Genomic DNA, 113,497 nt, shown 5'->3' with positions numbered 1-113,497 from the left:
CAGTCAGGCTCTTTGTCTCTGCTCGATTTATAATAGTGACACGGTCTTTGTGCGGCATTCAGGCTGCATGCTTAAGAGAGCACTGAACAAATATTTTCTGGGCTTCTATAGTAACTAATAGTTGCTCCTGCCTTAAAAGGGTCATATATCCTCCCAAGACATATTTCATTGAAATTCTATTTAAGTAAAGCAAATACCTTTGTTAGTGGAATGTCCATAATGCATATTAAAACATGTAGTTTACAAAAGTGGGACAAACATAACCATGAGAGGGATTCAGTGCTTTGTAGAAAGCAGTGATTACACTTTCTGTTCCCAGTTAGCTTTCTCTCCCAGGTACAGTCAGGCACAAAGATGTCAGTTTTTAAGGCACAGCCCTGCAGTGGCAGGGAATTTGTTGTGCCAGTATTTTAAGATTGGCTGTTTCTCTGACCCATTCTCCATGCTTTTTCCTCAAACGCATAAAATTGGGTTCTCTGGCACTTATGGAGAGACCCTCACTCAAGCTGTTTTACTTGTGAGACGTTAAAAGTCCATGGTGACTCTTCCACCTGAGGCTTTAAGTTATAAGTTTTATTTTATAAAACATAAATCGAACTTAGAGTGCCATAAGCAATTCAAATCGTGCTCCATGTTTATGCACTCTGAAGCCATGATGACAAAGCCCTAGCCACTTTATCTTTTCTGAGTTTCATCACAAAGCTGCTGTTAAACTCTTTTGGCTACCCAGCTTTTTATATATCTGTTTGAAACTAACGGGAAGATCTGCCCTCTTTCCTGGAGTTTTCCCACTACTTTTGAAGTGAGTAAGCCTCCAGCAACAGCCACGGTCGATGGTGGAGAGACACTTACTCTGTCATCAGTCAGCGCTTGGATCTAACTTCATACCTTTTGTTCTGAGAGCTTCAGCAATAGCTTCCCTGTTGTTTTCTGTGTTGTAGGAGCTGTGAACCACCAGCCCAGTCACTCCCCGCTGGGCTCCCGAGGTCTACATAGCACAAAGATCCACATCCACATCATGTCAGGGATAGGAAGAAATGTCTCACAGATATATAACTAAAAGCTGATGCGACTTCTTGAGACTTATTGAATAACCCACATCAAGAAAACACTCTTCAGGAAAAATATACTGGTTTAGAGCTGATCCATAAGATTTGAAATATAGATAGATAATCTAAATGCTTAATTTAAATAAATGACTTATTCATGATCTTTAAACTATCCACTGCCATCATTTGGAAATGATTTAAAGTAGCTGCAGTCCCACACAGGAGAGATGGTAACATGCTGCTGGGAACCTTTGTTGATAAAATTTACAGTTTTATCTATTTTGAAGTTTAAAAAAAAAAAAATGTTGCACAGATAGGACACTCCATGTGGCAATAAATTAGAAGATTTGCAAACTAGCAGCAGGGGACAGTGTTTCCGAAGGAAAGTCCTTTACTAGAATCTGCAGGATACTTCAAAATTGCTGTTATTACTATCTATTAAAAATCACACTGTTAAAAATGCATGGAACGCTCTACAAAAAGATTAATGTTATGGTTTATTCCTTGCTCCAAAGAATTTAAAACACATCTCTGCCTCCAGAGACGTTGTTGCCATGCTCATGTAAGCCTGAAGGACCCAACAAAGTCAACAAAAGTTGCACAATATGATAAAGAGCACAGCTGGGCACTGATTAGGCAGAGCAAGCAAAGAAATGCAAGAAAAACAAGATATCCAGGTCTGAGAATTTTGACCCTGGTTCCTCTTACAGTTTGGTTTAATTGCACTGCATGAAACACTGTTTTCACTGGGAGTCAATGTAAGTTGTATCGTCTGTTTAAATGTAACTTCAATTGACTTCAAAGAAGTGTCTCTAGTTCAGTTGTAGATCAGACTGGAACATAGTTATGCCTCAAATCATCATAATTTGGGACTGTACTTGGGTAGTACTGCAAAATATATCTCAGCTGTTCTTCAGACTGTTTACCAAGGCAGTATAGCTCTAAATGCCACTTTCTTTACTTATGTGTGTTCATATGAGTGTGGATATGTACGTGTTTGTTTATACATTTATTTGAAAGAAAGTACATGGGTAAATTTTGGAGAATAAAGTTCTTTGTTTTTTTTAATTTTGGCAGAACACCTTTCTGGCACCAAATCATTATCCAAACTGGTATGAACAAAGAAATGAAATAAAAGTCCTTCTAACTCTTTGGTTTATATACCCAAGTAATGGGATAAAAGGAAGATTCCCAGATAATTAATTTTGATTACAGTTTTGTTCCAAGTTCTCATTCATACATATATACAAAATTCATAAAGATATGTGGTCTCCTCTATGGCAAGAGCTTATTTTATCTTAAAGAATAACTACCTTTACTTCAGACTGTTCAGTGTCTCTCTATGGCTTTTTCTGCACTAGTAATAATACACTGCCAGGACCATTCTTGGTCAATTGAGTCAGTTGTTTAAAAGCACTATGGAGAAGGAACATACCTGGTTAAATCATGTCGTTGGTGTTAAAAGCTGTAAAAGATGAAGTGGAACAAAATAATATTACTTGTAGATGGCACACATGGGAGTCCATATCTTATGCCATGAGATGGAAATCTGTCCAGTATGTGTCTGCATAATATATTTTTGAGTACCAAGGGACACACCAAACCAGGTTCCCACTGTGAGCTGCCCTTTCTGTAGTCATAGTGGACACACCATAGTTTGAAGGACCCTCTCAGGCAAGGAATGGAAGTGCCAGCAGCAGCTTTAGACCCAGGAACAGCATAAGTGGAAGGAAAACAAGGAGTGGAAGTGACTATGCCCCACAGCATCCTTTTGCCTTACCCCTCCAGCGTCTCCCGGTTTCACATATTTCTGCCTGCTGGAGAGGGAAAAGGGCAAAAAGTATCTGATAACTGACTTTGCTGCACTGTGATACTTCCCTCTGCAAGGAAAAGGTTCTCTCTCAGCACCCTGCCAGAGCCACAACTGGACCAGGGAACTGTTACACTCCTTATTTACAGTCGTGGGTATTATGTCACTTGTCATGTAGCTTGTTTTACTGTAGTATTATTTTGTACTATTAATTTATTATCACTATTTCAGAGCTGTACCAGCAGAGCACAAGTCTGTGCTGGTATGACTTGGTAAATATATCACAGCTTCAGTGCTCAGTCATGACATCTGCAGGGCCATCACAAACTGTTGCATCAACAGGTATGTATACATTTTAGTTATATTTTTAACTGCAAATAACCTTTCCAATCTCCAACATAAATGCATTGCATGCATAAATGACATAATTTATATACATGATACAGGTAGCAGAGTAATGTTGCTGCACAATGGCAACTTTCCACTGTTCAATAACTCAATTTTTATCTAATTATCACAAATTATAACATAATTTCTGAGCCAACAACATTGTTGTAACTGATTTTCTGCTTGAGCTGTACAAACACTAAAAACCACCTGAAACTGGCAAGCTTGTGTGTGTAATTGAAAAAAACAGTTTGTGGTAAACAAAATGTGCCAAGGTTCTTCACCTGGAGCAAATTATTACAGCTGTTAATAAACCCATTTAAGTGGATTTCATAACATGAGGAAATGCTCAAATAGCTCTGCATTTGGGTCTTTAGCTTTATCTCAAGGGAGTAATCTAGTGATTGCAGTAGAACTAAACTGATCCCATAATTAAGTATTTCAGGAATGGCTCCTGTAAGGGGATAAATATTTCTGTTTTTCACTGTTGCAGGCTTTGAAAGACACACAGGTACTTTGCATGTACGTCTCAAAAAAAAAAAAAAAAAGAGTCCACAACACTTCTTCAATTGATTTGCTCTTTGTCACTGTCACAGATATGTTTTCCCTATTTTGACAGGTAGTTGTAATTCTATTAGCAACCCATCGACTTCCCTGTGAAATCAATCTCTGTTGGGCTAGCCGGGTCTTCTTAAACTAGCTGATTTATTGCTTCTGCCTAGTTAAAAAAAAAAAAAAGAGAGAGAGAGAGAGAGAGAAAGAAGAAGAAAAAGAAGATCTTCTGCTTCCACAGTGAAAAAAAGTACCTAAACAATGTCTGAAAATGAATAATTTTTAGCCTCACTGCTGGTCGTCTCAATGGTAGATGAGCTGTGACCTCTCGCCAGCAGTTTTGCTGAGATGCCTGCTGATGCTGGCATGTATAAATGATTGTCAATTTCCTGTATTAATTTACCTGGCGGTCTCATGTATAAACTAGAAGATCTCATTCACCCTAAATGTCTTCAGCATCAATCTATCATGTTTACCTAATTTTGTGATTTCGCACTGGGCTGCACAACCACCTGAAACCGGAGAAATGCTTGAAGCACATTCAACACCTGTTCGCCCATGCAGACAGAAAATGGGGGCACACAGGTGAATTTGCAGTTTTTTGCATCCTAATTTAGGTCAGAGGAAAAGGTTATCACCATACTCTTCTTATTCAGTGGCATCCAAAGAAGTTTAATGGTTTGACAGGCTTTAAAATGATGTCCTGGAGTTTTAACTGGTATCTGCCTTGGTTGCATTAATTCTTTCTTCTTTACTTTGGGTCATGAAAATAAATTACTTTTCTACTGGCCAGAAAGCAAGTTTATGTTGTTGCAGGTGGTTATATGAAGCTTTCTTATTATCTTTAAATATGTATTTGTTTCTGTGGGTGCAAAGAGATAAGGAATATTTTTGTACGCTCAGTTATGTTGGTCAAAAGTCAGTTACCAACTACCTTTTCTAATAGGTTGTAGAGTCAAAGTAGACACTTAAAACTACTCTTTGCAAAATGTAGTATCTCTCCGCCTTTTTATATAAGGGTGGAGGTCTTTTTTTTTTTTTTTAAGTGTATGCAATTGGTTAGCCAATCTGGCTGTTCTAGAAAAGCTTATGAGAGTAAGGACAGAGAGGCTGTATTGTAGGTGGTCTTCATGAGGGAAACTCACCTACCCAAAATGTTGCAGTAGCAAGTATTTTCCTTTCAGTCTCCCTTCCTTCATACTTAATTCAAATATAGAACTTAAAGAGTACCTTAATGCTGATCAAAGGAGGAAAAGAAAAATAACCCAGCAATTATGTGACTTTCAAAATGGAATAAGATGCTTAGAAGAAAGAACATAAGTATGTACACAAGCGGAAAAGGAGGGGGGGGGGGGGGGGGGCAGGGCGGAAACTCAATAATATCCACTTAAAAATAGAATTAAATAGTACTACCGAAGGTAAATATTAAAGTTGATACATTCTCCTAGGTGAAGACATAATATCAAACCAAAGCGAGAGTGAGACTGCTGGGTAAAGAATATCTTGCAATAGCTCCAACAGAAAACGTATCCAGGAAATCAAAGCTCTACTTAGTCCTTTCAAATATGAAAGCATAAAGAAAAATACATCAGACCACAGCAAAAGTCAACACCTATTAGGAAGAGACAGGTAGCACGAGTCAGAATAAAACTGGAAGAAATTCCTCAGATTAGACACATCACATCAGACCACAGTGATAGAGGTACATGTAAATAAAAGAAAGCATGACCAATTGCCTACATTATCAGTGAAAATGTATAGCCTGAAAAAGTGTGTTAGGCAAAAAAGAAAGGGGGGTTACTTCAATGCAGCTTTTTGACAGGACCACACCACCAGCCACAGCTCCACAAACAGCCTGTCCTTTGTGTTACCCCAAAGACCTTGAACCAGCCAACAAAACAATACCCTACACAGTCACAAGACGATGTAGACCAGATCGTCTCCCTCTTTTCTATCTACTTCCACCACAAGTTTTTCCCTGTGGGGGTGAAACTGGCTAAAATTTTGTCAGAACACAGAAAGACATTTACAGATTAGAGGCAGCAGAAGTTCCTGCAAACAAGAAAACACTTCTCTTTCAGCATATGTAGTGAAGTAGTGTCTTTGGGCCCAATATGGAGAAATGGGGGAAGATCTTGGATCATTCAATGTCACAGCACATGAACAACTTCTAGCCCCACAATAATGATAATTGATGTCTACTAAATTGTAATCACAGATATCTCCAAACTGAGCCAGCATTTTAGAGCCTTTGTGTTAAGCAGCGAAAAAGATGAATGTTTTCCGGGACTCGGGGGGGGGGGGGGGGGGGGGGGGGGGGGGAAGAAAAAAAAAAAGTCTTCAAACCCCTGCTTATTTTAAAACTAACTGTTCATCTTCTCCCTTGATTTTGTGTTTGTTTGTTTTTGCTAGATGTAAGAGCAGTTACACAACATGATGGGTGTCAGAGAATAGCCAGTTAGATATTCTTGATAAAAAACAAATTGGGTTAATCATTACTATATGAGGAGCCATCATTTTGAGAAATCCAACGCTACTTGCAGAAGAAGCTCCTTGTCATTCTGATAAATGACAACCATACATGGGACTCTCCACAGAAAAGAAGGACTTGCCAACCCTGGCAGTTGCCCAGATACAGCATTTGACACCGACTTCAGCTGAGTATAAATATAGAATAGTGCCTAATGGACATTGGCTTCTAGCAGCATGGAGACCTTGAGTTGAATTCAATTATAGAAAAAACAGGTTCTAGGGGAGATTGTGTTACTGCTGGAAGGCCTCCACTAGGTACAGTAAAAGCTCTCTGCAAAAGGAAATGACTAAATATGGCAGAATCCTGTCTCTGAGGAAACACTATGAGCAGTGCTTCAGCAGCCTCACACCATAAGGGCTCTGGTTCTGTATGTTTAGGGCCAGGACAACAGCAGAGCAGAGAAAACAGAGTTAAACCCTGGGTCACAAAAATATTCTCCTTTACCTCTCTTTTCCCAAAGGCAGGGACCATAGAGCAAACCTTGGTATTTCTTGTCTTGGAGATGCATATCAGGATATGTGACTGGAGAAATATAGTGAAGAAAACATGAATGTCATGATAGCATCAGGGCTTGTCAGTCTTTGGGATGGAAAGAAACTATAATGCATCAGCTTTACAGAATTTTAAAAGGGTTCAAAATGAGTAGAAGGGCATGTGACAACACCAGCAAACTCCCCCAATACCTGAGATGCATCTCTGTCACATGAGGTATTCATGATATATTCCTGAACAACAGGCTACCTCTTATAATGCTGAAGTGAAAAGATCAAGTTTACCTAACTTGGGTATCTGACTTCCACCTACATTTAAGGCAACAGGAATGGCATTTATCTCATATTTAGCCTCTACAGCATAGATGTGCACATCTAAATTTATCAGTGGAGTCCTGAAAGCAACTTGTTTGATCATATAAATAAACTCCATTGACAGTAAGGGCTAGATCTGCAGTGGCCACAGCAGAAAGCTAGACATCTACCCAGTGGTGAACATCCCCATCTAAAGTCAGGCAAAATGGGTGAAACAGTTCTCTTGAAGAAAGTAGAAAGTGCCCTAGCTCGCTGTGTAGTGGAGACATGTCCTCTTGAGGGATTTTAGGTTTTATAAGTCCTAGAGAAAAAAAGCCCATTAAGACTGGTAAGGAAACAATGCGGAAAGTGATTAATGGGGAGCTATAATCACAACGTACTTGATTTGTTTTGCAACACAGAACAAATCCTTAAACTACGGCTGCAGTAAACCTCATCCAGCTTTTGAAGAGAATACAGTCTGTTTGTCTTCACTGAACTGAATCTTCAACATGCAATAGCTAATTAAAGACTCCAAAAGTCTGTAAATATTTTGATGAATATTGATATATCAGCCTGGGATCCTCACTTGGCTAGCTGGCTAAGTCTTGTTTCATTTATTTCACTGATGCTAAGAATGACTGGTGATTTCATCATCTTCAACTCCTAATAAAAGACCTAGTCCAAGAGAAGAGATGTATAAAGAAGATCTTTCCATTATATAAACCAAAGAAATTACTTCTGATAAATGCAGGAAAATGAAATCTCTTGTACATGTCTACAGTATTAAGATATCTGGGAAGAATATTTCCCAAAGTGCTTTTCATTAGAATGAACAATAAAACAAAGGATGAAATTCAGAGCTGACTTACTGCAGGGAAATAATATGAAGAATTTGACTCTGCTAGAGTCAAACCACTTACACTACTTCTGCACAGTTAAAAATAGACTAGTCTGGCAAAAAGCACTTAAACAATGGGCAGTTGGATACTAAGGGGCTGATTCCTCATACATCAGATTTACATGCTGAGGAATATTTTTTCTACCTGGTTTCCTAATTCACAGTGCCATGGGCAACAAATATATAGATATCAATCATTTTTGAAATTACAACTCAAGTCTGACAATGTTATCAGCTTTTATTATTTTCATATCTGCCTAATGCTAAATCAACTCAAAGGTTAAAAACATAAGGTAGCAAGCAAAGGTACATAATTAAGATGCATACAAAATACCCTGTGCAGCAAGTAAATATTTTCTTTTTAATTATATTATTACCTGGCTTTGTTACTAAATTGCTACTCAATTTCATATATAATTGATTTTCCAAGAAAAATATTACCAAAGTGATTCTGCAGTTCAAAACAGTGTGAACTTAATAACATACAAACAATTTTTATCTCACAACCTATAGTGCTGCATGGGATTTAGTATGCTGAAAAAAAGATTCCTTCATATTCACAGTAATTTTGAATATAACACAAAAACTCAATGACTTTTTTTCTCTATACTTGTTAAGAAGAATGCTAACAGTCCCTCCTGTGAGGATATATTTTGTAGGTGCTTTTGCAGATTATGAAAATAGTTGTGAGGAAATATTTGGATAAAGGAAGACAAAGCTCCAGGTAGCAATAGGTTTCATACTGAGTTGATAAATGCAATTAGGGATCAGAAGGATGAACAATTACTTCAGGGGAGTTTTGATACCAGAATGCAATATCAGATGATTAGAAAACTGGAAAAATATAATCTTTTTCCTTTTGCAGAAGCAGCCAGCAGCCTCAGCACAGGTGAGAAAACCATTGTGCTAGGGCAATGGATATTGCATGCCCCGAAGTGTTCACAGGCTCAGTAATCAAATTTGAGATATACCTTTGTGATCATGATAAACTACGAAGCTACATTACCGCAGCACAACGGAAGGAGGTACTGTGAAGAGTTAAAATGAAGGAGAACTCAGAGTGATCTTTCTTGGCCCAGAGGGCTTGAGACAGGTGGAAAACTTTCCCCCTCAGGAGAAGAGTGGACCAACACAGAGCCTACACTAGAGTTCTGATCAAGAGGTGGAAGCATTTCACAGCCACTCTTAACTAAGGGACTTCGAGTTTACCAATGGTAGTATCTCACCAAACCAATTATGACATTATCACAGGGTCTGTATTACTAACTGCCAGAATTTCTCGTGTAATTGATTCTGAAAGAACAATATTGCCAGGAGAGGTCCAGTGCTGTTAGATGCTGAGCACCTCGGTGAGCTGCTGACCGCATTGAGCTCCTATTGATTACAGGGAATGTGCAGCCCTGCCCAGACTGAAAGGCATAGAATGGTTCTCCGCAATCCTTCAGAGATGAAGCTTTTGTTGAGGAAAAATTAAACTGAACTTGGTAACTTAACCTCTGATTTGGTCTCTTTGAACTTGGAGGAAAAAGTAATGGGATAATAAAACGTGCTGATTAGCTGAGCAATTCTAACTCAGTTATTGTTTCCATTATGTGGCTAATAGCCTCTCCTGAACAGACTTGATTTTTTTATCTGTTTGCATTAGAGTCAATTTGTGGTATGAGATTGGTATTATTTATTGAATGCTACACCCAGCCGCAAAGTTAAAAGTATGACAAGCCTCTTTGAATTTAATCACAATACTGTGAGACACAGGCTTGTATAGATGCTATAAATTAAGTTTAGCAAATATCACTGGTGTGGTGAATGGTCAAATGGAGGTTACCAGCTCCATGAAGCTGCTTTAGTCATTTCAAAAGGTTTAGACTGCTGTTTTGACCTGAATTGACCAGGCATTTAGGACTTGCTTATTTTGTACAGATAAACATTCACAATAAAGGCAACTTTACCTAAATATGTAAGGCTAACCTGAGAATGAATATGTTCAAACTCAGAGACAAGCTAGAATTCAGCATCACTGAGCAATTTGACTGTGCACTGATGATTCTTTAGTACATTCAAAGCTGCAGATTTTTTTTAATTACTACAAATACTTAGTATTCTGACAGGCAGAATAAATTTGATACAAATAAACAATAGCTTTTTTTTTTCTATTTTGACTAAAACCTTCTGCTTTAAGCACTACAGACAGTTTCTCTCTTTTCTTGTTCCAATATACAATTGACCACTCTGCCCAATGTCCTTTTCTACCTTTTGATTTTTCCCCTAGCTGCTAATAGCATACACCATTTTATACAGCTTCAGTCTATTAACCAAGTGCCTGACCTTGTGGGATGCTGAACACCTGCTGGAATACATTCAGTGCCCATAATTCTCATTGATTTCATTACAGGAGAAAGAACTTGCTCTCTCCCAGGTCATTTGGGCTGATGAACAAAACCTCACTAGAAAAAACGCGGCCCCTGGTGGACCCGTGCGGTTCCAGAAAGTCAGACCAACACCAGAAACGGCTGCTTCCAGAGCACCTAGCCTTGAACTGATGCCAGACAATATTACCTGCATACAACAAATTAAATGAGGAGCACAGATACTCTTCATTTCTTACACAGCCAGCGGAGGGGTATGTTTGACATTCACCTCTGGGTCTCACCAGTGATCCATCTAGCCTTGTACTGTATTTCTGACTTGCACAATAAGAGAGACACTACTAAGGGAGAAAACACAAGCTAAGCTGCCTTCTACAGTTTCTTCTTTTCATACCATGCAGCACCCATAGCTGTTGCTCTAGGCATGTTAGAAGATGCATTCCTGCCTCTAACACTGTGCTCTAGTTCCAGCAGTGCAGGATTTGGTGAGCAGCAGTTCTGCCATTACCTTATCCAGCACTTTAGTGACTTTGGAAACCTCAGTCATATCCCGCCTCACCCTTCTCTTCTCCAGCTGAAGTCTCGCACATCTGTTAATGCTTCCTCATCAGGCTGCCCCATACTATTAGTTATATTACTGACCCTTCCCTGAGTCTCCTCTAGCTCCCCTATATCCTTCTTGAAACACAAGGCCAAAACTGCCTAGTAGTCAAAGATGAGGCACACCAAATTATAATGGTAAAGCAGTGCCTTCCTGCCTTGTTCTGGATGAGAGAGGATCCGAGCCACAGAGCTTTGTATTTATACACCAGCGACCCTGCGCATTGTCACTCCTACAGCAGCTGTGTGCATACAAGCTGGTCGCCTCAGCCACCCTTCAGGGAGCAACACCCTTCAGACATGAGCCATCTGGTTTCTTTTTTCATGTTTTAATATGAAATGAATATTAACTTCTATGTGCCTGCTTCTTCCCATTGACTAGAAAGCTAAACTACACAGCTAATGCAGACATAGACACCTGAGCTGCAGCTATGTAGAGCTGCCCAGAAGCACACCTACTGCATGTCTTCGACTTCCAGACTGGTCCCTGCCTCCTTTCAGTGGGATTTGGGGAGAAGTGACCTAAGGAAGGAAAGTTCTGATGCATCATCCTGTGAATCTAAACTTGCTTTGACCCAGGCAGTGGTTAGAGAAGAAAAGGAAGTGCTCTCAGCACAGGTTCACCTGGGCTGCACGTTTTCTGGGTAGGTGTGACCTGTGTTGGGCTTGGTCAAGATGGAGTTGTTTGGCAAAAAGGCATATTTGGAGCATTAGATTTGCACAGCGATGTGAACGAGAATATAATGATAAACTATAATGATAAGGGACTATCAGGATATGTTCTACTGATGACTGGAACTAAGAAAGAAAAATGAAAGGATGACAGGCAGATAAATACCACTTTCTTTTGCTTTGCCCTTTCCTGGAAAGTATGTTTTTCATTTCAGGAATATGACTTGTTTATAATGAAGTGTGAGAAGTGACAAATAGGGAAAATAAAAAATTGAGTGCTAACTGCTCTCCCACCAATTGTTTGTGGCCCAGTCACTACTGCAAGAGTGACTCATTCAGCTTCAGTTTACTGCACAAATTTAGCACTACTCAAGAAAAACATTTTAAGGGTTCAATTTAAAAAAAGAAAACTCGGTAAGTATACGAAGAGATGAAATACTACTGCTGGACTCCAGTTCAGCATTGTTTTGAGTATCCTCAAAGCTTTCCTAGTGAGTTGACCTCAAAGAAAACATTTCATGTCTGATTTACTAGGCGTCTTGCTTTGGCTTTAGTGAACTTTCCTGTGAGGGAGCACATTATAATCAACTTTGAAACACAGAGCTAGTCACAACCTCTAACTATGGAGAGACAAACATCTCTCCATAATATTTACTTACTGGTTTATTTATTTACAATTCTTAGGGTAGCAAACTAATAATAAGCCCCCCCTAATTCACTGAAAGTGATAATATACTTTCACTGACATCACTAAAACATATAATCATGAACTATAAAAGTTTAAAAACCTGGAAACTGCAAAGATCAAAGGTGAAAGCTAAGAAGTTTATATTAGAAATAACAACAGATGGCCCCAGAATGAAAACAAATGAACTCATTCCTAGAACTTTGCTGCCATTCGTAAACCACTTGCACTGGGAGTTTGGAGTTTATGACTTAAGTGGGCCTTTCCAGAGAAATAAAATTTCATTTTCACTACAGAGCCACCAATTGTCCTTTACACAGATTGTATTAAACTCTAAATGTAATAAATAATTGCAAATTTATTTACTGCAAATTTAAGATGTATTTACCAGCAACCATTTACTTTCATGGACTTTAAGTACAAATCTGCAGAACAGCATTCGCTTCATAATATGATAGCGCATATACTAACATCAAATCACAAATGCAGTGCTGAAAATTATCACAGGCTTCTTTGCTATGTAGTACTCCTGCTTATCAGAACCCATCAAGCCTGCTGCATCCTTCCCAGGAGATAGGAAATATGCAATGAAGAATGGAGAACAGTATGCTTTATGCCAACTGCTGTCCCTTATGTTCTTTTCTCTTTCTCTGTTTGTAACTAAATAAGTAAAACCAAAGGTCAACATAAGCAGTACAGCTGTCCACATGCACTGTTTACTTTTCTGTTCCTTTGTTTTTATATTTTCTTTTGCCTTAACTCTAGAGAGGGTTAATTTGGACCATTATAAGACCTGAGAGTTGAAATGTAAAGAATTGTATGAAAACATATGCTACTGTAAAAGCCTCTAGTATTCAAAATGGACATTTTCCATTTCTTTTCAATTCCTTATACTCTCTTTCAAACTGTTTAGCAAGAGCTGTGGTCCTTCCCATTTTGTCCACATCTTCACCAGAAGAACTCCAGTCTCCAAGTGAATGAGAACCAGCAGCAAAAATAATCCTCAATGCAAAACTCAGACGTGAAATATTTCAACTGCTGAAGCATATTAGCTTGGTGCTACCAGTCCTGAGCCATTGTTAGGTATGATGTTTCCTAATTTCCACTCCTATTATCAATGTACGCAAAGTGCCTTTAAAAAATAATAATAATACTTTGCAGGTGTATACAGTGTCTCACAGGATTGGTGTGACCGTAGCATTTATAAAACTTTCTAAAAAGTCATTCTAGCTGGAGCATCACTCCCTTTGTGGCTCCTTAGGTCAAGCCCCCAGTACACATGCCCTCTCCTTTTCCTACCTTCATCAGGAGGTCCTGTACTCTCACTTCCCAACCGTCTTTATTCAATGCCTTTCTGAAAACTCCTGGCATGCCACCATCAGTAGTTTTTCCTGTCTTTTTGACTGAAGAATAAATATTTCAGGGAGTCAGCTCTTCAAACTGTTTTGGGAAGGTAAGCAAAGCTGACATAGACAGTATAATTATTTTGGAAGCAGTAAGTGAATGCTATCAACATGTCCTTTGGTCTATAAAGAGAAAAGTGACTGAAGCTGCTGAATCTGCTAATCCTATACCAGGTATTCACATTTTCTCTTCTCTTTTTTTCTTTCATTTTTGTCCCCCTAATTTTTACCTAGAATCAATGGGGTTTTTCCACCGATAATCGAGAATATTCCCCGAAATGCTCTGAGCTGCTACGCAAAAGTTTCTTGTTACAGAGAAAGGAAAGAAATGTCAAGCTGAGTAAAGAAGCTTATTTTGTTCAGACAAGAAAAAAAAGTGTATTTTACCTCCCCTAACCAAAGCATTTTTAGGAGCAGGATAGAGGATGTTTAAATCAATAACCATTAAGAAGCACAAAGCTGCTAAAAGCATACGTCTTCGGAGAAAGAAATTACCAGGCTTGATGTAGAAATTACCGGGTGAAATTCTGTTTATGCAGAAGGGGTCCAGATTAGATGATCCTAACAGACCTTCTTGACATTGCAGTTTGAAACATGAGAACATAAAACAAATATTGCTCATCCTTGCAACAGCTTTTAAAGAATGCTTCCCCAGTGACATAAAATTTCACTTATTCATTTACTGCACTGAATTTATTTTTGTTCTACATACAGTTTATCAGATGAAGGTTTTCACATTGTCAAAACCACATTTTTGAGGACTTAAATTCCAAGCCCTTCCCTTCTTTCCAACAGGAGGTATAGAAGACAGTACACACAAAATCTGCACTAAGCAACAGCATTGTCAAGAGCTTGCGACAAGGGGAACATAAGGCAGGAAGGGTAAGCGGTGTTCCTGGGGTAGGGGAGGCTCAGTAGCCATTTGAGCAGCCATCAGAGCCTGGAAGCTGCCTTACAGGCAAATAAAAGCCATGTACAGCTCAGAAAACCTGAAGAATAGGAGGCAATAACCTGATCCTACAGACACCCATGAGAGTTAGGCCATTCACTGAGGTGAGCTTTATACACTCAAATACCAAATTACTACTTTAATTCCCGCAAGAGAAGTTACAAATATGAAACTGGGTCCTGCCTTAGGTTAAAACTAAAGGATATTTACATAGACCAGGAAATACATTGTCTCAAACAACTGGAAATCTCCATCCACTAATGACTGGATTCCCAAGATCTTTGGAAAAATCATATTTCCCCAAAAAAGATGGAGGAACTAATCACTGCTATCCCTTTGTGGTTAGGTAATGATCCCTTTCCTGCTTGGCTGACGTGCTCTAGAGCTGCTCCAAGAAAAACAGCTATGACATCCTACAGCTTGGCCTATAGGAGAAGGTAACACATAAATGGCCAGCATGATGGCTGTACCATTCCTTCCCTCTCGTTTCCGCCCTGAGAGCTTACTGTGCACCTGATCCCAGAGCTAGGCAAATACTTGCAATGTAGCACTAGAAAGGCCATTTTCCTTCCTGAAGACAATCCTCAGAGGGTTTACAAACACTCTGCTGCTACTGTAACATTTCAGTTGATTAATGTTTTCCAGGAAACTCACTCTGTGCTGTGCTTTTGCATAGCTGACCAAATATCAGAAGGCTTATATAAATGTACACAGCCATAGGTCTGGCTTTTCTAGGTGCCTCTACATCTTAGGGTTAAGATCAGTATGACATATGCCTTGCATTTCTTCTTAAATTCCATAAAGGATATCTAAATACATGTAATCCCTCTGTAACATGATGACACAGGAGATATCACTGTGCTCAGGGTGTAACACTATATTGCTTCTCTTCACTGGTAATATTACAAAGCCCTTAGAATTAGAAATACTCCCACTCTTTTCAGTTTTTCCTTTTTATTTTAAGCAACAGGTTACTTGCAAGTCAAAAATCATGTATCAGCTATTTGGAAAGGAGGGGTGCAAAGTTCTGCAATGTAACATTTTCATGCCATAAATTGCAGCCCACAGCAAAATGAAGCTAAGATTTCCTCACAAATAAAAGCATTCTGATGTGAATGTATTCATTGCAGATGGGGGCTGCTTCAAGATCTTACAGACATAATTTTTAGTGTAAAATTGACTATTGGAATTTCATTAAGCTTAAAATTAACACAACTTATTTCCAAACAGTATTAATCATAATTACTAGAGTTCAGCTTCTGATTACTCTGGGAGTATACATTCATCCCACATTTGCAGCCTAAATAGAAACTTATCATACCCATCACAGCTTGTTGTCAAATGACAAAGATATTACTGAAATAAAATAAAAATTAAGTTGCAGCCTGCTGTGATAAAAACAATATTATAGTCAATATTTCACCCATGGTTGAAAACCTGACTGATTATATAAGGGTATCTTATCAGAGTAGAAAGTAGAGGCATCAGAAGACAAACAGTATCTAATCCCTCTGTGGAGCAACTTCAATAAACTTCTCTAGAGTTATACCACTGCCAGGATTAGCCGACAAACTTTGAATTAAAGTATGAACCATGCTCTGACAACATGATTGTAATTTTTTCATTATTTTAATCCTTGATGAGAGAAAGAAATTGTTCAGACTCCAAGAGCAGAATAATAATTATTACATTTATGTTTCTCCAATTATGGCTTATGAGGACTGCTTCTCAGCCATCTCTTCACTCTCATGAAGGTTTTATAACAAGGCTTTTGAATGAAACAAGTGTTTTCAATAGTGTAAGCAATGTAATGACATACTTGTGCAAAGGACTTGTTTTGATTTTGCTTTTATTCATGTCTGAAGTTACAGAATATCAGCCTTCTGTTTGTTCAGACTCTTTTATCCTCCTCACTTACATTCTTGGTTTAAGTGGATCTGAAGAAAACACTTCTTAAGATTGGTCTTTTCTATCTCCACTTATAATATTGTTTGAAGGGGGACATACTTTAAAAAAAATGTAGTGTTAAATAGAGAAGAAAAGCAAATGCTCTTGTGTATTCTGCTCAGGCTCATAGGGATCAAGGTTGAGCTAAAATATCTTCTTTGCACTGCTACGTAGGTTGCGACAGTGGACCCTAATCCCAGATATCACATGCCAGCTGACCACTTGGTCAGGCCACTAGGAAGGGTTTCAAAGTATATTTGCTTTACAGTTGATGTTTTTTGATACGGAAATGCAGAAATATTAGCAGTTAAATTTTCTCAAAAAATGTTGCTGTTACTCCCCTGATTTTATAAACCATTGTACATGAAGCTTCTATACCCAACCATAGGTCAGCTAAAATTAGGAATCAAAACATACAGCTGGCCAAGGTGACATAACTGATTCAAAAACTACAAGGTATGATATGATATGATATGATGACATTATGTTATGATATGATCTTTTAGCCTGACCTTTACTTTCCCCACGGACCTTTAAGTGACTCCTGCATCAAGACTACAACATCTAAGTGAGCTTGAGCCCATCTCTGAAAAAAATATCCACTATTGATTTGAAGACATCAGGTAATTGAAAAGCCATCATATTGCAAGATAAATTGTTTTGTGGATTAATCACCCTCAATACTAAAAACATATCTTATTTGTCCAGCTTATTTTCTGACTGTTGGATCACATTATGGCTTTTCCACTACATTAAAGACCTGTCTCCACAAATATCTTCCTTATTTAATTCATAATCAGTTCACTTCTTAATCTCCGCTTGGAGAATCAAAAATGCATCAAGCTTCTTAGACCTCTAAATTTATGGTATATTTATAGACTTGAAACTAGCTCTGGTAAATCTTTGTGAAAGATTTGTGACATTGATAGTAACATTTCCCTGTTTTTCAGTGTCCTTGAAGGTATTCATGCTTGATATTATTCCAGTAAATATCTCCTCACCACTGAACAATGTGGAATACTGGTTTCCTGTTCATATTCGATATTCATTGCAAACACCTGAAAGTGGTGTTTGTCCTCTGTCCTTAGCATTTCCTAGTGAATTCCCCCTTTACTGGTTAGCATATCATGAACCCTAGCTTTTTTCAGTCACAGTGCATTTTAGGATTCAATACATGATTTTTCTTACCACAGTTGTCCCTGTTTTTCTAACTTTACTCCCAGAAAGCTGTGCAAAGCTACACAAGTTCCCCTGATTAAATCAATTAAAGTCTGTTACCTAAAGAGGCCCACCTCAAAAAGCCAGATCCTACCCGGCATCAGTGAACACAGTTTCCCTTGCCAACCTATGGCATTGCACCAGCTGACACCAGCTCACGATTTGGTCATAAGCACAGCAAGGTATTTTACAGCCATTCGTATAGCCATTCCTCGCTGAACCTACCATATCCTCTTCCACCAGATCGGGCAGAACATGAGCAAGGGTTCAAAAGTTTCCTCCAAATGCATCTAGAAAGTAGGCAGATGACCTGCTTGTCACCACCTACAGGACTTGACCTGCCAACTTGAAGGTTTAGCCAAGTAAGTATGATAATGGAGATGCCCTTTAGTGGAGTTAAATGAAAATGCTTCTGCCTAATGCTTCATCCCACCATAGCAGAAAAAAATACTAACAAAAAATCAGCTAACTTATGGCATACTTATCTTTGTTTTTATGCAGCCCAGTAAAATACAATAGGCTTTTCTTTCTTTATCCCAATGGTTACTTTAAGTTCTGACAAAACCCCATTTTTGTAACATGCACCTTTCTAACCTGATAAGCTTTTCAGCTCTAGAAATCCTTCTGGTTAATAAGGGTCATCAGCGGGGACTAAGGAGGGACAAAGAGGGATTTTAATGTGAAATCAGAAACACCAGTGAGAAGCAAGACACTTGAGAAGTCTGCCAATGTTCAGGCCATAGAAAATAATGGACCTACATTTAAAAATTATAGCCCTGTTAAAGCATGGAGATATTGCACTAAAGGTGTTAAAATAACCAATTAAACATGCAGTTTTACTCCTGCAAAAATACAGAGCATTTTTGTGGAAAAAAAAATACCACTGACAAGAACGCACCACAACTGCTGGAAATCAAAATAAATAAATAGCTTTAATTGGAAAAGGAATACTTCAGACCACAGTGCACAGTTTTGTGGGCAAAGTGAATCTGTTAGCCAGTCTTTTAATAAGCCCACATTGTTCTGGATTCAATTTAGCTTTCTGTGAACATGGACACAACCTGTTAATAATTTAACACACCTCTGGCAAAGTAGAAATGCTGTAAATAAAATGTAAACAAAATAAAAACAGTGCTTTGTATTTGCAACTAGACAGCGAACTAATGGGAAAGAGTGTCTGAAAATGCTAAACACACGAAAATCAAAAGACACAGAAAATTAAGATTCCAAGTGAGAAATTAACTTTACTATATTCCATGTTTCATAAAACATATATCATGTTTGGGTTTGGGTGAGGTTTGTTTGAGTGGGTGATTGTTTTTTTTGTTTTGGGGTGGGGTGGGGTTTGAATGTTTTTCATATTAAATATGTGTTTAAAGTCCTGCTCAGCAACACTGCTGTAGGAATTTCACTTTATGAAATTCTTCATTGCATTTCAGTACAGTTCTCTATCTACATTTCTTTTTTCTATAAACAGACAGAGGTGATGCATATGTGACACATGTTCTGAACACATCATCAAAGAACAAGAATGCATTTTCGAATTAGAGCATTTGTATATGTATTTGTACAGCATATTTATGGAAAAAAAATAATGAATTTATTTAAATGAAGTATTAGGAATGGCTCGTAATCACTATCTGAGGTGGAAAAGCACTTTGCATCAGTTAATCTACCGCAGGGTTTTACAAGTTTTACTTGCTTCAAGCTTTCAATAAGTGAAGATAAGGGAGGCCGCAGTACATCAGACCACACAAGCATGAGCAGCCAGCAGCCTCAGCCACTTGCTGTTCTCCTAAATTTCACCCTCTGAGTAGGTTTGTAAGGATATCCTGGACCACAACACAGGCAAACTCAATGTGGCTCAAAGCAGCTAAGAGGACTGAGCTTTGGAAATTAAGGGCCTGAGTAACTCCAGATAACTCAGCTAAGTTGAAGTTTCCTTGAAGTTTTCCCTTGAAGTTTCCACCCAGGCTGGCTGTAGGCAGGTCTGTTCACCTCCTTTATAGTGGCTGCTGGGGCTTCACCCGGACACTCTGAGCTGGTCTCTCCCAATAGCGAGAGGGGAGCCAGCCCTGGTGCAGGACCTGACCCAACCCACCGAGCCCGGCTGCAGGCTGAGGCCTAGCCTTGCACCTTGATGGCCTACCCAGGCTCTTCCTCAACACCGAGCCAGCAGTCAGCACACAGCCGGCTCAAACACCTTCACCTGGAGTTCCCCTAAAATTGCCCTTCCATCCCACTCAGCTGATAGACCCAGGGAGACCTCAGTTGCACATTTGGTGCCATTTGTCCCATTTCTGCAGCACTTTGTATTTGCAGGTCCCCTTTGCATGGCCTCAGCTGCAAGTGGTGCTCCAGACCTGAGGAAGGCCATTTGATGAACACAGAGATTCTCTGTGGGGCAATTCCCTTATTTGTCAAGATCTCATTACTTTCCTTCCATAAATCCTTTTGGTTTCCTTTCTACACAGATCTGGCAGATGCCTAATGCTAGATGTGAGGAGCGCTGCTCTCTGCCTTAGCCATTAAAACTCCAGGGAAGGCAAAACTTCAGGTTTACTTATATTCTTCCCTGTTACCTTTGGAGAGAAACAAAAGATTTGATTATGATATGGAGCCCCACAGTCTGTAACCATGTAATTGCATGTTATGCCAGTGACTTCTGTAAGAAGTGAACTCTTTGTGTCTGCTCGCACAGCAGATAAACCCTTAGCTGAGGAACCAGTGTTGATGCAGAAAGAAGCCAGAGAGATGCTGCATCCTCACCTGTCCAGTCCTGGAGCACCACACAGAGCTGTGAGTTCATTTATACCAGGACGGACGTGCGATGGATGGGACAGATCTGAAGACCATGCAGGAATGGCAGGATTTGCCCTCGGTGTTGTGAGCCTTGCCACAAATTTGGGCTGAGCTTTGTTAAGGGGTTGAAGATTTGGTGCTCCCTGCGTATTGATAAGCTCTCACAAGTTGCAGTGAAGGCACTGGAATATGTCTGTTCTTGTTATGTCCTTTACACTATACATCCCTTCCCATTAGACATGAGAGGATCCCATTTCCAGCTTAGGATGCATGAGTGAGAACAAGGACAAAAAGATAAGAGTTGTGCAAAACAACATCCCTCTGTTTTTTAATACCCTTGTCATCTATCAAGAGACTGACTGCTTCTCTTGCTTTTTTTTTTTTTCTTCCTCCAGCATATTTGTAAATGTTATTTACTTATTGTCACTAGTTCCTTTGGGCTGTCTACTTTAATTTTATATCACAAATTGTGACCGGCAGCATTTTGTTGCTGCTGCTTTCTTTATTAATTTGTATCTTACTGCTTCAGCAACAATAAACAGTCTTCAGCCCTCCCATAATTTGTGCTCCATTTTGGATCAAAATTTCATGGGAATATATACGGCATTCCAACTGCAGCAGAGGTGGGAAGGAACTGTGGACATTGCTAAGGCATGTCTGCACTTCTGATGGTCCCTTCTACACAGAGGGAAAAAAAAATATGCCTGAATATCATATCAGCACTTCCACATTCCTCTTGTATCACTAAGCATCACCACTAGCACGTTACTAAAAATACTTACATTTTACTAGTATTTAGAGTCTCCATAGTTCAGCATGTTATAAGCACCTAAAAATAATGCTTCACCCTTAGAGCACTTCAAGCCTATTTTTTTCTGAGTCTCGAGCAGTTCAGAAACACTTTCTTGAGCCAATTTTGCATACAGACTTTTTGCCATCAAAATTAATATTCTAGTCATGCAAACAGCCTCAACAAGTTCCTCTAGAGTCAACATGTCAGTGTTTTATGTGCCATTGAATTTGCTATTTTCTATCTGTGAATGTTGCAATGGCATTAGAGGCTTGACTCTCCCTATTTAACACTCCCTTTCTGACAGTCATCATTCTCAATTCTCTTAATTTGGACCATCACAGTACCTCCAAACAGACTGCAAACCTGAATTTGATTGTCTGATTATTTAAAACTATTGAAATCATCTTCTCTTTCCACTCTTCATCTTCTTTAAATACCCATGTCTCGCCATAAACAAAATTTATAAAAACAATTCTTACTGCAGTCCTCACACAATAATGCTAATAAAAGCAATAAAAAGTATTTTTCTTCCATGTCAAACATGCTTGTGTATGCAGAGTAGTTACTTAACTGCATTAAGGGACATTTAATCATGTCTCTTACTAGGGATGATGCAGAACCTACATCCTATGACAGGAAGTTCTCCAGACACATTTGGCTATGGGTATCCCCAGAAGGAACATGGCTTTGCAGCACTTTTTGGTTTCTATTCTTTTTCACTAGCATGAATTTAAACTACTGTCTCTACAGTACAATATATTACATTAAAATGTAAAACAGATATAACTGAGGGGAATAGGAGGAAGGAAGAAAGGCCAGAAATCTGTGATATTAACCAGGATGGATTAACTTGTTTTCAAGTGTGTTTAATTCCTGTAGGCCTAAGTTACTATGTTTTAAAGCACCACTCATTTTCTTAAAGGTATTAGTTCAGGTACAGGAGCTGAGAGATAGAAATAAGATTGGATAAATATGTTTGCGACTCAGATCAACATCCCTTAAGTAAGAGTCTGCCTGTCATTGTGTCTGCTTTGTATGCCATCACTGCTGATCCCTGAGTGCAAGGATTCATGGCATTATCACAGCTTCCTTCTCTAGACCTAAATGCTAGCTTCAACACCATTTGTTTTTTTATTATTATATAGTAGGAAAATTGAATGACTCACACTGCCCACACACACTGGCTTATGCATTTGCACACAGCGGTCAGAGCCAAGGGTTTTCTAAATGATACATATAGTGGTACTTTGAAAATCTATGTTCCAATGAAATCCCCCTCTCATTTCTAAATTACTGCTCTTGCTACTTACAAATGCATATGAGGCATCCACACTAGGAAATAAGCTTTCTTGTTATACCAGGGCTGATTGTTCAAGTGAGGATTTTTTTTCCCCATCACATCATCAATTTAAAGAGAAATATATCCCTCTCTGTACGATTTGTTGCTTCAGAAATATATAGTGAAAACATCATAAAAAGGCTATTAATGGCTATTGTTTAATTCTTAGGGGATTTAGAGTAATTTCTGTAAAATGCTATTACATTTTTATTGAACTTGTTCAGGTTTTTTAATAGATTTTGAGGCTAGAAGGGACTACTGAATCATCTGATCTGACCTCCTATATTGCTCATAAGAAAACATGCAGTTAGTTCTGTATTAAGTCCATTGTATTGTTTAAGTAACAATATCTCTCTGTTTCAGCTCATTCACTGTAATGGATCCCTGTGTAGAGTTGCCTTTTAAAAGATATGGATGGAAGACACACTTGAATTGGAAAGAAGGGAATCCTGTCTCTCCTCTCCCAAAAAGAAAAAAAGAAAAAAAGACAGATGATAACAAACAAAATTCTCATTAAGTACTTCAAAAAAAATGGAATGTTGATTACTGAGATTCCTCTTCATAATAAAAAAATAAATCTGTAAATAGTCATCTGTTGTCCCCTAAGCCTGAACAGCCTGTCCCCTGGCCTGAACAGATCACTACTTCTGAGACTCTCAGGTCTCAATACCTCTGGTATGTTTGAGGTATTAACTTTGGTATAAGACAAATTGCACTCAAAAAGTACTTAGTTTTCTTCCCTAATTTATCAGGGAAGGTGATTAGGTCAGCTACAGACAGAAGTGTTTGAGCAGATGGGTCTCATTCACATTGACTTGATATACTGCTGTCAAACTGCAAATGTAACCTGTGAATGGGTCTGACAGGTAATGCTGTCCCATTTGGATGAGAAAGTCATCATGAAGAACATGCTAAAATAGTTGTCTCTTTCATGGTTAGAAGCACCTAACAAGTAGTAATAAGAAAAACACTTGTCCATCAACAGACTCCTTGAAAACAGAGTCCTGCAAGGAACAGTCCTCTCCCACAGCCTTGTCAGCATCTACATGCAGCCATGAAATGGGGAGCTCAGATACAGACTCAGATGCCAACCATCCAGTGACAGCATGCAGCGCTGCACAGCCTTCATTATCACCCATCCTTGCTCAAGTAACAGCTGTGCATGAGCAACGACTGAGCACACTGCCCAAATCCCCAAACTGGTAGTGAGCCACACATTACTGTAAAGTATAAAAGATGCAGTCAGTGGCCACACCTTTACTACTGTTAAGGGAAAAGCTGGGGAGAGAGTGAGGGCAAATATACCGGCATCACCAAATGAGCCAAAAGTGGCTCATATTTGAAAAATCACTGGACAATCTAGAACTTGAGAAGCACAGAGGTTATGTTGGAGGCTGTGGAGCACACTTCAGAAAGTTTAGAGCCACTCTGTAATAACCTTTCTTTGACACTGCAAGCCCACAGTATTTAATTTAGGTTTGGATTTCTCATTCACACTGAGCTCCCAAGGAGCTGTAGCCATCAATAAATGCTTTCTTTTATCTTTGATTGGTTATAAGACACCATCCTAACCAAGTCCATCTTAGTTATATATGCTTTCATTAACTCCCATCTGGATTGTAACAGTGCATTTTATTTGAACGTGAAGCAATCAGACCTTCAGAGACACCTACTAGCTGATTACAGAGAACAAATCATATTACTTTCTCCACTGATTCTGTAAAGTATTGAATCAGCTCAAGATTGCAGTGTTTATATTCAAAATACTCCATGGACCCCAGAAAGCTCTGTCGCAATGAATCTCTACACGTAAGAAGAGAAGTTAGCTGCCTGAGGAGGAACTGCCTTGTGATCCAGTCTGTGGTGCCTGGATCCCACAGGTCATCCCACCTCCTCCTCCAAGGTGCATTTTACGCCTTTGTAAAATTAAAAGGATTCTACAAACACCAAAGCATGTGACCACTCAGTCCTCTTCCCCAGGGGTGAAATGGGAGAATAAACACCAAATGACAAATACCACTCATGGCAGTAGCCATTTGGGCACAGCACCCAAATAATCTGGTTTTGATGGCAGTATATGGAATAAAACCACTACCATAGTGGACACATTATAAATGTTGCCATCTCTGATAAAAATTGTTATGTTCAGATGGATGAATAATCATGTAAATTACAATAACACTTCTCATTTTGCTTCTTATTATTCAGCTCTTCTTTTGCTGACTTTTATTGCAGTTCCAGCTATTGGATGGACCAGAGAGAGTATATGTAGAGTAATCCCTTCCTCCCTTAATGAAATACAAAGGCAAACTACGCTGTGACTAACTTGCCTCTATCAGAAGTCATAATTCTTCAGGCAGACATATGAAGGACTGCTTTTGCACAGTTTACCTCTGCTCAGAAAGGACTCAGTTCTCCGTTTTCTAAGCAAGACCACTCCTGAGATTTTATTACTAACTGAAAGATTATATCTGTAATAATATTATTTTTCTACAAGGTAGTGCCCACCAGGAATAACAGATTAAATAGTGTTCTAGCTTAGACAATTGCTAACACACACTGCATGAATTCTTTCCTGCCAGCTTCAATGATTCTACCTGATTGTTTACATAGCCTGTTTCAAGAAAGCGCTTACTATCTTTGCAAGCCTTTTAAATACAGGGAACTGAAGCAAAAAGAGAAAATAAATAAATAATTTAAAAAATAGGTTGTCCCACATGACACAGAAGGATGTGATTGAATAAAGATGTAAAAATTTAATTGCCTATAAGGGACTAGTACTAGTTGTGAATAGTGATTTGGGGGAGATGCCAGAGATTTGCAGGATCCTGTCCCCCAAAACAGACCGTATGCCGTCCTCTTGTTTTTTGGCCACCTTGAAGAATGTGCTAGCTCAGATGGCTGGATTTCAAACTGTTCAGGGACAAGGGGCAAGGCAGAGGTGGTGGAACAGCCTTATGATGGGGAGGACTGCAAGAGGGGGCCTGACACTACTCAGAGTGCAGCAGCCATTAACTCAAGGAGCTGTGGCATGCAAACAGCAAATGCTGCTGCTGAAATGGAGTACATCAATGTCAGCGTTGTCCTTGCTAGCTCAGATGCATTGCTTTCAGCTGGAGTATTTATTATTAATTATTATTAAATTTATTTATTTAAGTGTGCTTTGCATAGATAGACACATTGTCAGTCACCAAGGACTTAATATCTAAATTAGCTAGGACAAACAAACACAAGATGAAACAACACTGTAGCAAAGACAGTGTGAGGGGATTATTAATGAAGACAGAAAGAGAGAAGTAATTGTTTGAAGTGTTGGGTTATTTAAGTGAGCCTCTAAAGATGAATCCAAGGATTTTAAAACTAGCCAATATGATCATTACAATAGTATAGACTACCAATTTTAGATGATGCAAAAAAAAAACAGGCTGTAACATCAAAAGGGACGTTCACTGGCATATCTCAGCCTAGGTCTTGAACCTTCTTGCAGTTGGGAGTCAGTTCTAAGTCTAACCTCCTATTTCCCTGATTTTTTGCAAAACATCCATAAAATGAGGACAGACATTTTTCTGATACAGGAAAAGTAGTGATAAAGACAGTGGAGCACAGTAAGGAGAAGGCAGAAGACAAGGGAACAAACAGAACAAGAAGATGGCCCAGATGGGCCATTCAGAGGGAATCAGAGTATGTGTACTCAGATAAGAAACATGTAGACTGTTCCTGGGGTGTACAGCCTTACAGGATTTTAGTGAGTTTACTACTAAAAGGGCTAGAGGTAGAAAGCCAGCTGCAGAATTAATAATATGTTTAGAGTAACTGAAAAGGATAATAACTGTACTAGCAAAGCACCAGTAGATAAGGAGAGGAGGAATGAGTAGGACATGAAGGCCAAATGAGATCTAAAATGTCTTTGGCTCTTTAATAAAGAAAGGCTTTTATCTGAGGTCTTTTTCATTTCTTTTGTCCAGATAGAACAGACCAGCAATTTATATCATTTATTAGATAAACCAGCATCCATTCTTCAGTTGGTGACTAGAATGTATGTTTGAATTCTTCCAAAAAAAAAATAATAAAGCAATAGAAGTTGAAAGTATATGGACTCCCAAGCTCTGAGGGTCAGCTATTTCACCCACAAGCATCTTGTAGACATACCTGGCAAAAACAGCTGACAAAGAAATTACAGAATAAGAGACTTTCAGAAGGTCATTTTCTCAGCTCTATTACCTCTTAAGCTCATTCCTAAAAGATTTCTTGTAATCTTGATCCTGCAGTCCCCTTTGGTGGCCATCTCAAATAGGCGACCTTTAATTTTCTTTCCATAATACTAAAGCTGTGCTTTAGCAAAGGTTCCCTAAAGCCCAAAATGGCTCATAAAACAACAGGGTTTCTGGTTGCTTTACGTCAGAGTCTGCAGATGTTTCAGAGTGCATGTGAGCTAAGTCTGGGCCATGAAGGGGTGAGTCCAGCTTAATACTTTTCTTAGGATTCAGAGAAGGAGCATTTAGGACCAGGAATCAAAGTCGGAAACCACAGAGAAAATATTTTCAGTGTCTGTTGCTCTTCTTTGTGTGATATTCCCCTGCTTTTGGAAGTAAGATCCTTAAAGTTGTCTTGCATGGCTTCAGTTCAATCTCTGAAGTGCATTCTTATAACAAAGCAATATTGTTACCAGGATCCAGTGTCATGGGAAACAAGATTCCCACTTTATAGGGCATACACACACCTCCTTTTCCTGCTTGTAGCTATATAGCTCATTTTTCCCCCTGCAAAGATAACTTGTGGCACCTACAGCAAATTCTGACATGGAAAAAAATGATGTTAGAGAAGCATTTAATCACTTTTCACCTTCTTTTTATGAGCTCTAAGTCCTGGAAACAAGAACCATACCCATGTTACTAAACATCCCTACGAGCAATGCTATCTATGTACCACTGGCAAACCACTTCAGTGTGATTCCTTCCAGCATACTTCTCATATCCAGTAGTCTCAAGAGCCTGCCTAAGACACATGCTTATTCTTTTTTTTCTTTTTTTTTTTTTTCTGTAGATAGACCTCATTCAAACACATTTGAGACATTGCTTCACGGTCCAGAACACCTTTCCAGGGCACTGCATATGCTTTTTTCCCCCACATAGAATTAATACTCTGAATTACTTCCATCAAGGAAAAAAAAAATCTAAAAGAAACCACAGAAAGTGTTATTTTAAGCATCTACATTTGCAGGAAAGCCCCAGGATTCAGAAGACTTCTTTGGAATGAAGAAAAGTAGTAGGAAGAAAGAAGAGTAATAGATGGAGATTCTCCAAAAGCTGAGCCAAAAGCTGAGGATGCATGGTTAGGTTGTTAGCCAGACAGGGTATATAGGCATCTAACAGACCTTAGCTTTATGCTTTGAGAAGGCATAACCATAGGGAAATCCTCTGCCTGGGATCTGATGTACAAAGAAAGCGACCCCTTTTGTAGAGCATGCAAATGTTTGAGCAGAAATACCTCATGTAGCCCTTCTTATCCCGCTCCCATGTTAGCATAATAATACAAGCACAATATTGACAAAAGACACCCCACTGATATCAGAGACTTGTATCCCACAGCTGTATATCTGCTTTGCAATCATGAACTTGCCAGGGGACTTTAGATCTTTAGCTCTTCCTTTAGCTCTTATTTTAGCATCCATCTGCTGTTCCCATGCCTCCCACTTACTCACCTCAGTTTTGCAGAGTCACATATTCTGAAAACAAGGAGTATCTTGTGTCCCATTTTCACCTCAGCAGGACCAGCTCTATCCTCTGACCTAAAGACCACAAAGGGGATGCTGTGGACCTTGGCAAACAATGCCTGTTAGATTGCTTGTGGACTTCAGATATTCTCTCTGCCTTGATAAAGGATTATGTAGTGTCACATGGATGCACCTTCTTAATTCACAACTTGCCTGGGGTCTCAACCACTTGCCTGAAGGATGTCATAGTTCCTGGCCTGCCACGAAGCACAAGAATCTGAAGTGGGACACTCCTTGCAAGAATGGTCTGAAAGATAATAGCCATATACAGCTCTCAACTGTGTTTCTTCAGTTCAGGAGGAATATACCAAAACTCTGTAGAAAAATAGGTAACTTTTTTTCTAAAAAGTGGTTAGATATCACTAAATAAGGCATAGATCACTGTTTACTAATATCATATTAAAAATAAAAATTAAATGTGAGCCTGAAAATGCACTTTAAAAAAAAAAAAAAAAAAACTTTATATAACTAGAGCTCATTTTGATGCTTTCCCCCACTCTTAACTATAGATTATGTATTATGTTTCATATCTGGTAAGGCCAGAACATGCACAGTATTTGCTTTTTCAGGCTATCTATAGCATATCCATGTACATGGGGTGAATATAAACAGACCACACAGAAAAATGATGGATGTAAAAGCTAAATCACTGAAAGTAAGTTTGCTTTTCAAAAACTGAGCAGTCCCAAACCTACCTAAGTGCATGCTTAGCTCAGAGCAAGAGCATTACTCAGGTGGTCCTCATGGCTGCATTGATCCTGGTTAATAAAAGGGACCAGGGCCTGTTCTCTGATCTCGGGACCAATAGGCACTGCATGGCCCATGTCAATATAAAGCTCATCTCTCCTCACAGTAAAGCACAAGCTACGGCCAAACCCAAGCAATTTCTGTCTGGGGGAGTATTTGGTGTCCTGGCCTTGGCCTTGACCAAGGGCTGTGGTGACCATTTAACAGCATGCACGCCTCCACACTAGTGCTCGGGCCTCTACCCTAGTCTTACAAGGTTTTCTAATATAAACTATGGTGGTGTATCTATATAGACACAACCACGGAAATTATGCAGCTTCTCAAATGTGATGGTGGGCATGCTAATGTTCATGACAGAAGCTACAGGCCTCCGCAAGCAGCTGGAAGAACCCCATACTGCCGCAGAGTTCAATTTAAGCAATTAATTATGTTTCGTTTCTCTGTTTGATAGTGGTTAGGTCTGTTTCCAGGGGGGAAAAAATGCATTCTCCTGAATATTTAATGTTTTTAATTTATTCTTTCGTTTCTGTAATTAATTGTAGGTGCCTGTTTTTACTTACATGTAACTGAAGAAGGAAAGAAAAAAAAAAAAAAAAGATGAATTTCTGAATAACCATACAGGAGCTGGTTTAGTTTGAAAAATAAGGGAGTCTGAAATGGCCTGATTAGATTTAAAAAATGTAATAAAAGGTGAAAAAGTCCAAACAGCAATAATGGAGTTTTTCTGGTAATCTTAACTTGCGAGAAAATCTATTTTTAATGAGACAAAAAAAAAAGAAAAAAAAAGTTAGGAAAAGAAAGCACACCAAAAAAGAGCCTTAAGACCATTCTGCTAATAAATTTGATTGTAACACCAGAACTGTCTCCTTCACAGACAAAAATCTGCCTTTAACACATTTGCAGAAGGGTTGCAGAAATAAATCAACTGTAGCCAGAACAAGACTTCTATAGTCAGTACCACAGTACCACCTTGTGGGGAAATAAAAACAGCCTCAGCATTGATTTCTTCCACTGAGCAGTTAGTTTCAGGAAATACCTATAATATAAATATAAAATTCTAAGATGAATGAAATAGATCCAGGCACCAGCAACATATGTGATGCATGATTTCTCCCAGTGTCAAATTACTTGGTTTGAAGAAGTCATGTTCCAGTCAAAATCTTTCATAAGTTAAATGTGAAAACTTCCTGGAACTAAAATGCCTCCTTTTACATTTGCTCAGATTCTTTTTTTGACTTCCATTTGCTGCAAATTTATTTCTCTGGTTACGCTGAATGAAGAGAACAATTGTCTCAGGTATGTCGAATTCTGCCCCCGCAAACACTTCATAAAATTAAAGGCTATGACATAAACAAACTCACGCCAGGATCTTTGAGATGACTTTTCTTATTGCTTTTCAGTAAATGATGCAGAGATTAGGGACAGTAAGATTCCTGAGTACATTTGAAGAAACAAGTTTATCAAATCCTTGGATGCCCAAAGGGAAGTATCACCTGCTTTTCTCCATTTCTTTTATACAGTGAAAGAAATTTGTATGATTAAGTAATTGCTGGCTGTCAGAAGAAACAGTCACCCAGTCGTCATATTTTAAGAGCTCTATTAAATGTAATTTTCACACTTTTAAATATAACTTCTTATAGGCATCTCTGAATTTAATGCCCCTAATAAAGAAGAGTAACTAGGTTTTTTTTCTTTCCTAAGTGGTTTGTGTCTTGGCCAAACCAAAAGGCAGGCTTCCTCCTGCATTTTACCAACAGGCAGCACTTTTTTACCATTAGCTCTTACTGACATTTAATTATGGGGTACTCTTTACTGGATTCTGCCAGTTGAGCCAGACTTAGATACAGTGCCAAAGCACGTAGAATAGTCTTTAATTTTATGCTGTCTTGGGGGTGGAGGAAATTTTTGTTTTCATTTTTTGCTGTATAAAAAGAAAGCTTAAACCTACTTGCATTCATGTTGTGGAATCACAGAATTGTAGGGGTTGGAAGGGACCTTAAGAGATCATCGGGTCCAACCACCCTGCCAAAGCAGGTTCCCTAGAGCATGTTGCCCAGGTAGGTGTCCAGACAGGCCTTGAATATCTCCAGAGAAGGAGACGCCACAACCTCCCTGGGCAGCCTGTTCCAGTGCTCTGTCACCCTCACCGTGAAGAAGTTCATTCACAGGTTGGTGTGGAACTTCCTGTGATCCATTTTGTGGCCATTGTCCCTTGTCCTGTCCCCACAAACCACTGAAAGGAGGTTGGCCAAATCCCTCTGTCTCCCACACTTAAGGTATTTATAAACATTGATAAGATCCCCTCTCAGTCTTCTCTTCTCAAGGCTGAACAGACCCAGGTCTCTCAGCCTTTCCTCACAGGGGAGATGCTCCAGGCCCTGTATCATCTTTGTGTCCCTCCTCTGGACTCTTTCCAGGAGATCCCTGTCTTTTTTGTACCAGGGAGCCCAGAACTGGACACAATACAGTACTGGATACAGGTCAAGAGACTTTCTCAGAGAAATATGTAAGTCTCATAGTCAACATTTCAAGTCATCTGTGAATTTAGATATCAGTTATATTTGGTGGTTTTGTCCACAGTCATGAGATACACATACTTAAATCCTCTTCACAAGTAGGGTCCAAGTGATACAGATTTAGATTCCCAAGAGAGTGTTGGCCTCTAGTTCTCATCAATGTAAATGAATAGATAATGAAATGGCTTTGAGAATTTGAACTACCCAACCCCAGAAGGAAGTGATTCAGGCAGTGGTATTTCTTTGCTTTTCAGTGCATCTACTTCCTAGATGCAAGAGGAGAAGAGCTGTAGCGTGCCATGTAGCCACCGTAGTGGTGAATCATAGAATCACAGAATGGCTTGGTTTGGAAGAGACCTTAAAGATCATAGATTTCCATGCTTCCACCATGGGCAGGGACACCTCCCACTAGATCAGGTTGCCCAAAGCCCCATCCAACCTGGCCTTGAATACTTCCAGGGATGGGGCATCCACAGCTTCTCTGGGCAACCTGTGCTAGTGCCTCACCACCCTCATAGGAAAGAATTTCTTCCTTTTATCTAACATAAATCTACCCTCTTTTAGTTTAAAGCCATTACCCTTTGTCCTATCACTACACTCCCTGACAAAGAGTCCTCCAGCTTTCCTGTAGGCCCCCTTTAGGCATTGGAAGACCCCTATGAGTTCTCCCTGGAGCCTTCTCTTCTCCAGGCTGAACAAACCCAACTACCTCAGCCTGTCTTTGTAGGAGAGGTGCTCCAGCCCTTTGATCATCCTTGTGGCCCTCCTCTGGGCTCATTCTAATAGGTCCATGTCCTTCTCGTGCTTGGGGCCCCAGAGCTGAACGCAGTGCTCTACGTGGGTTCCCATGAGAGCGGAGTAGAAGGGGAGAATCACCTCCCTTGACCTGCTGGCCACTTCACCTGCTGGTGCAGGTGCTTTGCAGCTGCAACTCCACTCCTCCATCACACAACATGAAATAGTTCAACTTTCTCAACTTAACAAATCAGACACTAAATGGAAACATCTGCATGCTGTGCTATTTTCAGCTTTTTCATTGCTCATCTTTAATGTTCTGGTTTAAGGCTTTTGCAAGAAAAAAATTCTGTGCTAGACTGGCCAACAGGAGATAAAAGAAAACCAAGTATCACTGTATGAGCCCTTCTTGTTGAATTTTTCAGTCTGTGCAACAGACCGCCGTCTAAAACCTCTTTGCCCAAGAGGATTCAAACACTCCTAAAACATTCATCTCCCAAAGATGTCATTAAATACCATTTTGGGGTAATTTGCACTGAGTGTTCTTCAGCCTCTTGTTCCACTTCATGTAAAATACTTAAAAATTAATTGAGCTAGGGAGTAACAACATAGTTTGGATTCCTTCCCTTGTGCCAATAAAGTGGATCACATGGTGTGAAAGAGCAATGACTAACAGCACCACCCATGTAAAACACTCAGTGTCTTCAGGGCTGGATTCTCCACTAGAATGTGACACCTATATTTCACAATTCTTTCAAATTTTAAAGAAACTAAACCTTGTTACAAGGAGCAAATTTATGACTAGTAAAACTAGTAGGTGTAGCAGCCTCTGAAGTGTCATTAACATCTAACCTACTGGTCTGATACGAAGAGAAAGATGGATTTGTGCTCACTGAAGATTTACATGCTTAGATACTAGAAAATGTTGAGGTGATGCCAAAAATTAGGCCTTCATAAGTTAATTGGCTCAGCACTTTATTCCATTGATCTGGCTGTTGAAGTAAAGGCTACAGTACCGCACACTGCACAAGAATCAGGCTGCCTTTCCCTAACCTTCTGTGGAGGTGTTTCTAACCTGCTGGCTTACTTGACCGAAGCACCTACAGCTCTCCATATTCTTGCTGCTGTCAGTTCTGGCTGTTATGAAAACAGAAACTAGGTACACAGAGCACCTATCCCTGTTTCTCATTTAAATAGCAGAATAGATCTTCTAGGAAAATGGAAACATTTTGAAGATGAGTTCTTGACTATAAAAAGCCTTTCTGAAAAAGTGCTCAGGTGACATTAGTCTTTATTCTTATTACAGGATTAAAACCATGAGCGGTTTCCCCTCTTACTTCCAGTCCATTATTCTCGCACTTTGTGGCATTCCACATTTGTGTGTCCTGCCTAAAACACAGAATGCTGTCATCTCCCTTTTCTAGTATCTCTTAAAAATCATACATGCAAGAATTCCCTCCTCTTCTTTTAATTCATAAGTCTGAAGTTTAAAGAGATGATAAAAAAAGAGATCAATAATTCTCTTCCAGGAATGAAAAAATATTAAAATTGTCCCTCCAAACTTCATCTTGTACTTCAAAACAAAGCCTTACTCACATAAATCTATCAAAAATATATTTTTTCAAGTAATGAACATACGAGTTCATTTCAATGTATACTCAGCCAAAAAAAAAGACCATGATTAGAATTCATTATATTATTTACACTTTTAATAGCACTCATTTGGCCAACATAAGATTGGAAAAGATCTCCCTAGGCAATGAATACAGTACTCTGCTCTCACAGGTAGTTATGTCAAATAAATGATTTCACTGATCAGGCACCACGCAGCTAAGCAACTTCGGCCCTGGTGGCTAGAAAGCTTTTTCAGGTTTCCAATTTGCATGTATTAACAGCATTGTTGTGCCAAAAGAAGTTTCTTTTTGCCTGAACATCACTTTTTCAACAGTGCTGCTTACCTTTCCAATATCTTTATCTTTCCCATCTCTGTAAAACGAGGCAACACATATCCTCTCTGTTTTGCAGGGTTAAGCATGCCAAGTTGTTTTATTTTCCCTTCTGTGGTAAGCCCTCTCTTATCTTGGCCATCTTAGTAGCTTTTCTCTGCAACTAGGTTGGCCTCAATTTATTTTTCTTGGAACACTGATAACCAGCACTGAAGAGGCTTTTAGATGAGGTCTCACATAACCCTGTATAGCTTTATCATGTATATCATACAGGATATATACAAGCTTGGACTTTTTTCTAGGCACGTTACCTACAAGACTCATAGTCCTCCTGAAACAAGTTAAAACATGCAAGCTGTATTCTTCTTCATCTGTTCCCAATAAGTCTCGTATAGGAAGATGCCATGAGTCCTGAAGTTAATTCACAAACTTGCACTCTAATATTTTAAATATTAGCCACTTCTATTTCTCTTGTCCTTAGAGTCATCTAATTTTTCCCATTTGATATTCTTATCCTACTCTCAATTAATGATACTGTTTAAACTTGTGTCACCAGAAAGTATCAGCCACTCTCCTGATTCTTTTGTCAACATCATTAATGGAATTATTAAGATTAACAAGGTTGATCTCAAAACTCAATCTCAAAAAAAAAATCTGTTAGTAACTTCTTTCCATTCCAGTACTTCCCTTTTGATGGTCCCCACTGTCTTCTGACTGCTCCCATACTCTCCCTACCCACTTTCAGTTCTTTTAATGATTCTTATCATATCCAGCTTAATTAATAATTTCCCACAAGGCAATAAATCAAATACAATCAAGATTGAATAGTTCTATTCCATTCCTTGTGCCTAAAAATATCACAAAATTTATCAAAAATGATCCTTTGTTAATCTGAGATAATCTACCCTTGATTAAAAGAGATGTGACATTTTATTCTACTTACCTCCATGCTCTTTATTATTCCCTCCTTCAAACTTTGCTTTAAAGCCTTGCTTTAAAGCTTTCTGAGAGCAGACAATGTGTTTAGATGCCTAGATCACTTTTGTTATTTCACAGTTACCTGAAAACACTTCTGCCTTTCCATAACATATCCCCTATTGGAAACTTCATGTACCATGTCTTTCAGACCCCTCAGCTAAAGATCAGCCGGTCTATTTCCATGGGTTTCTTCTCCGTGTGCTAATTCTTCAGTATCTTTTCCCATTAGCCACTTAGCCAGTCCCAGTTGCTGACAGCTGCAACAGGGGTAAACTGTTAATTTAGTTTTGGGACTGCAGCTAGATCATCTCTCACCTTTACTTTGCCCTTTGTGCACAGTGGCTGCATTACATCTATTTCCTTGCTCTCTGGGTGGCTTGGGCTGCTGGAAACCTTTGAGATCTCATATGCTGCAGATTAAGAGGCAGAGTACTCTTCAGAAACAATTGTGACCACCTGAGTTACTGCAAGATTCATATGAGAGAACTTCCTTTTTCTTTTACCAAAGTGAACACAGTTCCTTGCATATAGCTGTGTTTGGTATTTCACAAAGCAGCTCACGTACTTATTTTGCAAGGCTTTTTTTTTTTTTAAATGTATACTTTTCATTACAAGTAATAAGGCATACCTCAGCTGAAGGTATTTGAATGAATTCACAGCCCTTCAGAAGATTTTACATAGCATGGAGAAGTCTGTGCAGAAAGGAAAAGAAAAAAAAAAAAACATGAAGCACGTTGGGGCTGCTATCACAAAGTATTCTGCAGGAAAAAAAGAAAAAAAAAAAAAAGAAAAAAAAACACCTTTATGCTGTTTTGCCAGAGTTTTCAAAACAAAAAGAACTGTCTTTTTTTTCCAGTGGTGTCTAGTGACAGGACAAGAGGCAATGGGCACAAACTGAAACATGGGAGGAATCAGGTTCAGGTTCCATCTGAACGTCAAGAAACACTTTTTCACAGTGAGGGTGACCAAGCAATGTAACAGGTTGCCCAGAGAGGTTGTGGAGACTTCTTGGAGGAGCAAGAAGCAACAGGAATTCAGTGTATTCAGGACACAAGTCTACTCCCCAAGCACACAGAGAACACTTGCACAATGTAACCACACTGATCCAATACTCCTTGGAGATCTTCAAAAACCTCCTGGACACGGGCCTGGGTGGCCCTACTTGAGCAGAGAGTCGGACCAGATGGCCTCCAGATGGCCCTGCCAGCCTCAACCGTTCTGTGATTGCAACTGAGATTCACAGTCAAATTTGACATACCTAAATGCTGCAACCCATGCAGGAAATCTTATGACAAGAGCCTAAGCAGCTACACGAGAAGAGTGGATTAGGCAAGAACTGCACCATACTGAACAAGACACCATTCAACGCCTTCCACCACTGCTCTCTAGCATCATTCTTCCCTTGCTTAAACTTAGGTATTTTAACTAGCTGAAAAGAAAATGCATATACTGAAAGTATTACACGAGGTGAAGTCTTCTTAAAGAAATTACTTATTTTTTTTTTTTCTCATTTACATTAAAATAATGATGGTTTGCTCTTCTTAAAAAAAAAAAAAAAAAAAAAAAAAAAAAAAAAAAAAACTCCTACAGCTGTTACATGGGATAATTTTAAGGGAGCTGGAACCTGAAATTTGACATGTTATCTTGAGATTTCAAACAATCTTTAAGTGCTGACCTTCCCTAAAACGTAATTTCTTTCCAACGTGAGAGATAAACTATTGAGGGAAAGAACACTGGCTTCCCAAGTTCTAGGTTTTTCTTCTAAACAAAGCTTTTCTCCCAGATAAACAAAGCCCGTGACGGATGCAGCTGGAGTGCTTTTCTTTTCCTTCACCTTTCAAATGTGTTTGTTGAATAAATATTTAAAGTGTTCTATTTTGGGACCGTACAAGTTATCCTCAGTCCTCAAATCCAACACATAGCTAATTAAGACTGTCAGTCAGAAAACAAAAAGAAGTAACAGCAAAATTACCACTTCCTTAAAACCCTATCTGATCTTCACAACAGTGACATTTTGATAATGATGATGACTCCACTTTCACAAAAGAGAGAACTCATTATTTTTGAGATACATATTTCTACATCAATTTCAGAAAGGAAATGAACCTTACAAACAACTATAATTGGAATGCTGTCCTCTGTGCTCTTAATTCTCATCAACAAAAAAAAACAAAGGTAACGGAGGAATCACACTGCTAAAATATAAAAGACAGCAACTGTCACTTGCCTGATGTGTATCCTCAAGAGAGTTCTGTGAAACATAACAGAAAGCCAAACATTCAATTATAGTTACTAGAGATCACCAACTGCCATCTAAAGTACAACCACGCAACCAGCCATCTTTCCAAAACCCCAATTCCCTCAGCCTGTCTTCGCAGGAGAGGTGCTCCAGCCCTTTGATCATCCTTGTGGCCCTCCTCTGGACTCATTCTAATACTTCCATGTCTTTCTTGTGCTGGGGGACCCAGAGCTCAATGCAGTGCTCCAGGTGGGGTGTCACAAGAGCAGAGCAGAGGGAAAGAATCACCTCCCTCAACCTGCTGGTCACACTGCTTTTGATGCAGTCCAGAATACGGTTGGCTTTCTGGGTTGCAAGCACATATTGACGGCTCATGTTAATCTTCTCATCGACACCCCCAGGTCCTGCTCCTCAGGGTTGCTCTCAATCCATTCTCCACCCAGCTTGTATTTGTGCTTGGAATTGCCCCAACTCAGATGCAGGACCTTACACTTGGCCTCGTTGAACCTCATGAGGTTCGCACAGGCCCACCTCTCAAGCCTGTCCAGGTCCCTCTGGATGGCATCCCTTCCCTCCTGTGTGTCGACTGCACCACACAGCTTGGTGTCATCAACAAACTTGCTGGGGGTGCACTCAATTTCACCGTCCATGTCATTAACAAAGATGCTAAATAGTGCCAGTCCCAATACCAACCCTGAGGAACACCACTCTTTACTGATCTCCACCTGGACATCAAGCCATCAACCACAACTCTTTGAGTGTGACCATCCAGCCAATTCCTTACTCACCAAGTGGTGATCCATCGAACCCATGTCTCTCCAATTTAGAGACAAGGATATCATGGAGGACAGTGACAAATGCTTTGCACAAGTCCAGGCAGATGATGTCAGTTGTTCTTCCCCTACCCACCAATGCTGTCACCTCATCTAGAAGGCCAGCAGGCTTGTCAGGCATGATCCGCCCTTAGCGAAGCCATGTTGGCTGTCACCAATCACCTCCTTATTTTCCATGTGCAAGTATTTACAGGACTGAAGCAATCCATTCATCACTACAAATTTATCTGAGAAGTGTCTAAATGTTAGGAGTCTGTTTTTTATCTAACCTAATTTCTCAATACCTCAGAAATCTATATTCTTCATCTTCCAAGAGCCAACATATTGCACGCTCAGCACCTGACATAGTAGCAGCAGCTGCTTGTACACCAGTGATAAGTTTTTCCTTAAGTCATCAGGTCCAGGTACAAAAGTGCCTATTTTCTGACTCCATGTCACACTGTGATGTATGACACTCCGTGTCACACAAAGTGACACGCTTAGTGGATGAGGGAAGGGCTGTGGATGTGGTCTACCTTGACTTCAGTAAGGCTTTTGATACCGTTTCCCACAACATTCTCCTGAAGAAACTGGCTGCTTGTGGCTTGGACTGGCGTACGCTTTGTTGGGTTAAAAACTGGCTGGATAGCCGGGCCCAAAGAGTTGTGGTGAATGGAGTCAAATCCAGTTGGAGGCCGGTCACTAGTGGAGTCCCCCAGGGCTCAGTACTGGGGACAGTCCTCTTTAATATCTTTATCGATGATCTGGATGAGGGGATCGAGTGCACCCTCAGTAAGTTTGCAGATGACACCAAGTTAGGTGCGTGTGTTGATCTGCTTGAGGGTAAGAAGGCTCTGCAGGAGGATCTGGATAGGCTGGACCAATGGGCTGAGGTCAACTGTATGAAGTTCAACAAGGCCAAGTGCATGGTCCTGCACATGGGGCACAACAACCCCAAGCAGCGCTACAGGCTGGGAGATGAGTGGTTGGAAAGCTGCCTGGCAGAGAAGGACCTGGGAGGACTGGTTGATAGTCGGCTGAATATGAGCCAGCAGTGTGCTCAGGTGTCCAAGAAGGCCAACAGCATCCTGGCTTGTATAAGAAGCAGTGTGGCCAGCAGGTCTAGGGAAGCGATTGTCCCCCTGTACTCGGCTCTGGTGAGGCCGCACCTCAAGTACTGTGTTCAGTTTTGGGCCCCTCGCTACAAGAAGGACATGGAGGTGCTCGAGAGAGTCCAGAGAAGGGCGACGAAGCTGGTGAGGGGTCTGGAGAACAAGTCTTATGAGGAGCGGCTGAGGGAGCTGGGATTGTTCAGCCTGGAGAAGAGGAGGCTCAGGGCCGACCTTATCGCTCTCTATAGGTACCTTAAAGAGGCTGTAGCGAGGTGGGGGTTGGTCTATTCTCCCACGTGCCTGGTGACAGGACAAGGGGGAATGGGCTAAAGTTGCGCCAGGGGAGGTTTAGGTTGGATATTAGGAGGAACTTCTTTACTGAAAGGGTTGTTAGGCATTGGAATGGGCTGCCCAGGGAAGTGGTCGAGTCACCATCCCTGGAGGTCTTTAAGAGACGTTCAGATGTTGAGCTTAGTGATATGGTTTAGTGGAGGACTTGTTAGTGTTAGGTCAGAGGTTGGACTAGGTGATTTGGAGGTCTCTTCCAACCTAGATGATTCTGTGATTCTGTGATAAAGGTGTGCACTAATGGCAGCTTTCATCAAGGCAAAACTGAAACGCACCTGGGTATATCAGGTGCTAGATCTGCATCATCCGGAGACTATGCATCTGGAGAGCACCAGGGTCAGCATGAACATCTAAAGGTAAATACCTTTCAGAAACTAGGGGCTCCTAATTATTCCAATTCAGGATCAAGCAGATATTAACCAGATTTTGTGGTAAGGGAAACCTTCCCATTTCTAACACAAGCCTCTTTAGATCTTTCTAGACCGAAATGTATTGTAAAACCAGTAAGCAACAGGAATTCCATGTATTCGGGACATGAGCCTGCTCCCTGTGCACACAAAGGTCACTTGCACAATGTAACCACACTGATCCAACCTGTTCTGGAGACGAGTTTAATCTTGCATGCGACACAATCAATTGGTACATGCACTAGGACAGTTTGTCTGGAGGGTTCTGGACGTTTGGTATTCCTGACAGGACTGTCAGGAAAAGGCAAAAAGGGAGCAAACAACCCAAAATGACAATCTATTGCAAAAAGCCGTAGCTGTGACAGCTACATGTGTGTTTTTACTTCAGTTTTTTTTAAAAACATTTGGAGCCATGATGTTGGTAGGTTACTGCCCATATTCCTCCTTATCTTGATTTTCTCTTTCCCAGTTAATTGCTTAAGCAGCTTTTTCAGACTAGCTGTGTAAATCAGCTCTCTTTCCCATTTACTAGACTTCACTGTAAGGTACAAACATTTGCTAGCATTTTAGTGAGCAAGATCTACGAAAGCTCACTGGAGCTGCTGAAATTACATGCCATTAATAGTATTTTACAATAACATAACTTTTTATATATAGCACTGAGGCTAAACATATGGAAATGAAGCACAGCTGTTCCGGTGAGAGACAGCAACTACATCCACTCCACCTCAGCACTGATCTCACACCGTGGGAAGCCCTAGATGCTAAACCTAGGAGATCTAGCACCAAAGCAGGGATCACAGAATCACAGAATGGGTGGGGTTGGAAGGGACCTCTGAGGATCATCTAGTCCAACCCCTCTGCCAAGCAGGATCACCTAGAGCACGTTGCACAGGATGGCAGCCATGTGGGTTTTGAATATCTCCAGAGAAGGAGACTCCACAGCCTCTCTGGGCAACCTGTCCCAGTGCTCTGCCACCCTCACAGTACAGAAGCACCCCCTCATATTCAGCCAGAACCTCCTGTGCTTCAGTTTGTGCCCATTGCCTCTTGTCCTGTAGCTGGGCACAACTGGAAAGAGACCAGCTCCATCCTCTTGACACCCTCCCCTCAGATATTTATATATACATTAATGAGGTCTCCCCTCAGTCTTCTCTTCCCAGGCTAAACAGGCCCAGCTCTCTCAGCCACTCCTCGTACGACAGGTGCTCCAGTCCCCTAATCATCTTCGTAGCCTTCCTCTGAACTCACTCCAGTAGCTCCATGTCCCTCTTGTACTGGGGAGCCCAGACCTGGACACAATGCTCCAGGTGTGGCCTCACCAGGGCTGAGCAGAGGGGGAGGATCACCTCTTCCGAATGCAGCCCAGGATACCCTTGGCCTTCTTGGCCACAAGGGCACATTGCTGGCTCATGGTCAGCCTGTTGCCCACCAGGACTCCCAAGTCCCTTTCTGCAGAGCTGCTCTCCAGCAGGTCACTCCCAAAGGTGTTGCTCAAGCCAGAAGCACCAGCAGACACAACAGTTGTTAAGAAGAGCGGGCTGTTGCCATAACTTGTGGACAGGAAAGGGAGTGGTGATGTGCTTGCTCGTGAGTCCTACCCCTTGTACTACTATATGTGTGCATCATTCCCTTAATTACCCTCTGCTCAGCCACCCTCCTACACACACTTCCTCTTGACAAAGCGCTGCCGTGTGCTGCGCTTCTGCCTTCAGAGAAAACAAGCCCAGGGCGCATGTCCACCATGTATAAACTTGTGTACGTGTATATATGCTCTAAACACATACACATACGTATGTTAGGCACATTCAAAACTCAGCCCTCTGCCCCTCGCCTTACGGAGGCGAACCCCAAGGCTCAGCTCTGACCATGGGCCGTGCCCGCAGCGAGCACCGTGCGCCCGGGGGGGGGGGCGGTGAACGAGGCCGGGGCAGGTCCCGGCCCGCCGCGAGATGGCGGCGGCACCGCCACAGCCCCGGGGCCCCGAGCGGGCAGGAAGAGGAAGCGGGGCCGGGGCCGGGGCCGGGGCCGGGGCCGGGGCCGGTCGCTCCCCCTGCCGGCGGCGGGCGGCGGGGCGGGGGGCGGAGCGGCGCGGCGGGGGCGGGTGTGCCGCCGCCAGGCCGTGGCCCCGCCGCGGCCGGCCGAGGAGCTGCGGCCGCTGCCGGCGCCTTTCCCTTTCCCGCCCCCTTCCCCTGCGCTCCCTCCCCCGCGTCCCGGCCCGGGGCGGCAGGAAGCGGCTCCCATGTCCGCGGCGGCGGCGCGGCTCTGAGCGGGTCCGTCCCCCCCCCCCGCACCGCCGCCGCCGCCGCCACCGCCACCCCCGGGGCCGGCCTCGGCCCCAGGGGCGCCCCCTTCCCTCCGCTGCGGACGCGCGGCCGTAGGCGGCTGCCGGGCTCCGGGGAGGCCGCGGCCTAGGGGGGGTGCGGGAGGGCGCGGGATGCGCAGCGGCGCCGCCGCCGCCGGGGCCTCCGGGGCCTCCGCCCGCCGCCACTGAGGCCCGCGGCCGCCGCGGATGCGGCCTCGCCCCGGCCAGGCCCTCGGCGCCCGGCGCCCCCGCGGAGGGCAGGAGCCGCCGGCGCGGAGCCCCGCGTAGCCCCGGGCCCTGCGCCCCCCGGCCTGCCCTGGGCTCTCGTCCCCCAGGTGACAGAGGAGGGATGTCCGCTGCCGCCTCCGCTGACATGATTGAAACCCCCCCGGTGCTCAACTTCGAGGAGATCGACTACAAGGAGATCGAAGTGGAAGAGGTGAGTGGCAGGGAGCACGGCCTCGCCCCCGCCGCGGCCTCGGGGAGGGACCGGCCCCGAGCGGCGCCTGGCGTTCACGGCCGCCCTCCCGGCGCCCTCCTCTGCCCTCACGGAGCGGGGCTCCCCCCCTGAGTGCCGGGGGGCTCCCCGGGGCCCCGCAGCAGAGAACAAAGGGGTTTGGGTGCCAGGGAACCGGCTTGCGCCAGCCCCCACGCGTGAGCCGGCCGCTGGGACGCGAGCGTCTCCCGAAGCGTGGTGGGCTCCTTCTGCTCCCTAAAAGTTTCGCCACCCGTTTTGGGATGGGTGGTGAACGCAGTTGTCAAACGCTTGCGCAGGAGGGAACTGCGAGTTCTGGTGTGCCCTGGGAATCTTTATTTCTGTATGCCTCTGCTTTCTCCTCCTGCCCTGCCACCTAACTGAATCGTTGTATATTTAGTCATTGTACCAGTGTTAATTGCCCAAATTTACAGCTCTGATAGCAGTAAGGACACGCATCTATCCTTTTTATTTATTTATTTATTTTGACACAAGCTAGTGATGTTGCACTCATGGATCTGTAACACTTCATCTGTGACTCGTGCCTGTTACCCAGGAAGTGGCATTCAGTGTAACAGTTGGAAGCAAGCATTTCTTCCTCATGGGTAGAAAGTTTCATAGTAAAAATACTGCCTTAAATCCTCTGGGTAAAGTACTGAATTTCTTACGGTCTTTTTTGTCTTCCTGGATTTCCCATGAAGCTGGTAAAGTTTGCATACTTTACTGAAAAGCTTAGTATGCATATACCACAGCGGTGTTTGAATCGCAGACACACACACAAAATATTTCTGTTGGATTTTTCTCCTCTGGTGAGGTCTCTACTGGCACGAAGCTGCTTCATGCAGATCCATACTGAATTTGATCAGGCCAGTTCATAGAGTCTAGTCCAAACAGACATCGAAGACTGCTTTGTGTTTTTATTTGCTGATTAACGTCTATCTCTTTTAGTAGCAATTCCCCTTTTGTTCCTAAAGTACTTATGTGGGAGTAAATTTAGCTTCTTATAGTAGCTTTTATAGGTATAACAACCATTAAAGTGGTTTGGTCATAATTATCGGAGTGGGCTCACATAGCCTGGGAGAGTTCGCAGAACATAAAATCTGTGGTATTTTAGTAGAACATCAGAACGCTTTTTGCTGTATTCAGATAGTGTCATGGTGTCTTCAGCTTCCACCATAGCAGACACTGGAAGCTTTCAGAAGATACTATCTTCCAAAATGTTGCCTTTTCTTCTGTGTATGGATATGGCAATGGTGGTGATTTTTTGACTCTGTCTGATCTTTCCTCTTCCCTTTATGCATTTAACTGTTGTAAAATGAGAGAATTTTATGGTGTTTGGGAACCGGAAGTATTTTCGCGTTTGATAATGTACTGACATTTTTGCAACACTTACTAATGGACAGGGATCAAATCGCATTCTTCAGGAGAAGTGGCTTTCCTCACCCACAGAAGAAAATAAAGTTCATAGGAATTTAACCATCATAAAAAGGTGCCCAGTGATGGCTCATAAAAGTGAGTAGCACATACACTCCGCACACAGCACTTTGAACAAAAAAAACACTATACAAATTTTTTATCCTCACAGCACCCTTGGGAAGACTGTCAGCAAGGACTGTATTGCCTTTTTGCATGTAGGAAACGTGGACTTGCAAAGCAAGTAATTGGCGTACCTAGAATTTGTCATTCTAAAGCTTAGTGTCCAGAGCGTGGCTGTGTCGTACATACCTGCCTAGCACCTGCGGGGACCGGAATGTATGTACAAAAATGTATGTAGAGATAATGCGTAAGCACTAAGTTAGGCCTTATTTAATGAGATGGCTATGTTGTCCTCAAAGTAGTATCTGTGTTGGAGATGACAAATCTCATGTAATATGAGCAAGGAAGCTTTGATGAATTGTCCTCTTCACGAGGAAAGCTGATGACAGCTGTTGTAGCATTTTGAGTTATGCTTTATATACCTGTCCTACCCGATACTCTTATTAGGCAATGGGGCTACCATAGTGCTCAACAGTCTGAATGTCATTGTGCAGTAAAAGAATTAAGATCTACCTTACGATAAAACAGGTTTAAGCATGGTTCCCAATTCACCTAGCTTTCCTCAACTGTGGTTGTTAACCTCTTATTCATGGTACGGTTTCAGAGCAGATAGACAACTTCACAATCATAACAAAACATACACTGTTGCTAAAAGTTTTCTGTGCTCACTGCAGATTCAGAAGTTTTCAGGGATTTTTAACTGGCTGTAAGGATTCAAAATGGTCAAATTTTAATGGTAAACTTCAGACATTTCAAAATGGAGTGTCAACAGATCTGCAGTGGAAACTCAAATGAATGCTTGTATAATCATAGCTTTGCTGTTGTATTATCAAGGCTGTCTTGTCAGCAGATAGCAGTTCCACGCTGCCACTGGTTTATTAATAGATATTGAAGTTCTGGAATACTTGCAGGCAGTGAGTCCTTGCTAATAAATGTGAGATCTATAAGTGCACTTTGATTTAGGTTTAGCTGAACACTGCTGGATAATATCAAGAATATACCATGTTTTGTTTTAGCTACCATGTATATGGCTGTATAGTGCAGCTATCCTGCAATATTAGTTCCCATAAGTCAAGCATGTCTCCAACTTCAGGCTGCCTTTTCATTTTTTAAAGTGCTTAGACTGAAGTAAAATGCAGAGATAATTATGAATGAGTTGGAGTCGAGTCAAGATTGATGTGACACGGGGAGCGTGTTCAAAACTAGAAGGGGAAAAACAACTTAAAATTTGTGTTCAACAGAAACGTTCCCTACTTTACCATGCATAATTTTGACTGTGTGTCTGCCCTTTCAAGTTTTCGTGTACTGGATCAATAAATCACTAGAAACCAGATAACTAAAACTAAGAAACCAAATAAGTAAAACTTAAGAATTTATCTGAAAATTTAATGTAGTTAAAATCAAGTTAACAATGAAAAGCCAAATAGGTCTATTTAAAAATCTTTTACTGAAGTCTAGCTTAAGTATTGTTTGCTGTTCTTCTCAGAGGAGCTTTCACATCTAAGCAACAGACAGACTTTGGTTTGAGTTGTTCTAGCAACTTGCTCCCTGCCACTCTTTCCTGAAAATCCACAGCCCTTCTCCATCGTGTAACTTGAGAACAGTCCCATACATGACCAAAACGTAGACCTCTTCATCACGTGATTTGTGTGTGTGCCTTAGATTGCACAGCCAAAAGATGCACGTCTGGTCTTGTATGCTGCGGCCCTGCCCAGTCGCTGCATGATGTAGACAGGTTGAAAACCATTGCCTCATTTGCCGAGTTGCAAGTTCCAAGTTGCAAGTGTCAGAGTGTGTAAATTACTTGAAAACTGTCGTTTAATGCTTTCCTGGTGTACTGTGATATACATTGAAGTTTGTATTCAGCAATCTATTTGAACAGCAGTTAATTCTAAGGGGATTTAAGGGAATGTTTTCTTTAAGATGAATAAGTAAGCTTTCTAAATATTTATTTTAGAAAACCTACTTAAGGTGCCAGCAACTAAGGAGATGCAATTTTTAGTTTGTTCACCTACATTAGATGTTTTTGAAGCAGTTGAATAATTTCATCAACTGTGCAAGAAGTGTGCTCAAATTTATGTATGTGTTCATTGAAATTATGGAGCAGAGAAGTTCAGAGGCAAATATATGAGGAATTCAGTGAGACAAATGTTTTTTGCTCTTTGCTTTTCTTTAGAGTAGTTAGTTAACTTTAAATGAAATGCAGTGACCAGGTATGTCCCTTACACTACAAGGCAACACTGGATTGTGTAAACTACTGCTGAACATGGCATTGTTACTACCTCTGTGTAAGACTTCATTGTTCTTATAGAAACAATCCATGAAGGATTGCGTCTAGTTGTAGAATACCTGTTCTGAAAACCTGCGCGATTGGAAGGAGTGTTGACAAGAACTACAAGTGTGAGTTGAGATCTGAATAATACTCTTGGATATCTGACTTGGGTATAAAAGGCTTGATTCTAAGGAGATAGGGGTGCTAATTAGGAATCCATCTGAAGTTAGTCAGTCTGCAGCTTCTCATCTTTTTTCAGAAAGTAAGCCTCTAAGGTGAAAATGTGGACATCCAGAAGCAAAGACAAAAATTGAGTAGATAGTGAAAGCATAAGCCAGAATTTCTGTGATTTAGTCTAAGTACATTTATGATTTAATTCAAATCATCGTTTAAATTTTGTTTAGTTATACCAGTGGAAGGTTCTCTTAATTCGTCTACATGAAAAACTAGCTGAAGTGTAGTGTGAATTTATAGCAGAAGTTACACAACATCAATTTCATGTGGATGAAATTTAGCTTGCAGTAAAACGTTCACAAATCAGTAACAGTCTAGTTAAACCATTAATGTAAGACTTTACATCTATTTCAACATGTAGAAATATGTTCGATGAATCAATTTGCATCCCCTAAAATATACTGATATTTCCCTCTCATAAGAATGCTTGGGAAAGAAACCTCGCAGGCTCTTGTATGCCAGTGGTGAAAGCAAGACACGTATTTATGAGATAATAACCAAGTTCCATGTCTAATGTGGCAGCTAAGGCCCCAAGTGAACGACAGTGTAACTGCTACCAGAAATAGGGGAGGGGGAAGGCCTTTCCCCGCGGAATAAAAACTTAAACAATGAAACAAACTTTGTGTGACCTTTTTTTTTATCCCAGCCAGTGGATTCCAGTAGTGCTTTACCAACTGTAGGATGATTATTTGTTTTTCAAAGACCAGTAGTTTTAGACTGTGCCAGACCAGCAAGCCAAACTCATATTGGAGTCCCTCACCTTGAGTTCCTCATTATCCAGCAATTTGTGTCTAAACCTAGAATCTCCTGTCTGAGCCGCTGTAATGGAACAAACTGATTCATACTAGAACATCAGACAAATCTTTTGTTAATATGGTTAAATTATTGTTAATTAAAATGAGTTTAATTCTTGAGACAGCCTCGTAAAAGGCTATGAGTATGTAAAAAGTTGGAATGAAAATGTAACCTAAGTAACTGTTATCTTTGCTTGAGATGCACACATTTCCTAGAAGGAGTGAGCTATCTACATGCAGAGAGTTGCATGTTTGGAGAGGTGAAAAAAAAATTCTGGAAACACCCTGATCTAGTGGGTGGCATCCCTGCCTATGGCAGGATGGTTGGAGTTAGATGATCTTTAAGGTCGCTTCCGACCCAAGCCATTCTGTGATAACATTCAGAACAGGTATGACAGTACTTTAGTACTCTATAAGCATGTTCTGCGGAAGTTGAAAAGAAATTGAAAGATTTTAACACAGCTAAGTAATAGTACAGTGTTGTCGAACTCCAGAAGATGATGCCTTGAACAAGGACTGCCTGTATCGCTTTGTGGCAAAGAGAAGTTAGGTATGTTTATTAAGAATAAAGTTGTTTTTTAATCAATGATTTTTCATTAAGTTTTTTTTTTCTTACAACATTTTGTATAGATTAAAGTGAAATTAAAACTAGATATGAAAACTAGGTGCTAGTGGGATTGCTTATGGTGTTTTTAGGGTGTGTATGAAGTTTTTTTCATTGCTTTATAAATCTTGGAAAGGGCAAGCAACGTTTTGAGTTGGGTTGAGCACCAGTAAAATAAACTTAACCAAAGACCTCGGCTGTAAGAATTGGCAGATCTGAACTCCTTCCTAAAAGTTCTGCCAGGATATTGGCCACAGTCATTTATGGCACAGGGCCGATTTGCTTCAACCTAGTTAATAAAGCATAGCAAATGCAGGGAAACTAAAGCTGGAATTTGAGGCTGGAATGATAGAAAATTTAGGGATATATTTAAGGGGCTCTAAACTGTTGTTCATGGCTTCTTTCAGCACTTTTTTATGCATGTCCTTTCCATATGTTGTACAGGCAGATGTGTGAAAAACTGAAAATATTAGTGTGTTTTTAGTACTGCTGCAACTCTGGTAGATAAAGAGAAGTTAACACATTTAAAATGTTTGTTTTCACAAAACACGGTCAAACTTTTTTTTTGCCCTCCATCGTGCATTGTGTCTGAAGCTTGAAAGATCCATGAGTTTCATTGGACCTTTCATTTCCAGATACGCCAGCAACAAAAGGGACAGACGTACTAACGATAATTTTGAGACTGCTGCCTGTTTGGAAGCACAGGTTTGGTTTTGTTTTGTTAATTTTGAACTGCTTGTCTTTCTTCCTATAATCATAAACAAAAATGTCATGTAGATACTGCAAATTATGAAGACAATTCTCCAAAGAATACTACTACGTATGCTGTCCAGGGAGCTATTGTATTTTATTCCTGCCTTGCGTATCCAGCAAAGCCTTTTTAGAAAGAAAAGCACTAAGTATACAACATGCAGATCTAAATGATATGGATTCTTCATGGAGAGGGATAAAAACTATTTCTGTGTCTTCATATTTTTGAGTGAATAGAAGACCTCTGCAGCTAATACAAAATCGAAACTCTGGAAGGATTAATTTCAACATTTGATAGGGGAATAGTATGCCCCTATAGTATAAACTTAGATGCATTTTTCTTGTTTTACTGGGAAAGTGTAGGGGGACCACTGTTCATGTCCCTTAGGACAAAATACATCCTTAACAGCTTAACATATCTGCAGTCTCTTATTTCCTGCATGATTTCTAGTCTACATACTTACCAGTCAGTATAGTCTACATACTTACCAGTCAGTGTCATGTATCTTTGTTTATGTACAGCATTTGATACTATTTGTACACAGGGGCAGAGGTAATGTTTGTTCCACGGATCTTGTATGGTTCATGTTCTTTAAATAAGGTTCTAAATACATTATCTAAATACAAATGGTGCTCTCTTTCACAATGTTGTTTTATCACACATTAAAATGTAACTTTACTGGTATGGCTTTTGTAGGGAGAGGAATACATTCATACATAGTTTTTAATCTATAAAGCTCTTTGAGCATTTCTGCCAGTTTAAAATGTGTTAGTGTCACGTATTAACTCAGTGATTCTTGACAAGTTCTTTCTGTTACGTGGGGTAGCAGAAGCACCAGTGTTATCCATTTCTAAACCTGTCATCTGCCCTGTATTTCCCTTTTCTTCTTGTAAGATATTTAAAGGGCCAAGGCCTTTTACCAAAAGAATGTGTTTATTTTTAGATCATTTTCCAAACATACACAGTGCTACAGATCAACTGCTGTTTATTGATTTGTTGTGTCAATAATTCCATTAACTGTGCTTCATATAATTCAGAATATGCGCTACTGCCCAAACATATGGTGTGGCACCAATAGCAGGGGACAAGAAGGAATGAGCATGAAGAAACTAAAGTTCAGGCAGAGCTTCCCTTCTGTGCTATTAAGTTACTTAGTTCCAGTACATGGTGTTGAAGGAAACTTTACTTAGTGCATTTGTTAAACTGTTCTGACAAATTCCAAACTTGCTCCTTTAAAGAATAAGTTTGGCGAAAACTGAAAAGGAAGAAAATGAAATGGAAGTGGATTCCACCACTAGATCCATTGTGTTGATTATAAAGGATGTTTTTTGCAATGAATAGGATACTTTTTCCAGATTAAGTAGGAAATACATAGGGGAATACCATATGCACTTGGTATACAACTTTAAGGTTGTATCTAATCCATCATTCCTCCTGATGGTTGCTCCTTTGTATGTTGTGCTGGAGGCTGAGCTGCTTTAACGTAGAATTGAATCTTCTCTGTTTTTCCTGTCCCCCAGGTAAATATTTGTTTTGTTCATGGTCTCCCCTCAAGTTCAAGCCTCTGCACAGGCAGGCACAAAGCCACTGATAAATTGGTCTGGAATCTTGGCTGCACAGTCATTTATCAAACTCTTTTCACCAGCCCTAAAATTTATGTATCTGATGATTTCTCACAGCCTTCCATTATGTAATTAAGATTTAGATTGCTTGGTAAACTTTTTTGGTTTTTTAAACAGTCTTTGGCAGTACTTCCTGACGTGCATCTAATTCTTAGTATTTACTAATGGATTCTTGGTGTTAAACCAAAAAGTCATGAATTTATCTCTGGGGCACAGTATGCAGTTGTATTGGCTTATATGCTAAATTTGACTGTGTGAAATCAAATGCAAGAGACACTTGGGCTTTTTTTTTTCTTTGTTATATATATAATTTTATCTTTATATGCTTAATGGAAAAAAATGTGTTTAATACATGTATAGTTTGTATTACACAAAAGTAGTAGCAAAATTGAAACTGTAATATATACATATTTGTAGATATGTACACATACAAGTCTTTTCAGCAAGGAAAGACGCAACTAGTCCCCCCCAAAGTAAACCTGATTTATCATAAACTGTTGTTTGTTTGTTTTCTTTCACGTTACTGGATTAAATGGAACAGAGCCATAGTCAAAAGGCATGAAGGGTGTGAGTACATTTAGAAAAGGAGCCTCACTCAGCCTTCTACTATCAGGTCGATTGTCTCCTGCTAGGACAAATCATTCTATGCACAATCCCCTTCCCCTAGGTCAGGAGGAAAGTTCTTCCCAGTTACTTGATCAGTTTGGGTTTCTTTGTGTTGTAGAGGAGCAGCAGACCTGGAACTGAATCGCTGCTGCCAGTGCAGCTCATCCCACATGAGTTGCTCTGTGGCATCCTTCTCTATTTAATGGTATTTCCTTAGCGTTTCTGGGATGTAAGGAGGCTGCTAAGGTAAACGTGCTTGCACAGTAGGTTCTTTCTACGTGCATAGTAAATCAGCACTTCTGCAAGGTTCTGACTTAGAGTGCACCCACAGATTGAGATTTTCTGTAAACTGTAAGTCTGGTTGTGCATTGTGAGGGGTGGCTAGAGGCATGGTAATGGACAGCTCTCTTATGCTGGTAGAAGAAGATAGGGGCCTGCCAACATGGAGAATTTGGGCATTTTTATTCAAAATGTGGTCTAAGTGAGAAGAGGAGATATCAAGAGAGACTTTGGTACCTTTAGGTCTTCAGGTGGTTCACCGTTTCCCATTTGTACCTATGTAGGTCATTTATATGTAGTTATCATTCATATGGCTCTGAATTTCCGAACTTGCTTGTGGACTGCAAGGAAAGAGTTGGTGTCTGTTGCATCAAGAGAAGAGTCGTGGCCCTGCGCTAGCTGGAGAAAGTGGGTACAAGCAACAGGTCCCTTTTGTGTGGAGCAGAACTTGGCACGTTGTGGATCTGCTGTGGCCATCTTGTGGTAGGCTTGGTCTGTGAGCCACTGTTGTGGTGGGTAAGGGCGAGAAGCCAGGGCATCCTGGAAGGCAAAGTGTGTGCTGTAATATGGAACAGAAAATATTTCTTTGTGTTTATTAAGGAAACCAGAAAAGGGAAATGTCATTGATCACCGTTCCTGGGCAGCTGGCTCTTATATCTGTGCATGACCTTTCAAAAAGATCTTGGGTACTTCCCCTTTTCATCTTTCTTAATGCAAAAATCTTGCTTATCTTTTTTTCTTATTCACGTTGGGCCTTTGCTTGTAGACTTTATGATTTTAAGCATGAAATTGTAGCAGGTCCTGATCTATGTACCTGCAGCTTTAAGAATCCACCCCTGTTCTCAGGGGAACTCAGCCTCTGTTTATTTGGTATGAAAGCATGTAGCACACACCTCACCAGAGCATGGTTTATGTGCACAATAGTCAGGTCGCTGTGACGCAGAGCCTGGCAGGTACCATCTTTGCATTGTTTCAGCACTGGGAATGTGCAGTTACTTACTGAACTCCTCCAAACTCCATTTTTTTTTTTGTAAGAAACCATCCGGTTAAGGAGTGAATTCACTACCAAGCCTATAAGAATCGTTGTGATGTTTATAATGTGGATGCAATACCATGTTTGAACGTTTTGTGGGTCCTTTAATTATGTGGCATCTCTATATTTTAATTTTGAATATTCCTTTTGCTGTCGTTTCCAAAGGATCTCTTCCCTCTTTGGTTGGGTAATGTAATAAATAAAAAGAGACTCTAGTGAAGATAATATTGCGAAGTGTGTTTTTCTCGATCCAAAATAATAATTTTGTGTGCGCGTTACCCATTTCAGGAAGACAGTAAAATCAAACTGCAATAATAAACTGTTGTTATAATCTCATTTGTAAATGCTTCCACTCCACCCTCTGGTTTCTCTGCCCACTCCCTTTCACTTCTCTTCTCCTTCATCCTCCAAAAAAGCATTCATTGGATTAGAAGTGTCTGCCTTGTTTCTCTAGATGTGTGCAGATACTTGAAAATTAAGGGCTAGTAACATGAGCACAGAATGCTGTTAAAACCATCAGCAAAGGAAGGCTGCTACAGCCAAATACAGAATTAGAGACCGACATACCAAGCCCATTGTCCCTTTCTTCTTTCCTTAACCTTCCCATCTGCTCCACCTTGCATTCCTTTGGACTTGGAGGAGCTCCTGTCCCTTAGCTTCTTTTATGCCATTCTGTGCCTTACATGTTCTCCTCTTAGCCTCCCTTCCTTTCTCTTTCAGGCATATGTAACTACTAGCTTGTCTGTGCTTTCCTGTAGCAGCTAGAGTCACTGTTGGTGATGGTCTGGTTTCAACTTTAAATTTACATATGGATGTTTTGTTGTTTCTGTATGTTGCTGGTTTGCTGGAAAGTGAAATTTCAATTTACAGTACTTCATAATTTGCCCATAACTGAAAGTAACCTCACAGAGGACATTTCTCTGTATCCTGCTTTCATTCTCATGCTGAGTTTCAAAGAACTGGTAAATGATAACCTTCTTCACAACAGATGTTTTTGTTTTTAAAGGATTCTTGAATAATATAGTATATAGAAGCTGCTGCTACTGCTTCTGTGAAGTTACAGTGAAGACTTAAGGCTCCTGTCTTGCTTTGTATATCTTTAGGCAATGTGAACTCCAAACACAGTAGAAAGCAGGGATCAACAAAAATGGAGAAAGCATAGTTATGCAGATACTGTGCTTGCTTTCAGGACTCAGGAAAAATTTCCTGTTCTCACACTATTCAGGCACCTGTGCGAAAGTGGGAAGATAACTGTGAACACCTCACCCAGACTTTAGCATAGTTCCATACAGTTGTTTGGCAATGTACTTCCATTTTGGAAGTTTGATTTCCTATATTACTCACAAGCATAAAAATAATTGAGCAGGTAAAAATAAGATTTCACTGGTCAAATCTGTAAAAACAAATTTGCCATCATTCTGCTAATTTTCTTCTGAGCGGATCTTGTTTGAAATAATTATTAAGATCACATTTTTCTGGAATACTGTTATTGAATTTCTTCTGTAAAAGATCTCTGGAGGAAGCTTATGTATGCACGAGTTATGCTTTAACTGCATAATATTAAATTGCTGCTGTAAAACTCAATTTTGCATGTCTTCAGTTTTCCAAGTTAAATTTATTTTCTATGTGTGAAGTTCTGGTCAGAAAATTAAACCATACCGACTTTTAACGTAAGTATTTCGTGTTATGTTATTCTAGGTTGTTGGAAGAGGAGCCTTTGGTGTGGTCTGCAAGGCAAAATGGCGAGCTAAAGATGTAGCCATTAAACAAATAGAAAGTGAATCTGAAAGAAAGGCCTTCATTGTAGAGGTACAGTAAGTTTGGTAAACACAGGTTTTTGCAAAGCGTGTTTTCTTTTTGTGTCAAATTCATGGGGACATTTAGAATATTTAAAACTATGTCTGTATTGCAAAGTAAATGTGGTCAGTGGTACCCAGCACAGTCCTGGACTCCAGGTCATACAGAAAAGGACTCCTGTCAGAGCATGCTGCTGCTCTTTTAGTTCACTCCCATAAAACCTGGAAAGTAAGGGGGAAAAGGAGTGGGGAAAACACCAATTTCTGGTTTCTGTCCCAGTGTGGAGTTGGGACACAGACAAAATACCCAGCAGAGTCATGGAACCGATTAATGCTTCCAGGTGCTAGAGCTTCTGTGTTCAGGTCCATACTCAAAAAAATGTTTAAATATTCAGCGGTTTAAATAATTCTGTTATTTTAAGTGTAAGGTTATTAATGAGTGTCACTCATTTAAGGGCAAATCACTTTTCTATTCAATGTCTGCTTCTTTAGAAAGATCTTGAGCACTTCAGATACACCGATAAACTTCCATACATAGTATGTGTTAGAATTAAATGCTATCTAATTTAAATGAGGTGTATTGTGTTATGCTGCTTAGTAAGAATCTAGGATGTTCAAGATATACAAATGTATTAAAAATGTAACTTTTAAGGGGTAAAGGAAGCATATTTGTAATAGGCCTACCTACATAAAAATGCTCTTCATTACTATTGTACGTTTTTAATGTTACTAATCTGACTGCTTTAGTACCGAGTAGATCAGATCACTTTCTCAGCATTTTTGTGTTGGAAAGAGATCTGAGAATCACAGAAATATTTTAATAATTATTGGGTTTTAGGAAGCCCTACACAGTGCAAGATTAAGATGTAATGCTCCATTCAGTTTTATTAGAACTTCTGAAGTGCACAGAAAGAGTAACATTAGCTCCCTAGAGTGGACTACAAACAACATAAGCTGCCTCAGAAGTCTGTGTAAAGTGAAAAAAAATCCTTCTACTTTTTCTTCTGTCTAGGGCAAAGAAGAATTCAGTGCAAAATAGTCTTGTCTCTGTAGCAGGCATGCTTAAAACCATCAATGAGTACAAGCAGCAGTAAGCTCTTGGAAACTGTCACATTAATATTAAACCCAATGGCGTATTTTATAGGCTTGTGGCTTTTTTCATTTTTTTTTTTTTTTTTTTTTTTCCCCCCAGAACAGTAGCTTCCTTTATTATGAATAAAGCCATTATGGTTCAGATTGTTTATGAGGTCAGACAGTCTGGATTCCAACACTGGGGGCTCCAGGAAGAGCACAAAACCTTTAAAAAGCCAGAGTTAAGAGTGCTTATGATTTGAGTGATCTTACTACACCATGAAAAAAAATCATTAAATTTAATTTCTCTAACATTTCTTTTGAATTCAGTTCCAGTTAGACACAAATCTAATTATATAAATTAAAATGCAAACAGAGGCATTAGTCTTGTAATTTCTCAAAGTGCTATCAAGGGTTATGCAGACAAATAAAACTATAATTGCTGTTGTTGTGTATGAGTTATAGATGTGAATATAATGTTAGCATTTTTTTTCCCGTGGTTTGAAATGACGTGTGATTTGTATTGCAGCTTCGACAACTGTCACGAGTAAACCATCCGAATATTGTCAAGTTATATGGAGCCTGTCTAAACCCAGTAAGTTATAGCTTTGTCAGTAAGACAAAAGGTGACTAGCTTACCATATACAAGCAGCAATGCACAAAATGTGAAATTTATATACAAAGAGGGTGTTTTGTATATATTTGGTATGTTTAAGCCACGATAATGCTTATTGATACAGATATAGATACAGATCTGTAGGTTGGTTGATATTTTCAGGTTCGTGTCCCCTCCCGTCCTCTTACGAGAAATAAATTATTTCAAGAAAACCCCCAAAACTCTTTCTAAACAGTGGTTATATTTCAATTGGTAAAAATGGCGTCTGGTATCTTACATACATAGTGTCATTCAGAACTACAGTTCTATTAATTGCAAATCAGCAATGCAAAACTAAAATTTATTAGCAACACATGAATCATAGCATGTAAATCAGTTCCTGTTCTCATATATGCAGTTTTCAGGATTTGCTCTCTATATGCCACAGCTGCAAACAGTCCCTCAAATTATGAAAGCAGAAGAGCAAATACTGTGACAGGACAGATATATGCATAACTAATTCTAGTGTGGAATATATAATTGGTTAAAATAAGGATACATCTTTTTTTTCTTAGAACTAGCTAATTATTTTGACGTGATATTTAAAACTGTTGAAAGCCACTCTAAAAAAAATAGTAAAGGCAAATGAATTACACTTTGAAGACAGCATTTGATTTTCAGGATGGGAGCAGGAGGGAGAAAGTTCCCACTGTAAGTTAGGAAACAAGAGAATGCGCTAAGTATAAAGGTAATTTCTTTTTCTTATACGTAAATGTCTACCATTAACCCTGACTATGTCACAGATAAATTTTCCATTAGCTTAGGTGTGGACACATTGCTTTTTTAAAAAAAAAAAAAAAAAAAAAAAGCCTTACTTTAAGTTATAAAATCTGGTTTCTGCCCCTATATTTAAACATCCCTATTTTTTGTCCCCTCTTCACAAAGGTGTGTCTTGTTATGGAGTATGCTGAAGGAGGTTCTCTGTACAATGGTGAGTATCATTTCAATATGATGTCTTACTGGAGCTGAAGTACTGGTGTTAGTGAAAATATTACCTAGAATATAAAGTTGTTTCATACATATGTCTTAACTTTTAAAGGGAAAGCGTACTTCTAAAAACTACTTTTCAGTCTGTCAGTGTGTTTTTGATATCAGTTTGTTATTGTTTGTACGAGTCATTGAAGGTTTTCCAGTAGAAAACTTCATCTGAGAAGGATTCTCCCTTGTAAATTCCCTATGTAGTTGTTTAACATAGATTTTAGCAGGGATAGCCCAGAACAGGCAACATCTTTCATATTCGTAGAATCATTGAATGGCTTGGGTTGGAAGGGACCTTGAAGATACTAGTCAAGTTCCTACCCCCCTGCTGTGGGCAGGGACACCTTCCACCAGATCTGGTTGTCCAGGGCCCCATCCAGCCTGGCCTTGAACACCTGCAGAGCTGGGACATCCGCAGTTTCTCTGGGCAACCTGTTCCAGTGCCTTACCACCTTCTGAGTGAAGAATTTCCTCCCAACATCTAATCTAAATCTCCCCTCTCTTAGTTTAAAGACATTACCCTTGTGCTAGCATTAACTGCCCAAGTAAAAAGTAAAATATTGTTGCTGGGTGTTAGAATTCTAACATAAAATATTATGAAAGACATACTAAAACTTACACATTATTTTGACATTTCCATTAATTAAAATATCCTTTTGCAAGCTGTTAAAGCTTCAGTGATGAAATATTGTTAATTACTTAGATGCCGTACAGCTTTCTGATTGGTATGTTGTTAACCCTATTGTATCTGTTGTAATATGCAATAAAGTTCTTTTTAGTTTGTGCCTTTGTTTTGCAGTGCTACATGGTGCTGAACCTCTGCCTCATTATACTGCTGCACATGCAATGAGTTGGTGTTTACAGTGTTCCCAGGGAGTGGCGTATCTCCACAGTATGAAACCAAAGGCTCTAATTCACAGAGACCTGAAACCACCAAAGTAGGTTTATGGCTTATATTTCTTTTTTTTTTTTCTTAAAATTTGAGTAGAAAATCATTTCTGATAATCTCATTGTATATGACACAAATGCCTTTAATTGATACTAAATGTATTGGATGTACTGTATTCTAAATGAAAGCTGTGCCTTTGAAACTGCAGTTTCAGAGGGATGGTGCATGGTTCAGGAAACAAACTAATCACTTGTTTTCAGTTAAACTGAAACTGGAAAAACATCCTGCTCCTGCCTTTCCTCAAAGAAGAGGATTTTGATAGGGACAGGTCTCCTATTCAAAGTCATTTAAAATGTCACAGTTTTACAGTGGGTTGTGCTGTTCACTAAGAGAACATTAGGTGGGGGATTGCTTGATTGGTTGATTTTAATATTGTATTTAATCTGATATCATCATACATAATCTGTCGTGATCATCCTTCTCTATCCCCTTCCTTCAGCCCATTTCACTACCCCTAGCCAGAATCTCTCAACACTTTCCACCAAAACAAAAATGAATAGATTTCTATCCAGTCAGTCTTTTGATCTGATTCATCTGACAGCTTCAGATCTGGTTCTACAGGTTCAGTGGAAACAGAGATTTGCAGAATCACTTTTGGTAGTAGCCAGCAGTTTTACCAGATAAAACAGTAATATGAAGTCACACTTTGAATCTTGAATTCTGTCCTGTATACCCATTTTTGATTTAAAGAGCTGTTAAAATGTAGCTTCAAGTTCTTTCATTTAAATAACTACATTGACTGATATTAATGGGAGTCTTGGTCATCATTCTTATGCCAAAATTGTTAAAGTACTTGTTTTTTACTCTCTGGCATCTGAAAGATTAATTTTGTCAATATATGCTTAGTGGATTGCTATGCCTAAAGATATATATTTAAAATCTAGCATATAGAAATATGAATAAATTACAATGTGTATTTGATTATTTAAAAACTATTTTTTATGCTCAGATTAGGCACAAGTGACTTTACTTATTTCTCAAATTATAAAATGAGAGCATTGAGAAGCACAGCCTTAGATATTCAACTATATTAGAATGATAGCTGTTGGGATAAAAATTCAGTGTTTTATTACCAGACTATTTCATCCTACAATTACTTTTCTTTTTTTTTCCCTTAACAGTTTGCTCTTGGTAGCTGGGGGGACAGTTCTAAAAATCTGTGATTTTGGTACAGCCTGTGATATTCAAACACACATGACCAACAATAAGGGAAGTGCTGCATGGATGGCACCTGAAGTTTTTGAAGGTAACAATAATTATGGTGTCATTATTATGCATTCTTTCTAGGGATGCAACTTTTAATTTATTTGTGTAGGAAATAAGAACATCTTTTAATTTATACTTCTATATCAATCAGCGTATTAAAGTTTGAAACAGCTGAAAGACTGTTGGTAGAAGTCTAACTTTTATTTTAAAATCTTTATGATTGTATACTGCCAAATAATTATGCAGAGTTTCAAAGAGCATCAGCAAACAGACTATCATGTTACCATTAAATAGTTAATTACGTGAATATGTGGGGCCTTTATTTATGTCATTTCCAAGGCTTATATAAGGGATACCTCAGATAGCTGCTGTTTCTTATTTTATAACTACATAAAACATACCCAGAGGGTTGTTTCACCAGGATTGTGCTGTTTCTGAGATTCATAAGTAATTTCAAACTCTTCTGACATTTAAATGTGCTGTCATTACTTTCATTCCCTATTCTGATCAGCTTTTATCTTTAGAATTTGCCTGTTAGTGTCTCTAAATTGAACATAATTGCCTTCATTTTCAACCCTCCACTTTATTGTAACTACATCTTTGTCTGGTTTTCTTCATGTTTCTTTCCTAGTTTTGCTCGTCTCTAGAGGTTTGATGTACTTCCTCTTGCCTGCATGCTTGTTATTAACAGTTAATTTAGTTAAGTAAGAAAGTAAGCTATTTCTTAAGCTGGAGAAGACAGATGACAGTTGATAATTAGATAGGTATAATTGTTTTATGATAATTAGAGAAATAATACAGTCATCGTTAGATTGCAAATTAAACACATTTTACCCAGTCAATACCTTAAATTATTGTGATTAGCGCAGAGGGGTCTGGAGGTGTCATCTTCCTGTTTTAGGAAGCAGATGTCCTGTTTTGCTACGTTTTGCAAGTGCCTCTGGTGCAGTGGTTTCCCAATTTGTGGATCCAAATGGCCTCTTTACTGTCCTTATTCTAGAGAGAAGCAGCAAATTATACATGTCAACAGTTAGCAGTTTTCAAAGGTGCTCCCTTCTGAGCACCACCTTTGGAGCTTTTTGTTTTGAAGGTACCTTATTCTTCCTAATGTTACTCAGAGGACCTACCTAAAAGTGATTCTGTTTCACTTTGGTGCCTAAAAATTTTCCACTATATCACTTTATATCAGGGAACCTACAGTATTTCTTTAACTCTAGCTAGAAATGCTTCATTTCTTAACACTTGTTTATTATTAAATGAAATTATATACATTAGAGATGTTTTATTCTTTTATAAGTAATCAACTGCACTATCAGTATTAAAGCTAGATTTTTTTGAGTGGAAAAAAATAATCTAAAACAGATTTTGAAATAAATACATTGTAGTAGGGATTTACAGTGCTTATCCTAATTCCTGTTATATGAATGCAACAAGGCAGAACAAAGAAATTTTGTATTGCAGATTTATTGCTGGATGGCAGCAAAAGCCTTCAGTTTACATTTGGCTTTATGTACTTTTTTTTTTTCTGAAAGCTTTTACTGATAATGCCACAACCCTTCATACAAGTATATGTAAAAAGGAAAGACAAAGGAATCTAGTAACTTCTGTGTTGCAGCATATCAAATTACTCTTGAGGCAGCGATTAAGCAGTACTAAAATTATGTCAAAATCATTAAGCTTGTTTGCATATACTACTGCATCAGAAATCAACAAAATAAACACTGATATTATTTTAGGGTTGTTTTAGTACTGAGTTTTAGATGAGAAATATAAAGGCGCAAGAAGTATCTCTTGTAGATGTCAGTGGTCATTGAAGTAATGCTCTAATATTATGATTTTTCCCCCAGTTTTATGGATTAGGGCACCTGGACCCTTGTAACAGATCAAACAGTCTAAATGAAAATAATTTCATCTAGGTCAGGATAAAGTGAAACAGAGCAAGTACTCCATTCTCTGCACTCCCTTCACTCCCTTTACAAGAAACTGTTTTCAAAATGCTTTGGGATAATTGGATACATTGAGGAATGATGGTATGCATCTGTTATCCTACCTGGCTCTGTTACGTAATGAAACGCTATAGAATGTTCTCTCTCTATGATACTGGTTTTGGACTATCACTTCAGAATTAGTTCTCAGCCACAGAATAAAATTTCTGCGCTTAAACAGGAGAATAGCATTACTTCCCTGTCGTGGGCTGTCTGTCTCCCGCTGTGTACCACATGGGATCGTCACTCCTTCATTGGGACCAAGCAACTTTTTTCTGCTTTAGAAGGCTGTCTCCACTGAAAAGTGACTTCATCTGATCTTTGGATCTGTCCGACAAGGAGCTTGAAAGTTGTCCCTTTCTTCTTGCCATGCAGAGGTCTTGACTACAAAGGAGAGAGGGAGTGAGCTCCTTAGTGCTTTGCTCCACACAGCAGTATTAAAGCTCTTGCTGGGCTCCCGTCTTGCCATTGCTAGGGAGAATGACTAGCAAAAATAGAGTGCCTAAGACAGGGTTGAATGTGTAGATAGATGGAAGTGCTGTGGCTGCACAAGTACAAAGACTGCCCTTGTTAACAGCTGCCTTTTGGAAAAAAAAGCTGACTGATGAAGCTAATGTTGTTCCCCTTCAGTAACTTTTAAATTCATTTGCCACTTTCAGCTACTTTGATACAGGTATAAAGGCTTTCAGAGATACAAAGTTCTTGTGAGTCTTGTGAAATCAGTAGCTGTGAGAAGGTCAAATTAGTTGTGCGGCTTAGAGAGGACTTCTGGTTACATGGCTGCAGCCTGTTCTTTCTGTTTCATTCCCAGACTGGTCAGTGTGCAAGAACTGATCTGAGAGCATGCTGCTTTCTTTGCACAGTTTGTCAGAGGTCTGCAGACCAGAGGAGGATGGCTCATAGGTAGTGTAGAGCCTGTTGCAACTGGGTGTTACAAAATAGGTATCCACAGGACACTGGAATTCATTAATTCTGCTGCTTATGAAATGATTTGTTTCAATGATGCTTTCTGATTATTTAACAACAACAACAACAAAAATTCTTGGCCATTCAATGCCAATTTTGATCCTTGCTTGAAGACGTGAGAAAATCCCTATCACTTATATTTATGCACGTACTATCACATCCTTAATCATTCACGTTTGTTTTACTTGTATGAGGTAGGGTTACAGTCTTCCTTTGTAGCCTATGAACATTCTTATTTTTTATTCTATATCAACTATATGTCTTCTGCACTTATAACAGGAAGTTTAGAAATATTCAACTTGTTATCAAAACTTAATTTAAATAATGACATGACAAAAAGAGTAAAAATAATAAACAGGGAGAATAAGATGGTGAAAAATGGGGGAATCTGCTGATTTGTTCATATGGTAACATTGGTTCTGCTAAAGAGCAATGGATATGGCAGAGATTTTTATTGGCTGACATGACTAATGTGGAAGAAGCAAGTTCAACAGCAATACTTACATGAAGCAAGAATAATCAGTTAAGTTCTGAATTCAAGAGATGTTTGAAATTTAACAAATTGCATATGATATTATATAACAAAACTGACATTTTATAATTTCGGGGTGAAAAGGACTGATTTCAAGAGAGGCATTCTTAATGATCAGTCATGATTTCAGTCTTAAGTTAGCAGCTTAAGCAGTTCTAAACAGCTTTAGATTTATTTATTTTTTCCTCAGGAAAGCAAATATGAGGTAAAAAAAGCATATAGAGCTGTTTTTCATCTGAAATTGTACTTAGTTTTAGTGTGTTCTATATAAAAGAGACAGATTATATTGCTGATTTCTTTCAGGTAGCAATTACAGTGAAAAATGTGACGTTTTCAGTTGGGGTATTATTCTCTGGGAGGTAATCACCCGTAGGAAACCTTTTGATGAGATTGGTGGTCCAGCTTTCCGCATAATGTGGGCAGTTCACAATGGTGAGTTGAAAATTTTTATCTGCATTTCAAGTTGTATATTTGACCTATAAATTTGCTAAACATTCTTAAGTGTGCAGATTTAAATTATTAGTTTTTCAGTTTTATATTTCATTAAGTAAGCACTTCTGTCATAAAGATTTAATATTAAGACACTGGCGCTTTTGTATCAGTTCTGTTTTTTGTGTTATTTGGCTGCTGCAATGTTTGCATTGAAGAGTGGTGTCCCTCAGGGATCTGTCTTGGGACAGGTACTGTTTAATATCTTTATCAGTGACATAGACAATGGGATCGAGTGCACCCTCAGCAAGTTTGCAGATGACACCAAAATAAGTGGTGCAGCTGATACAACAGGAGGAAGAGATGCCATCCAAAGGGACCTGGACAAGCTAGATAAGTGGGCCCACGTGAACCTGATGAGGTTCAACCAGTCCAAGTGCAAGGTGCTGCACCTGGGTCGAGACAATCCCAGACATGAGGACAGACTGGGAAGAGAACTCATTGAGAGCAGCCCTGCAGAGAAGGAGTTGGGGATTCTGGCGGACAAAAAGATTGACATGAGCCAGCAGTGTGTGCTTGAAGCCCAGAAGGCCAACTGCATCCTGGGCTGCATCAACAGGAGTGGCCAGCAGGTGAAGGGAGGTGATTGTCCCCCTCTGCTCTGCCCTTGTGAGGCCCCACTTGGAGTGCTGCGTCCAGGTCTGGGGCCTCCAGCACAAGAAGGATGTGGGGCTGTTAAAGAAGTCCAGAAGAAGGTCGTGAAGATGATCAGAGGGCTGGAGCACCTCTCATATGAAGAAAGGCTGAGAGAGCTGGGGATGCTCCTAGAATATCTTGAGTTGGAAGGGATCCACAAGGATCACTGGATCCAACTGGCTCTGCACAGGACCACCCAAAAATTAGACTATGTGTCTGAGAGCATTGTCCAAATGTTTCTTGAACTCCAGCAGGCATGGTGCCATGACCTAGGGAGCCTGTTCCAGTGCCTGTCCACCCTCTCAGTGAAGAACCTTTTCCTAATATTGAGACAATGTTCCTAATAATGTTCAGCCTGGAGAAGAAAAGGTTCCAGGGAGACCTCATTGCAGCCTTTCAGTACTTAAAGGGGGCTTACAAAAAAGATGGAAGGCGACTTTTTACATGGATAGTGATAGTACAAGGGGGAGTGGTTTTAAACTAAAAGAGGGGAGATTTAGATTAGATGTTGGGAGGAAATTCTTTGCTCAGAGGGTGGTGAGGCCCTGGCACAGGTTGCCCAGAGAAGCTGTGGATGCCCCATCCCGGGAAGTCTTCAAGGCCAGGTTGGATGGGGCCTTGGCCAACCTGATCTAGTGGGTGGTATCCCTGCCTATGGCAGGGAGTTGGAACTAGGTGATCTTCAGGGTCCCTTCCAACCAAAGCCATTCTATGATTTCCTGCTACATAAAATTACAAATGAAATAATGAACAAACAAGGGAGAAAAGCTATGGCTAATATATCTTTAAATACTGACTGCTTTCTTTGCAAAATGTCGCTACATCTCATGTGTTAAACATAACTGGATGTCTATTAATTGTACTTGCTGAAATAGTAAAAAGGGTAGAAATTGGAACCAAAACCAGATGAACAGATTATATTTTACTTCAAGTGTAGTATATAATTGAAAATGTGCAGAGTCCGTGGAAAAAGTCATCCAAAATTGATGCTTCTGTCAAACTTATTAATGCTTACTAATTTTTCAGGAAGTTCTTATGAGCAAAAGCAGCCTTAAAAGTACTTTATTTATTTATTTGTTGTGAGTTCAGCATTAAAAATCAAACGCTTCCTAGCTTGGACTAGAGCTTTACTTGTCAGAAAGCTGTAATATATTCATTTGTCATTTTAATTACCACTGCAATACATTGTATTTGGTCAGTCAGTGAATTTATTCAAACCACTATTGAAGGAAAAGTTTCATTTTATTTCTTGTTTGTATGTACCAACTTGTATATGGTGCAAACAAGTGAACTTTTGTTGTCAGTTCTTTGTTTGAAAGACAGAAAATCAAGTACAGGCCAGTTCCATCAGACTACAACTAACTATATGTTTTCTTCTATTTATTTAGCAAAATATCAGACAGGTTATTCACTGTCAGTCTTCTTACAGTCTGCTTAACAAATTTATTGTTGTTTTTCTAATTTCAATTACAGGTACTCGGCCACCACTGATCAAAAACTTACCTAAACCAATTGAGAGTTTAATGACCCGTTGTTGGTCCAAGGATCCCTCACAACGACCTTCCATGGAGGAAATTGTTAAAATAATGACACACTTGATGCGGGTATAACGCTTATTTTAGTATCTTAATCATTTCTTAACCTGTTAGGTTTGGAAGTTGAATTACAACAGGTACGCCTTTTAACTCACTTTAAAGGCAGGCTCATGTTTTCTCTCTCCTTCTCTTTTTGATTAAAAAGAAGAATTATTGTGGTAAAAGAAAAAGAGAGTTATTTCTTTCCTTATGGGAGGTGTATAGTATTGCATTTATAACAAATATGTGGAAATTAATAACAGGAGTCATAGATGTATTTTAATGTATTACTTAAAATAATTGGATTTACTTCTATATAAACGCTTGTAATTGTGTATAATATATGATTTGTTATATTTATGAATTATTTCATGAACTACTATTTGAATTATTTTAAAGCAATTTAATTGCTTTTTATTATTATTAAAATACTTCTTTTTTCACAGTACTTTCCAGGAGCTGATGAACCTCTGCAGTATCCTTGCCAGTATTCAGATGAAGGCCAAAGCAACTCTGCCACTAGTACAGGTACAGTTGTATAAATAAAAGAAAACACCGTAAAGGGATACAGATGGATTATAAAGCACACTTCTATATTGATTTTGAAATTAAAGTAGGAAAGGTAACCTTTCCAAAATCTTAAGCGTTGGCAGGAATCCATTTTTTGTTAAAACTTTGTACCACATCATATTTATATTGTTCTCAGACAAATAGTTTTGCTGAAGCATACAGGTTGTCTTACTGGAAAACAAGCATATAATAAAAGCTAGCTCAGAACGTCCAAGTTTAAGGTCTCCTTTTTGTTCCCATGAAGATTGCTAGCAATTGACGCTTCCAGTCACGTGTAATGTGTAGGAACTGACATCTTTAAATTTTTGACTGTTCTTGAAAGCTGTGCCTGCTCTCAGTTATGATCAGTTTAAATTTGTAGTTGTTTTATGTTCAGCTGCAGTAAGTACAGAAGTTTAAATGAAGCACAAGGAAATCACTAGAAAGGGGAGTAGAACAAAATGTAAGCTAGGCTTTCAAGTAGTCCTGGCCCCAGAGAAATCCTTTTGCTAATAGACAATAAAAGATTGTTCAGTCCTCTGATTTTATAGAATACAGTTTTCCCACTTCAGTAGTTAGTAATCTAAAGTGTCTTCACCTTTTGCTGCTTGATTTGTTTTTTTTTTCCCATCTCCAAATTGCTGTTATTTTGAATGAAGTTTCATTGGCTACTTTGCAACTCAGTGACCTGCAAATTACATTACAAAATCTTTTCAGCCATAGCATTTTACTGACTTTAGCTTGTGTTCTCCATCCTTCAGCACATGATTTTAAGATATGATTTATTACCTTACACTACAAAGAAATATTGCTTGTTATTTTTCAGGTATTTGTGCTCCTCTGTAGTAAATGATGGACCTTTCCACTAGTTGTGAATGATGTTGCTGGTTGTGTTGTTAATTTACCATCTACTCTAATTTCAGAGCAAGCTAAAGACTGATCTCAAATGTCATTGTAGTACTTAGTTGTATGTTCTTTCTTCTACCCACTCCATTTTACTTTATTATTATGTGTGGATCTGTTGCAGTCTTGCCTTTTGTTAAAAGCTTTCAAATGAGTTGCTCTACGGCAAAGTTAAGCTGCTGAGAATGTTTGAAGAAATGCATGTTAGCATTTTTAATGTAAATCTGACTTTATTACTGATTTCTAGGTTCATTCATGGACATCACTTCTACAAACACAAGCAACAAGAGTGATGCTAACATGGAACCAGGTGACTTCCAAGGAGCTTCTACCAATGACACTATTAAACGTTTAGAATCAAAATTGGCACAGCAAATGAAAAATACAGCCAAGCAGCCGGTAAGCGAACGTCTCCAGTTTTGAGCCGTAATAGAAATGGACAAAGATGGACAAAAGTGTTGCAACTGCTATAAAGCATTAGTGTCTTTTCTTTCAAGTATAGTACAAAATTGGAGTCCTTTACTTACAGGAAAAGAGCATGAAAGGGGATGGAAAAATACTGAATGATTCCAAAAATATAAACTGGAAGGCCCTAATAAGGTATCTCCAATGAAATCCAAAAACAGTTCATTTAACGGGATTCATTAGGTTAAAAAATATGTATATTTGCATATCATTGCCTGAAGTTAGAACCAGAAGTTTAGTGTGACATTTATGTGAATTTTGAAAACACTATTTTATTTCAAGTAGGATGGAAAAAAACAATATTATTTTGTGACAATATTGTCCTAATTCTCCTCAATTTGAATGCAACTAAAGTTAATTATTTTGAAAGTTGCAAGATGCAAGATATTTGGTTCTTAAATGACACTTTTGTTTTTTTTAACATTTTCTAAAATTTTGACTTGTTTTTAAAATCTATGTTGTAGAAATTATTTTACCCTACATACTGAGCATATCATGGAAGGGCTTCTGCAGAATTTTTTTCTTTCTCTTTAAAAATGTAACTATTGAAACAGGGTGAACCTGGCCGTTTGAGTTTACCCCCATCTCGTGGAAGCAGTGTGGAGAGCTTGTCAGATGTTCGTGGGCGACCACAGTCAGCCCTTGTCTCAGGAGAAGCGAAAAGGATGAGTGCTGACATGTCTGAAATAGAAGCAAGAATACCTTCTACCACAGGTAAAATTATGTTTGGGAGACAGAGTAAGGAATTGGTAAGAAGAAAATAAGTAGGATTTTTTTTAAGACAATCTTAGAGAGGGTTAGTAAAATTAGCCATATGAAAATACTTTAACTTTTCATGTAGTCTTTATTGTCCTTATTGTCCTTTATTAGTTGTGGGGGAAAGTTACTTCATTCGCTGTTGTATATTCAACTGCCAGACAGGTTGAGTACTTTTAATTAGGTACTTATAAGGTCAGGGAAGAGATTACTATTGTTGAATTAGACTTTCGCCTTTCTAAAATCATTATGAGACTTCTAAATATCAGTCGAGTTCCAAATGCACAAGCTTTATCCTTTGCATCTGAAATAATGTTTTTCCATCTCGTTCCATCACAATTATTTCTAAAATAACGTTTTCTTCAAGGTTATTCCTCTAGTACTTAAAAATGAAGAGGTAGGTTTAAAGTTCAGCATGTTCCCAAATAACTTTTAAAATTCACTTTGACATATCTCAAAAAGATAAACATTTTATTCATCAGATGAACAAAGCATTGATATCTTTTGTTTCAGTAATAAATAGCTTCAGATGCTTTATTTCAGGTAGCTATAAACTGTTGTATCTAAATCCTTGAGTCCTTGAGTGAATTAGAATTTATGTGCAAGTATAAATACTTAATTTTATGGTGAAAGCAGTCTTAGTTCTTCCCAAAAGATTGAGTTAATAAAAATGTGTGTACTTGGCAAACACTTTCTTGTCTGTTTTCTTCATCAAGGATATTGTTTGTTAATCTATGCAAGCTTTAAGTTTCATATCTGGAACTCTTTTTATTTAAATCTGTGGTTATATACCATAATCAGACAAAATTACTTTGGTTAGTCCAGAGTTATGTAGTTGATCTAATATTTCTCTACCAATCTGATAATTAATCAAGGAACTGTAAGTAGTAAGGAAATATGCATTATATCCTGATTCTTTTGCACCACAATGATTTTACTGTTGTTCTTCATTATATTACGATTGTTCCAGGATCTTGTTTTACTAAATACTGAAGATACTCATAGGTTAATATTATCTTGCCCTATATACTTTTTACTTCTATGTTCTTATTTTAAAGCCTTATTCCAAGATTTGTCTTTTGTATTGTCAGTCTTTGACTGAATGATTGTGCAACACTTCTCACCCTGAATATCCCTAAAGGTTTCCTAACACAGACGGCAGCTGTGTACTTACCTGATAATAATAATCTGCATTTTTATTTTAAAATGTCAGGACTCACTTTAGTCACTGACACTCTAAAGTCAATGTAAAGTTTTGACATTAGCGAAGATAACTCTGGCCTTCCTTTTGTGTGAGTTTTTAATTTTCCTGGTTTGTCTTCCTTAAGTACATTGTTTTGAATAGTAACCATTATTTCAGAATATTTTAAGTTTGTTGTTGTTGTTGTCACTGTGACTGTAAGGTTTCTTCTTCTTGAAAGAAAAGAATATATTGAATATAGTAGAGTTTGGGGTGGGTTTTTTATTTGTTTTTCTTTTAATTACTTCATGCAGTAGACTAATAGAAATCGGGTCAAACCCATCTGACCATACCTTTTTCAAAAAGAGCTGAAATGGCGTTGTATGATTTTTTGCTTTGTTTTTTAATCATGTTAACTCTGTGACAGAAATAATATGTTGTGACTTGGGAAAAAAAAATTGTGACTGGGTGAGAATTGGGCTGTGGTTGAGAGTAAATAGTCAAGAATTTTTTAATTATCTTGTTCCATCTATTGCTAGATTAAGTGTTTAGAGTAAATCACATAATACACACCACTATTCTATGTTAAGTTTTAGATGAACGTGCTGCAACATTCTGCCTTTGGGAGCTGTATTTAGACTTTTCACTAAATGGAAACTTTATCTGTAGCTACTGAAGCAGCAGAATAATAATTAAGAAAACAAATTTTACTCCAAAGCATAGTATGTTTCTTGAACATCATTCAGAAATGAAAAGGTTGGTAGTGGTATCCAGTTTTCAAAACAAAAAATCTTCACTCAAAGGGCAAAATAACGGAAGGCAGGAATGTTTGTGCAATGTAGTAACAATAAGCATTTTTTTTCAGAGACAGGTTAGGTTTGCTTTAACAGGAGGTGATTCAAAGAAACAGAAGTATCCAACTTTTAATCTTGTTTATAAAATAGCTTATGCCCAGCACTAAAGAGGAAGTGTTACATAAGTTCAGGCAATCAAGAATTTATTCTGAATATACAGGTGATCTGAAATAATTTATTTTGTTCTCTGTTTGGATAATTACATTTGATTTTCCCTTCTTGTTGCCATGCTGCTTTCTGTGTTTGACTTTTGTGTTGCTAACTATAACTAATTACACGGTGTTGTATTGATGGCCAGTTCTGCGTTTTTGCTTTTTAACAGTTGCTTTACTATGTGTAAGCATGAGTGAAAGGCAATGCAGTTTATTCTGCATGAAATATTTTTGCATGAACTACAGTTTAACAAAGTTTATGAAAAATGCAATATTACAAATTTAATAATTTCGCTATTGCCATTTTAGTGTTTTGCATGTGTATTGTGTATGTGTATTTTTTCAGCCTATTCCAAGCCTAAACGAGGCCATCGTAAAACTGCTTCATTTGGCAACATTCTGGATGTCCCTGAGATCATCATACCAGGTATCGCAGACCAGGTGAACGGGTCAATTGGTTAAGATGCTGGAATAATGATCAGACTGCTTAAAAAATACTTCTTGCTCCAGCAGCTCTAGGACAGACCTAGAAATAGCCCAACATGGGTTTTTTTAATGTCTCTGTAAAGAGGAGCATGATCTTTTTAGTACTAACTTCTATCAGTAAAGGTTTTGATCTTCTAGTCTAACTTACATTTGCTAATAAAGAACTTTTTACTTTTATGATCCTGATGTTAGATTCTCATTATAGAACAAAACTAGGCAGAACTTTATTACAGTACATCATTTGGCAAAGACGGACATCAGTTGAAAAATTCCTGTCTGGATAATTATATTGCCCTGATCTTCGTAGTGTTTGAGCAACCATTTTAATCTAATCAAATATTAGTAGAGCAAAAGACTTAAACACACTATGTACAGAACTTTAAATCTGTGTAATGCGTGTGATTAAACAAGATTAGAGGTTAATCTGTGGAATTTTTACATTTGACTCCAGTTTTCCAGAGCTAAAATGCATTTGCATGAGGTATTTCTGTTGTGTTTAAAATAAACTAAAATTATTAAGACAAGCTTCTGACAGGAAGAGGATCAGGATAATCCTCACCATAGCTGGTAATTTCTGTTGGTACCTTAATGAATAATTCTAATCTATCTCAAATTTACATTTAGTTAGATATATCTTTTACATTCCCATCTTTTATTTTTTCCAGTCCAAGTGGTTCATTTTATACTTCTTAAAGCCTAAAAATAATTACAATCAATCCCAAACTGTGATAGGTATACCCTTAGTGGTATGCAAGCCGTTTCAAAGTGATTTGTCAGGAGTTGCAAGTAATAGTATCTATTGCTAATCGAGAGTTCCACTAAAAACTGTGGACCCCTACTCTAAATTTTTGTCATCTGAGGAGGTTTCCATATAAATGTTGAGGGAGGGGTGCTATTTTAAAGTTGAGTGCAGAAGATATAGTTCTGCACAAAACTTTCAAATAGCTTTATTGAAGCTTACGTGAAAAATAAAGAATGTCAAAATGTAGCTTCCAAGGAAAAATAGCACAGTCAGTGAAAATAAAAGCTATTCAGCACTGAGACTAACAAATCACCTAGAAAGTTTACTAGGTTTCCACTGTAATTTTCAGACAATCCTGGCCTTCTATGACATAAAAGAAATCTTGAGAACATGGAAAGAGAAAGTGAAGCAATATTCTGAAAGGATCTGTCAAGTTGCACGGTGTCAATAAGTGATGGGAGGTCAGCAAACATGCTCTAAAAGTTTACAGGGCACCTGTCGTCTGCATGTACTGTCTGTCTGCAGCAGCACATAAGGCTTCAAAAAAAAACTTTGAAACTTTTAGAGGAGAATAATTAAAAGGTCAGTGAAAACATATCATATGGCTTTCCCAAAATAGATTGTTCCAAACATATCAGATACCTTTTTGAGGTTTTACTTATTTAGGAAAAGGAGGTCATTTAGATGCCCTTCACCTGGACTATTTTAGTTGAACTTGGCAAGATGGGAATTCTAACATAAATTTGGAATAGATACAAGAGAAATAGCAACCTGTAGAAATGAAAGAAGGTATAGGATTGGAGCAAGCATAGGAATGAATTTTCTCAAAGTTCACTCTTAAGGCATTCAATAAGCCCTAAATGAGCAATGAAGTGTTAGCAGCGAATTTTGTTATCAAGAGTGACTAATAATAAATAGGAGGATTCGAGTATCACATAGGATGAATTGTGTTGTGACTGGGGGGGCAGATGGGGACACAGAACTAGGGTAAAATTCAGGGTCATACACTGCGTTTGAAACAATGCTTACAGTTCCTTTTGAGAGGTATATTTCCAAGAGAGACTAAAAAGCACTAATTCTATTTTACAGGCCCTTGTTGAGGTCTGATCTCTGAGGAATTCAACATAGTATACTGGGCAGCCAGGATAGTGTGTTGAGCTATAAAAGAAACGTGAACTCTGAAATAATAGCAAGAAAAGCTACTTGGATCGTATGAAAAGCATGAAGAAGAAAGTGGAAAAGCACGGCTGTTTTAGCCCACAGAATGAAAGCCGAGAAATGCGTAATTTATTTCCTGTAGACAGATCTGCAGCTAAAGACTGGGAAGAGAGCAGCGTTTAAGCTAAAAGACACAGTACTGGCACTAAGAAAAAAGGTGTAAATATGCAAATAAGTCTGGGCTGTGTAATAAAAGATGTCTCTTAGTCAGAACAGCTTCCCAGGAAGAATTGCAGGGCCAGGAAAAAAAGAACATGACCCTAGTATTAAAGCAGAGCTTAATTGTTATGTGACATGAAAATGACCAGCTTCCTAATAAACTAACTATATTTGTCTGTATCCTCAAAGCAGTTTCTGAAAAGCATGTTGCTCTATTTTTTCTTTTTAAGACAACATATGGTGGCCTATTTCTCACCTCATTCCTTTCCTTACTCTTTCACTTTCAGTACATGGCTATCAGTCCTAGCCTCTTAGCACACTTTTCCCCTTCCAGTCGTACTTCCAAGCTCTCCAAACTGGCACCTCTGTCTGGATCCCACCCCATTATGTTCCTTAGCACTTCTGCCACGTACCCAGCTCGTCCGACCTTCCCTGGGCACGTCCGTCTGTGGGAAGAGCGAGTGCTGACACTGTCCGTGCTGCTGCCTGAGCTTCTGCTGAGCAGCTGCTTCCCGCAGAGGGGAGGGCACCAGGCAGGCAGGCATGTTACCGTGAGTCAGCTGCTTTGGGGCTGGGCTATTTTAGAAGTATGAGTACTACATCTGCTGTTGTTGGTTTTTTTTTGTAATGGGTTTTGCCTTGGCTGATTTTCATCCATGAACCAAGTATGTTTGGTTCAACCAAGTATTGCATCCATGAACCTTGGTATGCTACCAAGGTTATAAAATACAAATTTTTATCAGTTGATGGCAACATGTTTGCAGAAGTGGAAATTTTTAATACGCATTTGCTCTTGTTTCTAAATACTTTCGAGTAAGTATAAACATAAATTACTTTGATTCAAGATTCTATTTTTGTTACTAGCTTACAAAACTTAAAAACTGAAAAATGGGTCAGCGAGTTCCAATTTAGTGTGACAGCTTGGCAAATGAATTTTCAGTGGTGGTAGACTGTAGCCAGATAGTCAGGTGAAGTATCCTTTTCTTTCCCTTTATTGTATACTTAAGATGTAGTATAGCACAGATAATACGCAACAATATTTTTATATTTTTTATTATTTTTCGTATGTATTTGTGAGAAATAAAAACCCTAGTAAGTACAAAAGGCTTAAATAGCTATGTGTGTAAAAGAAAAAAGATACATAGTTTTAACCTGATCAAGAAAAATAATCAGAACGCCTTTTGGATACAAACCAGTCAAGCAGTATCTTTACTTTAAAGTATGCCTTTAGTATAAAGTATATACTTTAAAGTATGCCTTTTCTTCACTGGCAGTGTTAAACAGCTCGTGCATACAGCATGAATGCATTTGGCTTTTTAATTTTGTCATCTAAAACCGTACCACAGCATTTTTATAGCATTGGCACTGCATAAATGATTACTCAGGATAGACACATTTTGTTGAATATCTTAGGAATCGTAGAAATCATAGATGCTTTAATCTGTAATTTCTACATCTACCTCAAAGCCTGTATAAGCCAGAAATCCTGCCCTTGTCTCCCCAGATCACTTAATTCTTCTGGAATCCAAATCAAAGTTTTAACTTCTTTAAACTGTCTTCTAATGCTATGGAATTTCTGATCATCCTGTACTGTAAGGGAGGTTTGGTTCTTGTAGGAAAACTCTTGAGAGTACGGTGTATGAATAAGGTTGCAAGAACATGATCAGGGAGGAACCGAGAGAAGGATCCCCGAGGACAAAATTGAAAAAGAAGGGAGCAGGAGAGGGATTCTGAATGAGAAAACAGGAGAGATGAAAGAAGAGGGAGAGTGCGTTTGTACTTGGCTGCAGATATACAAACAAAATACTGTTCTCTTAAAGAGAAGAGAACAAGCAGCACGTATGTTTGTGAAAGTGTAAAAGGAGACAGCAAGTATCTGCTATAGGGCAGGGAGAAGAGTGTGTAGCTGCTTTGGATATTTGAGGGATGATCAAAAGCCTCAGCAGGAAGCTGTAAGTGGTTTCGCTAGGGTATGTGGAGCAGCTCATGCTAGAAATTTTCTGTATGTTTTGAATTATATTTTAGAAAACAAACAACAGTACGTGAAACTTTTTTTTTTGAGGCCAAGTATATTGGTGAGGAGAGATTAATGAGAATTCTGAGGCAGGTAAGAGGCAGTAAGATGATGGAAGAGAAGATGGTGTGAAGTGAAAATGAGACGAGGAAGATGAAATAGAGGAAAGGAGGGAGGAGTTGGAGGAAGAAATGGGAAAATTGAGATAGAGCAAAGGAAATGAGAAGAGAATGTATACTTTACCAGTGCATATCTTTTGTTGTGAACAAATTTTAAATTACTGATTATATGAAATGCTTTGTGGCATGAAACTAATTTGAGAATGTAGCGATTGCTTTATTTTCTCTTGATTTTGTTGACTACTTGGTAATTCAGCAATTAATGCTGCTTTCCTCTGAGCATCATTTTGCTCTTTCCTCTTCTCTGTTCTTACTCCCCTCGTTTTTTTCACTTTCATTTTGCCCTTTTGGTTGATATATCCGTATGTTATTAAACAGAATGTAACTCGGATATTCCAATAATCGTAGCTCTCATCTGCAAGCTATGCATATTAAGAAAACCTGAAAGCATAAGTCCCCAGGTACTGTTTGGAACTTCTAGAACTATGTTACAGTAATCACTTGAACCATGAATGCCATATGATTTTATGGGTCTATTTCTCTTTCAGTGCAATTAATTAAATTAAGGTCTTTCAACATTTCAGGTGGTGATGAGGCATTCAGAGCTTTTTCACTAAAGCTCTCAAAACAGATGTGTAATTGAGTGCTCATTGATTTCTAATCTTAAAGTCCTGTAAACTGTTAAAATACTGACATGGTACATCATATTAACTTATGCACATTTACGAAATAGTTTTTATAATGAGGAAAAATTAGGAGTTTGAAATGAATGTAGAGGTAAAAACATGATTAAAATTGAGAAAGGAAGGCATAGAAAAGTAGGAGTAATAATTTCAAATAAAAACTACATGTTACATAGTGTACTTTTCAACTGAATTTATCTTGAATCTGGAGCAATAAGTATTTGTTGATTTGTAGTCTATTTCTGCTTTGTCTAAACTATTTGCCAGATGTCTGCAGTAGTTACACTAATTAAAATGGCATTGCCTAGTAGAGCTTGCTCTTCCCTCATGCTACTAACTTGGAGATATTTCATTTAAAGGTATTCATTTATTGCAACACAGTAGTTTTGGCCCCTCCCCATCCCAAAGCATTTTCTTTTCTTTCACCCCACCCTGATTATTTTAACTTTTTGGCAGCCATGTTCTAACGTTTCAGCAACACATGTGCCGGGTTCTTTAAATTCACAAATGTTGCTAATCTGAAATGAGAATTTCAGATATTTTTGCAAGCTTATTTCAGCTGAGCTAATTTTAGAACAGTGTTGTTGAATGAAACGTGCACATAATTTTGTGTCAGTCATGGGTGGATCATCTGTATCTTGAGTATTGAGATCAGCTGTGCCAGCCAGATGAAGTATCTACAGTACATAATTCTATTAAATGTATAAACATGTTTCTAAATGGTCAGCTAGTGGAAAAAAGTTCACTACAAATGAACAAGTTCAAAAATTTGACATAGATTTGTCATTCACTTCATCCCTAGTATCTTCATGGAAAAGTATTAAACATAATAGTAATTGATGCCTAGGTAAGTATATACTTTCTTTGAATTTCAGAAGCAAAAGATCAACACCTCAAAAAAGTTGCAATTAAAATTCATTTGTAGTCAGGGTAAAGAATATACTCCTTTTCTGGAATCTTTCTTGATATTTCGAATATGCTTGTTTCTCATAGTATTTCCTAGAAATTTTATATTCTAAAATGCTATGACAAATTGGTGAAGTGACACTGACAATATGGTATGGCTGCTTTGTGATAATGTGTTCCTACATGTGATAGTACCTATATTTAAGTTATTAACAATGATTTATGAATTATTAAGTTGATACCTTAAATGTATTGATTCATATTGCATAGATAGTCTTACATTTTTGTTGTAACTATTGCGAATCAAAACACTTAAGATAGGCTGTGAAGTAATACTGAAATTACGTTGAATAAATATCTAAAAGGTTTAAAAAAAAATAGGTGCCTGTTACAGGACTTTGAGTGAATTGGGTTGGCTGCAGAGTGCGTGGTTGATGGGTTAGGGGCTGCCGCTGCTGTAGTACATGTTTGAGATGCTACCCTCTAGTAGAAAAGTTACGTAATGCAGATCTAAGACCAAGAATTTTGAGCATTGTCAGCTGTTACTCAGGACGTTTTGGTGTTTCCTTTTGGACAGCTGACCTGCTCTCAAGAGACAATATAAACAATCACAGTAATAAAAATCAAAGTAGTTAGGGAGATTCCGTTGCATAATCTCTTTTATTTTTAAGGAGACTTTGTTTCCTGGAAATGCCTTTGATTGAGTGTCAGTGTTAAAATTTAAACTGTTTTATGTAGCTGTCACAAGTAGATAATTGCTAACAGGTGGAAGGAGAAGAGGAAAAGATTACAGCATTGTGCTCAGGAGGTTGATAGCAAGATGTGATTTAGCTGAACAGTCCCCTTTTCACACTTTTCAGAGCATGAGAATAGGGCATATTTTCCTTTATCTGAAGGAGAGAAAGAGCTTTCACTTTGCCCAGAAGGAAGCACCTTGGCTTCTTGGTTTTAGCAAGGGAACCAAAACACAGGCAGAAGTCCTTGCTATGTTACTTGAGCATACCGAAGAGCAACAGGTTAAAGCTGGCAGCGTGTTATCTTCGCAGTCTAGCTTTTAGAAATCCCCATAACGTAACGCACTCGAAATAGATGTCGTCATCAGCTCCTGCCCCGAGTCCTAAGCCTGTTCAAATACATGTGACAGAAGATGGTGGAGTGGAGTGCAGCAGCAATTCATGTGGTAGGAGTGGTTATTGTATTGGGGGATACTTTTTGTTGATAGGCCAGCATGTTTTGAGTTAAAATTCTGCAGCTGTCTCTCTCTCCCCCTCTCTCCCTTTCTCTCTGTGGATTTGTACAAATTCCAAGCTCCTCTGCAACAGTCGCACCCTTCGTATTTTGTTCTGAATAGATTTCACTGTTTTGTTTTTGTTTTGTTTTGTTTTTTCCCAGCAGGAAACGGACAGCAGAGGCGCAGATCCATTCAAGATCTTACTGTTGCTGGAACAGAGTCCAGTCAGGTAATGTCTCTCATCTCTTCTTTATCTTTCAGTGAAGTTGATGCTGTATCTGTATAGAGAAACTGGTTTGGAAATCTCTACCTTTGATACTTCTGTAGAAATCATGTGGAAGCTTGAATGCAGTGCCATTTATTGCATTTAAACCCGATACCACGAGGATAATCTATGAATGAGCTCTAGATGACTAGTGATTTCTATATAGCTTATACAGTATTTATCACTTTTATGTACAAATAGTTTGTGTGTACTACTCAGTTTGGCTCAGGGCAGGTGTTACGCAGGAAAGCCTTTACCTCTTTCTGTGTAGAAAACAATTGAAATAACTACTTATGATTGTCTGAAGCAGTTATACATACATTAGACTCACTTCTTGCATAAAAAGAAAAAAATAATGTACATTAATATTATAAGCATATTTATTAATGAATCTCTGAGCCCCAAACAGTAACTTAGAGTAGTATCTTTCCATTTCTTGTGAAAGTTTTATATGAAGGTGTTATCGCAAAGTTATGTTACAAAAAATAAAACTATCTCAATAAGACATTTTATAATTTCAGATCTGGTATTGTAAGTGCCATGGTAACAGACAGTGTTATACTATATATAACTGAAAATATACTAGGAACATCTTAAATGAGAAGAGTACGGCTGATGCTTCATTCAGATGTGTTTATTTTGTGTTTTAATTGCTACCGTGTCTGTTTCAGTAATTCAGAAAGGATACTTCATCACTAGTGTGAATTAGCAATTTCGAGGTTCCTATTATTGTTTGTATGTTGGTAAAATGGGAGCTTAGCATGTTCATCATGTTAATCAAGTTTCCATATTAAACAACATACTGCAGTAATCTAAAATGGGTGGTAACTTTAGGGGTGATCAACTTTAAGGGCGATCAACATTTGATCCTTCTTTAATTCCACAGAGTGTGAAAGCCACAGAAACCTCATAAATAGATATAAAAAATAACAGATATTATTAGTAGAATTTACTACTAATTTACTAAGAATTTACATCTATTAGAAAATAATAGAATGACTGTTAAATACATTTTAATATCTTCAAAGAAGGCAGGTGTTCTAGAAAGAAATGAATCTGCAAAATTTAGTAAAGAAATTGATTAGCCTATTTGGTTAACAGTAGAACAAAAATTATGGAAGACTTGGGGGAAAAAATGAAGAGAGAGTGCAACATTTATACCAAATTGAACTAATTTGGTGTATAGATGTTTTTAATTATAATTTTTATTTAAGGTTCTTCATTCTGTTCATTTTAATGAATAGTTAATATTTGAAAACATAGAATTTCCAGATTACTTCATATATTAGTAGCTTTTTGAAAACCTTTCTTTGAAAGCTACTCTATTGCTTGTGGAGATGTTCTAGCTAAATTGTCCTTGTGGCCAGGAGGGTACAAAAAAGTTTTGTTTACCTCCCCAGTTTCTGATGAGGGTCTATAGAAGTACCAGAATCACATTTTGCTTTCTTCCTTCTGATAGCATATATATTGGAAATGCAAATGGAAGAATTAAAATTACCTTCTTTTATTTTGCACATTTTGGAAAGGTTATGATAAGACATGGAAAACATAACATTTTAACAGGCACGAAAAATGCACTTCAGAAGAAATTATTTATATGGACAGTGCATAATAAATTTTCACACACAACCTTTTTCTGGTGTGAGAAGAGAAAGCACTGGTTTCAGCAGCCTTTTCTAACTTTTTGTATATGTAGATACGCATATTAAAATTCAATTGGGAAACAATTAAGAAAGCAAGCACAACGTAGTTAGAGGAGAAGACCTAAAAGTATTCTTTTTAGGATTCTATAGCTTTGGACTTCACTGCCTTGAATTCTTATTAAAATCTTGAACTGCTATGTGTATAAGCAGTCTACAAGCCAAAGCAGAAAACACATCTGTAACTAGTGTAGCTCTGGTCAGTTTATAGTATCTCCCCATATGCACCATACCATATATAGGTTATCCTTTCTAACATGAAAATCCCTTTCCCCCTCCCTCTCTTCATTGCAAACATCCTTCTTCCCTGCATTCCATTCTCTCTTACACCCACCCTTTGGCGTAGCCTTCACTGAGCTGCCACAACACTGTGTGCTTCCACTCCCGCACCCAGTCCTTTTAAGCCCTTGTCCTGCTCAAAATTTTGCTGTGGTGCTGCTTTTTTATTATGACAATGATTTGAAACCATTTGACTGATACACTGTAAGGCTGATCAGAAATCTTCTTACTAAATGTGTTGGTTTTTTTTACTTGAAATTGCCAACATGTCAGTAGAAAATGATTCTCTGATGTTTTTTGCTTTGTTTATATTGGGAAGGTTTTTCCAACTTGGAATAGATTTCTTGTTAAGGTGGAAGAAAACACTGTACTTAATAACAAATATACCAAAGTTTCTGGTGCTTGCCTGACAAGGGTAGACAAGACTCCCTGCCTAGCTTCTGGTCTGTTCTCATCTAACCTTCTTGTATGTTTTATGATTGTTCTTTCTGTGTAGTGCTAGAAGAATTCTTTGTGTGGTTTGTATAGTGATGAATACTTTTTTGCGTGTGTTCAGAGACTTAGGATATTTTCCAGTAATGGTCTTACTGAGGTTATCAAAATTAACAGACAGTAATAATGCTTTGCAGCTGATTTTAGTACTCAGCTTACACTTTTACATTGAGAGCTTAGGTAGGAAAATATACAACACCAAAGGTTTAGTATAATTATAGTAAAGTTCTAGTTGGACCAGCCATTGGAGGGGCTCGCTGTTGAGATCACGTGTATAAAGCCCTGTTCTTCACAGAACTTGATGAAAGTCTTGTGCTCTAGTACTTGCTGACCTTAGACTCGACTCCAAGTGACATGAGCAGCGCTGGTGCGGTCTTCTTACAGTCAGATGTCCATTCCCATTTGTTTCTATACATGTATTGTGATGGTCCACTCATGTTTGCATGTAATCTTTTTTTCTCCACTGACTTGATTCCTCTGCCTTTCCATTTGCCTGTACATGCACTTTAAAAACCCCTTAGTACTATGCGGTGTCTGTCCATTACCAGTACTGCTCTTGCCTAAACATCTTTGTAACACAGAAATAGATGTGCAGACTCTGAACTGCAGCCATAAAAGGCTTTGGAGGCTAGATTGAACACAACGAATCTGCTATTTATACAGGATTGAGTCTCCATTGCAAAATTTGGCATTTTACACAGGTAGATTTAGGAACTTATTTGACATAATCATTAAAGAACTGCATATTGCGATAAAATATCAGTAAGATATCCTTGTCTATATATTTTTATGGGGTCATATTGGTATATATCATCCTTTACAATGCCATCATAATATCAGAAATACTTCTTTTAAATGTTTTTTTTTTTAACTGTCACTGGGCCTCTCTACTTTCAGTTTACTTTGAAGTGGAAAAAACTAATGTGTTAAAGAAAAGTGTGTACTATATTGAACAGTTGAGAGGCAAGGTTTGAGTATACATGCCCGCATACAAGTGTGAGAATTCATGGGATCTGAAACCATACAGATGAATCATTCTGTCCATGAGATTGTGCAGTTGGTCACAGATGCACTTTTTTTTCTCTCATTTCATAGGGAGATAGAGTCTGCAAAAGATGAGGAGAAAGGGCTAGTACTGCTGATTTCTTTAAATTTGGTTGCCTGTTTAAATTAAACTCGGAAAAAAAAACGTGCTGTTCTGAGAAGGGGGAGTTGTTATTCCTTAGAGCAAGTCAGCTTTTCAAGATGCTAAGCCTTTGAGAAATGGTAAATAAGAAGCTAAAAGGTTTGGCCACCTGGCAAAGACAGTTTGAGAGAAACCTTACAGAAAGTGTGTTTTGCATACTGTGATACCCGGAGGAGGCAACGATGGCAGGACATCCATGAGGGGATGACAGAAACTGGTCGATGAAAAGCGGTCACTGGCTTACCTGTCAGCAAAGCTGGTGTCAGGGAAGGTGGCTGTGGTCTAGTGCGATGCCAGGAGAGCTGAAGTATCTCACTCAGCACACTCAACCACTGTAATCTAACAGCTATTCAGTTTGGGGAACTTCCCTTGGATTTTGTGATGCTTTTAAAATGTGCCCCAGATAGGAATCCTTCACTTTTGTCTCTAGTAATTTCATCTAAACAGTCTTATCGCGGAAGTGGTTTTACTGTGCTGATGGACCAAAGCAATCTGGTACAGCAAGCACCCCCCGTATAGCATGGTTTGCTAGAGTTACCCTAAGTTACCCTAGCTAGAACATTTCTTGGGTCCCCCTTGCTGTCAACTACGTACTCAACAAATCTCTTTTTGCTTTAAGGACTTAGACCCCATTAAAAATGCTTGCTCTATCTTCTGATATTTATTTTTCATTCATATCTGAGCACACTGACAGTAAACAGTAAGCTAGGCCACTTAAACCTTCATAATGTCAACAAAGACTTCAACACAAAAGCTTTTTCAAAATATCTGATGTGGTCATCCTTATAATATCATCCCATTGGATTATTTCTATGATACTTTCTGGCTACTAACATAAAACGGTCAGTAAAAAAATGAAGCTACTCCTCTTCATGTTGCTTGCGGTGGCTCTGTCAAAGAAGGAATACAAGACTAATGGATAAATTTCAGTCCCAGTTCGGCAATTTCTTTGTTCTTACAGAGTTTCATGTCACTTTATATTTATGAATGTATTTCCCTTGATAAGGCAGAAGGCACTCACATATGAGTTTTCCTCAGCATGCGAAGACTGAAATCATTTGAGAAACATAGATAGCTTAAGCAAATATGTAAGGAAACTTCAAAAAAAAAATCATTTTTAATAACTATTGGTACTGAAGCTGTGTACTTTGTTTGGAAACATTTTTCCATTACATAAGCAAGCAAGACTGAAGTGTTCAGTGTTGGCACAGGGACAGTGTTAACTGCTGCAAAATAAGGTTTACATTTTAAACAATTTTTAAAGCTCTGAGAAGGTAATAATTGAGCCATGTTTCTGACTTCCCTGTTTTACCCAGTAGACTTAAATTATTGCTGTTTTAAAGATGTTTCATTTTAGAAAGTACGGGCATTTACTGTTATAGGTCTCGTGTGTGCACTCTGATAGCGTGTTTTCCTAGCCTCTTAAACTGAAGCAATTACCAGAGAAACGTATTGTAATGCAGTTGAAATAATGGGTATTTCAGTGTGTAGGATCTTACTACTCTTTGGATTGATGCTTGACTGACTGAAATCCTGGCTTTTAAAATTAAATTAAGATACGATATTTGGAAATCAGGGTCGTAAAGAAATACAGCTTCCAGGTAATGTATATTTGAGTGGTTCTTTTAAAAAATAGGGACATTTAGCTAATAATTTCATAGAAAGCACACCGTATTGAAAATAATAGTATTTTAAATAGCATCTTTTCTTTTGGCTTTTTTTCCTGTAAAACATGGTGGGGTCTACACTTTTAAGTCCTTTACTGTGTTACTTTTATGTCTGTGAGAAGACGTATGGCATACAATAATTTATATTATAAATAAGTATTCTGAAAAAGAAGCTAGGTAGAATAATGAAGTCAGTATCAGATATTCTGTGCTTTGATAAGGAAAAGGATTTAAGTAGTAAAAGTACTCCTTCAGTGTAAAGGAGGTTCCTACAGAACTTTTAGTTTTTAATTTGCTTTGAGTGAGAATTTCCTCATTTTTAATTTCTTTGTTTTAATCAGTTAATTGATTGTTCTAATTGATTGTTTTGTTAAAATACCTCTTCATGTTTTCTGAGGATGGATTGTATAACCTCCGAGTTAACATAGGAACCACAATAAAAACTGTAGATTAATACATTGCAGTCTAGTGCAGTTACTAAGGTGCATTCTTTTAGTTGAATGTAGTTCCATTCATCAGCTAAATATCAGAAATAAAACTTTATTCCTTCCTTATTTTATGGAGCTGATAGATTTCATTGAACAGTATTGTGAAAATTACTAGGTGTAGTATTGTGCTTTTTATATAAAGATCTTGAATGCATTGTTGAACAGTGCTTTTTATGATGCTGAATAGCAAAATTATATCCATTTCTTTTTCTATGGCAAAGAGTTGAGGATGAAATTCCTGCAATGCATACAGAGTTCATAAAGCTATCTGGAAAGCTTTCAGGAAGAAAGGTTTGCGGGGAGTATTTGGGAGGAATATAGGTTAAGGCTTTGTCACTTTTTTTTTCATTTTAATACCGTTTTGTAAAATGAACATTTTGAAAAAAAAAATGTTAACTTTCCTTGTCATTCTGTTTTGCTGTATCTTTTCAGGAGAGTAGAAACAGCAGTAGATCATCTAGTCCTAGTGTGAGAATGATCACTACCTCGGGACCAACGTCTGAAAAGCCAACTCGTAATCCATGGACACCTGATGATGCAGGTAATCCTTTGTTCATTAGTTAACCTTTTGCCTTTAAAAATAAATAAATGTTTGATTATGCTGTGGGGTATGTGCCTGGATATAAAGAAAATTAGGCAGTTAAAGTGTCATCCCATTTTAATGCTGCTTAGGTTAAATCATTACATTATTGCTTTGTTTCTGACAGTGGCTTTAAAAACTTTTTATATTGGTAATGTTAAGTTACGTAAGCTTGTAAGAATTTAGTTTGTTACAAAGTGTTTTATGTGTGCAGTGCTGTTTCTATTTAAGAGAGCACCAGTTTTTGTCTGTAATGTGTGGTTGGGGAGTGAGGGGAGTGGGCATCTTGCAGCATTTTAGTGTTGTGCATTTGTATTACGAATGCACAGATAAAGCTTTCTTGCTCTGATTTCTGGAATGAAGTGCTACTTAGGTGAGTATCAGCTGGAATACATTAATTTTTCTTTATCTGCGTGTTGTAATTTTGCTTATGCAGAATGTGTATGTGCACACAAAGTTACTGGTCTTAAATGAACAAACATAAGTGTGTCTACAGAAATGTAAATACTTCTACTGAAGCATCACTGTTGTTCTGTTACAAAATATGATTGAGTAAACATAATTTAATAGCTGAATTCAATCTTAAAAGTCATAATGCACACCATTATGAAATGGACCGATACTGGACTGCATATAAATAATGGATGCCCACAAATTCCTTTTTAGAACATAAGAATTACATTTTCATTACCAGAATGTACTTATTAAACCTTAGACTTAATCTCAAGTTGGTATTTCATAGTGCCTTAACTTTTGCTTGTAATCCGTTTCATCTTTGAGTGATTAGATTCTGCCACTCTTTTCCTGTAACCAACTACAAAATGGAAACTCACATATGGACTGATTTTGTGCCAGCATATATATATATACATATATATGTGTACTCGTATTTTACCAAATATAAGGTGATTCTGAAAGTAAGATGTGTACTTTTCTTTTTTGCCCTGCTTTAGCAGGAGGGGAGGGCAGCATACTCTTATTCTTTGCTTCTGTGCTTTCTTCTTTCTGTCCATTGTCACTTCGCATAATCACACTCTAAGCCTAGTAACACACAAATTCCCAAAGCCCTTGCCCTCTGCCACAGCCTTCCTTCTCTTGTATAACTTGGGGTTCCAAGTTTCTTTAGGCAGTGAGCACTTAGGGGAATTGCTGCTTCACACAGAAGCAAGCTCTTGCCCATTAGTTAAATAGATAATTCATTGGGAACTGAAAGCTGCTGATCTTATGCCAGTGCAAAGGCAGTTTGTCCTAAATCTCTGGCCTTAAACGCAGCACACCACTAGAGCTAAAGTAAGGTCCATTACTATGGTGGCTTTCTTGTTCACAGAAATCCCTCACCTTATACTCAGGTAAATACAGAATATACCACACATGTATTTTTTCTTATTAGGTTTATGCAGTCCATTAACAAAGGGCTATTTGCATTTCTGAACAGATAAATAATTTTAGTTTTCTGTAAAAGAAAATACATTAAGTTAATCGGGCAAAGTAATAAAATGAGGACACAGCCAAATCTAATCAACCGCAGGAAAAGTTACAATTCTGTGACACAGCCAAAAGCTAAGGAATGCAATCTGAAGTATTTTGCATGTACTGATGTATTTGAAACGTTGCAGTAATTCCTTTGCTGTAGCAGTATTCCATAAATGGCAGTAATTGAATGTAGGGAAGGCCTTCTATATTGTTCTGATTTAAGACACTGTGGCGATTAAGTCTCTCTGGTTTTAGTTTTTTGGTTATTTTTATTTATTTTTACCACCTTCCAGTTTCCTTACAAGCATACACTTAACCACTTTTTCTCCATTCCCACCCTCTTATTTCTGTTTCCTTTTGAAGCTGCTCTTGGAGATAGCATAGTCTTTGAGGGCAACACCTTAGTTTCTCTACCACGACTACTCTGTGGCAGGTGCTTTTGGGGTATGGGTAAGCAGCCCCTTTTTTTTCCCACCTACCCTCCTCCATATAATCCTCTAGTAGCAATAATGCAGCTATGAAATCAGTAGTTTCATAAAATCAGTAGTTTCTCAATGTGTCTTTACTCCTGTGTCTCTTAAAGCTTAACAGTAACCTTGTGATCCCCAGATTCTGGGCTACCAAAAGATAAAACCTGTAAGAATTCAGAAACATGTTAAATGTGGATTAAAGATCTAGAGAAATCCAGAGTAACTGCAGCGTAAGAAGAGAGCAGCCAGGCCCAGGAGATGGATTGGGTATTGGGTCCCTTGCTACCCATAAAGTGTCTCTACAGAGTAAAGGAAATGCCCTAGAGCATGTTGTGAGGAAGATACTTAAAATCCTCACCAGGAGTAGGCTTTGAAACTGAGCAGGAGGTTGCGCTTATTTTATTTTGGCAGAGCTGGTTTGCACAGCTTCTAATTTTAAAATCATTAGATGCATGGCTGGCTGGCTGATCCTTCATAAACAAGAATGAAATGGCAATTTTTTTATAAACAGAACATGATAGCAAACTGTACAAAAATAATATTTTAAAGAATGTGTATGTGGATACATGGCTTCTAGAAATGGAGGATAACATCCTTAATATTTGTTTCTTCTTGGTGTTATAGACCATAATTTTGAAGTTCTTAACTTTATCAGAAAAGCAAAAAGAGTCATCTGCCTTGGGATTGGAACACTGCTATTTCCATTTGCCTTTTCACATTCAGATTGTGTATTGTGAAATGATGTAGTTTTCTCGCTTTTGTCCTATAAAAATAGAATTATCTGTGTTTAAAAATGCATTAAAATGTTCTTGGTGTTGTTACAGAGACCAATGGGTCAGATAACTCCATCCCAATGGCATATCTTACATTAGATCATCAGTTACAGGTAATAAACATATGTGTCATTAGGTGGTTTGTTTTGCATTACATTCTTATGTGTGAATTTGGGACTGCAAAGTATAGTGCCACATATTTACCAGTGTTTATAGTCTAACTTTTGACCAAGGCTAAAAAAAAATATATTATGTAATCTGAGATTGGTTGACTCAGATTTGATCAAGCTATTAAAAACAAGCCCTGGGAAACATGATCTCTAAAACCAAATGTAATTTGAGTTTGACTGTCAAAATAAGATATTTTTTGCTTGAGTATTACTGCATCAAATTGTTGCATTCACTTTATTTGGGGTGTGTGTGATTAAACATTAGCTTGATTTTTTGATCCTTGTGACAAAGAGACTGTCAGATTAATAACTGCAGATTGGAGGTTTGAGACAACTTTGGCATCAGTGCAGTAAAGTTTTCCAGGGCATGGTTTAACACTTGTTTTTAAAAGCCTACTGTTTTTTAAAAGATGTTATAAATACACCGCAGAGACTTCATTAGTTCATTAGTTTTTAACGTCTGATTTATTTTCAGCCTCTAGCACCATGTCCAAACTCTAAAGAATCTATGGCTGTGTTTGAACAGCACTGCAAAATGGCACAAGAGTATATGAAAGTTCAGACAGAAATTGCATTGCTGTTGCAGAGGAAGTAAGTGAAATGTCTCAAACCTTTTTCTGTTCTTCTGAATGTTTCTTTTACACTAGTTAAGTCTGTGACTGCTGTGTCAGGCTTTATGAAGTAAAATTTCATAGAGCATGGTTATTTTCAAGACCTAATCTCGTAGAGATACCGAGGTAGTCACCACAGGTGAGGTATTCGGAGCCCGTAACTTAAGTTTTAAGCAATATTAAGACTTTTCTTCTGGACAGGTCCTACATTAAAGTGTGTGGCACCTTTGCATACATTCCATAGTAGTAATGTTTGTATCATCTCAAGTGAAAGACCTGGAATGTTGAGGAACTTTGCAATTCTGTTTCACGCACTGTCCAATAAAAGACTTTCAATTGTAAATTGTAGATAACCATTTGGATTTTATCTTATATCTGACTTTTGTTAATAATCACATTTATAGCAGTATTATCCAGACACGTTGTGGTTTTCTACCAGGGGTTTAGCACCTAATACATAAAAGCTGTTACATACTTTCTTATCGTAAGAGGAAAGAGATTATTTCTAGTGCACATTGTGTACACATATAAGTGAAGCAACTGCTTGCATGTACTGTTGGATTGGGGCCAAAATTATTGCTGATTCAGAACTTCAGTTTGCAATGCATTCTGTCGTGTTCTGCTTCTCTTCATTTCTATTTCCTGATGCTGGGGAGCAGTTCTGAGAGGTCGTTACATACTCATGTTCTAGACCAAGTAACCAGCTTGTTACCCACCAGAGTCTGAGACACTGCAGGCCTCAGTGTTTGTGGAACAGGCAATGAGAAAAATGTGTCTAAACCTCTTCTACTTGAGAAATAACAGACAGAATGGGGAAAAAGCTACTTTAAGATTGACCTTACATCATCTATTCATTTTGTCTTAGTATCTTGAGAAGAATTTTTTTCAAGTATGATTAGAATTTTTAGACCTCGTTGAGGTGGTACTGAAACTAGCATGAAGATCGTAACTGTGTTTTCATTTCTATAGTCCCTCCAGATCAATAAATTATATAAAAATAAGCTTCTGTTTCCAAGTTGGTTTTTCTTAGTCAGAACAGAATTGCCCTTAGGTTTGAAACAAAAAATAGTACTGTGATTGATGTACTTAATGCTGTTTGAGGTAGTAATTACTCTATAAAGGTTGAACTAATGAAGTTTTCTTTAGCTGTAATTACAAACCATATGGCAACAATTAATTATCATGAGGAACTTTCTCCTCTACTGTTTTGTTGCTAAAATATTGTTGGCAGCTTGCCTTCTTGTCACCTCATAAACAAATAGTAAAACAAACTGCATTCTATTTAGCTACATCAGTTTTGTAGGATAATTTTTAGCAAGTTTATCAGTGCATTTGTTCATCTAAAATTGTTGCTTAAAAGCATATTGAATTCTTAATGCGTAAATTAAGTGAAATGACAGTTACAAAATAATCTGCCTGATTCTGTTTTGCACTGCTTTAAAATATACAGCTCAAAGTACAAAACAGTGTTCAGTGTAAAGTTGCCAGAGTTACTGCAGTGTTTTTTCCAAGAGTCAAACAAATTCTGCTCTAGGAAGAAGTTGGGTTGTAAGGGTATGTAAAGCACAAAGCAGCGTTCCTGCAGCTTTGAACTTTACATGATGAAACATTAACTGAATGCTTGGGCTGCTTGGGCAGCTCCAGGTTTTTGGGTTTTAGGTTTTTGTTTTTTAATGCTCTGCCTGTAAATAATTAGTATGCTGGAAAAAAAACAAAACTGCAACCTCATGTTTTATGTAACATTAATATACTTGATAGAAATTGAGATACAATTGTAGAGAATGTTCCTCTAAAAGTAGTTGCTAAAAGCATTTTGAACAGTTATCACAAAAATTAGCGCAAATAACAGTTGTGAAAATGATCTGCCTGATTCTGCTTTCCACACCTTCAAGAAGTTCAACTCCAAATAGAAAACAGCACTTCACTAAAACCTTACCTAAGTTATTGCTGTTTTGCCTTTTAAGTTGCCTACTGAATCTTTGAATATACATACAGCTAAGCAAAGTTAGAGCTAAAAAATTTATAAATTTGTGTGTGGATCCTTAGATGCTCTGCTGTGACCTGTAGAATTACATCTGAAAGCTATTATAAAAAGGAAAAATGTAGAGATTGAGTCTGTGGTTTACAGCTGTTTTAAGGTTTAAATGTGGATTTGATTTGGAAGAGAATTTCTCCTCAGAATACAGTAAAGAATAAGATTTTTTGTTAACTTAGTTTTTTTGCACAAGATATCACCAGCCATGAATTCAGACGGATAATCAAATAAAAATTTGAAGCATATTTAGTCATCTACAGACAAATAGAAGTAGACTATAAATGACAATTACTTTTTTTTTTTTTTAACTGTAGACAAGAACTAATAGCAGAACTGGACCAGGATGAAAAAGACCAGCAAAACACATCCCGTCTGGTACAAGAACATAAAAAGCTCTTAGATGAAAATAAGAGTCTCTCAACTTACTATCAGCAATGCAAAAAACAATTAGAGGTCATCAGAAATCAGCAACAGAAACGGCCAGGCACATCATGATTTCCTGGGACCTTTCAAATGGAAAATATGCACAGAAAAGACTGATTTTTTTTTTATTGTTATTATTATCCCTTATTATGACAACTCATGAGTGTAAGCTTCTTGGTGTGGTCTGTATTTGTCTGCTACACTTAACATCCTTTAATTTTTTCATTTTCCTATGGTGGACATCCAGTTCAACAGGTTAATCAGATAAGGTGAGAAAATAGTGACTTGAATTAACCAATAGCCCTCAATGTAAAGCAAGAACAGTGGCTGTATGCATGCTCCTTGTGTGAAGGCTAGCCTAAGAAATGTTAGAGGCTACAAAATTGTAAGATCTTGGTTTTAGTTTTTGGTGTTACCTCGATAAGGGCAAAACAAAAACTTTCCTGTTTAAGAATGGTTTTGTTCCAGTGTCTCATCTCAAATTTATAATGATGATTATTTTCAGGACATAAACATGCACCAAGCTGCAGAGGTGATGTTGGCTGACCAGAGTAATTCATGATGCATTAGTGATGCCTTTTACCTGTAGACGTAGTATATTTTTTCCACATGCAAAATAATAGTCAAACTGATGCCAGCATCCTTGTTTCAGTGCTTGATAGCCCTGCATTTTGACTAATATATTTGTTGTAACCTTGCATTCATAAAATATTTGAAGTAAAAGGCTGTATTTTCTTTCCTTTCTTGGGGGAAATGCCATGCAGTTCCATCTAGTTACTGGGCAGAACGTACGTGATTCACTGGGCAAAGTTTATCCCCTGTATAAAAGAGGGAAACAAAAATGTGCTAAAGTGTTTTAAACCTTCAAAGCTTTTGTCACTGAAACATTCTTAAAAGGAAACTCAGAAAGCAAATTAAAACAAGATTTTAAGTATTTCCTTCATACCACTTACTGGAATATTTTTTTCTTTACAACTTACTTCCTCAAAAGTATTTGCCATAAATGCAAGTAACTTTGTTTTGGATAGGAAGAAAGAGACTCGGGGAAATTAATTTATTTTAAATATCAAATTATGCAATGGAGTTAAGTATGGAAATGGCAGAAGCTATTAAGAAAATGAGGGAAATGGCTTCGATCTTCATCAGGAATCTCAGTTATTCCACTCATCTGAACATACTTCCTTTGAAGTCCATCTCAGAATGCCTGCTGCCTTTGTGACTGAAGAATTGCATTTAATGAATTCAAGCGGAATATATAATTCAGTCTCATTATTTACCATTTCTACATGGGAGAAAATAACTACTCGTTTACATTGCAGATTGATTATTTGGTTTATGAGTTAACTCCTAACTGGTAAAGAAATGAGGCATTTCTAAATATAATAGGAAATTATTCCTTACATAAGCTCCTGGTGTACTCAGTTGTGGGCAGGGTTTTAACATTCTTTTGCAAAGGCAAAATAGAAAATTGAAATTTAGCTGCTGAGCCCTCAAAATATGAGAGGTAATCTGAACTTTGATTTCTGCGTACTTGAAATTAATAATTATTTGTAGGAGCCCATTAGCAGAACTTGGAAAAAACATTCACGGTAAAAATATCACAGTATTTTTCTCTTCCCCTTCCTGCCTACCTGATAATAAACATCTTGTAAACCTATCTGTGAACAACAAAAGTAGCTGACAGTTTACTGAATGGTGTCATTCTGTCTTGAAAATAAATCTACAGTTGGCAAACCTTTGGGAGTAAGAAGTGCTTCCCTCTTTTACTTAAATAAAGGAAGGGTTGTCATTCCCCAAACCTTAGCAGATAATTTGATTAGTTAGCTGAAACTGATATTGGGATCAACTTAAGGGCACACATATTTATAGCAAAATGTAATTGGTGGAGAAAATAACTGTAGTATTAGGAATAGCACAAGTTATCCAAAGCATTGCTGTTCGCATACATCTGTCCATCTACCAAAATGGACACGCTCCATGTTCAGCAGCTTGCTTAACATATGCTTAAGCATCCAGTAGGGCAGCATAAATACCAACGCTCAACTTGAGATGCTTGGTTGATAATTATCACATACATGAAATCATTTCCCAGGACAGTTTTTATGGTTTGCCTCATCATAAAACAGATTTGTTTAAAATAAATGAGCATTGCATATGAAAAGTCATGGCAAATTCTGAATAATGGAAGTGAACGCAATGCTAGCTTTATGGTACCTAATACAAACGTCACTTCTAACAGTTGTTTATGAGTTTTCAGAGTTTACATTAAAAAGGGTCTCAGACTGTAAAATAAGTGCTGTGCTACCAGTGCGCTGTTGAACTCGGCTCCATTCAATATTTAGGTTATATTGCTGTTCTTGCAATTTACAAAGGGAATTTGGAGTTTGACCTATGGCTTTCAAGATGTCTCTTTCTTAATTGCACCTTTTTTTTTTAATTATTTGCCTATAATTTTCAGTGAGGTGTTCTGTGTGGTAAAACTTGTGTATCAGAAAAAGTGTAGAACATAGCAGTTTGGGCTACTAAGAGTTTAACAGCTTAATTTTCTAGTGGCTTCTATTATTTTCTTAAGGCTCTTGTTTGAAAGTTGTTTACAAATGTACTTTTATTTTTCTGTTAAACTATCTGGAGTGTTCAGGAAGTTTTTCATGTACTCTTTTGTCCAGTTAAAGCCGTTCCTCTAATAATGGAGGTGAAACATCTAATTTTGTCTGGGCAGTGCCTTCTCAGAAAAAGTAACAGGCTCTGCTTTTTTGTTAAAGTATGTGTTCTGTAAGATATTGTATAATTGAAAGTATGCTTCTGTACACTGTGCAGTTCTACCAAAAATGCTTTTTTAGGCTTATTTGTGTTTTTTTCTGATGAGAAGTTGAAGATTGTAATTCAAAACTTGTATATAAAATGGTGAATGATTTCGTATGATTCAGGAATGAGCAGTGTGGCTTTCTGCTGGAGGGTTTTATTACATTATCAGGAATCTAGTTAATAAAAGCTGAGAGACTTCCACAAACATGTAATAGTGCCCCAACACTTGCCAGGACATCCTTGATCTCTGATGAAATCCCACACTGGGTGGGGGATAATCATCATGCAGTTGTTCCCACCACCAAAAGAAAATTCTTCTGTTATTAGCTCTTCCCTTCCTGTGTGCTGAAGTAGGGTGTTGGATGAATAGTCTTGGTCATGACCGAATATAAAGATATTTTAAGAATGCCACATCTTTCATACTGGTGCTCTGTAAAAAGATGAGCGCGATCTTCTCTTGTTGTTCAGTATGGATGAATTCCTTTCCCTGGAACTTCTCTATTCTAGTCATAATGGCTTTTATTGTTTAAGAGTTTCTTTTGACATACCACAGATGGATGCAACCTGTTAACTGTCTCCTTGCCTGTGAAGAAGACAAAATCTTGCTTCAGATCTGTTCCAAGCTGCTTTGAACAACTTGGGCATTACAGGTACCCACTTGACCCCTCAGAATGTGTTTCCATGTGCTGACCTGGCTGAGGAGAAGAATCATTAAAAAACAAGTCCATGTACGTGTTTATGTGCATTTATGCATACTGCTAATGTGTATAGGTATGGAGAATTGCAAGCATCAAATCCACATTGATAGATTTATTTTTATTTCCAAAATCTGCTGAGCTGAGACAGGTAAGCCTTCTGTAGTTAACTTTTTTTTACTTTAAATATGTTACTAGGTGAGCAGCGCTTTCTGCCTGTGAGGACAAAGTTCCATAAAGACAGATACATACGGATTTGTGCATGTAAGAACATACATTGATTATCTTCTGTGCCTGTGTGACCCTTTTCTGCTTGCAGGGACAATTCAGATTTCCCACTGAACTTTGAGAGATTTGCTACAAATATTTTGACTTCACGCCTGTACCCTGATGCTAGTCATGGGAGCATACTTAATGAAAGAGCAAAACTGAATTTAAACCAAATAATTTATAATTAGTAATAAAAAGCTGTCTTAAAATACTTTAAAATCACTGCTAATCCCAGCACTTTAACCTAAACAAGTATTAATGAAAAAAATGTTTGTAGCTGTATGCTTTACATCAAGTAGCTAAAAACTTGCGATACTTTAAAAGATAAAATAGGTTAGTGTTCACATCATTAGGCGTGCTTTGCCATTACCCCTTTTCCAGCTTGCAGGGTGGTTAGTTAAAGGCAGCTTTGGGAACTGCTGCCTTTAATGGGTGGAAAGAGGAGCAGAATGATGCATGAAGGCTGGATAGGTTTCTAACTTCTTAACAAGCAAAAGGCACTGGTAGAGGCAGAGCTGGACATGGGCAGGATGGAGCCCCTGCCTCCTTGGGGTGAAAGTGCAGCTCCTTGCTGGGGCCAGGAGAAGATGGGGCATGATGCAGTGCGCCCCAGCTGTGCCATCCCCCTACCAGACTCAGCGCTGTTTTCCCTCAGACCTCTCCCTGTTATTAAGCAGTTGATGTTCCCAGTGTAAATACAAATCTCTTAACACTGGCATGCAAACCAGGGGAAATGCAAGGATTTTGCCTTTTCCCAACCACTCTTTTTCCTCCCAGCAGTGTCGAAGGGGAGAGGCAGTGGAGCAGCTGCTTGTGTAGGCTGTTTTCCTGAGGTATTTAGGCAGAGGACCAAGGAGTGACTTGCATTCATTCATATAGCATATTGGCTCAGCACACGGGATGGGTCACAATTGTAGCTCACAGCAGAAAATCCAGGAAAAACAAATCCTATCAAGTATAGTTTGCACTGAGCCCTTTTTGCAGCATAACTGGTGCCAACCCCATATGCCTTTAGGACTACTCAGATTCCATTCAGAAAACGGGCAAACATCAGCCTAAGGGAGGGACTGCATTGTCCCGTGATGTGAGAACGTCTGTATTCACCCAGCCACCACTGCAGAAGGGATGCTGCGGGTGTCTTTGTTCTCACAAGGCTCCAGAGGCCTCTGCCTTTGCCAGTCGCCGGAGGGCTCCTTGGACAGCTGCCTCCCAAAAGTTAAACCTGGTACGTGCAAATCAGACTCTTATTAAAGTTTCTTACATCACCAGCAGCAGCGGGGCTAGAGCATAGCTGAGAATGGTTTGGGAGGTAGGAGGTGAAGCTAATTTAGCTTGTCCTCTGAGCTCAGCCTGGGCTCTGTGGGGCTGCCAGGCACAAAATATTTGTCACTCCAGTGCGCAGATAGGACCTAAGACAGAGGCAGTGCAGGGAGCCATTTTGATCACTGCAGCTGTGCTTTAAATGAGTGAAGCACAATAGCTGCATGTGGGGAGAGGAGGGCTCGTAATTTTTGTAAGGGGGGTTTAGAAATTTCTCCAGGTGTCTGTGAATGCTGGGAGACACTGAATCTGTAGCAAAATTTGAGGATTGGGACAGTCTGCTCATGCTCATCGAAAGCACTGTGTACCAAAAGATGGCTGAGGAGGGAGTTGGGATTTTTGTTTAGACTTACCAAAAAAAAAAAAAAATAGGCCAGGATCCCCAGCATACTGTGTCTTGCCTCTCGATCAGGGAAATACACCTGTAGCCCTGGCATGCGTCCTGCTCCAAGAGCACTGACAAAGGAGCAGCATGGGGAAACAAGAAGTGGCACAATGGAGGCCCTGGTTTTACTTCATGGTTGCTCTCCTGAGTGGTCTGACTTCCCAGGACTGAAAGGAAAGGGTAAAAAGCCTTACAAACACTCCTGGGGAGCTGAGTTGATCCCCCAGAAAAGTGCTATAGGTCAAGCTGAGTTTTCAGTCTCGACTGTTGCAATTCTGATGTTTTAGGGCCTGCACTACCTGGGCAAACCCTCAGCTTTCGCTGGCTCTGCTCAGACACAGCCAAAGAGGCCATTCCTTGCTCACGGTGGATGGAGCCAGTGGTGTGTACTCTTGTGAGCACTACCAGCAGCAACAGCTTCTTGTTGCCAGCTCAGTGACCTGAGCAAGGTGGAGGGGCAGAAAAAGTCTGGCCTGTTTATCTAGCTACTTCTGGAGCAGAACCTCAGGCTAAGAACTTAATCTCAATATAAACCTATTATTGTGACAAATCATGAAAGGTGCAAAGGAGGGTGAACATTGAGAATCAAATTTGGTTTTTAATTGTCTAAGAGCTCATATTTGGGGGATTTTCTTCTTCCCTGACGTTTAGGCTCTGAGGTAGAAGAATAGCTAGCTGACATAACCAATTACACCTTTCTGTGTTCTTTTCAGCTCCCACAAATTTAGTCCCTGCCAGCAAGACCCACATACAGAGGCTAGATAGTTACTAAAGAATGCAATAAAATCTAATTGCAAATGAAAATGAGTCTAGAAAACCGTAGTCTGTACTTGATTTATTTGGAAACTAGTTTTGTAACAGTGAAGTGAGTCATTTTCAGATTACCATCAGTAAGAGACAGTGTCAGAGTCTAACAGCAGACATTTACATATTTACAAGGTTTTAAGCATCACTGTGTCTTCATTTGCCCAAGTGATTACTTCTGGTCTGGTCATTGAAGTTGCTGGGGGGCAAGCAGAATATCAGGTTCACAAGAAGCGAGTCTGCAAAGTCTCAGTCAAAATGCCAAAATCTCAAAAATTTGCAAGAAAGGGAAAGAATGCCAATGAGAAAAATGAATTTGCAGTCAGTTGGGCATGTTAATCCAGATGTCTGAGCAGGGAAGAAAATGAGGTACTGTCCTCACACCTGCAGCAGGATGACGTTCCTAAAAATTAGGTTTTTCCAACTGTGTTGGTTGGACACAGGCAGTTGGTTGGTGGGAGGCGGTCACTTTTCAACAAACCTTGAGGGGCTGAGAACCTGTCGCTGCCATGGCTACAGACAGCATCACGGCTGCCTGCTGTTTGCAAGGCTCTTCAGCAAAAAGCAGACCCCCAAGACAGCACAGTCCTTGATCCGTAGCAGCGCATGCAGGAGAAGGAGAGTGTGTGATCTTCCGTATTTCTTATTTCTCTATGTTTGCAGGAAAGTCTCACTAACCTCACAGCAGCCGTATCTGCAATGGGAAGAGTTTCTTATGAATGGTTTATAGTGATAATTATACTGATAAGGAACTTGCTGCTTAAGGTTCCTTGCCTTGAATTAGCTTCTTGCACCAAGAGACAGGTGGGTTTTTTTCACAATTGGTTATCCCCCTTACCCTCCTCAGAAATATATATTAGAATTAAAGATATATATATATATATATATATATATATATATATATAATCATTTAAGAAATCTGAGGTGTAGATCACTTGTTAAACAAAACAGCAGAGATCTCTATGCTGGCAGCATAGTATAAAATTACCCACCGTAGCCTTCCCTCAGCCAGCGTTGCCAACTCCTGAGAGCCTTTTACTTTGCAGGATGACTGAATGAGCTGAATGTTTTAAGAGGTGCTTAGAAGTGCTGAGTGATTATGCTGTACTCCCTCCTGCTGCGTAATGGACAAGCATGCAGTAGCTCCGAAATCTGCCTGAAGTGCGGAGGTGCTCAGGCGAGGCATTTATTCATCTGTGCTCAAGCCACCACAGCAGCGCTCTGCGTGGTGAATATTTTTGCAAGATCATCACAACTGATCTCTCAAATCTCATTGCTACCAGCTCCATGGTCTGACCTGCTGCCCAGCTGAGCGCACTCGGAGAAGTGGCTGCATCCCAAGGCACGTCAGAAGCTGAATGCAGCATCAGTGTCGCTGTGGTTAGTTGCATAAAAATACTGCTGTACAGTACGACAGTGCATCACAGGCTATGCTGTTCACTTCTGAACTTGGCGTTGGTACAAATCCCTTAAGAATCAGATGATGAACACTAAGCACTTTGAGCTCTCCTGAACCTTTATGATCCTATGTCTGGCGTTTACTTGGACTAATGTGCCCCCTGGTATCTGCTCAGACCTAATCATTACAGTGTGAGTGATGATAATGCACTAATGCTGGCTCTGCTTGCTTTCAGGCACAGCAAAATACAAAATTTTACAACATCATTAAAAACAATCTGTGATTCTGGGGATCTTTTTTGTTTTGTTCTGAAGAGACAAGGAAAGAAATCTACAAGTTTCTCTTTCATTTCAAGAGTCGTATGTACTTGACAGGGTTGTAAAGCCTGCTGCAGTGTATCTAGGACAGCAGCGCCTATACGAAGCTTGAAGATGTGCAGCATGCTCCACAAGGATCAGGGTTACAGAGGGTTGATGCTATCTGTACTCACTATATGACTATTCTTCCCATGTTGACCTCTTTTTGAAGAGATGAGCCTTGGATGGAGGGGTGCTGGGACTATTCACCAAGACACAAGCTCCCACTTGCTTTCCTGGCAAGGCAGCAATTCAAATTATGAGCCTGATTTAGGCTCTTGAAGTGAATGATGCAGAACAAAGAGTGCTCTGCCTTGCACCTCAGCCTCACTATCGACTGTACAGATGGATCTGGGAGAGATTACTCTCAGATGTCTGAACTTAGCATTTGGGAATACCCCAAAATTCCCCATCTGCCAATGAATAAAACCAGAGATGATACATATACCCATTTTGACCCAAACATTGTGTTTGTGATGCTGAATGTGTTCTGGGCCTCGAAATAGCCAAACATAAAATTGACCTGCAGTTTTCACTTTAAGAGTGCATAGCATAGCTTGACCTGTTATTTTGAGCACAGTTTATGGTTTGAGATACAAGAGGCAGTGTTTTCTAATCGTCGCTGGCAGTAGGAGTACCACGAGCAGCAAAAGCCACGTGTGCCCTCAGCGCATCTCCAGGCGGGCTGCAGGAGGAACTGCGGTACGAGACGTCTTGCAGCCACCACAACTCCACCTCAAAGAGCAGCGGGGATGCGAAGCTGTGGCAGTGGTTTTGCAAGGTGAACGTCTTTAATCTAGGCTAATGTCACCGATTTGCTCGGTGTTTGCCACCCAGCAGACAAATTAATGGCATGAGTCATCACCAACCCCTACTAAATAACCAGTGACCTAGAGATGAAAGGCTCTGTATCCAAATTGTTTTCATTAATTGCACTGTGGGGCAAGGATAGATTTAATTTCAGAGACAGGAATATTAACCTCAATTCCCTTCCTTAATTGAGTGTGGAGAAGCAAGAGGCATAAGCGAGGGAAGCAGAGAACAAGGACATGGGTCATTAGCACTGTCATCTGGTCTCACAAGCAGCAGCATCTCGTCAAAACGTCAGTGTGGCAACCAGAAGGCAAAAGCTTATTTGGCAATGTATAGGGCATCAGTAATAAGAAAATTTACAGTAATGACTGGATTTCCATTTGTTATTTAGTCGCACAGGTCTGTAATGACAACCCAGTGACTGGAGCCCATCTCACAACGCTTCATAAGGATAAAACAGCAGCAAGAGGCTGCAGGACAGTCTCGGGGGGTGTGGGGGGGGGACTGGTCCCATGGGAACCCTTTAGGGGAAAAAGATATGAATGTGGTCATCGGGCCTACTCTTATCAGTGATATGTAATGCTTGCAGAGTGGTTCTTGCCTGAATAGCTTTCCAAAAAGCTGACAAGCATGGTTACAGGGCAACAGAGACAGGGAGTGCATATGGGCTTCTAAAAGATCAGTACCCAACAGGGGGGGGTAAAGTTCAAGCCTCCTGCCTGTTCATCAAAGAGTTTCACTAGTGGACTCCAGCGATTCTGTTCCTGATGAAAGAGCTGCAGCACAATCTGGGGCAGGATTCCTACATCTAGCTTTGCTGGAGAGTAGATCCTTTAAGCCAGCAAGGACTGGGGGCACTTTTTTTCCACTGCTCTTTTCTAGGTTGATTAGACAGATACGAATAGAAGTTCATCAACTACTTGCAAACCAGGTTGACTGTTGTTGCCGAAGTGGGATAGCAATGAATGAATGAATACATCTCCTGGAGACGTAGCAGGGTGAAGAAATTACATATCAACATGAGATATGTCTCCTACATAAAAAGGTCTTAATAAAAGACCGTGGTTTGGGGGCTTGCTACAAACTGACTCTGCTTAATCTTGCTCAGAATCATAACTATTGATGAAATAAAACAATCTTAAGAGACAACTTTCTGGAAATGCCTGAAGGAGCTTTATAATTCAAGAACAAACTATTCGAAACCAAAAAAATTGTTACTTGCTAAAAAAATCTGCAAAACCATTGAAAATTATGATATAAATTTTTGTTGAAATAAGAAGTTGTCAGAGGTGTATTTATGTTATATACTTCAGGATCCTCCTTACAAGTGATTGCACTTTGTTACATTTAAATCCTGTGCAATTATTGAAGAATGTGCCTAAAGCTGTGTCTCCACATGTAATGCACATATGAAGAAAGAATTTCTCAACAAGTTCTTTTTCTTTCTGTTATTTAGAACACAGGAAATGCAAGTTCATCTTCCTTTTATGAAATCCAGCACTGACTGCAAATCTATAAATAAAATACATTACTTTCTTGTGACACCACTGAAAGAGCAAAGGAAAAATAAATACCTGTTTCACATGGTATCTAGAGAAAACCTCTAAAGCTCTACAGAAGAGTAAATTCTGCTAGTCTCCTGACTAAGCTCAGTTGCTCTTGGCTCCCTGGGGTCCCATCATTTTGAGAGAGCTGGAGCCTATTTGGCTTGAGAAACCAGCCAAACTCTCTTTAACTTAAAAAAAAAAAAAAAAAAAAAAAAAGGCAGAATTTCCAATCCAATAAATGCAGCTAAGAGCAAAACCAAAAGCCATCACAGCACAAAAAAGGCATCTTGTTCTGTATTTGCTCTCCATGTACCACTGCTGTTTTACTGAAGATCTGATTTGTCATCTTTGTGGGGGAGACACCTCGGTGCACCCCGCAGAAACTTGTGAACCTGCCCAGCTCAGGGAGGCCGTACCCTGCTGGGGCTCTCACTCAGCCCCAGCCCCAGCCAGGGAGCCCACCAACACCAGTCCCCAGCTGGAGGGACATGCGTGACACGTGGGTCACCACTACCCTAAATTATGCCCATTGAAATGATTGGTCTTGTTTTTTTGACCAGTGGCTTCTTCGTGCCTGGCCATTTTTTTTTTTTTTTTTTTTTTTTTTCCATTTCTCTCATTATTGAAATTTAGGCAAGTTCAGAGATCTTGTGTAGTCATCCTCTCCTTGTCATCTCCATAGCAAGACTGGGCATGTGCATGGAAGTGTTCTAAACTAATTATTGAGCTTATTTCCTGATTTTGCTAAATATACGATTTTTATACATACACAGATACTGATATAGAAATAAATGCATTCTACGCACAGATTTTCCTCTAAATTAAAGTGAGATGAAATAGAAAAATGTGTTATTCTGCTCTTTATTTTGCATACTAGTGGAGAAAAGCAGTATGTTTTCACCATGAGAGTGGTAATGAATACATGCAGTTTTTCTGCAATTTTTCTGTGTCAGCTTTGCAGTAGGTAAGACTGGGCATTTATGCAGCCATAGGGCTGGATCTGCAAGAAACCACCAAAAAAAATGGAAAAATAAATACTGAGACTGCCAGTAGAGGCTAAATCATGTCATGCTGTAACCTCCATCCTGGGTATGAATGGATCATATGTGTCACCTGAAAGCTTGCAGACTAGATTTTTTGATATTGTGCAAAATATATTTTTTCACATTTTTCTTTTTAAATTTTTCACTGTTAAAAATCACTTCTTATATAAATGGTTATGCTAGAATGCTCCTCCTATTCAGCAGAGGGAGAGCAAGAGCTGAGCTAATGCTAAGGCCTGAGAGTTTAAGTTTGAAACAACTAAAAGGCTTTTGCAGCACATGGAGGAGAAGAACATTTACTACGAAGGTCAGAAGAAGAGATGGACTATCAAGTTCCCAAGTGGCTTGGCACACACAGAGCTGACGTTTTTAATATCTAGGCTATCGTTTTGATCCTATCAGCGTGCTTCAATGGTCTTATGGCATGTGCATTTCTTTTTTCTTCATTTTATCTGTGTTGTGAACTTAAAGCAGGCAAGCAAGAATAAGTAAATTGTCAAAAATGTTGAGATTATGTTAACAAGTTCGAGATTGTCAAACCTTTGACCAAAATAGGTCAAAACCTATTTGTTTTGTCTACCTGCTGTCAGCACTCAGGTTCTCAAGGTTTCCACGAGCCTGTATATTTGTATATTGGTTGGGTAGAAGGAGCTTTGCAGCAGTTTGCAGCTCAGAGGTGGAGAGACGAGGCCTGGGTTTCCAGGAGCTGAGATAAACTTCTGCCAAAGGAGGGCTGAGCAGCAGGAGGAGCTGGGATTTGAGCTGGATTGCTCACGGAGCCCTTTGGACCATGGTGCTCCTCTCCGTAACTGCGACAAGAACCTGAATAAAGGCCAGGCAAGAGAAAAACGGTGCCAAACAGCCCTCATGGACTTTTGGAGCAAGGCAATTTTCTCTAGCATTCACATGTCAGTGCAGTGAGGACTTCGTACTAAGACTTTTTGTTTTGTAATTTCTCACAGAGCTGTGAATTTTGTAGTACTGAAAGCTGTCATTATGCAAAAATGTGGCTTTTTTTTCCCTAGCCTCCAGAGGAACGTCACTGCTTTTGAAGAAGCAGCTCTGCTCTGCAGAGAAAACTCCCCAGGCCTGGCAAGTTAAAAATTTTGATTGTCAATGAGCGAGCCTTAAGTTGTGCACACATTTCATTTCAACACAATGGCCTGGAAATGCTCTGAAGCTAATTAAACCATGTTAAGTCATCAGCTGTTGGTGCTGAAAACTGTTTTATGGCTTAGAACTGGGAATTGCAGTGGTTTCCTCATTTTCATATGAATTTGTGAGGAGCATCATGCGTAGTCTTATTCGATGTGGAGCTGCTCTAATGGGTGCAAAGTGGTTTCATGCCTGAAATTAGACAAAGTTAATAATTTAAGAGCAAAGAAGATGTCAACTTGGGTAGAGGCTGAGGTTTCCAGGTATTGCAAAGAGCCTACGTAAAACCACAGCTGACCTGGATGAGAGCTGGACAGGCTCAGCCGCGGAGAGGTTGGATTATGGCAGTTAGCAACCAGTAAAACTAGAAGTATCAGAAACTAGCCTTAAAAAAAAAAAAAAAAAAAAAAAAAAAAAAAAAGCTTGGATGCTACTTCTACTTTAGTATTTTCCGTATTAAAAAACAATATCAGTACATAAAAATCCCAGATGAATTACCAAACCAGCATTTGAAATCAGTCAAGCAGCCACGGGATGCTCGCAGTATTTTCAGCTGCTAGCAGACAAAAGGAGGGCAAGTTCAGCGCTCTTCTGCTCAGGTAGTGACTGCCCTGGGTAATTCCCAATGTGTACTTTAAGGATTCATTACCACCATGGCCCCAAACCATACTGGTTTCTTACCTTCAACTCTGAAATGACTCAGAAACAGAGCCCAGCTTCTGCTCCAGCAGCAGGCAATGCTCAGCTGGAGGCAGGAGAGGGGCATTCGCACTGCTCTCATCCTCCTACCTGGCATAAAAGATGCAGACAGCCCTGGGACAAGGCAGCTCTGGGTGTAGCTACACGCTCCCTCTGCCTGTTCTGCAGCAGTGCAACCTCTCTGAGTTTACCTGAGTGTGACGGAAAGGAAGACAAGGTGTGTTTGTGCATTTCCTTCTGCCGCATGGGCATGTGATCCCACAGATCTCACCTACAGGCACCACAGGGGTGTAGAAGTGAATTTTCCTCTTCTCACTGCAGATTAAAGGAAGTGCGTGGAGACGTATTTTGGTGGATCTGCAGTCTGTATCTTATTTAAAATTAAAATTGTCCATTGAGTAGATTTCCACTTACTCTAGCAGAGCTCTGGTGATTTACATCAGTCAAGAATCAGCTCATCATTTCCTTTAAAGCTACTTATATCGTTCTGTGGTTATGAGCACTCCACACAGCATTTCAGCTGCATTTTTAAAGAGAAGAAACCCTCAACATGCTTTCTGATGCAAATACAAGTTTGAAGTGATATTTCAGAGTGATAACATAGTTAATTTTCATCTTCCAGAGTTTTCAGTGAGGTTCAGTGTAATTTTAAATGTAATAACCTGTTTAATAAAAAAGGAATGTTTCATCCTCTGGTCTCTGAGTCAATATTTGTACTTCATATTATGTTTTACAAAAATCATTATCACAAGGCATTTTATTCAAACTCAGCATGTAAAACATGGCTTTCATGAAGCTCTGATGTACTATCAATTATTTAATAAGCACTAGGCTTACAACTTAGCTAAAGGTTATCATCTATAATATATACATCTGCTTATGTTTTCCCAAAAGCAATGCATTTTGACCTTTTAGCTATACAAAGGAGTAAGCTGTTTCTGTGTCTGTACAAAGAACTATGAGACTGTGGTTTTCCTCTTTATTTTTGCACCACTTGCATTGCATGATTTTGAATTTAAAAAAAACACATAAATAAGTTGCAGGGGATTGTGCTGAAAAACAAATACAAACACTACTGTACCATCTTGAACACTGTCATTATAATACAATGCCAAACTTTATATTAAAAACTGTTTGGGGCCCTGTCACACTGTAACATAGACTACATTCCTGAAGACAATGATCCTTTTGGGAGCAATTCAACTTTTCTTCAAAATGAGGTTGTTTCCACTGAAGTAACATTTTTTTCAAAAGAGCCAAATGAATAAGGTGTCTGAGTTGCATGCTCGGGGGGGGTTCTTGGCTCCTTGAAACCTGGGTTCCACTGAAGTGAATGGGACTTGGTTTCCTAAAAGTTCAAAAGTGCTTTTGAGAATAGGAGATAGTCAGCCACATCATTTTGATGTGGCATCACAGTCCTGTAAAAAAAAAAAAAAAAATCTGCTGTTTTTGGCATGGGTGAGCAAGGCCAAGACCACTTCTTTTTTGACTCCTTCTGTAGTCACTGGCATCCCAAAATTGAAGCCCTTGGACTCAAGGTGACACAGGCCACAGAAATTTGGCACCTAACCTTCCTGTATAATCACATAGTTACAAAAGTGGACTTTGCAAAAGAGTGGCCCAAAAATCCCACAGCCAGGTGCTGGGGAATGGGCTCAGGTCACCACCACTGGCTGAGGGGATTAACCTTTCCTATGTATACCATTGCCAATTTTAAATGAGACACAGGCTTCCAAATCATTGGGTATGTATAAAATTTTCAACCTGGCCCTACCAAAATTATGGTACACCTTGGGGAGTTTTGTGTTCATAATGAAACCCCAAAGCTGCTGGGCTGTAGGATTTGGGCATATTCCTCCCCACATTCGTCAGATGAGAAACCCCTCCATTGGGAAGTAAATTTTCTGAACTGCTTCTCAGTGCTCAGCGTTGGGTTTTGGACGTGGGCATTTGAGTTGTTATTTCTCCAGCTTACACCTAAAGGTTGTTAGTCGTTGCTGACTTTGTGAGAGAACCCTCCTTGTTCCTTCCACAAATCCGTACCGAAGCAGGTAGGAAACATTAAGCAATCCATTATTGTAAAAGAAAGATTGTTTAAACCAGAATGCCTGGAAGCACCTTAACTCTAGACAACTGGAAGTCATTTTCTAAAACCTCTTATTCAGGAAGAATCATTTAATTCTTTGAAATGTAGGCCATTTTCAAGTCATTTTCTACAACAAATGGGACCAGCTCAATCTGTTCTTCACATTTTAGTAATTTAAAAGGACATAACTGAATTTTATTTTAATGGTAATTGCAAACTCATGCAGAAAATGTAAATGCACACTTTCCGATTAGCTTGCAGCATAAACCATGGGTTCTATTAATGTATTCCAATTTGTAATTCTTTGCACAGTATGAGATTTGAAAGCTGTGATTAAAATTAATTAGGTTAAGTAAAGTTTATCCCCCCTGAGCACTGCTATTTGAAGAAAGAAATAGTAAAACACTAGCTACATCTGGCACTGCAGGAGGCTAAAGCATCACAAGGAGCTGCAGCATTGCTTTGTCAGAGGAGTCACACACTGCCTTTTTGGCATACCTTAAGCACTGTGCAATCTTTTCTAGAAGCTAATTGAAGCTGTTAAGTCACTCTTTGCCTCTTGTAAATGCTCTGGAGCTACAGCATCTGTATGAGCATCTGGGTAGCCAATCTCTGTAATATAGCGGATGACACAGATGAAGAGGAGACATCATTGCTACCTAGTGAGGCATTAGGAGCTGTCCCTCCACGTGGGAGCTGAGTCTCCCATGTTCAAGAGGCAACAGAAACGCTGTCCTGAGGGAGCTCCTGGAGTTTCCACCCCTTCTCTTCTGCTGCGGTAAAGCCCATGACGCTTCCACTTGTTAGCTGAGAGACCCAGGACTCTGGCTGGAAACATCACGTAACACACTGTGTGCTGCCTTTTAGACTCTAATTTGTCACTCCAGAGGAGGCAACCTATGCCCCACATTTGATCTTTCACTATTCTCTGTTACTTCAAAACAGCTAGTGAACTAACTGAGCAATTCTTTACCAGGTGAAGCCTTTTGCAATCAGCATCTCTGACAGCCAAACTCTGGTGCTACTTATTGGGTATTGAATACACTTGGTGCACTAACTAGGTTTGGACTAGAAGCAGGACAGTATTTGGAAGACAGATGCTAACTCAAGATGACTCAAGACACAGCCTTCATGCCTCTCTGATGGAGACAGGCTGTGCCTATCAGGGGAAGGTGATGGCAGCACACCAGATAGCTCTTGCAAACCTTTTGCCCTGCTGGTGAGTGCTCCCTTTGCTTTCTCATCCAGTTGGAGTTCACCATGAGCTGCGCCAAGCAGAGTGCTCCCATGAGCCAGGTTCCCACACTGGAGCACCTCTGTGATTACACAGCCACCAGGATGCGCCTTAGAAATTCAGTCAGATGCAAGAAATGATAAGGCATAGTCTGGGCAGGGAGAAAAAAGCATCCTTGCAGAGAGCAGAGCATAACGAACTTAGCCCACAGCACTCATCAGACAGCCCAGCAGACAGCAGAGGGGCTCATTATTATAGAAATTGACCCAAATGAGGCCAATTCAAAACTGGATGAACCTTGTAGGGTAGAGGAATTAAAAAATCTAAAATCAAAATCCAGGCCAGTAGTGAAGTGTGAAAGGAAGTTTTGATGTAACTGTATCCCTGCCACTGCCACGGCACCTGATTAGGAAAGAAACAGAAATGAATTTTGATGTTGCTACCCTTGTTCTAGCCCAATATTGACAGGCACAGCAAAGCATCAGTTTTTGTGCCTTTCTCACCCAAACAAACAGCTTTACTCTCTCACCTCATATTTCATTGCCCGAAGTCAGAAGCTGTACAAAAAACACAGTCCCAGTGGAACCACAAGGCTGAGCTGCTACGCATGGCAGAGGAAACAACCACAGGTTGTTGCCCAAGGCAAAATTGCTTGTTTCTATTTCTTCAGCATAAGAATTGAAAAAGAAGAAACACGAAATCCCATTAAAAATGAAAATGCTTTACACTTTCTCACTGACAGGAATTCCTGGACAAGAATTTCTTACTGCCTGTGGTATTTCTGGATTAGAAGGAAAGACCAGAAAATATATAGTCGTATGATCCTTTAGCTATGCAACTGCCAGAGCCAGTAAAAACACTGCCATTGGGGTGGTAAACAAAAGGGACTGAAAAAAAAATGAAGCCTTTGTAGTACTCTGTGAAGCCGCAGGCTTCACAATCCAATTCATAGTTTCTCAGGCTCAGGAAGAGGCTCCACAGTCCCAGGGTCTGTCAACCTTTCAACGCAGGCCAGGCGGTTACACCCAGTCATTTCTGCTGCAGGCCTGTAATTTACCTGAGCTACAGCCGTGTGCTTCAGCAAAACAGCAGGAAGGACCGAGAGTGTCATTAGACCTGAAATGACGGTAAATCCTTACTGAGAAAACAGCATGAGGCCACGGGGCACGGCGGACACGGTGCCTCCAAGCCATGGCTGGACGGGGTCTTGCATTCAGTCAATAGCAAGGAAAGGACACTGCATAAAACAGACCACAGAAGCCACTGACCTTGCTAGGTATGAAGACCTCCTCATGTTTTTAAAGATCACAAACAATCCTACTCCTTCCAGCTGTCCCTTTTCCTGCCTCATCTCTGCCCCACACGGCGCTGCTCTCCTCTTCCTGCCCTTCCGTGCTCCTCGCCCTGCTGCAGTGTGTATGAGCGGAGCAGGACGGGTCTGATTGCTTGCTGAAGCAGTCTGAGAGCAGTGGGAGGGAAAGATGTGATAATTACAGAAAAAGTAGACAGATAGGACACGCTGGCTGGCAGTACTGACAGTGCATAAGCAATGGAGAGTGGGAGCAGCGGTGCGATGATGGATAACACTGGGACAAGGAGAGGCAGTACATTAATGTGAGGCTTCGGCAGCTGTGAAACATCCATAGGAGTGCAAAAATGTGAAGGCCAGCATGGGACTTTGGTAAGAGGGGTGGCCTCCATTCAACCATTCACACCCTATTTTGGGGAGCCTGAGAATGGCCAGTCTGAACTATTACGCAGGCCCTCCAGCCCTTCCATCTAATCTTTGATAGATGCTCAGAGAGGCAGGGCATAGATACAGAGATCTTTCTGCTCACAAGGTCTCCGGGGCTTGGGTGAGCAGCAGTGTAGGTTTTCTTTGAGGTAGAAGTTGCAATGTAAGTCACCGTATTTCATGAACCTTCCTTGCTGCTGAAATACAAAATGAAACCAGCTGCAAAGCACCTTGAATACGGAGGTCTTACTACATAATACTTACCCTAGAGGGCTCCCTTTTGCCATCTACGTAAGGAATATGATATATCATGAAGAACAATTAGGGGGAAAGGACTGTGAGATTAATTTTCCTATTCCTCCATGGTTTTATATTGTTTCTACAAGTGTATCTCTTCAGAGATTTGCCCAGCCTACTTCAATTAAATTCATCTCTTTCCCTAAAGAGGTGATAGCAATCTAGTGGACCACTCTGCAACTAGTATTTATTAAGCTAGGTGTTATTAGGAGAAATGTGGTCACGTGGTCTCTGAGTTTGGGAGAAACAGCCCATTTGCCCTGTAGCTCATACAAACCAGCATGAACTGACCAGGCTCCTGGAAATACATTTTGCAGAGTACTGAAGTGGAAAACATGAAGTGATAGAACTTGTGTGGAAGTACCTGCAAAAGTTAAAAAAATAAATAAATAAATGGTGAAAGGAGCTCTACTTCACAGTTTCTGGTAAGAGAGTGTTGCTGTAAGAGATGGGTTTCCAACTAGGAGAGCCCATTCATGCACTCCCAGTGCAGACCCAGCACTAGAGAGCTAGTTCACAAGCCACCGAGATGACTGCTAACCTGATGCCTTGTCCATTGTTCTTACGTTGGCTTTTGTTGCAGGAGATATAAAATAAGTTTTCTTTTTGTTTTTATTTATGCCTAAGTGCACTATTTTGGGAAAGAGACAATCCTCCAAATAACAGATGTGAAGAAAGGATGTGACCAACTGCCACATGGTAGCAGGGTAAGTTTTCGCTAACCTGTATGGTGGCATGGTCCCAAAGAGTTGGATTAATGAGGTTACTCTGCACGTGGGACTTTGCATAAGGAGAGACTAATACATTTCTGCTGGCCTGGCAAAAATTCATAACAAATCTGCAATGCTGCTTCAAAGATCACCATAAACAATTCAGTGCTCTCGTTAGTGTCTACACCCTGCAAATGTTTAAACCACAAGAAACCACAAACCACAAGAAACCTGCGAACTGAATAAACAGCTGCTGCTCCCAACTCAAAATCAAATTTACAAGATTCTGCTAATAGACAGGCATTTGCATTGCAAAAGCAGATTTCATATTACCAATATCTATGTCACAATTAGACTATAGCTAAGCTTTTAGGTGTTTAAATGAATTCACGATAATATACTCAAGAAAATTACCACTTGCAAAAAAAAAAAACAAAAAAAAACTAAAATGTCAAAAGATAAAAGTGGTACAGGATGTGGATGTATTAACATCTCAGGTAAATGGGACTCATTAGCTACAATATTTCATACATTACAATATAAGGTATGCACATAAGAAGAGGCTCCCCTGGGTTTTTGTAGAGCATGAGCTCTCTAGGTCTTCCCCCATACTGTTGCCTGAATTGTTTTAACACAGAAATTCAGTATGTAAATCTGGCTGCCCTCACACTAAAGAAGCACCACCCTTTGGCCCTTGAGCTCACTTTTGTCTCTGTTTACAGGTCAAGCAGAGAGGAACGGACACCCTGGCTCACACCAAGGGCAGGTCCAGCCCGTCCCCAAGAGCAGTGTGTGTGGGGATGCTCAGGGAACCACGCACGAAGCAGAGCAGGCATGAGGTGATCCTCCTCCTCCTGCATAGCTCCTCTCTCCTCACAGTTACCTGGGGCTTGGGGAAACTCTGAAGAAACCATGAAGGGTCTGAAGGCCCTCGGTGGGTCCTTCTGCCACGACTTTATCTCAGTGCTTCCCAAATCCATTGCAGCTTTCCAACAGACGCAGTAAGGAAGAGCAGGTCTCATGGGAGGTGCACGGTGGTGCCGGGACAGCTGCTGGGGCTCAGCCCTTGCTTGCTGAGAGGGAAGGACCAGGTGGTGTTCGGTGAGGACTGGTGTCATCTTCTGGCCGATGAGTCACTCATCACGACAGTTTAGATCACACTGATTGCATCTACCTTAGTAAGTAACATGGGCCTGAGACTGCTTTTTAGGTCTGACACAAACCTGCAGGGTATTGCTCACACCATACAGGTAACCCCTTTCTGCAGCCTGTCAGGAGTAGTCCCAGGGTAGGTCTCAACACTAATGAGAACACTGATGTGCCCGGACCTTGCTAATTAATTACATCAACAACAACATGCCACTGCTCAGGCCCTTTCCCTTGACCTGTTGATTCTTGTAGCAGTAGCATAGCTGTTGTGTTTGAATTTCACAGAAGCCGTAGTCCCCAGAACAACATTATTAGTCAAAGCTGTGCTTGTGACTAAAGGAAAGAGTGGGTCAAACGGAAGAGATAGGTCACGGCGGATCTCACTGTTTTTCTTAGCAAAGCCTGCCGGGTTCTGCAGAAAGGGGCAGCAGGGAATGGGGTGGATAAAGAGCTGGGCACAGGCCAGATCACGTGAAAAGGAGCTGAAATTCCTGGTATAAAAGTCAACAAAGGTGGAAAGACCAACTAACACAACAGCAGATGAGAAGGAGGAGGCACCTGCACTGGAAAAACACAGCATCACGCCAAGATTTCCATCAATGTTGCCCACATCATGGAAAACGAGCTCATGGGTCATCTTATCAGCAACCTGACAGTAGTGTCCCCTTTCAGGATGCCCAATAGCAGGAGAATTCATGCCCCATCTTTCAGCAATTGCTCTGACTTTGTCCCACTAGGTGAGCACACTGTGCCAACCAGCATGAACAGAGACACGGGCAGAGCCCAGCTCTCTTTCCCTTTGGTAAACCTGGCAGTGTGCATTTCCCTTTTGCTAAACCTGAAATACCAACACTTCACATGAAACGAGACATGGGTCTGAGCTACCTCTAGCTGCTGTCAATCAGAAGCACCCTTAATTTTAGGCTTTTCTACAATTCAGGAATAAAATGAAGCCCTGAACCCAGAACTTCACCTATTTATAAGGTGCTCTAGCCAACATTCATCCTAACATCTGGGACTCCTCTGACTTCAGTGTTGACCTTTGCACTGCTCCAATAGAAGCACAAGAAAAATGCTGCTGGAGTCTTAGACCTAAAGGCAAACCACTCGTGTTAGCTCCCTGTGTCCTGTGCTGACAGCGGTGTCGGGGAGGAGGCCTCCATAAGCACAGCAGCCACTAGATGCCACTACAAGCACGGCCTTATGTTTCGAAATAAGATCTAAAATAAAGCAAACTGGACGGTCACATTTTGCTAATTTTAAAACAGTCCTTTCAGTGAGAGTGCACTATCTTTGTACACACCAGCTCCGCTTTACAAGAATTACACTTTTACCGGGGAAACTTTCGGTTGCCTGTTTCCACGTATGATCACTATCTTTACACAAGAATGTGAGTACTTGTGTGTAAATATGAGTATCCCCTTCTATTTTGCCTTTCTGGGCTCTTTGTCCTCATGAGCGGCTAAAGCAGAAATTATCTTTGAAGATCTCTCTTTCAAAACATCTTTCAAAACGTCTTTCAAAAGCATTTCTCTCACCTCCATCAGGGGATGTTCCTGTGTCACCTCGAGCAGAGAAGTGTACTGCACTATCAGCAATGTACCCTGCTGCGTAACATCTTCAGCCACATGCGCCTCTGCATATTAACCCCATTTCCTATGCTGCAAGAACACACCGTGGCTCAGTCTACTTTCACCCTACGGCCCAAAGCAGCTCTGCCATTGCAAAACTGGGAATGGCTGGGCTCCTTTAGGTGGAGGAGCCTTTGTGCCACTCAGAGCAGCTCAGCTGCACAGAGGGCAGGAGGAGAGATGGCACCGGCAGCACACAGACACTGCACCGAGCCCCCCAAACCATCCCCACCACAGAGGCTGGACACCCGCCCTCAACCCCAAAACGCTGAGCAGCCGTGTTTGATGCTGCCACAAGCAGGACACACATGCTGTTTCATTAACCTCCTTCCTCCCTCATCTAGCCCAGGCTGTCAGTGAAAACAACACTGCCTGGGAAGGAGAAAGCCTTACCCCCACCCACATATGACTCAACCCAAAACCCTCGAAGCTTGCAGCAGCGGTCAGTGTGCTAATCTTCAGCATCACCCAAACAGTTTGGTGTATATATGGGTCATGACTGTTGCAGGCCAAGGAGGCTTTTCTTGCTAGCTGCCAATGTTGCAAACTGGGGTCTGAAAACTAAGAAATGATTTCTCAGCCT

General features: G+C 39.4%; 1 protein-coding gene and 2 long non-coding RNA genes across 8 annotated transcripts; 1 reads left to right on the top strand and 2 right to left on the bottom strand.

Annotated features, from left to right (window-relative positions):
• Nucleotides 1-42,936: 42,936 nt before the first annotated feature.
• On the top strand, nucleotides 42,937-91,504 carry MAP3K7 (mitogen-activated protein kinase kinase kinase 7). Of its 5 annotated transcripts, none has more exons than XM_040551592.1 (17): nucleotides 42,937-43,148; nucleotides 54,614-54,724; nucleotides 56,312-56,377; nucleotides 57,323-57,368; nucleotides 58,215-58,353; nucleotides 59,486-59,610; nucleotides 63,357-63,485; nucleotides 65,652-65,782; nucleotides 66,199-66,280; nucleotides 67,452-67,603; nucleotides 68,224-68,383; nucleotides 70,958-71,038; nucleotides 78,331-78,398; nucleotides 84,679-84,787; nucleotides 87,594-87,655; nucleotides 88,188-88,303; nucleotides 90,673-91,504. In XM_040551592.1, the coding sequence occupies exons 1-17, from the start codon at nucleotides 43,059-43,061 to the stop codon at nucleotides 90,851-90,853; spliced, it is 1,848 nt and encodes a 615-aa protein (XP_040407526.1). In that variant the 5' UTR covers nucleotides 42,937-43,058; the 3' UTR covers nucleotides 90,854-91,504. The 5 variants fall into 5 exon arrangements, with proteins under 5 accessions (XP_040407526.1, XP_040407527.1, XP_040407528.1 ...); XM_040551593.1 differs by having other exon boundaries at nucleotides 42,938-43,148; nucleotides 78,334-78,398; XM_040551594.1 differs by lacking the exon at nucleotides 70,958-71,038 and having other exon boundaries at nucleotides 42,938-43,148.
• LOC121067297 lies at nucleotides 51,924-78,323 on the bottom strand. 2 transcript variants are annotated; one of them, XR_005818215.1, is made up of 4 exons: nucleotides 73,630-78,323; nucleotides 61,621-61,939; nucleotides 60,416-60,566; nucleotides 51,924-52,441 (listed from the first exon to the last, which is right to left on the bottom strand). It is a non-coding gene; the product is annotated as an uncharacterized LOC121067297 (long non-coding RNA). The 2 variants fall into 2 exon arrangements; XR_005818216.1 differs by having other exon boundaries at nucleotides 51,924-52,422.
• A 13,372-nt stretch (nucleotides 91,505-104,876) lies between the features above and the next one.
• LOC121068336 lies at nucleotides 104,877-109,055 on the bottom strand. The gene is made up of 4 exons (XR_005818812.1): nucleotides 108,661-109,055; nucleotides 108,450-108,508; nucleotides 107,922-108,056; nucleotides 104,877-107,794 (listed from the first exon to the last, which is right to left on the bottom strand). It is a non-coding gene; the product is annotated as an uncharacterized LOC121068336 (long non-coding RNA).
• Nucleotides 109,056-113,497: the final 4,442 nt, after the last annotated feature.

The sequence above is a fragment of the Cygnus olor genome, chromosome 3 (assembly GCF_009769625.2).
Source record: "Cygnus olor isolate bCygOlo1 chromosome 3, bCygOlo1.pri.v2, whole genome shotgun sequence".
NCBI classification, from domain to species: Eukaryota; Metazoa; Chordata; class Aves; order Anseriformes; family Anatidae; genus Cygnus; species Cygnus olor.
This window is presented reverse-complemented; position numbering and strand designations above follow the sequence as displayed.

What these genes read in the sequence shown, in the direction of transcription:
- MAP3K7 (XM_040551592.1), top strand. Translation starts at nt 43,059, where the DNA reads ATGTCCGCTGCCGCCTCCGCTGACATGATTGAAACCCCCCCGGTGCTC. An exon ending in AGAGACCTGAAACCACCAAA is followed by an intron (nt 58,354 to 59,485) that starts GTAGGTTTATGG and finishes TTCCCTTAACAG; the next exon opens with TTTGCTCTTGGTAGCTGGGG. An exon ending in GGCACCTGAAGTTTTTGAAG is followed by an intron (nt 59,611 to 63,356) that starts GTAACAATAATT and finishes GATTTCTTTCAG; the next exon opens with GTAGCAATTACAGTGAAAAA.